The sequence below is a fragment of the Onychostruthus taczanowskii genome, unplaced genomic scaffold (genome assembly GCF_017590055.1).
Source record: "Onychostruthus taczanowskii isolate IOZ18803 unplaced genomic scaffold, ASM1759005v1 scaffold173, whole genome shotgun sequence".
Taxonomy (NCBI): domain Eukaryota; kingdom Metazoa; phylum Chordata; class Aves; order Passeriformes; family Passeridae; genus Onychostruthus; species Onychostruthus taczanowskii.
The window spans coordinates 506358-650536 of NW_024498940.1; the positions used below are offsets into that span (position 1 = coordinate 506358).

General features: G+C 38.0%; 4 protein-coding genes across 7 annotated transcripts in view; 3 read left to right on the plus strand and 1 right to left on the minus strand.

The window, feature by feature from the left end:
* Positions 1-8156: 8156 nt before the first annotated feature.
* CFAP46 (cilia and flagella associated protein 46) lies at positions 8157-75658 on the minus strand. The gene is made up of 59 exons (XM_041400169.1): positions 75572-75658; positions 75116-75240; positions 74053-74184; positions 71235-71299; positions 70544-70708; positions 69115-69238; positions 67649-67743; positions 66762-66869; positions 65633-65732; positions 63987-64085; positions 62455-62645; positions 60331-60556; positions 59217-59337; positions 57345-57468; positions 55286-55420; positions 53792-53939; positions 53156-53280; positions 51389-51601; positions 49854-50064; positions 49359-49508; positions 48513-48620; positions 46751-46932; positions 45253-45384; positions 43749-43914; positions 42890-42974; positions 42644-42782; positions 41948-42131; positions 41353-41516; positions 38867-39086; positions 36745-36846; positions 36195-36362; positions 35698-35846; positions 34197-34295; positions 33806-33935; positions 32766-32912; positions 31299-31499; positions 30021-30127; positions 29011-29193; positions 28102-28237; positions 27197-27376; positions 26587-26775; positions 25724-25858; positions 24681-24860; positions 23523-23690; positions 22603-22700; positions 21834-21913; positions 21273-21424; positions 19344-19465; positions 18904-18983; positions 17850-18014; positions 17278-17354; positions 16661-16721; positions 16533-16568; positions 15258-15360; positions 13951-14063; positions 11689-11770; positions 9685-9821; positions 9069-9155; positions 8157-8293 (listed from the first exon to the last, which is right to left on the minus strand). The coding sequence occupies exons 1-59, from the start codon at positions 75618-75620 to the stop codon at positions 8157-8159; spliced, it is 7890 nt and encodes a 2629-aa protein (XP_041256103.1). The 5' UTR covers positions 75621-75658.
* Positions 75659-81023: 5365 nt separating this feature from the next.
* Positions 81024-96744, plus strand: TCTN3 (tectonic family member 3). Its single transcript, XM_041400171.1, has 13 exons — positions 81024-81139; positions 81865-81986; positions 84641-84771; positions 85675-85783; positions 85858-85976; positions 87432-87467; positions 87807-87881; positions 87985-88110; positions 89317-89412; positions 89610-89707; positions 90243-90408; positions 91171-91308; positions 94608-96744. Exons 1-13 carry the CDS (start codon positions 81024-81026, stop codon positions 94827-94829), a joined length of 1554 nt encoding a protein of 517 aa, XP_041256105.1. The 3' UTR covers positions 94830-96744.
* Positions 96745-104720: 7976 nt separating this feature from the next.
* Positions 104721-130736, plus strand: ALDH18A1 (aldehyde dehydrogenase 18 family member A1). 4 transcript variants are annotated; one of them, XM_041400159.1, is made up of 18 exons: positions 104721-104929; positions 108176-108298; positions 110518-110741; positions 112244-112393; positions 112484-112588; positions 113896-114054; positions 114600-114690; positions 115743-115867; positions 118274-118418; positions 120059-120132; positions 120775-120874; positions 121949-122169; positions 124883-125020; positions 125130-125325; positions 125473-125594; positions 127875-128061; positions 128929-129024; positions 129967-130736. In XM_041400159.1, the coding sequence occupies exons 2-18, from the start codon at positions 108205-108207 to the stop codon at positions 130146-130148; spliced, it is 2409 nt and encodes an 802-aa protein (XP_041256093.1). In that variant the 5' UTR covers positions 104721-104929; positions 108176-108204; the 3' UTR covers positions 130149-130736. The 4 variants fall into 4 exon arrangements, with proteins under 4 accessions (XP_041256093.1, XP_041256097.1, XP_041256095.1 ...); XM_041400163.1 differs by having other exon boundaries at positions 113896-114048; XM_041400161.1 differs by having other exon boundaries at positions 108193-108298.
* A 3191-nt stretch (positions 130737-133927) lies between these two features.
* Positions 133928-144179, plus strand: part of MSH4 (mutS homolog 4) — a 24656-nt gene continuing 14404 nt past the window's right edge. The window contains exons 1-7 of the mRNA XM_041400156.1: positions 133928-134219; positions 136198-136359; positions 137143-137306; positions 139919-140029; positions 140751-140866; positions 141489-141662; positions 143795-143967. Of these exons, the coding sequence (XP_041256090.1) occupies positions 133955-134219; positions 136198-136359; positions 137143-137306; positions 139919-140029; positions 140751-140866; positions 141489-141662; positions 143795-143967 (1165 nt within the window). The 5' untranslated portion in view covers positions 133928-133954. The remainder of the gene's footprint in view (positions 134220-136197; positions 136360-137142; positions 137307-139918; positions 140030-140750; positions 140867-141488; positions 141663-143794; positions 143968-144179) is intronic.

Sequence of the window (144179 nt, forward strand, 5' to 3'; positions counted from 1 at the left end):
TATGGAAAGCAGTAGAAAACAGCAAGCTGTCTCTGTGAGATGTACCCATCTCTGATAGAAACAAGGAATAATAGAATCAATGGGTATTTTCATCTTAAAATGTCTCCAGTAATGCTTTTCGGGAGCCGGAGGATACCTTTTCTCCTTGTCAGAAAGTTCATTTTAAAAATTGTGAACACCTTGATGCATTGTCATGGTGGGCCCACCAGAACAGTATCAGCCTGGGAGCAAAATATTACAGAGCTCCCAGGATCTGCTTGTTAAGTCTTTCAATGTAACACAATAAAAATTCTTTTAGAACTACAAACAAAACTAGGGGTTCAGAGTTGTGCACAGGGATTAAAGGGACACATTTTTGCAGTATGTGGTAAGAGCATGACATGAATATTTTGCCATATACAAAAAGTAATTTAGGCAATGGATAGTTTTAAGACCTTAAAATTTCATGAATAAAAGGTGTTAACACTGCCAAAGTCAGCTTGCTTGCACTTGATTGGGAGCTAATAAACAGCATCTTGTGTCCTTGAATTTTCATTTTGCCACCAAGAGTATGCCTAGAAATCACATTCTTTAAAAAAATTTGTAGCACTGTTTATTGTTTGCAAAACTAGCAACGTAACACTACTCCACTTTCTGCTTTGTGATCATTGCATTTTAATGATGTAATCTGGAGAAAGATACTGCCTTTCCTGCAACTCATCCATGGCATAGGGGGATAATTGCTTTGTGTTTTTTCTTAAAAATGTGAGCAGTACTTCAGCAATCTACTTGTTTGTAATGGAAATAGTCTTCTTTTGTTTGTTTGTTTTTTAATGTAAATGATGGTTGCCATGAGAGTTACTCTTGTGTTATGAGGTTATGTTGGTTCCTTTGGGATAACAGTAAGAAAGGCACTGACACTGAAGCCTAGCTAAATAACTCACTGAGTGAAAACCAGAAATTCTGGAAAAGATAACAGCGATCTTAGGACCCCTCTGGTGATGGACACCTCGTGTTTCAGCATGAAATTAATCTCTCCTTTTGGGTCAGGACATGCTACCCAGACCCTACCCAGGATGAAGTATTCCCACCTGGTTCTTGGAATCTTTATGGTATGTCCTAGTGAACAGTTACCCATTTTGTACAATGCTGGACTTTCTAGGTGGCACACCGCGGTTCTCCCTCACTAGGAGTGAGCCCATTCAGGTGCATTTTAAAGGCAGGTGTATCCTCACACCAGAGCATGTGCACAGGGTATGGAGTGGTCACTCAAGCTAAAGAACAGGTCTGTAGGGCTGAGGCCTCTGTTTAAACTCTGCTCAGGCCCTGTTTGAAATCACTGTCTCCTTGTTTCCTTGTCTTCTGCTGTGGCCCACCTGAGCTGCTGCATTTATAGTTGTGTCAGGTCTTTCTCATGGAAAAACTAACACACAAATCTGTTCTGAAAGTTGTACATGTTCTTAAAGTTGTACATTCTTGAGAAAAAACCCTGAACAAACAAGTGGATTTGAGCATGGGGAAAAATATCCAAAATAGCTTTCAAAAATAATTTCAGTAAGGCATAAAATACTGAGGTTTGAAAGTGCATTGTGCAAGTTATTTTTCATAGCCTCAAATTTAGAGAAAGGATACATTTTAAAAGGTCATAAGATCAGCTCACCTCATCACCCACTTGCAGGTATGATGGTGAAAGTTCAGACACTGAATGTCTTTACAAACTTTAAAAAATGTTCATGTTCTTGCTTTGACAACAAACAGCACAGCTTCTCTGGGGATTCCTTACTGCTTTTTGAAGATACAAATGTCTTAACATACAGATTTTGCTTCTCCTAAAACCACATGTACTGCAGAGCACTTCTGGAGGAGTTCTTGTTCAAAGTGCAATGGCATGGAGAGGGGCAGAGATTGTTATTGAAGATAAGCTCTACCAGAAGTTCACCATAAACCAGATTATTCCATCATAGCTCTGATGCGGATTAGCTTCTAAATAATCTATTTGTATCTCATTATAAACATATAAATTAATGTAACATTATAAACCAATTATAATTGCTTCTTTTGCAAATATTTTTTGCCTTGTTTTTGGTAAAAGATGCACTTAACCACATATCTGAGTTTCTTTCACTTTTGAATGGTAAGACCTTGCCCTTACCCACACTGAATCTTTATTGCCAAGGGCTCTGAAAGCAAAAATGCAACTATCAATCAAACCAAATTTGAGAAACACATTTCTCTCTGTTTCTGATTTTGGATGAAATATTAATTCCTGCTTTTTTTTTTTGTTTGTTTGTTTGTTTGTTTGTTTGTTTCCTGCTTTCTCTTCCATTCATTCCTTCACTGTGTTCAGAGCACCACCTCCAAAATAAAACATTTCTAATATTCTCCCTCTGGTTGCTCTTACCTGCAGCCCTGACATCCCACTCAGAGGAGACTCCTTCCTCCAACAAATGCACTTGGAAAGGAGAGAAGGGTTTGACAGTGAGATGAGGTCTAAGCCTAAGCAGGTTCAGCATGCACATATGTTTAGAGTGAACATGATGTTCCTCCAGCACTATTCCAGCCTGTGTGTTCCCACAGACATACACAGGGCAGACCTATTTGACATATTTGTTCACAGTCTAGCTAGAGGAATAATATACATATTATATGGCTAGAACATTTCTGTTTAATTATGACCTCAGTGAAAATGATTATCCAAGAAAACAGAGTCATGAGCATTAACAATAATTCTCATCTCAATTATTGGGAAATATAATTTTAAATGATTGGTGAAGAGAAGATTCCTAGAAAATTTATGATAATGTTCTTTATTATAATACTTAATATTATAGATTGTACTATTTTTTCTCTTTATTACTTTATATTGAAGTCTCTTTCCTATGTCACAAATAGTTAAAAATCTGTAAGAGAATTTAAGGGCCTTTCAGCAATTTGGCACACCAGTTTTATCTCAACTATTATCCAGCTGCATCAAGATATTAATGTAGTCATCTCTCTTTAGTCTCAATGAATTACTATAAAAATGTCAAACAATTAGATTATATTGGCCAACACAGCCCTGTTTGATTGAGTACAGATGTAGGCGATGTCCCTTGAATCACACTGATAAAGCAGCAGAAAGGTTTGTGGAATTCCAATGCAAATTTATTTCAATGTGCATCCCACTTCAGATTCTAATGCCATCTTGCAATGCTAATAACCAAAAAATGATAAGTAGGTATTTGCAGATGAAATAAAAGTCAATGTCATTCAGGAGAAATACCAGTGAACTCTGTTGGAGGAGAAAAAACTGAAAACTATAAACCCAGCACAGAGGCCGGTGTGCTGGTGCAAACACAGATCCTGCCCAAGGGCACAGCTGTGACTATACCAAAGGAGCAAAACGAACATTTCCTTTACTTATGGGAATAGTAGTGCTTAAATTCTGTTTCTGCTGGACCAGAAAATGTAGCATATGCTTTTGTGTCAGGAAGACAACCAGTGTATAAGTAGTTCATAGCAATACCTGGTTACAAATATCTCAGTGTTGGCTTCTGTGCTATTCTGGCAGTCACTAGGACTGTGCCTTCCTTTTTCTGCTACACAAACTGTGCATCCAGTGGCACATGCAGGCCCATCATGGAGTGGCAAGGGACACATCCTTACAGATTAAATACCCCTCAATTATCTGGTGCCCACATGGATCACATGTGATGAAAAGCTGAAGTTGTGCTGTTATAACTTAAAAGCTGGAGACAGCTTCTGTTCCATATATGATAAAAATTCAGCAGCTAGTTACATCGGAGATGTTTTGCTGCTGCAGACACACCACGAGCAAAGCACACTGGCAGTGTATCTCCACTGTGTCTCCAGGTGAAGCCTGCCTCAGCTGGAAGAAGTCTGCTCCCACTCTGCCTGCACCTCTGTATCCATGTGTACCTGAGCTTCTTGAGCAGCAGTGCACCTGTGTTTTTAGTGACAGTGACAGGATTACTCGCTAATCTTCAGAAAAAAAAATGGCCCAGAGAAGCTCAGATGCAGAATGACAAGGTAATACTCTATGTCAGTACCGTGCATAGTGATCTATGCAATTTAGCTGCTGCCTCATAGTCAGGATTAACCAAAGCACAGGTGCTCATCTACGTGCCTCAGCTGCAGCGTTCTCCATACTCTGTTTCTACTCTGTAACCTACTTCAAGAGTTACAGGCTCAGATAAATTCTGAGGACATGACAGAACTGCAAATATTTCTGAAATCCATGCTTTTGTTCCATCAGGAAATCTTAGTTAATTCTCTCCACTGGTGTATTGACAGGTAATTAATATACATCAGCAGGAGAACAGACTGTTCTGGTTGCTTCTACAGTGCTGAGAACTCCAGCAGACAAGCTCATTACGACCAGAGTGAAGGCCAAGATGTCTGCTCCGAGCAGATGTTTCCATCACAAGCTTGTTTCCCTAAATTCTTCTTCCAGGATATTGCAGATTACAGGTTTTAGCTGTAATTCCACTGTCACTCTTCTCTCATCAAAATCACTTTGTACTTAAGAGGTTGTTCTCCAAGCCATTGCCTGCAGTTTTCCAAATGAACACTTCTGTCCTACAATACAGAACTGTTCTCCCTTACTGATGGATTATGATCATGACTTCATTGCACTAATCAAAATACTCTTTCTTAAAATTTTGGCATCAAAAAGAAGACAGAGAAGAGCAGTGTGGACACTGTTGCTGTGATATAAATTTGATCTACTACCCAGTATCCAGTCAGATAATAAAACACCTGTATTACACAATGTTTTCACACAGAAGCCAGTACAGTTTATGATTGTCAAGGGAAATTACCATCTGCACTTCTGAAAAACTCAGATTTGTTTTTTTTTTCTTTGCTTTCTGGACCTCTCCCTGAACTTCTTTCACAATTGACATACTTGGGCAAAAATTAAGAAAAAACCCACTCAAAATTAAAAATAATTTTAGACAATAATGAATCTGATTCTTCAGTTTACTTCATTGTTATTATCTACAGCTTATCTCAGTGTATCTATAGCATAGAGAAGTTATGCCAACTTGGAATCATGAAATTGTTGATTATGGTTATGGTAGGCCCGTAAAAACCAGAAGTCTTAACCATCCACCTTGGTAAGAAATTTATGACATTAACTTCAATTTCTTTAAGAAAATTAAGTCATCAAAAAAGCCAGAACATTATAAAAATATTTTTAGATAACTTTTCAGGAAATAAACACAAATCCTAATTAGTGCAGCCCTGATTTCTGGAAAAGCTGTACATCTTTGTAAACATCTAGTTTCTCCTAAAAATTTCAAATGCTAAACTTCAAGTATGAGACTACCAAGAAAAGTGACAAGTCATGAACATTTGGTTACTGGAAAGGATGCTCTACTCAGGCTCAGTACTGACTCACTTCCAATTTAATCTTGACAGTTTTCACCCTCTTCTGCCATCATGTGTGAGGATGAAGCGCTTTATGAAACAAAGAGAAAATAAATCACAGTAGTTATTCAGTGACAAAGAAATATCTTCCTAAATATTTTCCAGGAAACTGTCACAAAACACCTTTTAATTTCTTATACCTTCCTAGCCCAAAATATTGGCCTTTACTTGGAAAGGGGTCCTTATTTTGTTGGCTTCAACTGTTTGAACTCAGCACTGACTTCGAGCACTCTTTTGGCAGAGGAAGAAAACATTTCTTCACAGATAGACTATTGCATTTACAATGTTTATTTTAGTATATTTAAAAGTATACATACATATAATAGGTATCAAGATTCATATTTCAGGGAAAATTAGAATTGATATTTTATCCAGCAACATTGTTAACATTCCATACTGCATTTTTATAAAAATTACATTAAGTGATCTAAAATTGTTCCTTTTAAGTAAGTTGTAAGTAACCATAAGCCTTAAGTAACCATCTGCAATATATTAAATATATTCTGAAGTGAAGACTGTTCTGCCTGCTACTTTTGAAAATGCCACTACTATGTTCATGAAAGATTCCACATGCTCTTCTATCACTGGCTGAGAAGTATTCCACCAATTTGTCACCTGAGTACCAATCTGGGTCTTCTAGCAACCAGAAAATATTCCAGGGCACATAGGCATGCCTTCAATTTTAACTTGACCACATCTTTAAAACCCATGCTGATGATCTGTCACTGTGTCCACATGAAGACACTGCATTTGGAGGCCTGAATTAATGCCCAGGAAGGACTTTAAGGGATGAGAGACTTCCCAGTGACTTCCCAGTGACTTCACAGTGATGAGCTGGTCTTTCATCCACATGCAAGAGAAGAAAGGATTTACACTCATAGAGGATGGCTGAATTCCCTCTGATACCCAGTTTTGGGAGAGCTTCCAGGTCAGACAGTGCCAAAGCACAGGTTGGAAGGCTTGAAAGGTTGTAAAATCACAAAATTGGTGTTCAAACTCAAGGTGAATGGTCTTAAGTAATTATGGGAATGATCTGTACACCACACTCAATCTGCTCTAAGCTCCCTGCCTACAAACACCTGCACAGCAGCTGCTCTGTTCTGGTGTCTGCTCCACTGCAGCCCTTTGCAGAGCAGGGACAGCAGCCTTGCTGGCAGGACCAGCCAAGGCACCTCTGTGGAGAGAGACACACATGTGACATGAAATCCTCGAGGAAGTATCATTTTAAAGAGGTTACACCAGGGACTAATGACAGAGTTCTTTTTTTTTTTTTTTTTTGTTTCATCATTTTGTAGCAAACTTGCTGCAGCTTTTTACTGCAGACCATTTAGAACCACACACTTTTCTTGGACAACTATGAACAACTCAAATTATATTCTTGTCCCAGAATATCATTAATAAATTCAGCATGATTTTTTTTCTTCCTCCTTATGTAATTTTTCAGATTACATAAATTTTAGCTGACCAATTCTTTTCATGCTAAAATATATTATGAAATGTCATTTCTGTTATAAAAGCTAATTGATAGTGTGATTTGTTATGTTGCTGAGACATAATTCAGAAAGTTATTTTAAAGCCCTTGATACATGGAATAGCAGTAACTGCTTAATATTTCTTGTATGAATGAATACAGTGCATGGGAATGATGTAGTGCCACGTAGATGAAATATTTTCAGAAGCTCTTATTCTTGTTGTTTGGGCTTGTGCCAATGTCATTCGACAAGAGAACTCATACGTCCTAAGGTGTATCTACTGTAATTTATTTCTGGGTCATTAGTTGGTAGGATTTTTTAACTCCAGGTTGCTGAACACCATATAATATTGTAAAAATTAAGAGTTCATAGTCAAATAAATGAATATTTTAGAATTCTTTTAAAAATCAGATAAGTATTTTAAACTTTAAACTATTTTAATATTTTTATTTCATTAAAACAATTTACTGATTAATATAATAAAAATAATTTTTCACTCTTGTGAAAGTCCAGGTGGAGAATGCATCTAACTAGGAGGCCCCAGTAAAAGAACGAGTCCAGAGAAGGCCCTGGAGCTGCTCAGGGAGATGGAGCAGCTCTGCTCTGGGACAGGCTGGCACACCTGGGGGGCTCACCTGGAGAGGAGCAGCTCCAGGGAGAGCTCAGAGCCCTGCCAGGGCCTGGAGGGGCTCCAGGAGAGCTGGAGAGGGGCTGGGGACAAGGCATGGAGAGACAGGACACAGGGAATGGCTCCCACTGCCAGAGGGCAGGGATGGATGGGATACTGGGAATGAGGAATTATGTTGGGAATGTTATTAATGAAAAACACAGGCAAATAAAGAAAGAAAAAATTATTAACCTTTTTATTTAACACGAATTTGTTTTCTAATTAAAACTACAACTACCTCCACATAAAAAGATCAGTTCATTCAGAATAAGGTTATTTGGTAAATTTTCTAGCTATGTTTCTGATTAATTGTCCATGTGAAAACAAAATACATCAAGGAAATGCTTTTCCAAATGGAAGCACTGACGCTGATACATTTCAATTCCATTCATGCATCAAGCCCACTTTTCTTTACAATATGTTGGTACTTACCAAATTTTAAAGGATTCACTAAGTTAAAAAAACCTTAGAGCACTAACTGAAATTTCTGAACCATATATTCTATTTTCCTGGCATTCTAATATCAAACTGTTTCAATCTGAAACAGCAATATGTACATTTTCTTAATCTCACCTCTCCTTAGATCAGCATGAAAAGATTGACACAAATTACTTCAGAATTATGTTGGGTAAACCATAGAGGACACAATTAAAAAACGATGGATGACTTGCAGGAGGATCTGAGGAAGTGCAAACAGTCTGCTCCTCTATTTCGCCTCCAGGAGAGCTGTGAGAATCTTCTTCCTCTATAAAAATGTATGAAAAACCATTGTTATTTCTGAATATGACTAAATACAAGAATGCTGTGCTATCATTTAACACATCTTCTCTTTGATTAATATTTGTGGTTCTTTAACATTCTTTTAAAAATATTAACAACTGTCACTATATTGAAGAAGCATTTTCTGAAAAAGAAAACCAGAAAACTAGGAAATATTTCTGATCTAAGCTCTTTCTTCAATTCTATGACAGTTCAAGCTATAAATAAAATTTATTTTACTAAACCTTATTTTAAAAGGTAAGTTCTATGCATTGAAAAATAGCAGTACAATTTTATAGACAGTATATTAGAAATTGTTTTACTCAGAAATTCTTCCCCTCTCTCCAAGAAGATGCCAGATATTTCTTATGTCTAGCATGCCCTGTACAATGCAGACTATCTAAAATCACTGCAGATCCTACTGATCTTTTTGCAGTTATAATCCCATACCATTTATATTTTCTATGTTGTGCTCCTGATTTGCATTGTTAGTAACACTACTTTATTTGTTCAGTGGAGAAAAAAATTTAGCTTTTGGTCAGCTATGTGAAAGCCTCCCCAAATTTTATTTATATAAAATATAGCTACTCAAATTATGCTATTGTATCAGTGGTCTTCTGACTCCCAGCTCTTTTAAGAAGTTTCAGAGAAAATTGCAACAGCTCATCTCTAAGGTTTCACTTACACCTGTGAACTACCTATCTAAAGTCTCTAGTTAGTGTTTATAGCCAGGCTTTCATACTAAGCCTTTTAATTCTTACCTTTAATGGAATCCCTTTTCCTGTGACTTCTATTTTTCTGAAGAACATGAACTGTCTGCCCAGTTGTTTTACCAAAGCTTAGCAAATCTGGAAAGAAACATTAGTTTCTGTGAGTTTTTAATGAAAATTTTGAAAAACAAGAAAATATCAACCACACAGGCTGGTGCTTTCACCATGAAATGGTGAAAACCATGAAATGGTTTTTCATTTAAAACTTAATGAAGAAGGATATCTTTACAGATTTAAGCAACGTGTCTGTGCAGATGTCACTTACGTCCAGGGGATTTTTTCCCCATGGTTTGTGTAACTACAGATGGCCATGTCCTGGGGCAGTGCTTCTCACCATATAAATCCTATTCTTCCCATATGACCATAAACAAACCCCCCCCAAATCTGTTTTAAGTGGGTTAGTGTTCTGTGTGAGAGATCAAGCTGTCAACCAGCTGGTGGCTCCTGCAGGCAGCCCACCTCCCAGGGAAGCTGCAGGCAGAGTCTGGCGAGGGGCAGAGAAAGAAGAGGCAGGAGACAGGCAGGTGCACAGAGCACACACACACACACACGAGGGTCTGGGGCAATGCACACACCAGCGAGGGCAAGCACAAACACAAACACTCACTCTCAAACAAGGTCTCCAGCCTTTGTGCATTCTCCTCCGAGTTTGTGTACCACTGGGGGGCTATCACAGAACCAGCACCTGCAAGGCTCAGGAGCATTGCTGCCTCTGCTGGTCTCTCCAGAGCAATACGTAGACAACTAAAGAAGATCAGAATTATTAGATCAATAAAAGAAAAATGCACATAATATATAAAAATACAACTAAATATACAATGTCTTTTGATAGAAGGAGACAGAACGTCAGAGTGAATTTTCTTGTATGCTGATCATCAAGTGTTTTCCAACATTTATATGTCACTTTGAATTTAATACAATGAATGCAGGTAATCTTCTCTCAACATTTTTTCATGATGCAATTTTACCATGGAATTTACTCTCTTGTCATATTACTGTAGTTCTGGACATCTCTGGAAATCTGAAAGGAGTGGTAAGACCATAACATTTACAAAACACTGCAGAACACCTTTTATAAGACAGTAAAAAAATTGAGAATCAGGTGTGAAAAGACATGTTTAGACATAAAATATTGCAGGAAGTGGAGCCTTCTTCTTTGTCATAAGTATGGTGTTGATTCAGAGGCTTAAAAGCAAATCACATGCAATGTGTGGTTTGAGTTTTTACTGCTGAATATTTCAGTAAGCATCTCTGGCAAAATTATTTTAGTTATAAAAGGGGAGTGATACTCTAAGGTTGAAACTGCAGCAAATAGAAGGTTGCAGTTTGGTTTTATTCAGACTTGCTTTTTATAGTAACTTTATCAAAAGATGGTAATGAAGTTTTCTGCAATCTTTTGGAGAAATGCTATCTGATTGTCTATGGAGTTTATGTGACTCATTTTTTAAATGAATGTTATTCTCAGTTTTCAGGAAGCTTTTGGACTTAGACATGTAACTCTTATTGATAAATTCACTAAACTGTTGAACTGAGACTTCAAAATTTTTGAGTTTGAAAAACTAGTTTAAGGAATTGTGTTTTGGTTTACTTTAGGAAATGGCTGTTTGGGATCAAAAAGGATATCAAAAAATACCACGAGTTTGTTTATACAGACACACATCTGCATATTTACATATGTAGATATGTGTATAACCTATTTTACAGACAACTAGATTTACCTTATGCATTGTTGCACTAATTAAACAGTATTTTTTAGAGAATTTTTTTCTATTTCTTCTTCATGGAATGAATAATTAGAAAAGTCAAGAGATACTTATGTCCCTGGGGTGTGCTTTGCTCAGTTGCTGCCCAGGCACAGTGCTGGCTCAGCCTCAAGTGCCTTTCTGCAGGGCTGCTCTCCAGCCATCCCTCTCTGGCTTTACACTGTGTCCAGCATTTCTGTGTCACAGTCAAGAGTCTGTCATTTGCTCTTGCTAAATTTCGTGTCACTGTCCACTGCCCAATGCTCCAATCTATCTACATCCCTCTGCAAGGCATCTCATCCCTCAAGAGTACCATCAGGTTTTCTGAAAAATCAACATGGTCTAAATAATTAATTAATAAAATTAGGACACTGTGGCACCTGTCAAGAATTTATAATGGACATGCAATAAAAGAATTATTATTATTAGGTAAACCCTACCTGCCAACTTAAAAGCAATGAAAATACTGAAATGCTTTTCAAGATTAAAAAAAAAGTTGCAATTAATATTAAAAATTCTGAACAGGTTATTTTACATGCTATAATAATTTGTTTAAATAAAAATCTGATTGTTAAATTTTTCCATGCTTGAACCGTCAGAGGTTTATCTGTCAAAGGAACATTTTATATATTCAATTAGAACATTTTGAGAATCTTGCTCTCAGACTTGTGAGGTATGCATAATGTAGCAAGGTTTCTGTGTCATATTTTCTTATCATTGCCTTCTAACAGAGCTTTCATCCTATTTAGTCCTATAAAGAAGCTCTTTTTCTTGCAGAAGTAAACGATAATATTCATAACTCAAAATTTTAACTTTTATTTGAAATAATCTACTTTATTGTGGACTTTACTGAAATTGACTTTACCTACCTTTTGTGGAAATCAGAGTTTGCAATTCTTTGGTAACTTTGCTGTGATCTTACCAGATCGAGAAGAATCACCAAACGGCATCCTGGAAAAAATGTAGCAATGGTGTTTGCACTGATAATAATGCCCACCATAATAATTTAAGTAAATCAGGCCTTTTGTAAATCAATTACTTTCTTGAACACAGTCTAAACCACTAGTATAAAATCTACATATTTCAGCTGCAGTTGTCAAGTATTATGTAAAATACACTAACAGTCATGCTAGCATTATTTCATGTAATTTTGCTACATTTTTCCATAGTGTTTTTCAGGGTTTTTCCCTATGCCACATTAGCATAATTGGTAAGGAAGTCCACATGCCATCCTATTACAGCCAATGACCTGTATGACCCAGCTCTGTAGTTCTGAACTCTTGGAAGAGTTTATGGTATGCAGGCATAGAAATTTTTTTGTACCACAGCTCCTCTCCACAACTTACAACCAAGTTACATCCCTAACATGCTTTATTCTCCTTAAAAGTCTCCAGTGAAACAACTCAGAATCCTCTCAGAATTAAAAGGTTTTGCCTACTGTTTCATTTGCTGTGGCTTAAATCTGCTACTTATTCTCCTATCCCAAGCAGATGAGAAGGAAATTACTTCTCTGCCTGGAAAGTCTTTGACACACTCAAAACTTCTATTTGACACACTCAAAACTTCTATCATATCTCCTCTCAACATGTCAATCTCTTCTCTCAAGGCCTGTTTTAAATGCATATAAACATATCAATGCATACATATTTATTAATAAAACTAAGCACACAAGCTGTAGTACAGCCTTTTGACCATGCCTGATGTTCTCCAGCAGTAACTTTCTCCATGTGGTTGATATTTTTCTCCAGCTGAGAGCTTTGGAATACTATGTAGAGTGGGAAATTATTTCACACAGCTTGCACGTGACACTCCTGCACAGCTACCCCTACACAGACCTTGGGGTTTTTTTAACACTAGCAGGGGTACATTGCTTAATTTGTGATCAATCTCTTGAGTCTGCTCTGTAACTCTGCCCCTTAAGCAGTCACACCTTAATCTATTAACAATTAACTGGTTATTTTCCCTGAAGTATAATATCTCCTACTAGACTTTCCCAAATTACACCCCACATAAAGTAAGGTTAATTTGTAATCATAATCTTGCATTCCAGGATTTGCTAAACCACTGCATTCTCTTTGTCAGCCTGGTCTCATGCTCAGATTTAGCAATTATATATTTTATTTCATCATGTAAATGGCCAAACTGAATACTTCGTAATATTTGGTCTAGGTTAGAGCTCTCAGAAATCTCAGACAGAATGAATCCTGACATATTTTTAAGAGTAGGAAAAAGGGTAAGTTTAACAACTTTCCAAAAGTTGCCAGACCAGTAAATATCTGGTCTATGGATATCTGAAACACCATCTTCAGACATGATCCATTAATACAGAGAAAACATACTTTCTTATTTCTTGTAATATTTACATATAGATATTTAAATCAGTTTTAAAATCAAAGCTTCATGAAGAAGCTTCCTGTTGCTCTACAGGGCTTCACAATCTGAGGTGTACTGTCCTCACTTTCACACGCCAACACAATATAGCTACCCTGACAAATTCAGCACAACTCTGAAATCAAAGTCCTTCCAGTTGTGCAAGGAAAACAGTAGGAGAAATGAAGATTGTTAATCTTAAAAACCAGTCCTGAATCTAAGCCTTATGCTACAACAGAAAGACTAATTAGTTGTGAAGAAACAGATACAAAATACTCTCTACAGAGGGTACAGAGACTTTACAGAGTCTACAAATGCTCTGTAATACCAGAGTAATCCTTCAGCATTAACCTAGCCCTGGTGGACAATTCTTGCTTGCCTCAGCAGAGACTTAGGAATTTTGGCACTTGAAGTGGCACTGCAGAGATTGTTCTTACCATTAAAAAAATACCTTGCAACCAAATACTAAATTCCAAAGAAAATGAGATGGTTTACTGAGAAAACCATTAGATATTGACTTAATTTTTGAAACCTAAGAAATTCCAACACATGGAAGTGAAGAAGCTTATTTGTGAGGATTTACAAGAAAGTTGTGCAACAGAATAAAACCTACATAATACAAAGGTTCTCTGATTAAAAACCCTGGATCTAGAAAAAAGCCCTTAATTGCCAACATCAATATTGTGGTAATGATACAATAAGACACATCTAGGAATAAACGTGGGTGTAATTAAAAATATTTCTCAATTTGCTGATCTTACTTGGGATGTTCATAGCAACCAACCAATCAAGTAACACATGAGACATGAACCTCTCCATCCCATAGAAGAGAAATGCACTACAGTTTGTCATCAGCTGTTCCCATTCAACTTGGCTGAAAGGAAGGAAGAAGGAAGACAGTTACTCTTTTACAAGCATACTTTGCAGAAATTATCCATAGCAAACAGTTCAGTGCTATTTACTCCAGAAATAATTATAACAAAAGTCAGCATGCAAAGCAAGAAGATAAACATGGCTGCAGAATTCTGTGAGAAGTGTAATAACTCATATGGATTATTAATACTATGCTCTTGTATTAAAATGATTACTCAGTAACATCTCAGTGAGCAAGAGGCATAGTGTATTTTTAGATAAATACCATCCTCTCCATCAAAAAAACAAAATTTAAGAAAATCATCACTGTGTGTTTTGTACAGCTTTAAAATACAGTCTTTGTCTAACATTCACAAGGAATAGTCATGTGCATACCCACCAGGACATGAGCAATTAGATTTTAAAAAGAGGCGTGGATAATCAGGCCAGCTGGCAGCAAAAACTGCAATTTGGTAATAATGATCTTTGCAATTTTTATGAAAAAATAGTCGAGTACCCACTCAGTGGTATTAACTAAGAAGACACAATTCCAAAGGACTGACTGCTGAACTAGCAGCTAGGAAGGAAGGTCCATTGATGGCCGTGTTGTCTCACAGGGCTTTGTCACTGTTCAGCCTCTTGAGATCCCTTTTATTCCCCTATGGCTATGATCTTAAAAGTAAAGTATTTCTACAAAGAACAAAGTGTGTTTATGAGTAGACTCCATAAAACGGTAGTAGCTTCATGATCAGTGTTTGAAATTGGAAACTGTGTGCTGTACCTTCACTGCTCTGCTTCTGAAATCTGCGCTCCCACTGACAGCTGGCTGAGGTGCATGGAGATACTGTTTTACATGGTTTTACTACTTGGATTTGCAAACAATTATGAGCAAAGCCAGAAATTACACTTCTGCTCACATATGTGTATTCATCAAAGACTGCGCCAGAAGACTTTCTATCAAAATTAGATTATTTACATATACAGCAACTCTGACAAAACCAGCCTGGTTAAATCACTTTGTGGCACTCTATTTCAGATCCCTAAAATATTCTGTCTACAAACCTAGATCTGTGTTTGATACAACAACAATGGTTTGCTATGTGTTTATCAGCTCAGCAAAATGTGACCCTATTTTATGAACAAAGTGTCTGAAAATAGGCACAATTTTAAACAAGAAATATGGATAAAACAAGAAAGCTGATGGAATATTACACACCTTGGGGCACACATATTGCCAATGACACCTTCCCACTGTGCTGCAAATGGGTGATGGTATTTTTCTAGCATTTCCTGTATTTTTCGGGAAGGACTTGAAGCTTCTGTAACAGAATTTCATCATTATGAATGTAACATACTACAAACTACTTTGGGCAATCTCAATTTCAATAACTTTAAAATGACACTATCATATTTATGGGGTTTTACGTCATCATTAGATCTCATGGTTTTTGAACCCTAAGTCTGGATTTTAAAATTAAAACAATTGTGACATTTTCAGAATAAAATTGGGATGCCCATTTGAAAAGTGTCTTTTATAATGAACAAGGATTATTTGGTGGACAGGTTGAGGACACAAAGAAAAAATTTTAGGTATCCTGAAAAAAGGGTAAAGAATTGAAAACCAGTACTGCTCATACAGTTCTATTGCACAGCTCAGAGAAGACTTAAATGGGTGGATAAAATAACTGTGTTTCCAGAGTCCTGATTTCAGGAAACAAGACTCCAAAATCACCTCTTCTCTCCAAGGACATTGCACATTTAATGATAAACAATTTTCTCCTTTTGACTACATCTTCATACCAGTACAAGTTAAAAGATACGCTCTAGAGTCAGATATTGAGCACATGAAGTGTTTTATATTGATCTGCTGTGAAGGAGAACTGCACACACATGGAGACACGCTCTGTTATGCTACTGATTGTTCTGTAGCTTCATTTGCATGGTGTTTAGACTTAGTAATTATTTCAACATCTGAAGGCAGCCAACAAGACAGATGGAGAAAGACTGTTTACAAGAACATAAAGTGACAGGACAAGGGTGAGTGGCTTCACACTGAAACATAGTTGGTTTCTGTTAGATATCAGGAAGGAATTGTTCCCTGGCAGGGTGGGCAGGCCTGGCACAGGTTCCCAGAGCAGCTGGGGCTGCCCCTGGATCCCTGGCAGTGCCCAAGGCCAGGCTGGACACTGGGGCTGGAGCACCTGGGACAGGGGAAGGTGTCCCTGCCATGGCAGGGGGGGCAGGAGATGAGCCCATGAGTCCCTTCCAACTCAAACCAGTCTGTCTGTCTGGAGCTAAAAAAACCCCCTTCATTAACTGTTGTGCTGTTTCACAGATGCACCAGATACAGCTGATAAGCTGTGCTGTTCTGAGGAAAAAGAATGCTTTTTTGCCAACATCTTGATGTCACGACTTCTACTATTTTTTGGTACAAAACAATTCTAAATTCGACGGGTAGATTGTGAATAAAATATTATTTGATATATATTACCTGATTCTCTTCCTTCATTATAGGGGTCCACAATATCTGATAAACAGTTAATCAAAAACAAATGTATTCAAACAACAAAAGAAGGAAATGTAGCTGATACACTTAACCAATAGGTTGTGAAAGGATACATTTTAAATTACGTGTATCAACAGGCAAGCAATTAGAAGGCAGATCACGATTAACTGGTGCCTACAATTAAAATAATACATATTCTCTTACATGTTAAAGTTTCAATTAAATACTAACAGTATTGCAGTATTTGTGTCAAATGACTACGAGAAAGACATGTCAAACAACTAACAAAGTTTTAAATCTTGTTTTAAAAGCATCATGGTATTCAATTGTCAGTGGAAATTAATAAACTATTCTGCATTAGCTACAATGCATATACATATATTACACATATATACATATGTGTGCACACATATATAGATATATATGGAAATATAAATATAGATTTATAAAAACATATGTAATCACTATATAAAATACAATATTTTGTTGCAGAAATTGTTTTCAGTAACTTTAAGCAGCTTCCTTTGTGGGTTATTAAATATGTGCCATTTATTTCAAAGAAAAACCCCTTGGAAAATCAGCAGGAAGCAAGATTCTTATGGTCTTATGAGATTATGAGACATTCACTCCACTTCAGAATTCTAGCACACATAATGAGCCTCTATGCAACCCATTTTCACACTTTTCTATGCAAGTTCTCTGGTTATTTACAAAAATGTGGAAAGTTCACCATTTGGACATTCTTTTTCTGATGAGCTTTTGTGTTTTTTTCTTTAGATGTTTCAACTTTTTTTTTAAATTCGGTTTCTGTGAAAATGAAAAGGAAAAAAAATTAATGCATAGGCAATTTTAGCAAATAAATGTCCTTGAAGGACTGTAAATATTTAATGTCATGAAGCAGTAGTAGTAATAGTACTGCTAGCAGTAATAATAAAAATAATAACAGCAACAGATTAAAATAAAAATATAAAAATTCATTTCAAAACACAGCAAGGTAAGGACATTACCCAAGACTTCTTGCCTAAAAATAAAGGCTTTAAAGTGAAAAACAAGGAGGAGATGTGATCCCTTAGACATTAAATGCTTCATTACCTTTCCAATTTTTGATAGAGTTGAACAGTGATCATCAAAGCACTTTCAAAGTAATTTACTACATCTATTAATTGTTGATGTTAATGTAATAACTGAAGTTTCTGTGGGACACACAGAGGTTTAAAGGAAAAAGGAAGTTTCGTATTTTAATTGGATTTTTTTATTTCTTTAAGGGAATTTTGAAAAGCACAGAAAACTGTCTAATAGTACCTGACTCAGCCCAATGTAGTCGATTGTAGAGAAACTGTAGAGAAAAATCTCTGGAAACAGAACTTATTCCTTCTTCCTTAAATATACTCAGAGCTTCCAAAGGCAACTCCATAAATAATGTATCCACCAGTAATACCACACACAATCCTAAATCCGCAGGTGTATCTAAAGAGATGTGACAGAACATGATTGAGATTAGTTCTCAGTTTGTCTATAAACAATTGCAGTTAGACGTAAAAACCTAAGTTTCCTCAGTTTTATGACAGATGAACTTCATTGTATTGTGGATTAAGTGCATTAAGAAAAAATATTTCTTTTTATATATTTGGTCTTAAGATGTTCTCAAATTTCTATGCACTTGTTAGCACCAATTCTTCAGAGGGAAAAACATCCCTCTATTAATAACCAACCATCTCAGGCCCAAGTCCAGGTATATCCAATACATTCAGGAAAACAATATTTGGAAATGCAAAACTGCCACAGAAGTGATTGGCTAAAAAGAATAGAGTTGTAAAGGCACTCTTATCCAATATTGTGTTATCTGGGGAAAAAAGTACTAAATATTATTGTGGCAATATTTCTGCTCTACGGAGAAAGAGCATAGGCATGGGAGACAATTTATCCAGTTTTTGCAGATGTGTATTCCTGAGATGTGTTTAGAGACATACTGTAGCATTAGGCTTGTATGCAAGCTAACAACCTGTGAGAGTCCATAAAGCTAAAAGCAAAAAAAAAAAAGACAAAACAAAGACATCTACCAGTCTACTCACTTAAGAAAGTTCTTTGTTCTAGCTCCTCTCCTGAAAAACTGGTTTGTGATAAAGCCATTTTATTTAGGTTCTACATAAACGCTGAAGCACTGCTCCAGCATCTAAATCTGTCTTTGAAAATATACTGGAATATTTGATTTGATATATATAAAAAAAAAAAAAAAAAGAAACAGAGAGAAACAATGCAAAAGCCTTTGTCCTCTCCTTGTCTTAAATAAAATTGAAATTTAGGTATTTGGTTTTAGGTATTTGTTCACACACACACAACTCAAGGGAGCACATACCCTGCATTCCAGCTTGTTTGGTGTCCTTATCTTTCACTTTCTTTTTTCCTGTTTCATCTGCTGATACACACTGGGATTCTCTGGGAAGAGCAAATTAATGGAAAATATTACCAGCTTCAATTTCTGTGTCAGTTTCAGTGAAATTTTACACAAAGAACACTCTCCCTTAGGAGTTCCTGTCCTTTAGAAGTCCCATCTTTAGTCATTTTAATGATACTGTTGTATCTTGAACTTCAACTTAATACAAGAGAAGAGTTATTCTCAGAAATGGCTATTTGTCTATCATGTTGCTCAGTCTCTTAGTCTGACATATGCTGAATATACTCTCTTTCAAGACATGAAACCTTCAATCAACACTTTTCTAAAACCATTCCTTTATTTGAGGCACTTGAGTCACAGTTCTGTTTTCACAAATGATAAACAAAGTCAATATATCTTACCTGACAGCAGAAAAATCAAACTGTGACAGGGTTGGTTTCAGATAGTCTTCCATAATTTCTATTATTTCAGAGAAATCTGAAGTCAAGTCCAGCTCACTATCACCTCTTTTCCCTGTTGCAGTCTATTACACACACAGAAACGAAAATTAGAACACTTTCAATCTCCATTCTTGTTAAATACCATTATATATATAAATTTTGTAATATGTTAAATCAGAAACTAAATAAAATAATGTGAAATATCATAAAATGTAAAATACAAATATAAGAAGTTGGTTTCAAAACTACTTTATTTCAAAATTTTGTATCAGCATTTTGCAAAATACCATAGAATTATTAGGTGTCGATACTTATTATTTAAATAATTAATACACTTCAGCAATTTCAATGGAGAATGGCAGAAATCTACAGCAGAAAGAAATTATAATGTGTCCCTTCAAATAATGAGAAGAACCTGCATAAGAACAACTTTGAGAAGTGAACAGAATCTGTATGATTAATATAGAAGAAGCAAATGAAAGCATATGGAGAGATCAGGGGAGCCAACTTAAGGAAGAAGTTAATCAGAATGAAGAAAATAGAGAAGGAGAAAATACAATCATGGAGGAGGGAAAGACATTGAAAACTGAATTTTGTAAAATCCAACCTAGATGGACAAAAATCCACTAACTGAACAAACTCAACTAAATGGTGAAGTGTGTTGGTATTAATGAATTAAATCCTCATCCAAGGCTTGTGTGGCTCAATACAGAGTGCATGCATAAGTTCTGTGAGTTTAATGCATATACTTTTTAAAAACCTAAGTCACTTGTTTTTTTCACCTGTTCAACCTGACACCATCTTAGCACCTTTTTTTTGACTTACCCAATACAGCAACCTTTACAAACTTGCCAAACAACAAAGGCTGGCCATAGCCAAGAGAAAGTGATCACCAGCACTTCAGTCATCTGCAATACTCAGTATTTTAACAGAAAGATGGTAACGTGATGCATAAAACAGAATTACAACTCAAGAACCAGATTTGTCAATGTGCAGGGTAACCCGGACTGTTATTGTATCCTGTACCTGTCTGTGCCCAAAATTGTCACTGTTTCTTTCAGGGCCCGAACCAGAACCAGGAGGCAGGGGAGTGCCAGCCCCGTTAAAAGTCAGTCCCCGAGCAGAGCTCTCTGCCCCCTTGGCTCTCTCTGCCCCCTTGGCTCTCTCTTGCCTCTTTCTTGGCTCTTGTTTCTCTCTTCCCCCTTGGCTCTCTCTTCCACCTTGGCTCCCTCTTCCCTCTCGGCTCTCTCTTCCCCCTTGGCTCTCTCTTCCCCCTCGGCTTTTGCCATACAGCTGAGGCAGTGCAGGTGGAGCCTCCCCTTTGGATTTTCTCCTGTGTTTTTTTGGGGGGGTTGCTATGAGTGGGTTTTTTTCCCCCTGGAGAGGCTGCATTTCACAGTCCTGGGCGTGCTCAGGGCAAATTCCATGGGTGCCTGTCTGCAGCCAGCGTCAAGAGAGAGGAGCAGAGTGGCCCTGCTCTGAGTGCTCACCCCAGAGTGCCCAGCTGAGCTGAGAAGGCACCAAATTTCCCCAGCCAGCTGCCCTGACAACTTCTCTTGAGAGGAGATGAAGTCCCAAGGTCTAGCCCTTCACCAAGTGCCAGTCGCCAGAGTGTGCTGAAATCTCTGAAATATGGCACATTTTCACGTCAACTGCATCATTTTAATTCTGATTAAGTACCGAACATTTCAAAGCTCCTGAATGACAAATACAGCAACTATAGCACAGTAAGATTAAATTTTGAAGCAGAGTACAAAACATATAGTAACCGTGAAGACTAGGGATGCCACACCTGGAATGAACGGAAAAATTCTGCATAAAGAATGTCTATCATATATTTAGTACATGTTTTTCACCCAATTTTAAATATAAGGTAATAGAATATATTACCACATCTGTTTTGGAGACACACTCTTTCAAGTTGTGAATAACAGTTGGTTTAAGATGATTCTCCATCTTTTGCTGCTTGTAAAGGCGCATTTTTTCCAACAAAATACGAAACACATCAGGATTCACAGGAAATCGAGAAACCTTTGCCTGCACTGTTAAAGAAGGATAACACCCTCTTAGGAGTCTTTTTGAGACATATTTGTACTTGAAGAAATGATTGTACAAACACCATCAGTTTCTAGTCATGACATTATTTGAAAATAAAATCTAGATAGATAGGCACAAAATATATACAGTCATGTACAATGAAAAAAAAAACTCATTTATTTGTAACAACTTCAGCCTTAAAATATAAACAAAAATTATATAAATTGTGACTAGATACATGACATCTGATAATGAGACACATATTTATGAATTTATTTTCCTTGGAAATTAGGAAGAGTTAAAATTCTTTTTTAAAGTATTTAAAATTTTTACTAACTGCAACGGTGAAAGATATGAGCCTTCTCATAACATCAGTGCAATGATTTTTATGTCTTTACAGTAAGAGGTTCTTACCCATCCGCTGAGTGAGTTTTCCTTTCTGCCTTGCAGCACTTACTTTGGGCACCTCAATCAATGAACTGTACAACTGTGATCTGTGGAAACCAGAAAAGTGCTGAATAGATTATTTGACTATCTAGCCTTGTTTATATGACTCAGATTTATCAGAAGAGTAATTATTGCCCTCTTATTTAATGTGCTCACAAATACTGTCATGATGCAGTAACTACCCCCACCTTGGCTGCAAATACCTGCAAATTCTAGCAGGAACAAACTGAGACTGGTAAGGTAAATTCTTTTATCACTGTGTAACCATTAAGGTAGATTTATATTTGTTCCATGACAAGTGTTAAAGACTTTTTAAATTGGTGAATGCTTTCATAGTTAGTTGCTATAGCTCAATTTATGAGCTAGTTTATTTGCAGCTAATTAGGCTGTAATAATCAGATAATTGGTGGCTTTATAAAGCTAAATATGTCCCCTTCTAACATTTCCAAGAGCATAAGCAATAAAAGCAAGAAATTCTTAACAGAACTTAGGAATCATGTCAAGAATGGCTTGAAACATTTCAAGTGACCTCTGGGGATTTAAGAGATAATTAGGGAAATGGAAAGAACAGAAAACACAACACTGAGCTGCAGGCAGTTTGATTTATATATTCATTAGTTCATTATCCTAAAATTCAAGTCCATCAAAATTAGAAGTAAAAGGCAATATTCAACCATGTAACAAAAGACTGTATTTGTAACAAACAGTGCTAAATCAAAAGGATTAAATTTTATACCTGTCTTCTGAATGCTGGAGAATAACTATGCAGAAACTGGATGGCAATTCATCCACTATATTAAAATGTTCAACAGGAATACAGAGGTTTCTCCATGCCTGTACAGTAGTTCAAAAGTACCATTATTTTCATAGACTTTGTAAATCACATTCTCAGTTCTTTCATTAGAAACTTGATAGTAATTCTAGGAAAGAACGAACGTAAAGTCCCACACACTCAGCAGATGTGCCAGGACAGTACAAACCACAAGAAATACTGCTTCCCTGTCAGGGAAGCAAGCACTGGCACAAGTAGTCCGAGGAGGCTGTGGAGCCTCCATTCTTGGATAATTCAAAAGGCATCTGGACATGGTCGTGGACAACAAGCTCCAGGTGGCCCTTGCTTGAGAAGGAGGGGTTTACAAGATGACCTTCAGAGATTTTTTCTAACCTCAGCCATTCTATGAGCATGTAATTTTTGTGCAGTGCAAAAGAACTTATAAATATTATTTAAAACAAATTACAAATACTGTATCTTAGTCCTCTCTCCATACCAGCATGAGTTTTACGGCCGCTACACAGTTTCTAAAGTTAAAATGCTATCAAGTAATAGCAGACTATTAGCAAAGGAAATGAGTAGAATAACTCATAGTAACATTTATTTTTGAAAAAAAAGTTTTGCTAAAGACACTTCACCAACAAGAACTATATAAAATTGTATTTGGTTTACGTGGCAAGATTTTGGTAGCAGGGGAAGGTACAGGGGTGGTTCTTAGAATCTCAGAATTGTTCAGGTGGGAAAAGCCCTCAGAGACCATGGAATCCAACACTCTCAGCACTGCTAACCCACCACCAACCCATGTCCTGTATACACACATATATCTCTCTGTGTGCATTTATATAACATATAATAAACCCCTAATAAGTAGCTCAGAAAGTTACCACTGAATTAGCAGTCAGCTGCTGTTCCACACATTTTAGAAGATCACTTGTGTTTCTGTGTTGTTCTAACTGATTCTGCAGATGGAGCAATGCTGCCAGCTGAGAGCTGCTGGTGTTGGATGTAGCAGTTAGAAGGATTTTCTTCATCATCGTAAACACTGAACAACTCTGCAAAATGTTTACATCTATTTATTTTCCTTCACAAAAATAAAATTAATAAATATATATACTATGCTTTTTATAACATATATCTATGTTGAAGAGAAATTCCCTTCCTTGAAAGATGAGATGAACTAGCAGAAGACTGCTGTTTGTTCTTACAGGTTAATGTAAACAGTCTGACAATAACTAAGGAAGATTTCTTAAATACAAATAGCTGGAATTGATTTCTTTGTTTACATTTATCATCAAGGTTCCTGCATTTAGTCATCTAAGGTCTACAAGGAATGGTAAACACTGTGTTCTCAGCTTAGCCTTTCAAGTAAGCTGAGTCTTTTCTGTTTCTGTGCTTCATATCACATGGCAGACTTCTACAAAATTCAAAATAATGGGTAAGAATATATCAACTTTTCTTTCAGCAAACATACCAATCCTGTCACTTGAACTAGGAACTATGGGTTATTTGTTCCTGATACAGCGAACATAAGCCCTACAGCTTTTCTGCATCTTCTCTTTGATGGAGGCACATATTCACATGCATACACCTTCAAGCCATCTATGGGACCACGTTGTGCAGGTATCAATCTGAGAAACTGAATCTAAACTGAATTATCCACTTCAAAATAATGATTGAATAAATCCAGGGAAATATTTTTTAAATTTTTTGTTAGGGAAGGATGAAATTATTTTGTGGCAATGTCTTATCTTTGCTAATGACAAGATAATTTATTCCTATTAAAATTTTTCATGTGTGCAATCATCAATGAAAATGTTAGGTCAAACACAGCAGATATTAGAATTGTTAACAAACCACTGATCCAATGTTCTGAGCTTAGCAAATATACCATATATTTGATGACCTACATTACACACTGGTTCTTACACGGAACCCTACATGTGTTCTCTACGGCCAATTTTCAGACCATGCAAATACTGTTTCTTTTTTGCAACTTCAAACATCCTCCCACTGAAAAGCAGCACAAACATTAGTTGCCTCACCTGATGAAGTGCCAAAAACTGGCTAGTTGAAATTGGATCAAACTGTCGAAAGCATTCAGCCATTTCCAAACTAGCCAGAGCCAGTACATCAGTAACATTATGACTGAATGCAATAGCCATAGACTGTAGCAAAGCCTCACTGGATTGAGAAAGATACTTTTGAGCCATCCTTTGTTGTGTCTAGATGACAAAAAATAAAAAGATTTATATTAAAATTTGCTAATATTAAGTATTTGTTATTCATACGCCAATTACAGCATGTTAGAGTAGATAAACATTGCTTCTTAATGAGCAATTTTAATGCATTTTCTTTTTAAGGCGCTTAGTGTATGATCAAAATATGCAAATACTGATTAATTTTTTAGCGGACACCAACATGGTTTTACTACATTAAAAAATATTTGGTCTAACAAAGAAATGTCTTTTAATATAAAATCTGTACTCAGCAGAACTGACTTTAAATTCCAGGCAATATGAGCAGTTCAGAATCAAGGATCAATACAACTGTTTCTGTGGGCAAACATATTTAATCCAAATTAACCCACAAATCTCTTACCTCAGGTATTTATTGATTTTACTAGCAACACAAACTGTACATTCCCAATTCCTAGTGTGCTTTCAACAGCAGTAATTAACAGAGATCAGCTCACTGAATTTCACAAATATTTTGTGATTGAAGTAATTCCTTTCTTTGTTCCCAGTCTGCAAAATTCATATTTGTGAAGCAGAAAGGAACCGCCTGCTCATCTAGTCCTGGTCGGTACGTGCTCAAACAGTGGGAAACCACGGAGGGAGAAATTATTTCTTTCTGAGAGCAGCTGGGTTAGCTCATTCAGGAGCTCCCACACAATCTACTGAGGAGCAGGCCTGAGCTACACAGCAGAGCTGTTTGTTAGAAGGTGTTTTGTAGATTTTTGTCTTTTTTAAGATCAAGTTATTGTTACAACATTTCCATTATCAGTTTAAAAAGAACTGATAAGTTGAGTATTATTCCATAAAAAGAAAGCACTCAAATTCTAATGCAAGCTCATAAAGTAATATACCTTTAATTCCTGTATTTTCCCCCTGTACTTATCATTATGACATTCATTAGCTGACAAACCGCTCTCTGTCACGTCCTGTTCTCTGCATTCTGCTGAAGTCAGCGAAGATTTTCTGATGTCTGATATAGCACCTTCCTACCCATCACAGTTTAAAAAAAATTAACAATTAATCACTCCATTAAGTAATGCAGGCTTCATTTCTTTAGTGAAAGCTTATGTGAAAATGGAATTAATCTTAAAAGAAATCACTATCTTAATTCCTTCGTGGTGAGAGATTTAGTAATACTATCAACTATCAAAATTTCTTAGCATGTTATGAAGGAAATATGAACAACATAAACTAAAAAGGCCCCCCCATACAACCTCTGAGAGTTTGACTTTCTCATATTTGTCCTCCACTAATTTCTTCTGAAAACTTTAATTCATCACTGAATTTATAATGCCTCCATCAATTCTCCTTTTTTACAAGGATTATTTGCAAGGGTTCTTACTACAACACAGAAGGAACTTACAAACCCAAGCTTTTAACATACAAATCAATACTTGTGAATTGCATGGATTCACAAACCACACCTCACCCAGCCTTTAAGGCATTCGAGGAATCTTTCTACCTCTGTTTTGAAAATCTTGCAATTAGTATATCTCACAAACAAATCAAAAATTAGCTACATGAGGACAGCATGCAGGCAGAAGCATGTTTTTGAAATGACTCATTTTGCCATCCATTTTTATTATGGCTTGCATGCAGTATATAAAACCTAGCTCCATATAAAGAGCAGCTTTTAGACAAATGTATATAAAAATATTAGAGCAGATAAACTTCACACAGAAAAATAAATTTAACTGAAGAAAAGAATGCATACCATAACATTTGGCTTCCAGTAAATCTCTGAATATACAGGATCTGCATTAATGGCAAGTAAACGAAGGGTTTTTCCAGTTAGATACAGGCATTTGGATTTGATGTTGGGACAGCCTTTACAAAGATTCTGTATGTTTGCTAACTGAGCCAGTGTAATATGAGCCATAGTGCGTTTCATGTACTTCCAATCCTGGTAAAATACATATTTATATTTATTTGCTCATGTATACTCACACAGACAGAAGAATGCATTTTTAAAAAATGTAACACATATATTCACATACAAATTCATATGTTAAATACGATTATACTTTCAACTAGAAACGAGCTGTCTTTAATATGTGTACAAATTCATTAACAACTGATTAAGAAAAAAAAGTTCAATGTAACATCCATAAGCAAAGTTCAACCAGGGCCAAGGAAAATGTGGGATAAGAGGAGGGAGGCCAGCAAGCCGTCCCCAAGACTAAAACCACACACTTCAACCTCCACTGCTACAACACTACATGACTGCTCTGGGAACCCATTTCCTCAGTAGTGGAAGATGTTGTGCGATGGAAAACCTTGTTATAACTTTTATGCAAATCACAGGACTAAATATTTTGTATTACCTGTTCTATTGCATCATCTTCAATGATGATTTCCTCCATAAATTCATGAAATGATGTTTCTCCCACATTTTTAAGCTTCTTCTCAGTAAGGGCAAGATGAAAAATATCCAAAAGAATTTCCACAAGATTTATTTTTCTAAGAGCTAGTTGTCTCATTAATGGGATACTAACATTTGTACTCTGAAATACAAAAGAAAATACTATTTTAATTTCAATTATTTTTGCAAATTAACCTCATAAGAAGTTAGAATGTTGTATTTATTTTAACCAAAGAAACAAACATTTTAGCATTACCACCTTGATAGAGCAGAAAAATTGCAATGAAGATGTTTAAGTAGTTTAAAAGAAGAACGCCAATGATGTCAAATATATTACGAGGCAACCAAAGTAGCTCCACAGAGTAAGAGCAGCTGGGTTTTTGCTTTTCGTGTTTCACACACCTGGTACAAATATGTAATATCCAATAATGCTACCTACACACTAGCAAAGTAGGCTGCAGGCTTTCATTACCCAAAATACACTATTTTGAAGAAAGACATTATTTATTTATAATGTTTTGTGAAGGCTTTTTGTTTTTCCTGAGAATAAACATATTTTGAGGAATTTTAAACTTTCAAGGCCTGTAGTGAATTAAAAATATCTCCAAGTTTATACTTTTTTTCTTTTGTAGCTATTAGATAAATGCCAGTATTAAATAAACTTGACAAAGACCAAACAAATCCTCTTTCATACCTTTTTCAACTGTTAATTCTTTCAGCATGCAATTTTTCCTTCTATATACAAAGAATGTTTATCATTACAGAAAGACAAATCCTGGAAGCCCCAAATGAGATTATCCAAACATGAGTGAATATTACAACTAAACTAGGTTTCCTTTCCACTATTAAGGTAAAAGAAGTAAATACCTCATTAAATGCAAATAAACTACAAACGTTATGAAATACTTCCTCTGTTCTGGATACTGCTCGCTGAGCTAAGCTATAAGCATCTAGATAGTGACTGTGTTTGTTTCTTTTGTTACTTTCCTGCTTGGCAGTCATCCTGAAAAAAAAACCAAAACAACACCATAAACTCAAAAGAACTAACATAAGAAAGTGCTTATTTTTACAGTATCCACACTGTTGAACGTATACAATAAAATAATGACGCTATTAATTAATAGATAAAATAGATTAATTAATAATAAAAATATTAAATTTGTATGTGTGTTTTTGAAATGTACAAATATCATAAGTGAACCCAAGTTATTTTTCCCACGGTCTCTTAGAACTGTATGGCTGCAATGCAAGAAGATGCCATGACTCAAAGAGAAGAAAGGCAGATCATGTTCTAGAGTATGTATTTAGCAGGAACACAATAGCAGTATACCAGGTACTAAACATATCTCAGCCTTTTTAAGGGGTGCCTTGCAAACAGCTGGGATTCCAAGCATACCATGTTTTGCACTTTTACTATTGCAGCAGTTTCTAGAAAAACAGTAAGAATTGTAAAAGCCCTGTAAATACTAGAGAATGATTGGTGTGGCTGCTAAAATATATCTACAAATAGGAAGTCAAAAATCTGATTTAAGATGCCCTAGCACTTTGTTTTGACCTCAAAAGACAACAAAAGAGAACTGCCTTCAGTGAAAACAATTTTTGATTCTACAGTACATTTCTGAATACAGAACACATGAGGAATGCAGACAGACATCTAGCATCAATATATAAAACCTGTTATCTGCTCTTTTCCATCTTAGACTACAAAAAGTAAACAAGACACTTCATGGACTAGTTTAACCTAGATAAAATTTTTCAGTAGAGGCATAGTCTTACCTACAAATATTTGCACATTGCAGCAGTAATTCAGCGCTGCAGTTTTTATGCCCGTGATGAAGAAAGTCCTTCTCAACTTGAACTAATTTATTGTAGGATTCCTGTAGAATATGTGGCAACTGAGCAGGATTGGCATCAATTGTCATATGATCCTGGGCAAAATGTATCTGAATAAGTGTTTTTCTAGAAATAAAAATGAAATACAAGATAGCAGTCAGAAAGCACAGGCTATTATTGGGAACAGACACATTTCTCTCTGCCTTCCTTTAAATTCTAAGTCTACAAAAAGCACTACAATTGTGTGTTTTACAAATTGTAGTAATTCTGAAAAAATCCAAATACTATATTTTGAGATTGAGAAGAGGTATCACATGTTCCATGTATCTAATGATTCCATTTTACTCCTAATCATTCTTCTAAGTACAGATGAACTGAGAAGACTGATAACAGTCTTCCTTTTCTAGTAGAAAAGCTCCCCATTTATGGAAAGACAGGAGTGTAAGTGTTGTGCACTTCTCTCCCGTCGCCAACACATTTTAAGGTCTCTGTGCTTGGATTTCAGTGGAACTGAAATAATTGTTTAGTTTCACCTTAAACAGGCTTCTTGGACCATGGTGAGAAGTCAACACTGTAGACTCCAGTGGTGTTGTGTTCAAACAGATACTCTGCACAGGCAAATACACACTGCACCTTTAGGTAACCTGTACTGCAAGCTATATACATATGTATATGTGCAAGCTATATATATGTACAATAGGTTGTGGTGTCTAGTTTACCAACATAACAGGTCACAGGGCTACATGCAAGCATTTGAGAAGGAAATACAAAAATTTGAAAAGAAATTTAAACTTTAAAAAACCAAACCAGCACATAAATTACTTGAAACAAAAATATTTGAGAATCCACAGAATTTGCCACACCAAAATAAGACAGCATTGTAATAAGTACATATATTTGCAATGTAGCTGCATTTTAGAAGCCAGGCATATTTTAGAGAAAAGACAGCTTACCTGGCTTCAAGGGATGCAATCATAAAACCCAATTCTGGTTGCCTGCCAGGTCTCTTCAGTAAAGTAGATCGAAGGACACTTAGAGTATGTTCCAGTATCTCACAAGCCTGCAGGTAACAGCAGAATTTTCATAATTCTATTTTAGATATCTACAGATAATAACAAACATTCATTTAGAAAACTTAAATTTTGTACAGAACATGTTAATCATCCCCAAGATGGCTGGCTCTGGATAACTGTAAATAGGTCTAGAAAGTCTGAGTCACAGAATCACAGAGTGACCAGGTTGGAAGAGACCTTCGAGATCACCGAGTCCAGCCCAGCCCCAACACCTCAACTAAACCCTGGCACCCAGTGCCACATCCAGGCTGTTTTAAACACATCAGGGATGGTGACTCCACCACCTCCCTGGGCAGCCATTCCAGTACTTGATCACTCTTTCAATAAAAAACTTTTTCCTAAAACCAGCCTATATTTCCCATGGCACAGCTTAAGACTGTGTCCTCTCTGTGTTATGATCTCACTGAGATACTTTGATGGTTACATGAATGGTGCACATACATACAAGGAGAGAAGATGGAGCAGATTCATCTTGGAGGCACATAGCAAAAGACAGTAAATAGGAGTTTAGTCAAAATCAAAATAATCCCTCTACATGACTCAGCCTTGAACAGTTTATCAAGACAGGTTAGATCATCACAGACATATGACTTTATTTATGCTGAAACTCATGAAAGTTAAGGGTTTAACAGTAAATGGATATTTTGATGTTATAGGATTAAAAAAAAAAAAAAAATTGTTACAGAAGTATATTCCAGAATCTAGAAATAATATTTTTTTAAACTGTTTTAAATACTTGGGAAGGAAAAGCATAATAGAAAATAATACTGAAAGGTTTGATTTTTATTGAACATGAAAAATAAATACACCAGTGTTAACAGAATTGTCTGAATACAAAAGAATTCTAATTAAGATACTCAGATCTCTGGGGGTTTAGTCATACATACTAGATTATAACTGGTTTTATTCCAATAGGAGAACATACAGCATGTCATAAAAACATCCTAAACTTCTGTGGGTAGAATCTCATTCCGAGTGGCCTGCATCTGTTTGAAATCTGTAATTAATGTCTGTTAATGCTCAGAGAGAACAACATTAACTACATTTAACACCTGATTTTGCTTTATTAAAATGTAAAGGCAGTAACATTTCACTGAGAAAGACCACTGCTGAAAAAAGCCCCAAACAATAATCTCCAAAGCCAAAAAATTTCCTTACCATGCTCTGTTTTCCTTCCCCCTCTTCCTCTAGAATTGCTTCCGTTAGACTAAGAGTACTGTCATACCAAAATTGTTCATCTCCTCCCAGAAGCTGTGCTTTCTCAAGGAGTGCTTTAGCTTGTCTGTGGTTTTTTTCCAGGTTAGCCAACACAGCAAGTAAGTACAAGCACCTTGACATATCAGATAGGGCCCTCAATTCCTAGAAAGAGAGAGATTTGATCTATACACTAAAAATCCACTTCTGCTATTTGTAGTTTTGTCTGTCCATATTTATATGAACCTTAAAGAAATAAAAAGCGAATGCTATTCCCCAAGTATCTGCTGAATTTCTTAGTTATTCCTTATGCTACGTCTACCTCATATTTCTTTCTGTTCCTGTACCTTCTATTCCACCAGCCAAATAAACTATTTTTCTGCTATTATTTAGTATGTATATATTTAGTATATTTGTCAGCATCTGATGAAGAAATGTGATGACGAAAGATTTTTTTGTCAACTGTACAGACACACTAGAGATCCAGTGAACTCACAATGTTGCTTTACACTAGTTACAATCTATATAAATAGTCCTGTATAAGGAACAAATACTGTATAATATTTGTATACTAGCCTACAGACATACAGGATATGATGAATTACATAATTAAAATTACTCTCCTCCCTAATGTATTTTGAACTTTCCTCAATATACAATGTTTAATTAATGCTTTACAAAGGGGCATGTATTATTCATGAATATCATTCATATATTATTATTCAAAGTATTCATGATTGTACTAAATTTACATAGGCCGTGTTTTCTTACAGGACAAAAAAATATTACACAAAATAATGGGATATCAATTACATTTTTTTAAGTAAAGGTTTTACTACAATAACTATATTTCAAAAAGTTTTATAATGAAGCACAGGGCTAAAGAGGAAAATGTTAGATATAGAGAAAATATCTGCAAGGTATAATCCTTCATAATAATGAGATGATGCAGATCTGTTAGGTGGAACATATGGACACTTATTTCAGATCTGCCAGAATTCTAGGAAATAATTTCAGTTTTATCAAAACATTGTAGTAAATCCATAATGAAGCTCAAAATTGAATAATCAGACTTTCAGATGATTAAAATATTGAGAGAATGGGGCCAAATGCTCTCTCTCTTCTGAACAAACCTTGAACTTTTCCCACCTATTTAAACAAACAAGGATGAAATATACCTATATTTTCCAAGACCACTGCAAAGCAGACAGAGATGCTGATGCTACTTCAGAAATTTATATAAACTGCAGACAACTCCCATAAAGTTGGCCTGAAATGGCATGTATTTAAATGTACATATTATATATATTGAAATATAATAAAAGAGAGAAGGCTTGGCTTTGCAGTTTGATTATTATTATTCTGACGAATAACTGCATTTTCCCTACAGATGTTATTAGTGTTTCTTTTTCTATTTAATTTGTACTGTACCTGAGTTGCAGCATGGGCCTCTGAAAGCAGAAGCCTTGCTGGCTGATACAAGCCTAGCTGAATTAGTACTTCAGCTTTTTCAACCCACAAGTGAGGGAAGGAAAGTGCACTCAGTCCTTTTCCTGTTACTGCATTTACCTCAAAACCCTGAAAAAATTAAAGAAGCATTACATCTTCATAAATGTCAAAAAAACTAGACAGAATACAAGTTGTTAACTATGATATCCCACACCTCAGCTGTATTTGTATTTTCTAACTTCAAAATTTAACATTATATTACAAGAACAAAAGGTAGTTTAGGAGATTTGGATTTTACAATCCTCAAAAGGCATTGAATTAGTAAGTAGATACTATTTAATCTAACTGTATGACAGATTAACTACTTCAGATATGCTGCTGTCACAAAGTTGATTTTTGGTAATAACTAAAACTAAAAGAGAATACTATTTACAAGAGCTAAAAGAGGTGACTTGAGAGGGATTAGTAGTTAGAAAAACAATGCACAAATATGGAAAAAATACACAAAGAAAACAAAACACTGTGATGACAACCCAGACAGCATTGCCATAATAAAGAGCAAAGTGGAGGTAAGTGTTAAGGAAATCAGTAAGGCAATTATCTGCCTAAAAAAGAGATAGGAAAGACAGAGCTGAAATACTTAAAACAATATGTAAGCAGAAGCAAAACAGTGCATGCTGATGTAATGGAGAAAGAAGAGAAAAAACAAGACCAAGAGTGAATACAGTATCTTTTTTGCTTCTCAGTCTTTTTAATCCATTTGCATTAGTCCCCAGATCCATTTGTAAGAAGGAAGCTTTACTTTGTATGAATAAAGATTCCAATCTTGTTTCTCCTTGATATAAATAATATGCCAGGCAAACCTCAGCTTCAGATGATTGCTAGCAGAATTTAGGCAGCATGCATTTTTAATTATTTTTTGTGTTCATGTATTTCTCAAGTATTATCTAAAAACAAACTACAAGTGCATTAAAAAAAGGGAAAGAGGAGCTTAGTATAGAAACTGAAGTAGAAATAAAAACCTTTTCACTTGAAGTAAGGATATTCTCATTCCTACTACCATTAAGCTGAGCATTTTCAAACTGTACTTTTCTTTTTTCTGTCTTCATGCATACATTTTTTTCTTTTTTCAGTGCAATCTCTTGCCTACACCTAAATCACAAGAACAAAAAGGTGAACTCAATTATATTTGAAAAAGAATTTAATAACAAAGTATTAGTGTGTTAGGAATCTTTACCATATACTACTCTGTAGATAAACACGAACCAAACATGCACAAAATTTTAGGGCATAGCTAATATACCAAAGGTGTATTCTGAGATAATTTTTTTTCCTATTTTTCCCTAACAACACTTATCAACTGTAGGGAAAACAGTCCCAAATAGATACCGCCTCGGCAGTGAAAATACATACATTGCTTGTTCCAATTCACTGATGTATACTTCTCCAGCAGCTTTCTCGTGATACACAGAGGCCTGACTCAGTTTTAAATCTGAGCATATCAGGGCAATTCTACAAACAAAAAGAAGAAATGTTTAAGAAACAATCTGGATCCTTCGTATGTTACTTCATATAAGCACATTATACATACACAGCACATATTCCCCATTTGCCAGTCCTACCTTCTTGTATCTTGATTAATGCTGGCAGTAACAAAGATTGTAAGTAAAAGTATGGAAAATTACCCACAGAATCAAAGAATGGTTTGGGCTGGAAGGAACTTCTAAAGATATCTTCAGACGATCTTTGTGAAAGATGCCCTTGCATCCAGTCTGACCTGGAACACTTCCAGGATGGGACATCCTCCAGTAGCCCCAGTCTAGTCCATCAAACCTGTATCACTCCAGCTTAATGGCAAAAATTATGTACTAAAAGTATGAAAATATTTTTATGGTCTCACAATAGCATGCAACCACCTCCACCCTGCCCCTCGATGTGTAGGTGCTAACCTACTTTTCTGTCCTGATTAAAGAGAAATGTATTCCTACACATCTGTCTAATCATATATAGACATCAGGTCATACATATATGTAAAATACCATGAAATAAACACAAGTCTTAAGGAATCAAGAAAAAAAATGTGTCTGGCAAATCTTGGCTGAAAATAATTTCCTACCAGAAAGTCCCTTTTAGTCTTGTAAGAGAGGAACTCAGTAATCAATTGGCAGAGAAACACATATATTTGTGTACATGAATATCTATTCGGCTTGGTGGGATCAGCATCAGGCATTTTAAAGATTTGTTATGTGGTATTTCACAAACCATCAGAAAATAAGCAAACAATTATTGCTTATGACTGTTACTTATTAAGCAAATATTATTTAATACCTATCAAAAAAGCATGATAAAATGCTTTAACTAAAACAGCAAGAATTTTCAATTGCATGCATATTAAATACATTTAAGTCACAACTTTTAGGCATTATCATCCGCAAAAAATAGCATAATTTTGGTCACAAAGACAAATCTCTGCTAAAATGCACTTACCAGGGCAACTTCTTTGTGCCCTTATGGTGGAGAATTTATTTTTGATGCAAATAGGAAGTTTGCCTTTTGAATACTTAATAGATAAGAGTTTCATAGAAACCTTTTTTGACTTTGCTCTTTGCAGTTAGATGACAATAAGGCATTTCAAAAATTTTTCACGTGAAAGTGGCGTGGCTTCATAATCTCATATGCCTTCCACATGGGAGATAATTTTTTATAACAAATAAATTTAGTGGCTTTAATTCCACAAACCTATTCACCAACACTCTATTAAAATGCATAAAAAAGAAAGGAAAATAAATAAAAATCCATTACAAATATAAAACAGTAAGTCACAAAAAATTCTTGTTACTACTTCGTGAAATATTAATGGAATGTCCACTCCATTCAGTTTCTCTTTTATTTAAAATAAATAAAGGATACAAACCGAAGGTGATAGAGATCAGAGAGACTTCTGCATTCCAGAACTTCATTAGCAATAACTTCGGCTAGCTGAAAGACTGGAAGAATCAAGTGGGGGCAAAAAATTTTTTGTAGTTCTTTTGATAAAAGGTCCATAAAATACAAAGTGCAAGTCTGAAAAGAAATTTTTTAAAATTCAGTCAGTATAAGCTTTGTAGAAAATAAATTTTAAATTAATGATTACATCTTCAGTTCCAAAATAAACCTGAAAAAAGACACAAAGTTTCTTGCTGAAAGTACAGCAAGGTACACAGAAAATTGGTAAATGTCTTCTCTAAGTTAGCTTCATTTCAGCATGCAGAGGACAGGCTAACACCTCCAAGTATTAATGAATACTACAATACAAAAGTATTTGGGACAGCTGTCTGAAAATACACAGAACAAAACTAAAATAAAACCATTTTCCGATACTGATTTTCTCCTAAATAGTAAATGCTCTGGATTTTTGAGGAGTATACTTACAGGTTTTGGGAAATTATCCCAGTGAATACCATAACTATTTGTTTTCTGTTTAAAAGTATCTCTGATTTCATTTGGACAGTCATACTGGGCCCATTCTTCCACACTGGCTGGTAAGGCATCAACTGATTCCTTCTCTTTAGGCTTCTCCTTTGAAACAGAAACGTCAACCTATAATAAAAACAAGAACACTTATGAGATCAAATTAACAATCCTATTGGTATTAAATATTCAGCTAAAAAAATGAACACATTTGCTTAATGTCCTTTGACGTTTTCTCAGATTTGGGATGGTTTTTGGATCTCTATAGGCTGTGGGTTTTACAAAACAGCAGCATCTTGACAAAGGCAACAAACAAAAGAAAAAGTATTTGTAAATTCATGATCTGTCAAGACTGTGATCAAGAGCAAAGGAATGATCCACAGATTCACTGAGAAATTCTTCCCAGGTTATGAGAGTTGGTACATTAAAGCATCTGAACTATTTATGAGCCCAGGGAAATATCTCTAAGAAAGAGAGGGTTGTTTTAATTCCACAGAAAAGTGGGTCTTACTTGTTTCTCTTTCTTTTTGTCCTTGTCTTTTTTAGGAGTTTTTGACTGCACATTCTGAGTACTTGTAGGTTGTGAAGTCTTCGAGAATGCTGACAATGACACCTAGATTATCAAATAATTACAGTCATTTAAATTCAATTTGCAATATTAATAACAATAATAATCTCAGTTTCCAGTAATAGTTATTACCCACTGCAAGTCACTGTCTACAGCTATTAACAATTGTCACATATCATAGTCTGCTTGCAAAATAGTTTTCTTCAGTAAAATAACAATTTTAAAGACTCCCAGATGCTTGAATTTTTTGTACAAGCATTTAGGACATTCATGGCAATGCAATTAAGCAGCAGAACTGTCAAAAGACAAGATCATCCCTGGGATAAATACTACTGCTACATTTCTTTAAGCTATATGGTTGCAAATGCAATTCTTTTTTTATTTTCCAAACCATTAGTCTAACTGGCTTAATTTTCTACAAGGGATGAATTTTATAAGGAAGTAATCTGCAAGACAGCAGAGTCACTCTGTACTCTTTCTGGGTTAGTCTTTTACAATGCTGCTACCGAATATTATATAAAAGAAATTGTTAAATATTTACGCATACAAAAGAATAAATCAAAACTTTCTCTGTACAAGCAAGACCACAGATTCTAATCTTGCCTAAAATTAAAAAGAAAAAAAAAAATCCCAACAACAAACAAAACAAAAAACAAGCAAACAAAAAACCAACCAAACAACAACAACAAAAAAACCCAAAAGCCACCTTAATTTGAGAAGACTAATATGTTTTCCTGGGGGAATAAAGAGTGGAATACAAAATATGAATCAAAAAAATAATGCTGGATACTTAAAACAAATTAAATTTCATCTTTAAACATTTTTAAAACATCATCTTTAAAAAGTCAGAGGCAGCTGATTTTCTCAGAGAATATTTTAAGATCTTCCACTGGGTTATTTGTGGAGTCCTAACACTAAAGAGCCTGCCCTCAAGTGGGTGTCTGCAGTCAGGTCTGCTTTACTTTGTAAAGCCAAAACAAGGTATCCTGTAGTACTTTAATTCCTTTAATACCACATGGTTATTTCTTTTCTCACAATACTGTTCAGCTGTAAATATGATTCTTAGAATTATTATCATTATCTTACAACCAGCACTGATGGCAGCATCAACTCTAAGTTTTAGTTTTAATAGTTTATTCAAACAGTAGTACTCTCTTCAGGTAGTTTTTTTTCCCTAGTAACGTGCACAGTCAAGTGCTGGATATTAAAAGTTATGCTTGTGTAAATCAGAAAACATCAATATTCCATTTTTATTTTGCCAATTCCTGTCTCACATCACATGTTAAACTGATTTTTATTTTATTTTAAATTCTTGCTCATAATTATCACAAGGAAGTGATAACAAATTGCAGGCTTTCACTTCTAATTGGAATAAATTATACACAAGCCATAGCTTACCAATCTACTTGGTAGGTCCCATATGAGACAGTTCCTATAATGATTTGTTGCATTACTTTTATCAAGTACATATTTAGTCCCTTCAAATATTTACATTATTTAACATATAATTATTTTCCTATGATCATTGCTGTGATTCTGATCAGCCATTTCAATTGGGCATGTCTATGAGAAGTAATTTGATTGATTTGAAATGCTTTAACTATGAAAAAGTAATGAGAGAAATCAATCAGTGAACACTGCCAGCCTCTACAATCCCTTTCAGTCAAATGAAAGTCCTTTTGATTCAATTTCATCAAGGTCCACCTTCAGAACTGCTAGAAATAGCTTCAGTATGTATTCTGCCACTACTGAGATTCCTTAGCAAATTAAAAATACAAAATTTGAGAACCTATTGCACATAACATATGAATGGACTCCTGAGAAAAAATGGCCCACTGCTTTTATCTTTAGTGTCTCCTCTCCATTTTCCTGAGAGAAACAATTTTCTTGCTTAATCCTTAAACCTGAAAAAATACACTAACTGCACCAGAAAAAAACCAGAAAACTCTAAGGGCAAAGTGAAACACCAAATGAGTAGCTGCTACCATAATTACACAAGGAAATGTGAAATATACTGGCCACATTATTATAACACAACACAACATATAATCTCATACGATCTCACCTGCCAGATACGGATGATACAGGCATATGCCATCAAACAGTGCTGCTGATGAGAAGAAGAACCATGACCAGAAAATAAAGCCATTAATGTCTGGGCTCTAAACAAAGCTTCCAGTTGTTTAATATTACTCAAATCTTCCAAATTCATTTGGGGCATGGTACCATTTGCTCCATTGTCCATATTAGCATTTTCTGTAGGCAACAATTTTGATATAGCATTGCTTTCTGTAAAAAAAAAAATACAAAAAAAACAAAACCAACAAACATGTGCTCACAGTGACAGCACTGTAAAAATGTGTTTAAAAGTTAAAATTTCTGAATTGAAACTGAAAATATTTAGGGAAAAAAACAAAAATGGAAATCTATCTGCTAAAGATGTTCTTGTTAGAGTGAAGGAATGCTACTTGTACCATGTTTTTAATCGACAATGTAACAGTCCTGTATAATAAATGATGTAAACCTGATAGACAAATTAAATCTGCAAAAGGCTGGAGCAGATGATCTTTTGAGGTTCCTTCCAGCCTGGGCTGTTTAATATTTTAATCTAATTTCGCTTATTATATTACTTGAGTTTCCATTAAGAGCTTTGCAAAGATTTTCTTGAAACTGAAGTGGTGTAAGGATAGTAATCAAAAGCAAGTGAAAGGGAGTGTATTACAGAACTAATAACACTCTGTGCTGGGTTCAGAACTGGCTGGATGGCTGGGTCTACAGGGTGGTGGTGAATGGTGCTGCATCCAGCTGGCAGCCAGTCACCAGTGGTGCCCTCAGGGCTCTGCGCTGGGGCCAGCTCTGTTCAATATTTTTATTGATGACATGGATGGGGGGATTGAGTCTTTCATCAGTAAGTTTGTGGGTGACACTAAGCTGGGATCGTGTGTTGATCTGTTGGAAGGTAGGAGGGCTCTGTAGAGGGACCTGGAATGGTTGGAGGGGTGGGTCGAGTCTAACAGGATGAAGTTTAATAAATCCAGGTGCTGAGTCCTGCACTTCGGCCACAATAACCCCCTGCAACGCTACAGACTGGGGATGGTGTGGCTGGACAGTGCCCAGGCAGGAAGGGACCTGGGGGTGCTGAGCACGAGCCAGCAGAGTGCCCTGGGGGCCAGGAAGGCCAATGGCTCTGGCCTGGGTCAGCAATGGGGTGGCAGCAGGAGCAGGGAGGTCACTCTGCCCCTGTCCCTGCACTGTGGGGTCACACCTGGAGAGCTGTGCTCAGCTCTGGCCCCTCAGCTCGGGAAGGACCTTGGGACACTGAGCACATCCAGAGGGGACAGGGAGGCTGGAGAGGGGCTGGGAACACAAAACCTGAGAGGAAGCCCTGAGGGAGCTGGGGGTGCTCCCCTGGAGAAAAGGAGACTCAGGGGTGCCCTCATCACTGCACAGCTCCTGAAAAGTGCCTGTGCTCAGCTGGGCTGGGCTCTGTCTGCAGGGACTGACACAACCGGAGCACACAGCCTCCAGCTGTGCCAAGGGAATACAGGCTGGATAGCAGGAAAAAGTGTTTTACTGAAAGAGTTTTTTTAAAGCTCTGGAATGGCTGCCCGGGGAGGTGGTGCAGTCACCGTCCCTGGTGTGTTCAACAAAGCCTGGATGGGCACTGGGGGCCAGGGTTCAGTTGAGCTGTTGGGGCTGGGCTGGAATCCATGATATTGAAGGTTTCTTCCAACCTCCTTATTCTGTGACTTCTGTGAATTCTATGAAAACTTAAATCACTATAGGACTGTAAAAAAACCCCAACAAAATCACTAACAGAAAAGTATGAACACAAGGTTGTTACTGTTACTAATCAACTGTGTGATGGAGACACTGCATATTTATCTTTCTCAATGAAAACACCAGAAGTACTTGTCTGATCCATGTCATCTATCCACACATAAAAACCCAGCAGAGCAGATGTTCATTAATGCCACACAGGACAGTATGGGTTCTAGAAATCAGATACTTTTTTTTCTCAAATGAATATTGGGGTATCTTAACAGAATAGGTCACTAAGATCATACCAGTACAAGTGGATATTTGTTTGAAAGGAGCAAAGAATTGTTACAGTTACAAAGTAGTTGAAGCCATACATCCTTTGAAAGTCATTTTTGAAAAATTAATGCTAAGATAAAGCCAAGGAAAGGGTAATGGACTTAGGTACCCAAATCTTGGCATAGAAACTATTTCCTTCAGTTTCCTTCTGTTACTCCATGAGAACTCACTTGAAACAAACTGTCCAGCACTGCTTTCTGGTAGCATCTCACATCTCAGGAATCCCTATGCCAGAGCGGAGCAGTATCTTACTATATCAAAGGACTGAGGGTAATTCTCCATCACATAACACAGAATTCACAGATAAACTGAACTTGCATTGAATAAATGACAGTAAGTGCACGAGAAAATACAAGCAAGCTTGTTCCATTCCTTTTGATAATAAGCTGCAAATTTAAAATCTCACTTGTGTTTCCTGCTGAGAAATTGCTCTGAAGAAGAAAGACCCATTACATACCTTCCTCTTCTGAGGATTGCAAAGGGAATTGCATACCAAGCAGGAGATCTACTGCCCACTCCAGAGGTTTAATAGCATCATTAAGGGGAAACTGATTACAATACAAGCATTCAGCAAATTCCATCAGGTAATCAACTCTCTGCCATTCATTTTCTTGTTTCTATAAAAGTAATAAAGGAGGTGTTAATTTGTATTTGTTTCTGTAAACCATCAAAATTATATTCTGAAGTTTCATGTCATCTTAACAGAAGCAAAAATAATAATTTGGCATCAAGCAGTTTTATTGGCATCACATAATCAGAATTATGATAAACAGAATGTAACATGAAACTCCACCACTGATTAAACCTTCATTTTATTAAAACCACTTGCTACTCTTAAACATTTTTGTTTGGCAGAACTCAACTAAAATTTTACTGGATATAAAGATACAACCATAGAGAGTTTTCCTACTGAAGAGTAATCTCAAAATTATAAAAAGCAATGGTCAAGTAAATGGCTTCCCTACCCATTCAGGAACTTACAGTCCTATGAATCACTTGAGAAACATCACTGTGTCAGCATGGGAACAAACAGTAAGAACTGACAAACCTGCAAAGCAACCATCGCATTTTGGAAACAGCTTAACTGTCCAACAGTACTTCTGGAGACTGTAACCAAGTGTCTCCATATCTGTGACAAGTAATCTTCACCTTCTTGACTGGTTTTGTGAATGGCCATCATAAACTTGCATCCTGATCTTGCCCTCACTGTAGCCATAAGTTTGAAAATCAGGCTAGAAAAAAGATCAAACAAACTACAAATTACTTGCATCTGTACCTGTACAGTTACTTTGTGAGTAAAACTAGTTCATATCTGTATAGTACAAAGAATGCAAAGCTTGTAAACTGGCATAAAAGGGCGTGAAACCAACTCAGACAAGATTATATAAACAGTACCCTAGATAATTTTGTTTCCATTTAATGAAGACGGGTTTGCAGTTAGGAAAACTAAAGCTTCTGCTATATAGCCACAATTCATGCATCTATTTGCTTGGGAAGTAAGATACTACTTTTATATATGTTTTTAAAAAATTAAATTTACTAATATTATTAGTCGATTAAGGATAGGAAGCACTGCCTATGTGTGTCTTTTTCATGGAAAAGGCACAAAAATGTTTGGTGTTGTAAGGACAGGCTGCTTAAAAGTAATCATAATACTTTTCCAATGTATATAAAATGAGAAATAATGAAAAGTTTTATAGTTCTTAAAATGCTTATTTTGATAAAAATAAGTCAACCAGCTTACAGTTTGTGTCTTGTCTGAGGCAAAACTTGAATAGCTTCATCCAGGAGTTTTAGTGCTGTCTCCCAGTCAGCTTTATCAGCATAGATGTGGAATAACAGGCCATATAAGGAGGTTCTTAATGTCAGATCTTCCTCAGCACCTTTGAAGTATATTCAAATTATTTATTAATATACTGCAGAATCAGAATAATGATTACAAAATACTGGGTTTTCTTTTATTACCAGATCAACAGAAGGAAGAACATGCCTGGGGGAAAGCATCCAACTGATACCCCAATATTTTGAAAATCCTTTGTAATCCACTGATGCAAAGGACATGTATCTTTCTTTTCCTTAAAAACAAAAAACAAAACAACAAAACAAAAAACAAGACAAGACACAAAAAACCCCCTTTGTCTTTCAGTTAACATATATCTCTAAGTTATTGATCTTTTGTTTTGTCTGTGAACCAGTCCATATCATTGATATGAATAGTAACCTGTAACTTAAATAGTTTCTTGACCAGGTGAAAGAGGATGACTTCTTTGAAATATACGTGCTGTTCACAATCAACAAGTATTCAGTTTTATCACAAATTCCCAGCATAGTCAAAATTTTGACTCCTTCCTACTGCCAAAGTCCTAAACAGTCTGTTAAAAACCTGAAGATATGCAAAGTAAAACTTTCCTTTTGCAGGTAGAAGACATTTGAGTCTGCAGGTGGGAGAAACCTTAACTCAGTAACTTCTTTTTTTTTTTTTTCTGAGTTAGTGTTTTAGTATCTATTGTCATATTTTCTAAATGTATTATCATACTTGCCAGAAGTGGCTTTTTTTTCCTGGATTTTGAATATTTTCTAAAAATTATTTTTTGTAAGCTTTATGAAGTGAAACACCACAGTGAAAATAGACAGCAAATTACTTTGCAGAAAACTGTTGTGAGTTTGACAATTGCCCAAAACCAAAAGAATCACCAAATGGAATACAAGAGTATGTGACTGCAGGTAAGAAACCAGAAATGTGTTTATGTCAAATAAGTCACTCTTGCCTCTTAGGAAAGGTATCTTGAAGTTTCTTTGCCATCAGCGCCAATCGCTAAAAACAAGCAATACCTATTAGAAATTCTTACCTGTTTGTTTTTAGATTCTGCTTTAATTATATTCTTAAGGATTGTTTTGGTAGGTTCTTTAAACTGTTCTCTGTCATGTGGTGAGCCTAGCAAAGGAAAACATGCATTCCAAAAGTGTCTAGCTGCAAACATTACAAGGGAATAATTTCCAGCGTCACCTGCATGCCTGAAGAAAGGGAAGTAGAACTTTATAAGGAAAAAGAGCCACACTTTAGATATAATAAAGAATTTTACTTTTAGGAACATTTGGGTTTAGCTGATCTATGGATCACCTCAGCAATGAGGACTTAGCATAAGGGCTCTATAGGAAAGCTATTTTCTGTGTTTATATACCAAACAATTTCACACACTCAGCAGAACTAGGAATAAATAAGTAGCATATTAATGATAATAATTAATTTTACTGTATTTCTGCATAATCTTAGCTCAAGAGCATTCATTTAAACAATAGCAGAAACCTCCTCAAGATGTTCTCGTTGGAATAATATACTTTTTTGGCTTCCTATTATGTTAATTTCTTATTCTAAAAAACCATTAAAAAATAAAACACCATAATAATTACTGTACTGTGGATTTTGCTTAGTACAGTACCACTGTAACACAAGAATATGCACCAAATGCCACTAGCTGCATTCAAATTGCTTTCAGCATATTTCTGCAAATGACACTTTGAATTAATAAAAGTTAATAATCCTCCAGATTGTGATACAACACAGTACTCATTTGAGTGAGAATAAAGCTTGGCATTTTAGTGAAAAGTTATAGATTGATGTAATGTAATCACCAATTGAATAGTGTTACTGTTTTAAAAAAAGCAGTTTTTTGAAACTGTCAATATGATCACCCTCTAGATAGCACTCTTTTGACCACATTTAGACTGCTATATCCAGTTCTCGGCCACCCAATACATGCCAGACATGGAGAAACCACAAGGAGCTCAGTGAAGGGCCATTGAGATGATCTAGGACTGGACTGCACTTGCCTTGACAAGAGGGCTACTTGAAGAGGTGGCTTTGGGAGTCTCAACAAGGAGAAGTTTCTAAATAACCTAATAAAGTTATTGAAAAGCAACAGCCAGGCTGTTCCCAGTGAACGGCAGGACAAGCAAGAACAGGCATAAATTAAAACGAGAAAGGTTCGGAAATGTCTCCCATGGGTACAACCACGCAGTGGAGCAGGTTATTCACAGAAGCTGCATGTCTCCATTCCTTGAGGTTTTCACAGCCAGACTGGATAAAGCCCTGGACTGGCCCTGTTTTGAGCAGGAGTCTGAACTAGATCCCTTCTGAGAATGGTATGATTCTCTGACAGCACAAAGTCAGCTATGTGGAAAGTAGTTGATAAATTTATTGAAGTGCAAAAATCTGTCAAATCCTTTGTTAAAGATTTCAACTCAAAATTATGTTGATTTTTAGCAGTCTTGGGAGAAAATATGATGATCCCCAAAACTGTAATTAAATTTCAGATCTGTTTTATGTTAGTTTTCTCTCAACATAAAACATACCTGGCACTCTGAACAAAGGTTTTTGATGCTGCTACACGCCGATCATTTCTTCCAGACAAATTCTCCATTATGATCTTTCCTTGTATACAGGCTGCAATGCTTAACATTTCTTGTCTCACCTTGTTACCAAGCCTGCATAAAGGCAAATATTTCAAGAAGTGCTAAGTCTTACAGACTAAGATCATACCAATTCCTATTAATGACCTATTCAAGTTACTTCTCTATAGATGTCCCTTGCTTAGGAAGTTACAAATCCTTTTACTGAGTTTTCTTTTTAAAATTAAAAAACATTTCAAAACCAGAATATTTTGTGAAAAGATAAACTAAAGTACACCTCTATGGAAAATAACGGTGAAAACAGATTATAAAAAAAACCTATGACCTATATTCATCAAGGAATTAATATACATTTGTAATTTTCTCCCTATTTTTCACTATTGTACATTTAAAAAATATTAGGTCTAAGTTGAACTTATACACCAAGCAATCAAAAACAGAAATCAGTAAAGTGAGACAATTTTTGATACTTTATTTTGGGATTTGTCATGCTTGTGCCTGGTAAAGTACGCCCAGGGCTCTGGAGAAATCGACAGGGATCCCGCTCCACTACATGTAGAAGAAAATAATGTAGATTTCAGTTCCAAAGTTAATCAGTTAAAAATGAATACACAAATAAACTGATACCATTGGTTAATACCATTGGTTAACAGCAACTTAGTAAGAAAAAAATAAATGCGTGCAGCAGCGGCGGCGCCCACGAGAGGGCGCGCTGCCCCCGGCAGGAGCTGGCCCGAACCGGGCAGGACTGCCCTGCGCTCCCTGCACACCGCGCTGTACCGGGCAGGACTGCCCTGCGCCCCCCGCACACCGCCCTGCGCTCCCCGCACACCGCGCTGTACCGGGCAGGACTGCCCTGCGCCCCCCGCACACCGCCCTGCGCTCCCCGCACACCGCGTGCGCTCCCCACACATATGCATAGGTGGCAATTTAGTGCTGTCAGACTACTGGACAGCAGAGCCTGGAATACAGGAACTGCTTGTATCTTACATCACCCCCAGCTTTAACTTGGTCCATGAACTACCTAGCCCTTCAGTGTATTAGAGCCAGATGAGCACTGAAAGCAATTTGCTTCATCAAAAGAAGTAGAATCAGCTATTTTCTGCTTAGAGATTATAAAAGAGTCAAAATACTACAATTGCCAGAGATCATTTCAGAGCAGCAGTGCTCCCAGGAAGTACTCCCATCTCCCAAACACAGATGTACAAGCTTCTGACTCCCTTGGATAGCAAGCTTCATCTATCTGAACAGGATCCAGAGCCACAATCTGGATCTCCCACTGCCTTTTACTTTCATTTTCATCTGCAGCTAGCTGCACAGTTTCTTTGGAAAAAAGATTCTTCCATTTTTGATTGTGTGACCAGACATATTTACCCTCTTTACTTTCTTCAAAACTTAGTTCAAGTATATTACTATATCATACGAAATTCTATGTACTTACAAGCCATATTTCTTAGTATTTCTATTGAGGACAAAATTCTCATTAGATTCCAAGATCTTTTTGGAACAAGTCATCACTCTTTCATAGTCTTGTGATACATATGCAAAATATGTAAGTCGTGTCAGTGTCTGCAATTCCACTAAGGAATCTGACCAACTGCATTCTAAAGCCAAATCCAATAACTAGGATAAAAAAAAAAAAAAAAAAAACCCCAATAAAACAAAAGAGTAAACTGAGGCAGTAGGCAAGTTCAGCATTGAACTAGTGATCATAATTTAAAGGTTTTTATAGCCTTTTTTTCACAACCCACCTAGGTATGGAACAAGTATATGATAAAGCCATCTAGAAAATGAAAGAGCTACAAGTACAGCCAAAATACATAACAGAGAGGCCTCATTCACTGTGCAGTATTAACACAGTGCGTGTAAATCCAGGTATAATTCTGCATGCCTTTCGGCCAGAAGTGTCTGCCAGGACTTGTTCTATGTCCTCAGTCATCTTTCAAAAACCAGTGGAATAAGACTTTCAAAACTCAGAGTCCATTTTAGTTAAGCCAAAAGTAAGAATGGGACATAGAAGCTGTTTTGCAACAACCAGTAATTGTATAAGCAGTTCCTGTGTATGCTGTCATATATGTGGCAGCTTGGGAGAGCTTGGGCTCCATAATCTTAGAGGTCTTTTCCAGCCTAAACATACATACATATAGACACAGACAGTTACAGGTAGTTTCATATATAGTTTCATTATAGGATCTAAATGTTTTAATTTCTTTTTTTTTTTTGTACATGTCAAAGGTCCACCTTTTTACCATCGTGGTAATTGTTAATGAATTGGTCCAAATGAAGATACTACAACACTGCTATACAAAACTATGCCAGTGAAGTGATAGGTAAAGTTGACTCATAATATTTGACATAAATCTGTACACCAACTAGAATTAGACACCTAGGTATTCATAAGGACCCAGTTCCTAGTTGTCAGTAATAGTTTGTGGTTGTCCTGGCAACCTGCTAGTTTTATTTCACACAGTAAATCAATAGTAACCAAGTGTAGTTGTGTTCCACCTTGCAACTGTCAAAAGTAAATTCACTATAATGTGACCTTCTCTGTTAAAATGTTGAATGCTTCTAATATAAACCCAAACCCCCCTAAAACTGCCTGAAATGAGCTGAAGCCAGGGAGGGGTCAGTGTCTTTCCCCAGGTAACAAGTGACAGCACAAGAGGAAACAGCCTCAAGCTGCTCCAGAGGAGATTTAGGTTGGATATTGTGAAAAATTCCTTCACTGAAAGGGAGTCCCCACCCCTGGATGAATTTATAAGTCGTGTGGCACTTGGTGGCTCGGCAGTGCTGGGGGAACAGTTGGACTCCGTGATCTCGGAGGGCTTTTCTAACCTAAACAACTTGAAGCTTCTATTAAGTTTTCTCCAGAAGAAAAATGAAAGGTTAGAAGTATAGTTCTGTACAGAATTCACCTGAACCCATTACACCCATCTGATGGTTACTGAAACAATCTGCTAGAGCAACATAAGCATAAACCGAATATTTATATTCTAATGGTATCTGGTCTTTGGATAAATAAAACTATTCTGTCACAAAAATCTCCTTCCTGTCATAAATATTTAATCTCTTGGTTAAAGAAAATAATGGTATAATAAAAGCTTCAAAAATAATTTAAACTCCATTTAAAATTGAATTTGAAACCAAATTCATAGTACACAATTTCTTAAAACTCAAGAGCTTATAAAATAAACCTTAAATACCTGAGATAAACTAGGAACAGTAAAATCCATGAGACCTAAGCCATTACATGAATACATTTCCAGACCAACAAGAATTCTTGCCAGAGGATTTCGTGCTTCATCATTTTTCTAAGCAGAAATAAAAAATTCACATTCAGAGATTGGTTTTTTTGCAAGTTAATATTATTAAGGACATTAATTGAGATGACAAAATACTACTACTGCTAATAATAATAATGTTTGAAAACCTCAGTTTGCTCTAAGCAATTCCTGCTCTCTACTGTGTCCTTAAAATAGTTGTTTTTTGTATTTATATATTTTTAATTAACACTGTGGACTCTGAACTACTAGTTTCAACACTAAAAACCCACATCAACAATACAATGAAGGCAAATTTCATATGCCACTGAGGGTTTCCAGTTTTATGGACACTATAAAATAAAAATATAAGAATTAAGTATTTCTTTCCAGCTTACCAGGTTTATAATGTATACATATATAAAGAGGCCATAGTAAATGTTGACATTAATATAGCTGATTTTTCTTAACACTTTTAATGCAGCCATTTTATTATTTTACATTTGTGTATTCAAAATCAATTTTGCTCAACAGTCATCATATGACAAACATCACCATGGCAGCTAACAGCATAAGGAAGAGTTAAGAAATGCAGACTCACTGCTATACCCAATGTGAAAAATTTGCTGTGTTCCGTATTGAGCTACAGACATAATTTATTTTTACATTATGATCAAATATACAGAAGAAAATGTACCTTGATAATTTCAGTCATTATTAAATGAATTGATGAATTTAACTTTTCTTTGTAAAGTTTCAACACTATGCAGGATTTCAGAGAAATCATACCTCCTCCCGAGTCCCATGCTGATGTCTGATCTGCTGCTGATTTAACTGCTTTGCTTTCACCCAGGTAGCAATGATCTGTTGTTGTGCAGCAATAGAAATGTTTTCATTAGGTATGGCTCCAGTCATTGCATTTAGGGCAAATTCACAAACCTAAACACCAAGAAGAGCAAAAAAAAAAAAAAGTGAAATACAGGAGAATGTGGAAAGTTTCTTGCATGGAACATGCTATCCATTAGTTATTTTTAGATTATTGCACATGCCTAAGCCTAACAACATCTCCTTTAAGTCAACCCAAGGCAAATAGAAGTTACAGTCCTCAGCCCCAAGTTGGTAAGGAGCTCCAATGTGCATCCGGGGAGGATTTGTGGTGACAGAAATTGTAAAAGAAGGTAGCTTTTTTAAAAAGAACTTCTACTCTTGAATTTATAGGAATGCATTCTACTGTAATATATGACAGCAGAATGAAAGAGACTACAAAAAATCAGGGGTCTGCACCTCTAAGGCAGCTTTGATGTCAGGAAATCCACTAGGATCTACTGAAAAAGACTGGATGGTGTTTGCTTTTTCCTGTTTCTTTGTTGCAGCTTTACTGCTACTCTCTGCTGCTGCATCTTCTATCTTCTCAGCAGGTTTGGGCTTTGGAATCCAAGAAATAATTAGGCCTCGAGCCAAAGCATTACATAACATCAGTAAAATTTCAGTACTTCTGTAGAAGAAAATAAAAAATCAGAAATGCATACTGCATCAGATCAAAATAAAAGGGAGGAATAAAGTTATTTATTTCAAGAAGTAAGCATTACGTGAAAATCTAGTTTTTTCATAGAAAGCAAAATTATGGATATTACCCAAAAAAACCTGCCAGCTGGTAAAGCAGTTTAATGATTAAAACTACAAAACCCAGAATCAATTTTCAGATAACACCAATTTTTCTCACTCATTTTCTTTTTCTCATATGAAAAGAGCAACCATTTACTTAAAAAGTATCATAAGCCCTTCACGTTTTTTATGGTTATCATGCCAATCCACCGCCAAGTGGAAATTTATGGGGGTTTTTTGGTTTTTTTGTTTGTTTTTTTGGTTTTTTTATTTTTTATGGTTATCATGCCAATCCACTGCCAAGCGGAAATTTTTGGGGGTTTTTTGGTTTGTTTTTTTTTTTTTTTTTTGAGAAAACATGAACCTAACTATATCTATGAGATTATTGGTAGTACATACTGATATAAGTATCAGAATTAATAAGCAGGTATTACCAGTCTGCACAAACTGAAATTTTAGGTTTATTCCCCAGTACTGTTAAAAGAAACTCCTTTGCTGCTGGTTGTTACTCTACCTCCTGGTGAGGTCACTCCCAACGAAGTTCCAAAATATCCAGGAATTTGTCCCATAGATACAATGTCAAAAACTGATTATGTATCTAGAGTATCTATTCCACAATGGTTGATCATTCTCCTCATTGCATTTACTGCAGAACAGGATTTCTCTAAACCACTGTGGAATCCATGTTCCCCTTTTCATGGTCTACTAATGAGCACATTCCCTTTATTTCTTTTGTTTTCTATTTTCTCATATTTCAGAACCAGTAGTAATCACCTTAAGCTGGTTAGAATTATTTGCAATGAACTATATTTCCAAAATTATTCAAGTTCAGAGAACTGACAGCAAGCAAATGCATTTTGAGCTGTTGTGCAAATTCAGAGTCTCAGAGAATTTTCCCGATTTTCTGACTAACTTAACAAAATGCTATTTTCTATGCACATGTTGCTATTCCACATTGAAGAGAAAGCAATATTTATTGGTCTAAAGTTAGCATGGCTTACAGTGCATAGTAACAATGAACAAACAGAAAGGATTAACACTTAATTTTCACAATTTATCTCCAGAGCTACTCTATTTATACCAAGGCTCTTTCACTGCCAATGAAAGCCAGCAATAAATATGTCACAGCACAAAGTGACTTTCAATGTTTGCAATAATATTTTCTGTGTTTTAGAAAAAAAAGAGTATGTTCATATCCAAACATCTCAATTTACCCATCATGCCCAACAGCCTTGATGGCTCCAAGAAGAGTCTGCAGATACTCAATAATGTCCTTCTGTCTTCCTGAAGAAATCACATGTCTGTTATAATTTAAGATGTACACCACAGCATTGTGAACAATCCAGGCTTCATTCAATTCTTCTCCTATTTCAGCTGCACGTTGGAAGTTTTCCATAGCATACCGAGATAAGTTGTCTATCCATAAACTACAAAATTAGTATAAAGAAGATGTTACTCCAAAACTTCAACACTAGAAGGAATTCTATCGTAAGGTTAAATATGCAGTACTACCAACAAGAACAGAAATTTAATTACTTTTCAGTTGCATTTATTAAGTTCTCATCCACTGACTTATATTTCGCTTCAATGAGAAGATGGTCCAGAAAAGGAAGTGGTATCAACATAAAATGTGTAATCTCTGACATTCAAATGCTATTATATTAAAAAGCAGTGTTTATGATTCACATTTCATCCACACGTTCGGGTTTTTTAGATGCGTGTGTGAATCCACCCATCAGTGCTAGAAATCAAATAACCATGTCAAGCTCTAGCTGAATATAGACATAGGTGAGGCATGCCATCTGAGAGTTAAGGACTCATCTTTTTTACTCAAAACTGCATCTGTTCTTGTACTTAAAGACATTTCTAGGTACTTTGAAATGCTGTAATCATTTTAAATAGAATAACATTTTTTTCACAGTCTATGCAATAACTTTCTTTCAATAAATTTATTTTCTTTGTTAATTATCAAAATGTACTATTACTTTGAAAAAACGATACTAAAAATACAGTCTTGAATGATCATACAGAATTGCCATGGTTCCAAAGCCATAAAGTCAAAAGCACAAACTGACAACGGGTCAACAATGTCAACAGTGGTACAGGGCACAGTACCAGACCAAAGTCCTTTTCTTCCTATGGGTTTTTAATCTAATTAGGTAAACTCAAAAATAGCTAGTAGCAAATTTTGGAACAGAGTTCTCATCTTCTTTGCCCCTTGGCCATGATCGGTTTATATTTTTTCCCGTTCTACTGAACATTTGCAATCAGTGTGAGAAACTTTACTTAATTTTCAGATTTAATGAACAGACCTAGGGACACTCTGCCATCCTGATCTCGCAGGACATGACCACTGTAACAATAAAGCTGGTATTACTATGAATGTGAACAGCAGAGAGTCTAAGCATCATCTTCAGAAATCTCTCTCCTCCTTCTTCTCCTTCATAAGAAATAATCATGTCAGACTAGTAAAAAAGAGTACTTGCTATATTCTATTCTCCCAAATTCATTTCAGTTGATTGGATGGAGCACACTAGATTTGCAAACTGGAAAAATGCATCGTATGCATTCAGTACTATGAAATCATTGTATGTATAGGAGCTATAAAGCAAGACAAAAAGTGCTTTTTGATTTCAGGAAACATATTTTTAAATACAGAATTTAATTCTCTAAGTGTCAATGTACAACAATTTAATTATTTTTCAGCTGGGAACACTAGCTTCTAGTTTCAGAGAAATAAATGTTAAATGAAAAATCCACACTCCAGAATGAAAGGAAACCTAAGAAAAAATATCTCAAACTATTTTTTAGATCTTTTTCCCGTTTCCCATGACTACCCACAAAAATGAAGAATCTGGTGACAATTTTACTAAGGAGAAACAGTAATGTTACTGTAAACAGTAACAGTTTTTGCACTTATCATGGGTGCCCCATAATAATGATCTATTAAGAGTTCCTTGATATGTATTACAAAAAAGTACCTGTATGTTTTCCATTCTGGATCACCATCAGGAAGATATCCTGGACGACACTGGTATGTTGCCTCTGGAGGTACAGCATGATCATTCAGTTTGACTCCCTGCAACCTCAATAAATGAACAGTTGCCTGAAAAGACACAGAGAAATAAATTGTCTGCCCAGGTTATCATTGTAAAAACAGACTATTACTTCATAATAGTGCTGTTACCTCTTCAAAAATTAAAATAAAACCAAAATGTTTTTTCAAATGCTGTACAGGCATGTACAAGTATATCAAGTACAATGGTCAGTACTTCATAAGCTTAAAATTGTCTACAGCTAATTTTACTAAATAATTACATGGAGAAAAACCCATCATTTATATACGTAAGTTTTTCAATCATGCTGGAACTTCAAGGATCCAGAAATGTAATGTCAGATGTAAAAAATTTACAGTAGAATCTCTTGTAGTGTTATCAGCACCTGCAATAAAACTATTGCTACAGTTACTTTCACACAGTATTTTGATAAGGTTGCTTCATGAAACACTTCCTTTACTTCCTAGGAAGATAGAAAATAACTCAAAATTCCAGTGCTTCAAGATTTGTATATAAAACAAAACGAAACCAATATGAATGACGCTTGTGTAATTTATTTACCTCTGCATTAATAAATCTTATTTCTGCTAGTATTCTGAGTAAATCTGCTTCAAAAGAAAAGGATTTAGCAGGCAGCAATGATTCTCCTGATGAGCTGTCACCTTGATCATCAATCATCATAGTTGCACTAGCTGTGTTCTTCTTTGTTCTTTGTGCTAAAAATAAATAAACCCATTATTATTTCCATGCAAATCATCATCTTCATTTTTAAATTTACAAATCCCTAGATATTCTTAAATTCACATGGAATAGTTAGCAAGAAAAGATTTTTAACTATTTCAAGTAACTTTTACATTATTACGATTTATTGCACTCAAAACCTGTTCCCAAGCAGTATTGAGACATTTCTTACCTGTGATTTTGCTGCATTTTAATTAATTTATAATCTTCAATATTTGCAGCAAAGAACTTGCTCCAGTCATAGTATGCATACTGAAATTTCAGTGTGAATAGACTCCATGGCCTCTACTTCAATTTTATTCCATAAATGGAAGTGGAGCATAGAACTGGATTATTATGCAGAGGCTAAAGTCTTTGTGCATTTGAATCATGGACTGGATTGACTTTCTGGTAATGCACATGTTTGTAAAGAGTAAAAACAGCATTTTTTTTCTTTAGTTAATAATGAAGAGAAAAGATTAAGATTGTTTTAATATAAACACAAAGTTTCTAATAACACACCACTTTCTATTCATGATGGTTTTGGCACATGGTTGCCTTCCGTTTCTGGTAAGTGTACTTATTTTTTCCTTATTTTGTTTGGAAAGAAGACAAAAGACTAAACATGGCTAGTCTGAAGATACAAAACTTGTGAAAGAAAACCAGGAAACTGATGTGCTATTTTAAGTGGACCTTGAAAAAAAAGTGGAATAGGTTCAATTAACTTTGGCTAGTGAAAAGAAAAACTATTTCATCTATTCTTAAATGTGAGTTTTACAAATTCCCTGACAAAGCCAACTTTTTTAAAAGCCAGTAAGCAGAGAGTGATTTGAAAGTGCTTTTCCCCAAGTTAAAAACTCTTAACGTGTGCTAGGTTTCCAGCAGACCCTCAAGGAATAAGATACAATGTTGGATACCTCAGAGGAACCGCTCACTAATAGGGGATTAAAGGGCAAAAAACGTTAACACGAGAGCATCATACTAAGTGACTTACAACCCATTTTTCTACAGCTCCATCAGGCATGAATGATATGGACCTAGATGACCATTCGCCTGTGTTGTTAAGACAGGTAGATGTGTTTCATAGAAGTGCTTCTCCACAGCACTGGTGAAATATTTCTAATAGCAGAGTATGGCTTCTACAAAAAAATGTAATGTCTGATTTCTAGATTTAGAAGTAGAAAGAATATTCCATGTATGCCAACATGCAGTGCCAGAAAAGAAACTCAGGGAACTTTGGGAATGGGAGGAAAGAAAACAATATTGTCTGATTCCTTTTAGTAACTTAAATAAATTATTAAAAAGTTCCTTACAACATTGAAAATTATTTGTCACTTACTTGCTTTGTGCTTTGTTACCTCCCGAAACAAAATATCATCATACAAGAGGCAAAATCTACATGCTGCACGGCAGACATCCCACACTTCCTGTTTACATGCAACTTTTGCCAAATCTGCCCAAAGTATAATTCTACCCAAGAAAAAGCATAAATAAAATTAGTTAATAAGCAGGATTAGGTTCCGCAGTTCAGGACTGACAAAAATTATCATGTCAATAATGATGGCCATCAGGAAAAAAAATTACATCGAATCAAAATTAATAAATTGAAGACTTCTTGTCAGTAGCAAAGGCAACACTATTATTTTATCTACTAAAAATAATGTCTTCAGCATTCCAAGAGACAGAATTCTTCTCTTGGATTATAGTTCTACTAAAGTTTCAAAACATGTGCGACAACCCTCATTTCTATCTCATAAAGTAAACTAAATATTTCCAAACTAATGTTGAGAATTTAAAAATAAGTCTTGAAAACAAGTTTGGATTTAGAATCTTTTAGAAACTGCTTTAATTTTCAGCAGAGGAATTTTTAGTGCAGCAAAAAGGTAGACACACCCTTTTAACTAAAGAATGACAAAAGGATATATAAATAGTCAAAATTAAACCTGTCATTTTTCTACAGATTAGTCTTTCTGACTCTCAGAATGAACTACTTAATTTTTTTACCAAAAAAGTTGTAGCACATCCTGTGCTTTTTAGGTACAAGGACTTAAAAAGACACTTGCAAGTATCAATTCTTCATCAAGTACAAGCCTTATCCATGTATCCCTCTGTAAGTTGGGCTCATATCAATAGAACAGGTGAGTTTAAGTGAGCATGTGAGAGAACACGATAGAAACAGGGAAAGAATACAATCCTGCATAGCATGGAAATGTAATAGAGCTTTCCGGACAAGAAATTACACACACGCTTCAATACGTTGCCAGAGGCTGAAACATTCAACTTCTTACAAGGTACCACCCACTAAAAACCACTGAGACAGAACCTTTCCTCTTAAAGACTTCTACAAAATATTAAAGAGACACTTCAGGTCTGTAGCAATTACCTTTCTCTGTCATTTCCATTTCTTAAGTGTTTCAAATGTTCATCAACTTTCTCCACACTTTTAGTATGATGTTGGGCTTTGGCACAGAGGTAGCTTATTTGACTATTACTTTTACCTGAGAAAACTTGGTAAAGAAATAAAAATTAATGGTAGTTTTTATATATTAGAAATTTTAAAATCCAGAAGAACTGCAAGGAATTAGATCCATAATTCCTTGCTGAAACACTCAAAATCCAGCCCTTTTCTCATTTCTTCAAGCTTTCCCCAATCCAATCAATCAACATAAAATCATGTACTCTATCAACATCTATTTTGGTTTTTTCCTGTATCTTGAAATACAGTTGTCCCATTCAAAATTGATCTATGCTTATTTAGTATCCAGATATCTCAAATACACTTCTTTTCTGACAGGATATGTAGTGTTCTAGTTAGGTTCATTCAAGAGCAAATGAACCATGTAATATGCAAAGTCTGCTTTAATTTTCAGCAGAGGAATTTTTAGTGCAGCAAAAAGGTAGACACATCCTTTTAACTAAAGAATGACAAAAGGATATATAAATAGTCAAAATTAAACCTGTCATTTTTTCTACAGATTAGTCTGACTCTCAGAATGAACTACTTAATTTTTTTACCAAAAAAGTTGTAGCACATCCTGTGCTTTTTAGGTACAAGGACTTAAAAAGACACTTGCAAGTATCAATTCTTCATCAAGTACAAGCCTTATCCATGTATCCCTCTGTAAGTTGGGCTCATATCAATAGAACAGGTGAGTTTAAGTGAGCATGTGAGAGAACACGATAGAAACAGGGAAAGAATACAATCCTGCATAGCATGGAAATGTAATAGAGCTTTCCGGACAAGAAATTACACACACGCTTCAATACGTTGCCAGAGGCTGAAACATTCAACTTCTTACAAGGTACCACCCACTAAAAACCGCTGAGACAGAACCTTTCCTCTTAAAGACTTCTACAAAATATGAAAGAGACACTTCAGGTCTGTAGCAATTACCTTTCTCTGTCATTTCCATTTCTTAAGTGTTTCAAATGTTCATCAACTTTCTCCACACTTTTAGTATGATGTTGGGCTTTGGCACAGAGGTAGCTTATTTGACTATTACTTTTACCTGAGAAAACTTGGTAAAGAAATAAAAATTAATGGTAGTTTTTATATATTAGAAATTTTAAAATCCAGAAGAACTGCAAGGAATTAGATCCATAATTCCTTGCTGAAACACTCAAAATCCAGCCCTTTTCTCATTTCTTCAAGCTTTCCCCAATCCAATCAATCAACATAAAATCATGTACTCTATCAACATCTATTTTGGTTTTTTCCTGTATCTTGAAATACAGTTGTCCCATTCAAAATTGATCTATGCTTATTTAGTATCCAGATATCTCAAATACACTTCTTTTCTGACAGGATATGTAGTGTTCTAGTTAGGTTCATTCAAGAGCAAATGAACCATGTAATATGCAAAGTACACACTCATTCTGAAAACAGAAAGTTTTTTAATGCAACTGAAATGAAAAAATAACCATATAAGTCTGATGTTCTGTCCTATGTACATTTAATATAATAAATTTGCATATATATTTTCTTACTCCTTCAATACACGTGTTCAGCTTGGGGCAACTTAAGCCATAGAAAAAGCAAAAACTCACTGCTTGGATGACAGCCTAAGAAACAACTGAAAGTTTTCAGAACAAAATTTGATAAATATTATATCAAAAGAAGTTTTGTAATAACTTCAATGTTGTAATAATCTTGCTCATTTTAAAGACTCCACCTGGAAGGCTAATGTGTGCTCAGATTTATTCTCAGAGGAACTTCAAAAGTAATTGTACAGCTCTCAAGTTAAAATTTAACAGCAAGGAGATGTCCATTATTTTAATTCTCTTCATTTCACAAATACAATAAATTTTATCACTTTGAATAATCTATGAAAATGTTTTCCAGCAACATAGTTTTCACATTCTTAAAAGGACTGCACAGAGTGGAATAGGTGATCTGTAAATATGACCCTGGCTTGTAAGTGATTAGTTGATCAAGTTTGAAATGGGGATATGCAAGGTGAACTTTGTGTCCTGGCTGAACAGACAGCATGAGCGAGCTGCATGGTGTCCCACAGCACACACAGGCTGCTCTGGAAGCAACAGGACTCTGTCTGTATCATTCCCTTCCTCCAACATAATCTCTACTGCAGGAGTACACTGGTTTTACTCTAAGTTAGTAAAATTAGTCACATACATATACTTGCTTTATTGCCAACATAGTACAAAACAGTTTAAGCAATCTGTTGGATTGTCTGGAAAGTCTGTTCCCTACGCACTCTTTCTCAACCAGAGGCTGTATAATCACAAACTGATTTTGTTTTTCTGTTTGGGGCATGAGGAATGTGTCCATTTATGTTCCAAGTTTTAGAAAGTAAATAATGAATTCACACCTAAATTTCTGTGCAAAACTAGAGCTCTCAAAGGCAAGATCTTAGAAGAGAAAGACAATTACAATATAGAAAGAATACCCAGTGTAATTAACACTGGGTATTATTGGGTGAAATTTCTGAAAACACCACTTAAAAATGATCTTCGTTAAAAACATTCAGGAATTGTACATAGTGAAAATAGAACTACTTAAAGCACAATACAGCACAACAGTAGGATTCAGAGGAATTTGGAGGGGAAATCAACAAATTTTCCAGTATCACCATACACCTTTTTTATCCCTAGTGAAAATAATAGGAAGTCTGGCACAGAATTCAGCAGAACTATCACTTCATCTGTATTGCAATATCCCCTATACGTTGCCCCTAGATGCTACATCCAGCCTTTAAGAGTGTGCAAAGAAAAGTTAGTAACTTTAAGTCACAGGCACATACTTTACCTTTAGCTTCATTTTCACTGTCAAGGACTCTTTGAAATGTGTCAGGAGCTAATGCAAGACCTGCATTTACCAGAAGTGATCTCTTTTTCCTCATGTTATCCTTTTGATTTCCCCTTTTAGCCTGCATAAAGAAAAGAACTTGTTATAAGGTTCATTTTATATTCCAGCTAGACCTTATTTACTGAACACAACAGAATACACATCACATAACTTGCAACTACCAAAAAATACCCATAGGGATTGTGTATCTTTAGGTATCTTACACATCATTCAACAGCATGACTGTCATTGAAAGTGACTGTGGAACTTTTGTTGATATTCACATGATTACACCACAAATAATTTAATACAAAGTGCCGTTTCTGCTTCTCATGAATCTTTGGAGTATATTCCTCAGTATATAACCTGACATTATGTTACACCTTTTCAAACAAAGAACAGAATTTATTTACAACCAACAGTAACATATCCAGTATGCTAGGAATTGCTAAAAAATTTTATAATCCTGGTCTGCTAAGAACTAACTAAAGTTAGAGGAGGTGGGGTTTTCTAAAGCAACATATAAACTGAGTAAGCTTGTATGGAAAAGCATTTAAACCAGGAAAACAATCAGTTGCCAGTATGATTTTTGTTCAGGTGCTAAGGCAGCACAACAGAATTAGATGCAGTAACCCTTGACAATGCCCACATTGTGACTATAGAGTATATTATTTAGTGGCAGCCACGTGATAATGCTTTATCTCATAGCCAGCTAGGACGTTTAGCAATTTGGACACTGTGCTTCTCATTACATGAAAGTGTTTCATGCAATGAAATCCTGAAATCCTAACTATTGGCAACAGCTATTTTTTTTTTCTGATATTTCTGCTAGTTAACAACTCCCTACCTTTCCCAAGAAATAAGCTTTGAAAGAATTGGGAAAAAAGTCCTTTATTATGATCTTCAGACTGTGAAGCAGCACAACCACTTCAAGGCAACAAAGCAAAGACAGTTTGCTGAAAACAAACTGATGCTGGCTCTACTAATACGCAGTTCTACTAAACAGCTGTCTCTCCTCTGCTGGAATCTAATAAGCAAGCCTATTCCAGCTACAGACTTCATTCTCCATACTCACCTGTTCAATCAGCATTACCGCCTGATCCTCTAGATGCTCAGGTGACTCGTACAGCATAGCACTCAAACGAAGGCGGTTAAAACTCAGTCTTAGATGTTCTTGATACTGCCCACAGTTCAGGTGCATAGCTTTTTGCAAATGTTCCAGAGCAGCCTCTAGTCTATCCCCATCTTCTTCAATACGAGCTATTTCCATATGAACTTGACAACGCAACAAAATCAACGTGCTAAGGATTACAAATTTAAGTGTAAACTGTTAAAACAAGGCACACTAAAATTCCTAGACCTAAAACTCACCCGAAAGTGAAACTCAATAATTAAAAGTGACTGTAGTATTAAAATTTATATTCTCTTTTTAACTGACTTGTTGCTTTCATTTTCACTATGCCTTTTTAACTGAAATTAATAAGAAAATTTTACTGAATATTACTTTCACTGACCCTGCAAGAGAAAGCAACACATCTTGTGGACTAACTGGTCTTTACATATCTATAGAACTCTTTTCCAGTGCTGCTTAGGTGTGCAAATCAGGTGAAGAGGTTTTCAAAAATACTTAACTGACAGAGAAACTATAATGTTTGTCAAAAGTTCACTCTCTGCTCCTAACATTTAAGTAGATGCTAATACTCCTGAAACTCTAGCCCTGGTCATATTTGCTCAGCTCTTTTAAAGATGTGGCTCACCCCAGGCATACATGTTCACTCTAAGTATGGTCTCTACCCAGGTGTTGTAGACAGAACTCTATGAAGCCAGCATATCTTCACCAAAAACTGCATGCTCTCCAGGCTCCCTACCCATCACCTGCCCCGGGAAGCTGCTCGTGACAGCTCAGAGCTCTACATGCTACTACTGAATATTTCAGTAAGAATAACAAAAAACCAGATAAATTAAAGCAATGTTATGAAAAAGAGAGAGAAGAAAGGTTTTCAAGCCTATCAAATATCATGCCATAGAACTAATGTATGTCCACAGCAGAGCCAGCCTGACTGAGCAAGTACCACCCTTTTCCTGTGGACCAAAGCAGCCATAATTAATGCTGCAATCAAACCAAAAATTAAGACAGGCAAATTAATAGACAGAAATTACTTCATTCAGTCTCTAGAAACAGTACCACATCAGAATTGAGGCTGAGCCTGCCAGATTATTAAGAATATACACACGTGATAAACCCTCAAAGCCTAATCTCTCCAAAATCTCCTTGCAGTATTTCAGTAGAAAATTGCCATTACTAACATTTCAAAGTTGCCTATGCTGATCTTGAATTCTCTATATGGAAACAGAATAGCAGCACAGTAATACAATATAGTGCTTTCATGCATGCGTATATCCACTCTTTATGCAACTGAAAAAAAAATTTAAAACACTGAAACTAGATTCCTCACCTTCCTCTGCAATACATGCAGGAGAAACCACCTACTGTCCTGCTCAAATGGCAGATTGTGTCAATTGTGACTCGCTCTACTGAAAAGGATCTGATCTCTGCTCTTAACAGTCAGGCGATGCATAGGTCCAAACTTAACCACACAACAAATAGTAATGTTTACTTCTCAAGTCAAGTTAACAAAAATGTGAAAATATTTAGGTGCTTAAGGTTAAGTATAGCATAATAGCAAAGAGAAGAATATACCTCAAAAAAAAAAGTTTTCTTAATACACTAAGTTTTTTAATTAAAAAGGAGTATCACCAAAGATACAAAAAATAGTATCTTGCAAGAAGAGTCTTTTTTTTGACATGTAATATAGAAGCCATTATGTTTTTTCAGAAGCAATTTTTTGAATTTTATTTTTGTAACCAACAAAAGTGATGTTAACACAAGAATCTAGACCACAGTCCAACACATATACTGCAGCTTTGGAATTTTCTCACATAATTTTGATTAATTAGAGTGTTTTAAAATTCCTAAAATATTTCAATATTTGTTACAGGTCATTAAACAGTGTAAGATTGTGCCTGAAAGGAACCTACATTTAAATAATTAACAGGGAAATGTATGCAACATGCAGACACAGATTTATTACAAGCTAGGGGAAAGTTTTCAAAGACACCTAATATCAAAGAACTTGAGCTTTTAAATGAGTTTGATGCTTTGAGACCTTTCAAAAAACTACACAGCATTGAAAATTACCTGTCAATCTCTTCAAGGACATCAGCAACTGAGATCAATGGCTTTCGCACACGTTGATGCAAATTGTGTTGTAGCAGTGATAAGCACAGATTCCACTGGGTTGCACAAACAACCTGAATCACACCAGGATCTCCCAACTGAACTGCACGTTTTAATGTTAATTCGAGATTTTTGATCAATTTCAGCTGAGCCTACATACATGAAAAATTAATTAGCACTAATGCATTAATAAATGGAATTTCTTACATGTTACTCCAAATATTAATCTTAGGACTGTTTTCAGTAGAAAGCAGTCAGCAAACTTTGGAAACTTTTTTCTTAATAATTCCTTTTTTTTTTTTTTTTTTTTTTTTCCAAACAGGCATCTGTAACGAAGGAGTATTTCTTTTAGGTGCTCCAGGCTGCTATCACATATTTCTGGCAGAAGTCTGTCAGCTACTCCCCATTCTTGTGATAAACAAAAATTGTTAAATGTGAATACTTGCGAATTCAGAAGGTTTAGCCATTTTGGTTTTTTTTTTTTTCATATTCAGCTACTGATGCAGTACAAAAGAGGAAAAAAAGAAATATTATGAATGGAATTTGACATACTGTCAACTAAACTTGGTTCTTATTAAATCCAGAAGCCAATGTTATCTACAGTAACAGACTTGTCATTTATTATGTTATTTTTAGAGGCTATGAAAGTAAAAAAAAAAGAAAAATCAGGAAAAAATCAAACAAAATCCCTCTCCAACTGCATACACCGTACACTTAAAGTTAGAAATACCTAAATACCTTTTTACATTTTAGTATTAGCAGTGCTTCACATTATGGAGAATTCATAAGAATTAACAAGAGGGTTTTTTCCAAAAGATGAGTGGAATTTCTGAACTCCAGAATGGTAACAGCCCTAGACAGGAGTAAGTCTTTGCACTACCAATTTCCATTAAATATATTCCTGCTTCCCACTGCAGGAAATTAAGGTGACTCTAACAGCCAGTCTAAACTGCTCATTATAGGTATCTCTCTGATACCATTGATAATATTGATATTTGGGTTTCTAACTTTGATGGTCTGAATTACAACTGAGCCAACCAACCACAGAAATTCAAGAAAATCCTTCCTAGTGTGACAATTTGTCAGGAATGATCCACATTTCTCTGACATAAGAATTTGTGTGAGATTGACCATAACATGCAATCACAGTTGAGATGGACTCAATGATCCCTAGTGGTCCTTTCCAACCCAAGATATTCCATGAGAAGAGGTCCTATAAAGGCAAAATATGAAAACATGCCTCAATGCTGCCATCTTTGCTCTTGGAAAGCAATATATTATGAATCTTTACGGTCAGACACAAGACTTAAGGGAGCAACACACAACTGTGGTTTATTTTTCTCCATTCCCTTATTGGAAGTCCAATTGAAAAGAGTATGAGGGTTAAAAGAATTCCTTACCAGTATAATGTAATTAAGACACAGAGTCAAATGCAATATTCCACATTTAAAAAATTAAAACTTTTACTTTTTTCTCAAAGTTAAAGAATGTACCTCAACAATTCCTTTGGTATAAGTCACAATTTCAGTGCCATCTTTCTTCATTTCGTATTCACATTCCAGACATTCTATCTCAATAAGTTTCCCTTGATACTACAAAGTATTAATATACAAAATGCTAATTTCCAAAATTAAAAAGAAATACCATAAAGGTTAAACTCATGCAATTACAGTAACACAGCACTGTACTTTCCTACTGAAAATCCCACTATACTAGCCAGTTAACTGCAATGGCACAAAGGGAATAGAATTTGTTGTTTGAACTGCAGTCACTTGTTACTTACTGGAGGATGCAAAATAACATTTAAGCTGTTCATTGCCAGAATTTGCAGTAAGAAAAGCCATGTACACCTGATTCCTCCTATATAGGGGTTTTATTTCAGTTCTAATAGAATCATAGAATCACAGAATTGTTTGGGTTGGAAGAAGCCTTAAACCCCATCCAGTTCCAACACCCTGCTATGGGCAGGAACACCTTCCACTGTCCCAATATGCCCCAAACCCTGTCCAACCTGACCTTGAACACTTCCAGGGATGGAGCAGGCACAGCATTTCCGGGCAACCTGTGCCAGGGCCTCTCCGCTATCACAAGCAATAATATTTTCACAATATCTGACTTAAATCTGCCCTCTTCCATTTACTCATTAACGTTATTAAAAAGGTACATGCTTGGAATAAACAGGCGTGAGTCAAGACAGAAAGGATTCAGCTTGATGGGCAGTGAAACTTTTAAGTGAAAAATGAGGTTAGAGTATTAACGGCTTAGGAAAGAGCTGACTACTAAATCATATGAATTATATGTATGGATAATAGAAATACCTAAGTTATGCTGTATTTGGGTTAAATTGGTGTAGTAAGGAAATTTAGACAGCCTCTCCATTCCTAATTCATTATGATTATGAAAATTGATGATTATAATTATTTGACTATTTTGACATAGATTTCCTTTACTCTACTATAACAAGAAATCACTGTCAAATGATGCTGGGCAATCAGAAGATGGTCACTTAAAAACACATTAACTCCAATGGAGAATGTGGAAATAGAAACCAAGTTTCTCTATTGCTGCCACACACAGATATTTCCCACTACTGTCTACAGAAATACTTAGACTAAATCCTTGTAAATTTTTGATCTAGGGGATTTAAGCACATCTTCCAGCAGAATGCTATGGATTTGTATATGATTTTAGACTTTCAGGAAATGTTCAGAATAATGTCCCTGAATCAGACACCTGGAATTAAAAAAAACAATTCTGTGAGGATAAGTTAAATTTTATGAGTAACTCTAAGTGGGATAATTATAATATAAATTGGAATTTAACTTCTATCAAACTCTTGCACAGGTAACATTTTAAAAACATAGCAAAAATTTACAGTTAATATTTGACAAAATAAACTGTACTGCTAATCACCCTAGTCCACCCACAGCCTACTTTCTGACCTTGCATCTACTTCTCTAGGTTAGGAATAGATCAAGTATCACAATAATTATTTATATCATTGAATATATAAACAATATACAGATGGACAGAATACTGCAGAACCACTAGTACTATTTTTAAATTGTAAACACAAAAAGGGTGTGGGAGCGTGGGGGTGTATGTAAAAATATTCCAAACCCACATAATTAAAACTTACAGTAATTGGAGCGCTCTTCAAATCAAGTATACAATGAGCTGCAAGCTCAGTGCAGTTTACTTTCAGAGAAAAATGAGCTAATTCCAGAATCAAAGGAATCCTTCAAAAATACAAAAAGAAAAAAAAAACCAAACAAAAAACCTTTCAGAGATTTTGATATTGCTCTTCCACAGAATTTAAAAAACACTCTTTGAAAGTAACTGTGCAATGTGTCTGAAAACCTTAAAGTCATATAACCATTAGAGGAATTACTATCATGTTAAATATTATTGTAACTATCATTATTATAATTATACTAGTAATGCTCACAGTTAACAAGGAAAAAATAAAGAGTTCAAAGTTGGCTACATGAAAAATGTTAATCTGTTTATGGAAGATAATTAGCATACTCCTATGCAGTCTGCACAAACAGTCCCTGAAGAAGACAAGAAATACAGAATGAAATGCATGAAGCACACACATGGTGAAGTAAGAAACTTCAGATTGCAGAAAATTTTGGAAACACAATTCAGTGAATTGGCACACAAAGCAGTTAAATCATCAGTCTGCTACCCAGGAACTAAGAACACAGACACAGAGATGGAGACTATGCTCTAACTGTTTGGACGTCTGTAAATAACCAGATGAGCATCGTGTACTGTCTGGAACAGGAGAAGTGGTGAGATATCTGCATATTGTCAAAGAGTGTTTACCTTAACAAGTAAAAATGTAGTATTACTTCCATATGTAACAGCTGTAACTACTGGAATAGTGGTCAGTTTAGTCTTTCAAACTTATTCTGAAGAGTTGGGAAGAGTCCCAGGAAAAGTAAAAATTAACTACAGTCTGAAAAGTACATGTCAATTTTAAGACCTTCTAAAAATCTCCTTTTATCAACAAGAAATTATTACGGAAAGATTTAATCATGTTATACAAACAGCTGTATGGAAAAAGATATTTAATCTTGGGTTCTGTCATAAAGCTTAATAGGATTTTGTCCTTTTTTAAGATGACCTGTGTGTTAACACAACACAAACAACTAAGTAAGAGTTCAATCTCTGCAAGGTCATCAGGAATTTTGACAGAATTCAATGGAAGCAGGATCAGCTTCATCATCAGTTTCCAGAGGACTATGACAAATAAAACTCACTTCACACTGAGAACAGATGCTGGAGGTACATCATATTGTTTCAAAAGCACATATAAAGAATTCAGATTTGCGGTGGCATCACTTGGAAATACATTTGTGTCCCACTGCCTGCAACATATGAGGAGATGGGTCATAATGTTTCGTGAGAAATGTTATTGCATTAAAAATTTGAAATAACTCTCCTAACTTCAGAATGGATGGCTCTTAATCCACGGTATCAGTGGGCTACCTGGATATTGAAATAGCAAGAAAAAAAAAGTCAATAAAATCTAACTTCAGTAAGTGAATTAATATTTCAGACACTAAATTTTATTCCAGAAGAAAAAAAAAAGTTGTGCAAGACTCCTTTCCCATAATGTCAGTATAAATTAATCCACTGCTACTAAGAAAAGAATCAGTATTTTTAAAACGGGGAAATCTTGAGACACTGAAAAAATTACATGAGATTCTGCTATGAAGTCTAGTTTTCAAATTTTTCTTATACCTTTAAAAATTAAAGAATTTAAAAAGCATTATGCTCCATGATTTGTACATTGTATTTTAGGTGATTTCCCCACTTCATCTTTGCTTTCTTGTACACAGCATGGGGATGGAACTGGAGTCCATTTGATATTAAAATGTCTTTCAGACTCCTAAATTCTTTCTCCTGGCAATATCTGTACAACACACTAATCCCTACATTCCCAAAGAACTAGCTCACTTTTTTGATAAGGCTGTTTAGACAGACCTGACTGTTACTACCCAAACTGTCATTATGATTTTCCTTTTGAGGAATTAAACTCTGCAGCTCACTTTTTTCTACAAGCATATGGGATCCCTGGACCTGATCCTACCTCGGTAATATGCAGCATCAAAGTGAAAGTGAAAGGATACATTTTCATACTTACAACTTTAACATCTGCATTTTATAAATAACTGAAAGATGGATGGAATTTTGTATCTCCTTCTCTACCTGGGAAATATCCATTAGTTTGTGATACACCTATGAAATAACAATTTAATTATTATTTGATTAAATTAGCAAAGGACCAACACTCACCAGGGCTAAAATAAAGCAGGTATGTTGACTGTTTTCATGGACTTTGAAGGCAATGTGGCTACTATAATAATCTATGTTGTTCTGCATAGATAATAGAAAGATCACCCACTAGAGCTATACTGACCTTCCAAGAGTCAGGATCAGAACTATTAGCAGAAATATAAATGTGGAACTACCTTCTGAGTTAGAATCCTAATTAATGCATTTTTAACACCATGTGGTAGAATTCATTCTGAAATAAGTTCATAATTGCTGAGACAATTAAATTTTATCTGTACCTATAGATTACAGGCAGGGGGAAAATATTATTAAGACATTACAGTAAACTACAGTTACTTCAATTTAGCTGTAGAGTTATGCATTAATAGTGTGCAGATCATTTCTTTTGACTTTCACACTGACTGCCCACACCTATCAAAACTGATTACTTAAGCTGTACTGGAACACTAAGTTTTGCAGGACTCCAGTATGCTGCTACTAAAGCACTCAGTAGCTTGGACCATACTTCTGTAGCCCAAGCACAGTTTTAGAACTACTTCATTCTTCTCTTTAAGGACATTGTCAAAAGACTCTGCTCAATAATTCTTGTCAAAATACAAAAGCAATTTCAAGCTTGCCCCAGGGTGATTGCTTCATTATTATCACACCTCTAGAGTGCTGCATATTGGTTCTCTTAATTCAAATGTTAGAGAAATTTGTAACATAAACATACACTTTTGGAATGCAGTGATTGGGGGATAGACAGAAAAAGACAACAGACAGTGTAGTAGAATGAAAGAAAATATGCTTGCACACAACTTCAGAGTTTTATTTGCCTCTTTCTGCTTTTGCCACATTTGTCTTCAACCTCTTATTTCCTAAATTAAGGGCATGCAAGAAATGTGAACTATTGACATATCCTCCAACTTTCAGAATTATTTAAAGGGTACAAGCTGAATCACTGAAGCTGAATCGGCATGGGAAATACTAAACAGATACTAAATATGCCCTCAGTGCCATAAGTCAGGTTAAATTGCTCTCACTACACCTTCTCTTTCAATAGTAATTAATCCCAAACAGAATTTTTAGGGTTAGCCACAGTTATCCCCATTATATTATGATGTGTCAAAAGAACAAGGAGCAGTAGGGAGCTCTTTAGTTTATAGTATCAAAAATATACAAGTCATGAAAATCTTAGATATCTACTGAATTGTTTAGTAGATCACGAAAATTTAAACAAAGAAAACATCTTATATAACAATTATAACTATGATCTTATGAAATGTAGAGAGAGCTCCTGTCTTAATGGGAATTTAAAATATTTTTCATCATTACCATTAAAGAAAATATTTGAGAGTATTTATCTGGAACCTTTTCCTTAATAAAGACTGCTGCAGTAGATGAAAACTCTTTCGCTTCTTTCAGTTTCGAAGCATCGAGGAAGCACTCAAGTAAATTTCTGCAGATCAAATAAATGTTTGTATTAAATATTTATTAACACTTTACAAAATAATCATTAGTTATATTTTTTAACACTCTTGGTATTCAAGATACCACTTCTAAATGCAGTACAAGCAATTACTGCTATAAAGCATTGACTCAGCACAGAAGAGACCCTCCAATTTCTACATTTTTGCTTCTTCCAGATGTATACACATATTTAGTGCAGATCACAAAAAGAGTCTTGGAAAATTTGGAGGTTTTTTGTGAAAACTTTTCTCAACAAGACACCTGGAATTAAAAAGATTAATTATTTAAAAGTGTATGAGAAAAACATTTCTGTGAGATGTATTCTGAGATTCTCCCTTAATTACTGGAAAGGCTAGTATGTAAAAGCCATTTAGCAAAAGAAAACTATTCACACTGGGAACAGCAATATATCTACTGGATTTTCTATACTTTATCTGATTTGACTGCAAAAGAGCCTGTGACTCCACAACATAAATTAACAACAACAATAATCATAATGCAAAAAATTTTTATTAATAAATATAACTTATAAAAAATACAACCATTATTTTTATAAAACAAACACATTGTGTGCATTTGTTTGTTTTCATCAACACCCCAGCAAGAGTTTGATACCAGGAAACTGCATGCATGGTATTACAGACAGCTCTTAGCACACCCCCCCAGAATGTTTTGTTACTTCCCTCCAGTTTCAGTTTATAAAGAAAATGCTACATAGCAACAAAACACAGTCACAGACCCCAGAAACAGAAAAGTTCACAAAGAGAAAGGGAAAAAACTATGGTAAGAGTGCAAGAGGAACTGGAATCAGTCTGTTGATTAGGGGATCAAAACATCTCTGCCAAAAGGTTGTGGTATCTTGAAAAATTACATAGACACTCCTCCTTTTGCACATAAAAATGGGGGGTTCTTTTCAGTACAATTATCTCAAGGTTTATGCTCCAGCTTTGCTCAGGAAATGCGAGAATGGTAATACATTGATATTTATACATCATTTATTTCCAATTGCTATCAATGACTCAAACACTATATCCAAAATTACTGTGAACTTCAGATGCGATCTAGGGCACTGCTGTCTCTGTCACTAAAACTTGAAGCTTAAAGTAAATATAGAAATGAAGCACCTTTTTATGTTCAGTACATTTCTGTCTCTTTAAAAAGTAATAAATTAAGCTTTTCACAATAAATACATCTACAACATTACCAGTGAAAAGTGCCTTATTAAAGGCTACCTCAGGTAGCAGTCCCAAAAGGACCACAGAATGCCCATATGAAAATACACAATTAAACTTACATCATGAGTTCTGCTCGCCATTCGTTGTCTTGCTCTTCAATTCGGTTTAATGCTGCAACAATCTGTGAAAGGCTGGGAATAAGGCAATAACGGAATCCAGGCCTAAGAAATGGCCTCACAAGTTGCCAATAAAGAACTGAGGCATTATATACCAAAAAAAAATACCTGAAAAAACAAGAATGAAAAAAAAAGTTAGTAGTTCATGAACTTGAATAAACATAAAATTACAGCTTAAGTACTGTAAGACACTTCTAAGAAGTTAAAAAGTGCAAGTTTGACTTTTCATTGGAGGCAATCCTGACTAAGAACTGAGAAGACAAGTACAGCACAAGAAAAATATGGTAACTCTTGTAGCTATACTCAGTAATTAACCACTTAAAAATAAGCTAACATGTTGCTTTCATTCTATAGATCATAACTATAAAAGGTTAAGAAATGCTGAGATATCTAACAGCTTTAAACAGGATTTTTTCATCCTGTAATGTAAGACTGCAGTATCCTTATGGTGTTACAGCACACACAACAGTAACAGAAGTTACAAAATGGAAGGAGAAATCTAAAGGAAAACCTCAAACAACACAACTCCATGCTACCTAATGAAAATCAAGACAAACAATTGAAAAGACAGATCAGCAGCATTTCCTGGGATTTAGAGTTAATCCTGTCAGTTAATCCTGTCTGTAGGGCCTACCTTCTTTCCTGGGTTGCAAAATCTATTGCCTTCATAAAAAACAGCACAAACGTTTCAAACTCCTCCTAGAACAGAACAAAGAAAAGCTAGTGCTAGTGAATATAGATTTTATAAATCAGTAGATTCTTTTCCTATTTCAATATGAACATATTTCATAAATTTTATTTTCAGAACAATCTCAACTAAAATATACTGCCAAAATAAGTTGTTGCTATAGAAACAGAGTAACTAAAAACTGGTTGATAACCTATTTATATGTTTTCCTGATTTTAAATTTTAAGACTTACTTAATTTCTGCCAAATATTAATTATCAGGACTGAAATGTTCCAAAACTAGAAAGCTGCATACTTTGTAAGCTTTCAGCAAAGAAAGTTCAGAAATATCCAAGAGCAAATCCATCAGGGAAAAAAGTTATATTCGTTTGTCCCATTAAAAATCTCGAGGAATTATTTTCTTCAAAAATGCTCCAACAGGAATTTGTCAACAGAAGATTGTGACAGGCATGCCCTTTTTATCATTGAAGGAGCTGGGAACCAGCTCTTCAGAGGAGGAACTAGGCATCCTGGTGGACAGCAGGCAGAGAACACCAGCCAGCAGCGTTCCCTTGCTGCCAAGGAGGCTGACCGTGTCCAGGGATGCCTTAGGAGGAGTGCGGCCAGCAGGGTGAGGGATGTGATCCTTCCCTTCTCCTCAGCACTGGGGAGGAACACTGTTCCCAGTTCGGGGCTCCTCAGTAGGAGAAAGACACGGTTGCTGTGGGGAGTCCAAGACAGAGCTGCAAAGGTCAAGAAAGAACGGAAGTATCTCTCCTGTGGGGAAAGATCTCATCAGTATGTACAAATTCCTGAAGGTAGGGTGTAAAGAAGATGGGTGTGATAGTATTGTAACGGGATTTTTGAAAGTGTAAGAGAAAGATGCAGTGCAAATAGGAAGGCCAAGGTGGAGCTGGATGAGCAGGAATGGGATAACACCAGAGGAGGTCTCTACAGTACGGCAGAAAAGTGAAACTAAAATCTCCAAGAGACATGGGACTGACTTACTGGGCTCTAGGGACCCACAAGAAGGGTACTGAGGAATAAATGGGAACTGCCTAGATGAAGAGAAAAACAGAGATGAAATATGTACTAGAGAAGTTGCACTTGGCCTTTAAGAACATAAGCATCTTAATTAAGAAGGATTCCTTAGGATGGAAATCAAAATAAGGACAAATTTGTCTTTTTTAAATGAATGGTAATTACTTAGTCACAGCATGAGATGTTGTGCCACTCATACTTTCATGAATTATCTAGGAACACAGCAGTGAAAAAAACTTTACAACTGATGCAAAGTGTGTCTTAAAAAACCATTACAAGAAATGACATAATGAACCAAGCCAGGACTGTACAATCTGGGACCATTTTTAACTTCAAAGAGGTTAGCAAGAGCCAAGAAGAAAACAACAAATATTGACCGAGATTCACAAAACATAACAGAATAGTTTGTTAATTTAGAAACATAACTGGACATTGGTTTCAAACATGCATGAAGTTTTAAAGTGACCACTGACCAGTTATTCTGCACGTGCTCGTAGAAGAAAGACAATACAGAAAATGTAACACGGAAAAGATTCTAGCTTGAAAGTTAATTCAAACACATTATTCAAAGAAACTACTAAAACCTTTCTCAGGTATATTTGTGAACAAAAATAACACAAACTATGAGCTACAAAGATGGTAAAGGCTTAGTGGGGAAGCCGTTTAAAGACTGGCTGAGATCCCTTGGCTTGTTCAGCCTGGTGGAGTCTGAGAGGAGAGCTCATTTCACTCTGCAGCTTCCTCCTCAGAGGCAGTGGAGGGGCAGCACCAACCTCTGCTCTCTGTGACCAGTGACAGGATCCAAGGGAACCACTGGGGCTGTGTCAGGGAAAGTTTAGGCTGGACATCAGGAAAAGATTCTTCTCCCAGAGGATGGCTGGGCACTGAAAGGCTCTCCAGAGCAGTAGTCATGGCCCCAAGGCTAACAGAGCTCAAGGAGCATTTGAACAATTCTCTTTCAGGCACAGTGCGGGATTTTTGGGGTAGTCCTGTGCAGAGCCAGGAGTTGGACTTTGATGATCCTTGTGGGTCCCTTCCAACTCAGAATATTCTATGATTCTAAACATCTGTTAAAGCTATTTTGGGGGGGGCTAGATATCATTTACAGATGATCAAAGCTGACAAGTGAAATACTGAAGACAGAAAACAGATCCCACTCCATTTTAAAAGCAGCAGGAGATAAAAACTACTTTTCATATATAGGGAATTGTAACACCTCAAAGCAATACACAGAAGCAGAAGTATCCTGCTGAGATGCCACCATCTCTCATCATTACAAAAAGCCACATCCAAGTACTACATGGACATGTTACTGATGAGTGCTGGAAGTACACTGCCACAGAAATGAACTGTACAACCTCTCTGAGGGCCTCTTCAGTCCTCCACTTCCCATAAGCCTATGGAATGCTTCCCAAATAAAATCAGTGATTATTTTAACAGTTACAGCTAATTTGGTCTGAATGTATCATATTTAAGTAAACAAGTAAGAGGGTGACTTAAAACAATCAACCACCTGAAAAAGTTTACAAGCATCCTTTTTTTTTGTCTTCTCCAAAATATTTGAAATATTAGTCTGATTCAGACAGTAAGTTTTGTTTACTCACAAATTACTTGTTAATATATTTCCTTTGATTTTTTGCACAGTCCTTGTGTATTTTAAATGACTGAGAGCAACACATAAAAACCTAGGAGTAAATACCTGTAAAACCAAGCTTAATATAGAGCAATCTTCATGATTTCTTACCAAATTATCTGTAGAGCATGGAGCATGCAACTGGCCCTGGCACAAATATGCTCTGCCAAGAAACTGGTTCACAGGATATCTTCCTCTAAAATACATCTGTAGACAATCACTGCTAATTTCCAGATATCCCAGCTAAAACCCAAAAAAAAAAGCATTTAAATATTTAAAAAATTGCAACAAATAATTAAGAATAGTTAGCTTTTTTAAATGCATGCCTAATCAAGGGCAACATCTAACTCCATAGCAGTATGTAAGCAACATTTCATAGAGATGCATACCAGTTCTGGTATAAGCCTATTACCATTTATTAAAGGCATAATTTTGTCATTCCAAATGTATTTGATAAAAAAAAAGTTTCTTTATTTAAAAAAACTTCTCATTCAGTCATAGAATTGCTTATAGTATCCAAAAAAAGTTTCCTTTTTAAACACAATTGCTAACATAAAGACAAGATTCTTAAGAGAATACTGTTAGTTTGTTTTTTTTTTAAGGAGGCATGATTTGTCAGTGCTCCATCTCAATTTTCAGACCACAGACAGATTTTGACTGGATTGCAGCTTGGGGGGAAAAAAAAAAGTTTTACTACAAACTCTGTCTGCTTAAAACCCAATCACTTATGATCATAAATTGAATATTAAAAAATACTTCAAAATTAAAAAACTTGACCACATTTTATATAAGTAATTTCAATTTGCAACAGCCTTTCACCATTAGAATGGACCAGGGTTATGATTATTTTTATTAGGGTTCACAAATATATTTTCTTCAGTCATAACCAAATTGCTTAATGCTTAGTTTTCCATAACAAGAAAAAACAGGCAGGGCAGACATTTTTGTATATATTACAGTACACCTTGCTAAGTTGGGTACAATTACAAAATTCACAAACCACAGAGTTTTAATGGAAAATGCATGTTTAAACTATTGCTCTCCAAAACCATAATGGTGTAATACTTACCTCAGGTACTTCTGAGATTTTTAAAATAGAAACTGCAGCAGCTGTAAATACAGTGCATATATACATGTTCTTATTTAATACAGATAAAAGACATAAATTATAGACCTGAAGCGCTTGTTCAGCACATAAAACATATAAATCGGTGCTGATGTTATCTGTTGAATCAAGTGCAGATTGTCCTTCACTGGCTGATCTGATTAACTCATAAGCATTCTTCAAAGCCTGAACATCTGAAATTTAAAAAGGAATAAAGAACTTTTTATTTCCAGGTGTACTGACATGATTGCATTCTTATGAGCTACACGATATTCACTCTCTCCTCTGCAGAAATAAAGAATGTATAAGGGAAACAATGTCACACACACGTTGTTCGAAGTTAGGCACAGTTCTAAGATGAAGCATTAACAATTCTCTTACTATTTAAAGTCACCTACATTAGCACACTAGGAAGAGAATTTAGAAAAAAGATTAGGATCAAGCTGTTTTCCTATTTGAAGTCGGATTTTAATTTCACTTCTTTTTAAAGGCGGTCGCGCGTGGCAGCGGCCGCCGCCCGCTCACCTCCTGCTCTCTCTGCGGCGAGCAGCCGCTGCCTCACCGCCAGCTCCATCCCGCGCCGGACGAGGCTTCCCCGCGAGCGGCGTGGGGCACCTCAGCCGCGAGCGCCAGGCTTTCCCGAAGGTCTCGAACGCTCGCCCGGGCAGCCCGGGGATGCGGCTGCCGGAGGCGCCCGCCAGACACCCGCAGGCTGCCCCTCGGCCCCCCGCGGCTCCCACAACAGGCGCGTATCCCGGCAGCGCTCCCACAACACAGGCGGGCCTGCCCTCCCTCGGCCTCGCTCGAGGGGCCGGGCGAGCCGGCGCGGAGCCGCCCCGCGGGCCCGGCTGCGCGCGGGCGGGCGGGCCGCTGCTCGGAAACCGCCGCGGCAGCGGGCGGCGCGGGCCGGGCACGGGCAGCCTGCCTGCGGACGAGCGGCGCGCTAAGAAATGCTGTCACCAGTAATTTTTGTCCCCGTGTTGAGAGCGCCTAACGTGAAACTTTTGGAAATAAAGCATACACCACCTAAAGCACAACAAAATGCCTAAGAACGTTGGGATCACGGAAAGGAAAAAGGAAAAAAGAAAGGAAAGGAGCTGCCTAACTGCACTGACACCAACACATACCAAATGAAGTGTTTAGAGCCTCACCACTGTCCCTCACCTACTGAATCATATCAGATTCTGTGAGGGAAATCATTGTGGTCATGAAGACAATTTAAAGGCTTATGTACATAAATTCAATTTTAAACCTAAACCCTTTGCACTTTGAACTAGACTGCAACTCCGTACCAGTAGGCTGTTCCAGTACAAGGGTCTGTAAAGAATTCAGGAGTAGACTCAATCCCTGCCTGTACTACGTAACCCCTCCCCGGCCACAGTACCCATTTAAATCAACTAACTGTCTTGCTTCTATGAATATTGATGAACAGAAATAAAACTTGTAGCTATGATATTATGAAAAATCCTTTGCTAGGATTTCTCCTCTCCTGAGAAGCTGAGGAAAAACTAATCTGAAATTAGGTGGGCAAGGAAAAAAACCTATAGCAAACTTGTGTTGATTTCTGAAGCAGAAAGCAATATATTGGTCTTGTTAGATGATAATATAATGTTAGCTTACTGTGGTGTACATATACACGATGTTTGCACCCAAACTTTGTAACTCTTACTTGGCTACAGTCCAGACACTTCTGGATGTCTGTTGGCAGAATCCCAAACTCAGGTAAGACTAGTGTCTCCTGATATACAAATGAGTATGTGAAAGCTCAACTGACTTCTGTAATGTAGATAGTAGCCACCATAATACAAACATCTAAACATTTTTCTATTACTTATTCATCCTCATGGAATACCTGGGTGGTATTATCCAGTTTAAACGCAGAAGAGCAAAGAAAACTAAGTCTCTCTGCATAAAAATTTTGAAGGTTCAAAATATATCAAAAAAATGTGACTTAAACCAAACAAGGTCAAGTGCTGTTGCCAAAAATCGATATATTTTATTTAATAGTGAAAGAGGCAAAGAGAAAGAAAGAGAAAATAAAGAAATCGAAAAAGAAGCGTGCACGGGGGTTGGGGGAACCGGGGAAGATTGACAAGGGTTAGGTGGAAGCGTATCACACATCTGTGGGTCCCAGTGACTTCTCGATGCTCCCTTTGCTCTGGTCTTCCTGGCAGTGAGAGTCCCCAGTCACCGCCACGCCACACCGAAGAGTAGAGAATCCCATGGATTAATATGGCTTTGGGCCAGGTGGGAACACCCACGTCCCTCCCTTGCGGGGGGCCAGTTTGACACTGTCCCTTGCAAGACTCTGGATTTGTTGCCTGGTGCTGCAGCGCTCCGGTGCAGGCTCTGGGGGCCCTTTTGGGGCTCTTTGTTGGGCCGTGACACCCCTTCTGCTGTCCTTCACGGGGATGCGGCTTTTTCCCCGGGTGAAGGGGTCCCTCAGCTGGGCGGTCACTGAGCCTCTGACCAGAGGATTTTCCAGCACACACACAAAGCCTTTTTCTTTTTCCTCCCACCCTTTGGTGCCAGGGTCTGTGCGAAGCCTGGCAGCTGATAGCCCTGGGGCTGTGATCTCCACCCTGAAGGTGTTAAGCTTGTGCTTTGTGAACGTCCCCAGCCCTGAGCTGTTGCTTTGTCCTATCTTCATCAGCGAGCTGTGTAAAGCCTCGGTCTCCGCAGCTTTTGTAGTACAGTTCTGCTACAATAAGCAAAGGTCTTTCATGAAAATGTTTAAGTCATAAACTATAATATTTCAGTCTCTGATACTGTGTTAAGAGTCTGGCTGTATTATCTCCAATTTCAATGGAAAATTATTGGCAGCTGTATAATGAAAAGTGGTCACATGGTTTGTGACTATCAAAATCTAATAATTATGTTATGGTGAAATAACCAGGAAAACATGGAAGGAAACAAACAAGACCAATTAAAATCAACCATTTGAATTAATTTTTAAGTTAACTGAAAGTAATTAAATCAAGGAAGTGGCTAAACAAAAAAATAATAATTGTATATATGGGCAATGGTCATATATCACCACACTAAGCTTTCTGACTTTTCTAACATCATAACCCAATAGAGAATGACTGGTATTCAAATCTGAAAACTTAAGAAAAGGTATTTGTTCTCCCAGTTGTTATGCAACAAGTTATGATCTCCTGATACTTTATAAAACAGAAACCAGTGGTAAATTGCTGGTAGCTTTTGGCAAAGGGTCTGTGTCCTTTACTGCTACTAGAGTCACATGACTGTACAAATGAGAGATTAAAATAGTCATATTAACCCACATAGTAAAAACTTTAAAAATAGAGCATCTCCTGTAAATGGTCACAAGGAAGTGCACCAGGGAGATTACTTTACAGTCCACTTGCCTTCTATAGGATTTCTTTTATTTTCCTTGAATAGATGAGGTACTAGATAACATGCCTGATTCCAGTCCACCTACAGGCAAGGTGAGTCTAGAGAGAATTAGTACAGACCAAATACTCTCTAATGAGAATTATATAGATGTGAAAGGAACCATTGCTTTGCTCCATCTTCTTTTTTTAATAATTACATCCTGATTCTTTTGCACTCTGGTTTGCAGGTTCAAACATCTCATTTCGTGTGTTACATGTTTGTCCCTCCCAGAGGGCTTTGATGCAGTGTGTTTTTTAACATGTAAGAATATACAAAAATGGTTTTCCGTAACATTTTCTCACCTGTTGCTCCTTTCTTTCTGTTCTGTCCTAAAGCAGATTGAGGCCAACTTCATTATCTGTACTGTGGGTGCTGTCCCTTCTCATTACATACCGTGGAATTTGTGTGTGACCTTGAGGAGACTAGACATATATATTCTGTTTATTCCCAAACTGCATACTAATGTAGAGCCATGAATGCACACAAAGCAATGAAGGGGAGAAACAAAAGGTTGCAAAGAGATTTAGACAAACTGGAAGTATTGTCTATAGACATTATGCATCTTATTCTCTTTGTTCAGAAATTGGTCATGATCACATAACTTGAATTATAAAATAATTTTCAATTATCAATTTGAATAAAAGTTTAAATCAACCTGGTTTTATTAAAATTTAGTTACTTGTTTCTAGAAAGCACTTATAACTAAATCACTGAAGCAGTTAATCTACTGAGGAGTGGCTGTATTTTATATAGAATGAAAGACAGTAAATAAGTAAATCTCCAATGACACAAAGCCTCTGTTTTCTATGCTGTCCTCACCTGCCAAAATGTAATGGCTTAAGGTATCTCTTCTCCATCTTGGCTTCTGATGAAAATCTGAAGTACAAACTGAACATAGGAATGAAACTGGATCAGAACAGAGGCCTAGCCAGTGAGCTTTCCTTTGACAGAGATGAGTAGTAAAAGGCTAAGGAAGAGTTTCAAACAGGGTATTGCAGTATTTCCAGAGTAAGGAATCCCTGAAGCTTCTAACAGCTCAAAACCAGCAAACTTGAGCAGGCCCTGTTACAGTACCTGCAGTTTTGACAACCTCTGGCATGCTTCCTTTCATGAATTTGGCTTATTTGACTCCTTGAACACATACTGACTTTTTAATCTCCACTATATTGTGCCAGTCAGATTCAGATGTTAGGTAGATATTGCATGACAAAGAACCTCACAAAAAGTACCACAAAAAATATTTGTATTTAAAAGATACAACTGTAAAAGCCAAACTCTCGCAGGACTTATCTGAGTGGAATTTTAACTAAGCTTTGGCATTTGTTTGGGAAACATTTTCATGATGTCAAAATTAAGAATCTCCTCTCATCTGGTCCACTGTGTAGAAATGCTTGTGATACAAAGTCTAGAATTAGGGAAACACTGTGTTTTTACCTAGGCAGCTCTGCAGACCAATTTATGCACTCTGACGAAATGTAAAGCAGTGATTGCTTAGTGACCCACTCAATTTACATAATTTAATAGAAATTATATAAATGATCGCAGAATAGGGTAGCTCATGTTGAATGTTAGACACAACTGCTCGTAACTCAGTCATTATGACATAGTGTGAATTCACTAATGGTAGACGATTTCTAATAGCTGTCAGCACATAGTAGCTACAGTTACCTGAAATTCTGTTTTAAACACGCCATTTCACAAGAGCATTGCCCCGGCCCCGCCCTTTCGGCCGCGCAGGCGCAGTGGCTCCGCGGGGTGTCCCGCTTGGTGTGCGGCCATGGGCGGGTCTCGCGTGGTGCTGCCCCTGCTCCTGTCCCTGCCCCTGCCCCTGCTCCTGTCCCTGTCCCTGACTTGAGCAGGCCCTGTTACAGTACCTGCAGTTTTGACAACCTCTGGCATGCTTCCTTTCATGAATTTGGCTTATTTGACTCCTTGAACACATACTGACTTTTTAATCTCCACTATATTGTGCCAGTCAGATTCAGATGTTAGGTAGATATTGCATAACAAAGAACCTCACAAAAAGTACCACAAAAAATATTTGTATTTAAAAGATACAACTGTAAAAGCCAAACTCTCGCAGGACTTATCTGAGTGGAATTTTAACTAAGCTTTGGCATTTGTTTGGGAAACATTTTCATGATGTCAAAATTAAGAATCTCCTCTCATCTGGTCCACTGTGTAGAAATGCTTGTGATACAAAGTCTAGAATTAGGGAAACACTGTGTTTTTACCTAGGCAGCTCTGCAGACCAATTTATGCACTCTGACGAAATGTAAAGCAGTGATTGCTTAGTGACCCACTCAATTTACATAATTTAATAGAAATTATATAAATGATCGCAGAATAGGGTAGCTCATGTTGAATGTTAGACACAACTGCTCGTAACTCAGTCATTATGACATAGTGTGAATTCACTAATGGTAGACGATTTCTAATAGCTGTCAACACACAGTAGCTACAGTTACCTGAAATTCTCTTTTAAACACGCCATTTCACAAGAGTGTTGCCCCGGCCCCGCCCCTTTCGGCCGCGCAGGCGCAGTGGCTCCGCGGGGTGTCCTGCTTGGTGTGCGGCCATGGGCGGGTCTCGCGTGGTGCTGCCCCTGCCCCTGCTCCTGTCCCTGTCCCTGCTCCTGCTGTCGCTGCCCGCCCTCAGCCCTGCGGGCGCTTGGCAGCGCTCCGGCGGCAGCAGGTGGGTAGGGGATGGGCTTCTGCCGCTGCAGGCGCCGGAGCGGGCCGAGGCGGGCCCGGAGACCGGGCCCTGGCCGGGCTCCCGGCGGGAGCTGTGGCTTGGCCGCCTGTGCTTCGCGGTGATGTTGCCGCGGTCCCGGGCCCAGGGACGTCTTAGTGCTGGGCCGGGGACTGGGAAAGGCTTCCCGGGGCCGACAGCACAGTGGCCGAGATGAAGCGAGGCTTGGTTACTCCGTGATGAGGCGTCTGGCGAGGGGAGCTGGGAAGACTGGGTTTAAGTAAAGGGAGCTTTGGAGTGCTATGAGGAGACGGTCAAACAAGTACAGACCTCGAGACGCTGTCAGTTTCAGCTATTAGAGAGTAAAATCTCTCTTTGTAGATTGGCCTTGTGATGAGGACCGAGAGGAGCTGTAATATATGGGCACTGATTTTGTTTTTAATCACTTTTTTTTCCCCCAGGAAATGTCAGAGTGATTTTTAATTACACTAACCGGGTGTCCACAAAGTTACTACAATGACAAGAGAGGCTTTCTGTAATTGATTATCTGTGTATCTATTCTGTAATTGATTATCTATACAGACTGTACAACAGCTCATGTAAACTGATGAAAAGTTTATTTTCATAAAACTGTGTTGCATTTTTGGCATTATGTAATGTAAAATATGACATTATGCAAGTATGGTCCATTTTATAGTTCGCTGGGTGGGGGGGGCTTGTCTTTACAGGTCTGTGAGTCGAGTGTGTGTGGAAGAGTCACTGATTTTCAGAAGTAATACCCCTTATTCTACAGACATAATTTCTGATCATGGTGGACGAGATCCACTGTTCTGTGTGCAGTTGGATGACAGTAAGTAATCTTTCTTTTCACATATTTTGTTCAGAGATCACCTCTGCTTAGGGAATATTTTTTTTAACTGCACCTTGTAATTGTTGCTAATTTTTTTGACTGTTACAGTTTCGGAGAGACCATAATGAATCTGGGTCTGATCACCAAAGGCAAAGGAAAAGATTATTACACTATTATTAAGGGTAGGGTTTCTGCCTGAGCATTTAAATAAGTCTTTATCAATTGCTTATGTATCTGAGATTCCTTACATAGTTGTTTACACATAGACCAGCAGATGAGGGTTGACGTTTAAAGAATACCACTACTATAATTTTCAGAAAGTGTTTTCTTACTGTGTTTTGGATTCTTTATTATATATGCTTATTTTCATCCTTTCTTCTCTGCTGGTGGTGATTTCCCAGGGAAAACTGGTAATCATATATCCTGTAGGATATGCCATTAACATTATTTTCTCTTTTTGCTTTCCACATTGTGTCTCACAGTGTCTCACATTTGAACACTTACCATTTTCTGTTTTGAGTTATTTGTCTGGGAGTTGTGACCCACAATTCCATCTGCTTCTGACCTAAATTTTTGAGTGTTTTAGGTTGGGAGGGGCTCAGGAGATTAATAGGTACAACAGCTAGTCAAAACAAGGTTAGCTTTTTATTATCTTGTCTTGCTTTCAGCTCTTTATAGATTTTGTCTGAGTGTTTTGGATACAGGGAAGAACCAAGAAATTATAAGAGCTTCATAATATATAGTATGATAGGTAGTAGCACTAGAACTTTATCCATTCCAATTTTCAGTAGGTCTCACAGTAAAGATGAATTTAGATAAGGGTTTAACCACAGCTTAAAAGTACTGTCAGGGTCCTGGGCTTTTCAGCCTGTAACTTGGAATCTAAATTTTACCCTTTTCCCACACCACTTATAATATCCTAATAGTTAGATTAAAAAGATTCTGAATTTTTAATGTTATGCACAGAAGAGAACATCGTTGTCCAGTTTGATGGCACCAGATTTTTTTAGTCATTTGATATTTGGGCCCTGTATCTATCACATGATGAGGCCCACTGAAGAGGCCTAAACATTTGACTGCATGTGTATGTTAGTTGTAGCACCTTAGGAACAGAATTCACTGTTCACATGGCCTTTTCTGTGCTTGTTGGAAGAACATATGGGGAAGACTTTTTTTTGGGATCTCCTGAAGGATCATAACGTTTTCTTGTAGAAACAGCCTTCTCCCTGGTGGCCTTTCCCATGAAATACAGAAACTCATATATTTTATTTAACTGATTGTGGCAGCAGCTTTTCCAGGATGGTGTGATGAGCTACCATTGCCAGAGACATAATCAAGCCCTAATTAATTATTGTGGCCTGTGAAAGTCATGCACAGGTTGACTTCACCTTGTTGAAACCATTACTAGCAGATTAAATTTTATTTTGCCTTTTCCTATGAGATTAAATACCCTTTAGTATCTAAACTTAAGCAGTTTGAATATTTTAAGTTTTGTTGCAGAAAGCATTTCCTTCCAGTTTTCAGGTATATTTTGCATTATGTAATCTTGTTAACCTGTGGTAGCAAGTATTCAGCTTTGATAATGGAAGAGTATGTCATGAACTGGATCCCAAATCAATTAAATGGCTGTGAGTAGTGCAACTGCAAATGTTTTCTTTTTCAGACTAATGAGGGTACCCTAAGTGACTATTAAGCAAGTTGCTGTGCGCTCTTATTTTCCTGAACCTTGTAGGAGCTTAATATTTCCTTGACTTTTATCTTCTTGAAAGATTCGACTGCTTAATTAATACTGTATTTGGATATTAAAAAGCTTTTGTTTCTGCTAGCTGTGCTGTAACTTTGAGCATCTGCTCTGCCCTTGAAAAGCAGAATTGCATTGAGAGCTTAAGGTTCTTTTTTTGCTGTTATTTTTTTCCCCCAAACTCTATGGGATTATGTAAATTCTTTTTGGTACTACTGTCATTGAGAATACTGCCACTTCTTCTTGTCAGTAGAATATGTAATCCTTGAATCTTCTAAGATGCTTTATTTGAATGCATTGAAAAGTTATTCATATTAGGATGAGTATGTTGTATGCCTTTAATAATTTACCATTTTATAACAGTGCTTTAGCAGTAACAAATTAATACATTATAGCATTATAACCATACTATTGAATACCACCAGGTCAGGAAGGTATCACTGTCGGATACCAATAGAAAGTGTGGGTTTTTTTAGGATGCTTATTGTCTGTTCATACTTATCTTGGGTTTTACCAGTTACCAGTTTTACTTAATTATTTTGAATCCATTTAAGGTTACTCACAAATGGGTAATTAAATTTGTAATTCAGATTTCATGTGTATCTAATATGGGCATCTCATGGAAATTACAGCACATGTTAATATTGCTGTTAAGGAGTCTCATGCTTTTTGGAAAATCACTTTGTGTATTAATATTTGTTTCCCATGAACTGTACTCATGATATCATCCTGTTCTGTAGATCATATTAGCCTATTATAAGTGTTACTATGGATTAATTAATATAAGGCACCAACTAGCTTACAATTACTAAAGTTATTCCTCTTAAAAATATTGGCACAGTATTTACTCTTTTTTTTTCTAGTAACTTAATATTGGAGGATTTCTTTTTTTTTTTCTCTTTTCAAACTCTAGCAGAGCTGAACTATTTTCAACAGCCACAGGATATCAAAGAATCTGATTTTGTGGAGTCCTTGGAGAAGTATGGCAGGCACTCTTTCTTAGCACCATCACAAATTCAGCCATCGTTCTCTGCTTTTTATCGTGTGAGTTGAAAGAAAATAACAATCAATTTGCACATATGCTGTTATTAAACCTCTCTGTAATGATGTCTAATGAGAACAGATTGAAAGATTCTTATTTTGTACCTAGAAACCATAGTATCGTAGGATCATAGCATATCCTGAGTTGAATGGGACAAGGATCATTGAGTCCAGCTGCTGGCCCTGCACAGGATGCCCCAGCAATCCCACCCTGTGCCTGAGAGTGTTGTCCAAATGCTTCTTGGGCTCTGTCAGCCTTGGGACTGTGACCATTCCCTCAGGAGCCTGTTCAGGGCTCAACCAGCCTCTGGGGAAGAACCTTATCCTGATATCCAGCCTGAGCCTCCCCTGACACACTTCCAGCAGTTTCTTTGAGTCCTGTCCCTTGTCACAGAGAGCAGAGGTCAGTGTCTGCCCCTTGGGAGGAAGCTGCAGAGTGCAATGAGATCTCCCCTCAGTCTCCTCCAGGTTCAACAAGCCAAGTGACTTTAGCCATTCCTTGTATGGCTTCCCCTGGAGACCCTTCACCATCTTTGTAGCCCTCTTTTGGATGCTCTCCAACAGCTTTATGGCTTATATTTTGGCACCCAAAAGTGCCGTCAGGACTCAAGGTGAGGCCATACCCACATGCAGAGCAGAGTGGTAGCAGCTGGTGATGCTGAGCCAGATGCACCCCAGGACACAGGTGGCCCTCCTGGTTACCAGAGCTTATTGTTGAACTGTTTATCTCTCAGTACTTTCCATTCCTTAGTGTATAAATTATTTCTGGTCAGTTGCCTGGTATTTAAGAGGTTGGACAACCTTTTAGACAAAACTGGATGTACACAAAGAAGTATAGATACGTCTCTTGCCCTTGGCATTAGTATTCCACTGTAACTTTGTGATTTCTCCAAATTTTCTTTTCAGGCTGGTGATCCAATCCTCATCTACTATGATTCGTCATCTGTATTGAGCATGCTTAGACAGCCAATAAAAATGGGAGCCAGTGGACTTTGTGTTGATGGAAATCCTGCTGGTTAGTAAAGGCAGAAGAATATCTTTGAGTGGTTTGCTTCTGTTTTATCTGTTGTCATGTCTTAACTCACCCAGGCTTCCTGGACACTAAAACCACAAGTTGTACTCGGATTTTTGCCAACTTGAGCAAGAGCTGCATGACTGACCCTGTCCTAGATGCTGCTTCCTACTACCATGACTTCACTGTGCTAAAGGTGCATTTCAGATTTCTTGCTTTTGTTCAAAATCTTAGTTGTTTGACTTTCCATTGCCTTCCACTGGGACTTCAGATAACTGTAAAACTGAAGGTCATCTGGTATGTCATTCCTGATCTCCCAGTTGCTGAGGCCTTCTTGCTGGGAAACTGTAGTAGCTGCTCTCTGACCACAGGGAGCAGCAGGCACAACTTTCCCAGGCATTGTCCTAGGGAAAGCTGTGAGAAGATCAGAGAAAAGAATGATAAACAATTCTTACCTTCACTTGCTGCACCTGTTGTTGTAAACATGCAGAATGTGTTATGGAGATTTGATTACCAAAGGGTGATTTCTTAATTGGCCAATGGTGATAGTGTTTAGATTCAAGAATGTATTGGACTGTTGATAAGGGCAATGAGTTACTTAATAAGTATAGTATAATAAAATAATTGATCAGCCTTCTAGAATCATAGAGTCAATACTAATTATCACCATGTCGGGGACACCATGCTATGACAGGAAACATGTTAAAAAATGTCATGACTAGTGGTCAATTCAATTCAAACTACTCTCCAATAAATTTCTGTCATTAGCAGATTCTTAGTGTATTTAACAGGTACTTCATTGATACTTCATAGTTCTAATGGCCTATCTAAAATTCTCTTGCATTTTAAACAGGTTGTTTATTAAAGTATTCCTGTCTGTTCCATCAGCTTGATCAACCAAGCAGTACATGTTCTCAGTAAAGAATTAGGGTGTTTTTTTTACATAAAGTGCTATCTCTAAAATCATACTGATGGCCCCTTATTAATATTAGCTCTATTTATATCCATATCAATTTCTCTACTATTTATCCTGACAATAAATTCAAAGTAACCAGTTTACTGTTCTGGGTTCATCCCTCTGGTTTTACTGAATGCTTATATGAAAATGTCTCCTCTCACCTTGTAGAGTTTTTCTGCTTTTCTAAGAGGAAACAACATTATAAATAGGAGTACTTATTAAGGGTGAAGACTCAGTATACCCTTATACTGGAAATCTAAATCTACTTAACTAGTAGAGAATAGTCTAGAATCTGTCTATTGATCAGATTTAATTCATGTTTTCAGGGCTTTCTTGTCACTGTTGCAAAAGTACAGTTTTCCTTAACTGGATGCTGAAGTACTTACTTGATTGCAGAAGATGGAGTTTCAGGAATGGATCAGAGATGTGACACTTAAAAGTACCTGCATTCTGCAGGACATTAACTAGGCCAAGCTTAAATTTGTCTTTTGGTATTTTAAAATACCTTCTGTGAACTGTGTCTGTGATTTATAGATTACAAAATTATGACTTTTCACATTGGGAATAAGCAAAGTATTTTTGTCAATATAATATTCAGGTTATTTTGTAATTACTTTATGGCTTTAGTCACAAACACAGCAATTTACTTCACTTTTTATTGGTTTTGTAAAATGGTTTGCTTATTTTCCCCAGGTCCCAATTAATGACACCGTTATGCCATCCATGAAGGTCAGTCTCTGTTGCCAATGAAAAGAATTTCTGGTTCTGAAGGGAAAACAGGAATGTGCTGTGTCTAAGACAAGATTTTTCTTGACAAAAGCAGGACATTATAGAAACAAAGGACATAAATAAGGGTGTATTTTTCAATGAAAGGGCATACATAGGACTAAAGTCAGGGAGGTAGCTTGTTTTCCTGGAAAAAGATTGGGGATCTGGAGCAGTGTGATGTGCCCCCCAGCTCACAGCAAGGAGGTAAATCTGACTTGGATGGAAAAGCAGTGAAAAAGAGTAAAAAGTGCACTCTTCTTATAAACAGTTACTAATTGTTAATATGCTTACTGTCTCCAGGTAAATGTCACTGCAGTCTCACCACCTGGAGCTCCCCACATGAAAGACAATACATGCACCAATGTTGTTTCTGAGGTATGTGAATCTTCTTTCCTTTTCGAGCAGCTTACCACAGGCTTAAACCCATTGCCCTATTACCTTACTCTGTCCCCTGTTATTCTCTGAATTGGACTTTCAGGTGATCTATGAGATAGAATATAGTGGCACAAGTGGGATTCAGAGTGTTTCTGTCCAGTTCAAAGTCAGCAACATCTCTGAGAGCTCCGGATCCTCTCTGCAGCAGCGCTTCACCATGCACTTCTGGGTTAGTATTCCTATTGTCCCTGGAATTTTACCACATTTGTAGTCTGTAGCTTGTGATTCATTTTTGTACGGAAGACACCTGAAGACGTTAGAGCAGTTTCACTGTGGTGTAGTAGTAACAGAACCCTGGGGTGCAGATGATTGAAGAGGAGAGGCATTTCTGGTCTCAAATAAAGCATGCTAGTAGAAAAATGCAGGCTCAGCACAAGCATGCAGTCTTTCATTGCACAAATTTCAAGGAGCTGATTATTTTTATATGACTATTTTTACTCTTGGTTCGGTGGTTTGGTTTTAGGTGTTTTTAGTTTGTTTGGGGGGTTTTGGTGTTTTTTTTTGAGGGTAGGATTTTGGGTTGTTTTTGTTTGGTTTGGTTTTGGGCTGTTTTGTTTGGGGGTTTTTTTGTTTGTTTCTTTTGGGGAGGGTTTGTTTTTTGGTTTGTTTTGCTGGGGGATTCGGGTTTGTTTTTCTGGGGGGCGTTGTTTTTTGTTTTTATTTGTTTGTTTGTTGAGGTAGAAGGGAAGATGATTAGTCAGCAGCATTGCCTTGTGAAGGAAAGGGTTGAAGCTAGGCTGTGTCTGACGTGCTTAGTGTTTGTGAAAGAAGTTACTAAGTTTATTCCAGGTACTTAACTTTGCCTGTGCAGCAGGAAAGAAAGTTACTTTGAAGGGGGTAGATATCTGGGAAATACTAATGTGTGTTAAGTTCACATAAATCGTGTCCCATGGAGGCAATGTAAAATTGGATAAGTGATGACCTCAGGGTTTGGTAAGCATGCAATGCAAATTTGTTGAAGTTATGGTCAGAGTGACATACAACCATTTAGAAGTAGAATGGTCCACTAAAAATCAGGGTCAAGGCAGGGTTTGTTCTGCAGTTCTTCTGTAGAATCACCCTGACTATCTGTTCACTTCCTAAGAGACAAATGTTGAGTGATAGCAATTCATTGTATTGAGAGCTTTCCTGGTATTATCCACATTTCAGGATACTGACATTTAGTTTTTTACCACCTGGACTGCAAATAAAATTAGCCAGGTAAGAAAGAGTCCTTGGAAACAAAATAGATTAAGTAGTATATCATAATCTGTCATTCAAAAAACAGCTTACATTTACATTTTTGAGAATGCAAATTTGATCTTTTGAGATGAATGGATGTCATTGGTGCTAATATTTTCCTCTTTTTCTATTTCTTCCCTTTGTATCTTTGTAGACCAGGACTCTTTCTCATATGTTGCCTAGAAGTGGAAACCCTGGCTATAATACTGGAGCACCACTGGTGATTGCAAACAGTGGTGCCATGCAACATGTATCCTTTTTCTGCTGTGAGTTGTTGTTTATCACTGGGGCTTTTTTTGATTTCTGTTACTGCACTGTGTGAACTTTTATGGTGCCCTAATAGGGATAAGGAGGAATATGGGGTGAGTGGATTGTTAAATACAAGATGAGTGTTGTATGTTGTCTTGTTTATACCTTTGTTTGGCTTCTTGATGTGCAGTCTGTCAGATGAGCATATTAAGGAGTGAAAGTGATGGAAGTTGTTCACAATTTCTCAGGCACACAGTACAGTTTGGAAGGAATATGAGAACAGGCTGCAAAATCAGGTAACAACACACTCTGCAGTCATCCTTTCTAGCAGTTGGAAGTTGTGGACTCAACATGTTTTTCTGTAATCTCTCATGTGCTGCTGTGGAGCCTAGGTCCTTCCCTGAGTTCTCCAATGTGTCTCTACCGATCTTTCTCATACTCCTAAGAGAATGTATAGGAAAGATGGTGGACTGCTGGAATAATCTGAACATTGTGAAGGTCTTCTGGGACATTTTGAGGCTCTAGTCTGGCAGTATGTCTTGGGCAAGAGTAGAGTTGACAGGGCAAGTGTAGGACCACTGATGCAATAAGATGACTGAAGAGCTGTCAGTTTTCCTCATCATTATCCCTGCCATATTCTTCTCCTTTCTCATTGCTGAGAGGATTGAAACTGCATCTGTTTAATACCAACACTTGTTGACCCATTTTAAGAGCAGAAGAAATACTTATTGCAAAGAAAGGATGTTGATAGTGTGATAGTGGTTTGGGCGCTTTTTTTTTTTTTTTTTCATGGAAATCACTTCCTTAAAGGTGTTCTTTACTCATTTCCAGCCTATCCCCAACACTGGAAGACAGTAACTGTAGCTACATACAGCAGAAGTTATACAAGGCTTTTCAGGGGATGAACAGAACAGAAGCCTTTGCTATAACTGGCAGTGCTCATTCAACCCAGGCAGAAGAGTGGATGACCATTCTGATTCAGAACTGCAGTGTGCAGGTAATATGAATGCAAAAAACCACCTGTAAATATTTTTCCTTTCACATCTTTGTATTGCCTTGGGGAGGTGGGGGTATCTGGACTTCTTTTCTATAATGATCCTATGACTCTCAGGGGTCTTATTATGTGAAAGCAGTCAGTATGGTTCATATTATTAGAGTATTAACAAAAAAAACCCTCAAACTCAACAAACCTTCACAGAGTTCCTATCTCTTGAATCCTGTTCCTGCTATTTAAATGGGCAAAAAGTTAAATACTGAATCCAGTGTTATATTATATAGTTTTCTGATGGCCTTTTAGAACTGATAATAGCTGGCTACTTCCTACTAATTATTATTATAATCCTTTCTGCTTTTCCAGAAGAGGGAATATTTTTATAGGATATTTATATCCTATTATATTACCTAATAAGGTTGTGAGCCAATTGTATTGTAATAATTGTTAATCTGTGGGGGTATGGCTAAGTGGAATGTGAAATCCAAGACGTAAAGCTGAGACAAATTCTAATTGGAACTGAGATGACAATGAGATGTATGTAGCTCCAGAATGGGTGGTTGACATGATCAGACGTTACAGAGGTAGTACTGAAGTGATTGATTCAGTTTCTGAATCAATCACTTCAAAGGACCATTATGGCCAAAGTGTAATATTTTGGATAATACAGTGATCTGTATTATCCAAAATATTACACTTTGGCCATAATGGTTCTTTATCACTTTTAAAACACTATATTAAACTGATTAGTGTATATTTTATTTTCAGGCTGTGAATTGCACTTCCTGTTGTATGGTTCCTGTGACCCTGGAGATACAGATATTGTGGACTAAAGTGGGCCTCCTATCCAACCCACAAGCTCAAGTACTGGGTACACGGCACTTTTACCAATGTCAGCCCCTCAAGGTATGGAATCAAAAACCCTCCCTCACACACAGAGGTAATTAAAGGGGGTTTACAGGTTATTTAAGAACCAAAGAATCAAATTATCTTGAAACTAAGTTGAGATTTATTGAATTTTAGCAGTTGTCTGGCTGCAGTGGTAGCCTTTATAGAGCAAGGATATTTTGTGGTCTTTTCAGTACTGTCCTCACTCATTCGTACAGCTGGAAAAGATACTTTCTTTCCACCTCTGAACCACTTTCTGCCACTTAAGGACTCAATCTTTAAACTTTCAGTTATGGTTTAAAGTTGTAGTATGGTATAAAGTTGTAGTTACAAACATCCAGTAACTCCATGTTTTATATTTAGTTGTCTCTTAAAGCCTTGATATGGGATTTGAGTTTAGTAATATTTCACAGACTCCACAGAATGCTGATAATCTGTGCAAGGAGATATTTCTGTTCCTCTAGAGCTTCTGAAATAACCAATAGGTAGCTGAGGAAGTGGCTGATGCTGATGGCAGCATATTTGGAGAACTGGGGAGGAAGGCTGCAAGCCAGAATGAGGGTATTCAAGGCCAGGTGGTCGGAGTTCTGAACTACCTGATCTAGTTGAAGGCATCCTTGTTCATCATAGAAGGCTTGAACTAAATGACCTTTAAAGGTCCCTTCCAGCCCAGACCATTCTGTGATTTTGTGATGTCAGCAGGAATGTGTCAGCTAACATGACCACAGAAGACAATGAGCAGTCTTTTTCAAGCATGTGTCAGTGGATCTCATTGTGATTTTTTTTTTTTTTTTGATATCACATAGTCTTTTGGGCAGCAGAAATATTTCAAGGCTTACCCTTCTCTGTAAGGGCTTTAGGGAAAGCAGCTGACACCCGCCTGGGCATCTTCATGACTGTGAGGAAGGTATCTGTCTGATCTGTTAACACTCTTTGAAATTAAGACTCAGTCTAAATGAGATTTTACACACTTGTCTGAATGCATGTCGTGGTACCCTTTTGTTCTCCCTTCTTGCAAAATACATGAAGAAGACAGGAAGATGTTAACCATGTAAAACTCATATTGCCCTAAGGCAAAGTGATACCTCCACCCCATGAAGATATTTTTTAAATCATCTATTTCATGGCTTCCTTAATAAAACTTGTGTCTGAGGAAGAAGACTTGGATTCCTAGTAAAAGTGTAGGGTGCAAATCCCTCAGGACTAGCTAATCAATAAGAATGAGATTCAGATTTGATTTGCTTGATCAACTGATGCTAATTACTTTAGACCTTTAAGGTATATTGCAAAGCTAATTATAAGAAAGCAAGTTTCTGGCAGCAAAAAAACCTCATGCCATTAAAATCAGCACTGACTTCATCAGTGACATCACAAATCCACAAATTAGGATTGTTAGTAAAGACATTTTAGGAAAGGACCAACTTGCTCTGTAGCCAGCGGTTATGGAGCGCGACTATTTGTAAGCATACTAGGCTGCACATTACTTTCAAATTATACCACTTCCCAGCTTTAGCCTACAGATTCTCTATCTGAGAACTGTCCTATAGTTCCTTCAATATTCTTTAGAGAAACCTTTTTTTATTTAGACGACACTGTGTCTCTGGAAAGTTGCCTGGGTAACTGACCAGAAAACAGAGAACCCAGGAAAGACATCCCAATTTCCACACCCATCCACAATATCTATCACATTTATATTTGGACTTGATGAAAATACAGGATGTTTTGAAATGATGTAGAGTTCTACAAGAGCATGCTGGAAGTTGCTAATGATTGCCTTCTCCTTCAGCTGTTCAGGAGGGATTGTGTATGGAGTTTTTTTCCTTGCACTAATCTCTCTGATTTTAAGGCAGTTTTTGAAGGTCCAGACACTTAAATCAGTCATCTTGAGGCTTCTTGTTGACTAGGGCAACTTGGCCTGTTTTTGAGTGTGTTTACACTTTGATAGGAGAACTTAAATCTCTCAGAAGTGTTGGGGAAATTCTACTTGTAACTGCTCAGCAGTGGTGAGTTGTGATCAAGGACTGATCTGGCATGGTGGTCAAGAAGGTGTTAAACTGGCTGGAAGCAGGAACATTAGGACACCTTGTAAGTGTGCAAAGTTTCCAGGTGATGAGAGAAGAAATAGCCTCAGCAGTGTCTTGTAGCCATTCTGGAGCAGGAACTGCTCAGGGGCCACCTTTGGGCAGCAGAGCAGGCCTGGGGGATGCACCCACAGCTGGTTGAAGGTCCTCATGCTGATGCTATCAGGAATGGTGCTACAGATGCAAAGGTGCACAAGGAATCTGCTCATGATGCCTCTTTACACACTCCATGTAGAACCAAGACTGGATGCAATGCATTGTTAATTTCTTTTTCTTTAATAAATAAATATTTATTTTTTTTTTAATTTGCTTTGAGGGATGCCACAAAAATTACCCAGCAAGAGTTGCAGCATTTTTTTTTCTTAAGAGTCATGAACTCTATCTTGCAAATTTTTTGAATGCTTCCTACAGAATTTTGCTGTAAAGGCGATCTTAGAAATTCTTCTCAGGGAAGTGATTGAGGTGGTAGTTTCACAGGTTGGCTTAAACCAGTGCAAGCACAGAAGGTGTGCTGCCAGTAAATGCCCTCTCAAATGTTAGCATGCAGAAGTGGGGCAGGGAGTGAGGTTGCTCTTTTGGGAGCAGCATGGTCTTAAATCAGCCCAAGGTAGCCATGAAACTCCATGTAGTTCAAAGAGCTAGTATATTAGTTTTCTTGCAGCATTCCGTTAAAACAGGAAAAAGCTGAGGCCTTAGAGGTTCAGTCCCCTGTGTGATCTTCACTGATCTGTCTCCTTCCTGAAACAACATCCTAAAATGTGAGCAATAAATTTAAATTGTATTGGGTCCCTGCTTTAGTTTATTGACATTTATTGATAGGATTGCATCTTGTGGCAGTTCTTTCTGGTAGCAAGCACTTGTCCAAAGAGCCAGCTGATCTTTTATAAAATATAAAGCTAGCTTGCATCTGTTCTTATTACTAAGTAGTTGGTATGTCTTTCCTCTGAGTAGAAGGCTTACTGTAACAGAGCTTAAGTCACTGCAGCCATTTTGGAGGTCGCTAGCATCAGTGCACAGTAGCTACTGATCTTCACTACACCCTCAAATTTACCTGCTAAGTATCAATTTTGGGAAAGAGGTCTTACTCCTCTGAAAACTTAGGATGCTTAACTCTTACCATCCCAAAGACGTCATGCTTGCCAGTCATCTACAGTGAGTCCCCATTAGAAAATTGAGGAGGGGTATGCCTTTTGTATTAAGACTGCTAAACTCTTTCTGCTTTCCTTCTTGTTGCAGTTTCTAAACATGAGCATGGTGCCTGTGACAACTGTCGTTACCTTCACTGACATGACAGATTGGCCAGAACCTCCACAAGGCCAGCCTCAAATGCACTGGAAACTCCCATTTGACATATTTTTTCCGTTCAAGGTAGCTCTGAATGTAGAAAGAACTTGCAGAGGTGATCTGGCTGGGTATTTATTGTTGATTCTAATAATGTCTAGTATTTTCTGCTTTTGAAGTAGATGGAGCCTGTATTTATAAGTGTGGTGAGTGAATTGATACATTCAGAATATGACCCAGATGATGGACTTTTGTCATCAGGTTTTTATACCATTTCTGTGATATCTGTGTCCCTTCTGGTCTTGGATTAAGCCGTGTGGGCTGCTTGTCCTCTCATGTTCCTGTTCTTTGTATATGAACCATCTGTGAACATCACTGCAGTGACATACTTGAGAAATTTAGAGATCCAGGGACATCCGAGGAAGAGAACATTAAAACTTATCATTCTGTGTCCCCAGAAACCAAGAATGCTCTCTAAACCAGAGAGTATGGAGAGAAGCAAAGTTCAATCAAAGCATTTTGGAGCTGCTTTCCTGTAGGAGAGGCATTTGATTTTTCTATATGGAACTAATTGAACATTTAAAATATAGGAGCTCTCCCAGGGGGCCTGAATTCTTATTTTATGAGTAAACGTGGGCCAGTCACCCCTAACCTGTCCTTTTTAGATGACAACTGCGCCTCTGTGACATTTTTTGAATCTTGATTTTCTGTGTCTTTTCAAATACAGATATTCATTTGAAATTTTCATGGTTTAATCACTTTTTACATTAGCAACACTGTTGCACAGAGCAGAGTAATAGTAAATGCTCTGAAATACAGTTGAATTTTAGTGGTTTGTCAAAACATCTTCCTTCCTGATCTTTTTTTTCCCCCTGGGAGAAATGGGCCTGAATGGAGTTTTTCCTAGATAAGGAACATTCTTTTATTCCAGATAGGAACTGAAAAGAACTACTGAAATTCTAGTAGCACATCAGAGAGACTTGTGAATAGTTCTGAAGCTAAAACATCGACTATTTTAGGAAAATTTGTAGTTGTATTATGAGACTAAAGCTTGCTGCAATACCTTACCTCTGGCTCAATCTCTGGGACCAAGAAATAAATTTATTGGTTTTGAAGTTAAAGGTGGTCTGATTATCTAGACTGCCCTTTGCCATCACACAGGAAATCTGCTTAATTGTTCCAGGAAGCTGTTGGATGAAAGTATATTCTTTTAGCAAAAGATTTTATTATTTATCTTCTTCGGATGATGGAAAAATCTGCTCCATCTCATGTCAAGTGCTCCAATGGAATCAATAAGGGCCAAAAATTTCAGAGCCTAGTTTTAATAAAATGTATTTGTTGCTTTTGTACCTATACTGCACATAGCAGCTCTGTTGCTTCTCCTCATTACAAACTTAAAAAGGAATGCAAAAAATAAACTGAAAAACTAGTAATTAGTGAGGATATCAAAGGAGATAACACAAGTAAAAGAAAACTACAACCCATCTAAAGGCTTCTGAGTTAATGTCACATATTTATCTTTGTCATTATTTGCATGGTTTCTTAGCTGGGAATGAATTCTGTGCAAGTGTCTGCAGCGTCCGTTGATTCGTGTTCTGGGACAGCCCAGCCAAGCTGGTGTGAACATTCGGAACTGTGTGCATTCCAGTATTACACAGGACTGTACCATTACACAGTACAGCAACAGCCTTTGATTTTTAGATACATGTGGCTTCTCAGATGTGCCTGTAGTACCTTTGAAAAGCTTTTCTCGGAACACGTTTGTAGTGTATCCCATGTCCTCCCATGTCCCTAATTTGTGGAATTCAGGAAATTAATTTAGAGGTGACAGTAACTGAATTACAGAGGGTTAGCTGGAGAAACTTCCCAAATGTAACATGTCAATGCTAAATGTGTTGGGATAGGGCTTGAATAAAAAGGATCTGGCATCCTTGTTTTCTGCATTATTGAGGTAATTCACTTAGGTATAACTACAGAGATACTGTTCACTCTATAGGCTGCAAATACATGAAATGCTGTAAGTATGCATCACTTTATACACTGTAATTATCTGTCATAATTATCTAACCTCCAGCATGTCCTATTTTTTAGCTCATGTTTGTCTCCTTTCACATTTTGTCATAGCAAGAAATAAGAGCTGGAAAGAGCCTTGTCCATATTCTGGTCCAGCCTGAATTAAGGCATATTCAAATTCTAGCTGCACGACAGCAGTGCTTGTGGGTTTAGAATCTGCAGTTTCCTATGGCAGTGCATTTTCGTGTCTACTTTATCACGCTGTGTTTTTCCCCTCTGCCTGATCTGAAATAGCCTGTGTTGCAATTCAGTATCAGGCAACGTTATGACACTGTCACAGGCAAGGCAGACTCATATGTCACTTGTACAGGAATGGAGTGTTTGTACTCCATGTCAAAGGGCTGAGACAAAACTCTTTAGTTTCTCTGCTGCCAGCATTCTAGCTAGAGCCATCTTTCCCACATCTCCCTTTTTTGAGGCAGTAACACTGTTTTACACTGTCCGAGTGAAGACGATCTTTACTAGGTAATTTTTAAAGTCCGTTCCAAACATAACCCTCGTTTCTTTAGAAGACATAATTTTAAACTTCAAAGCAGGAGCAATTGTAAAAGCCAGGGGCGGGGCCGGAAGCGACGGGAGGCGGCAGGGACTGAGGCAGCGGAGAGCTGGGCCGAGCCGAGCCGAGCCGTGCCAGGCAGCGCCGAGCCGCGCCGAGCCAATCACAGCGGCCTCGGGCGTGCCCGGGGCGGAGAAGCGGGCTGGGCGTCGGGCGCGGGGTTGCGGCTCGGCTGGACCCGGAGGGAGAGAAGTGAGCTCAGCCTGAGAGCTGCCGGGGGCACCGCACGCCGCCGGTGTCTCGGACCCCGCGGACTCCAGAGCTGCACAGATTCGGGGTCGCTTTTTCTCGGCGGTCTCAGAGCGTTACTGCTGCGGGGAGTTACTGGCAGTGTGAAATTGCACTTTGATCCCCTGCGGGCACCCGACGAACTGATAAGAGCTGCACGGGCCTCATCCATCCGGAGATCAGTGAGAGCAGAGCTGTTGCTCCTCTAGAGGTTTCTTTTTCCTTGCCGGTTTCTGGTGCCTACATGCAAGATTTCTCCATGCCCAAAGGCCACCCCTGTGGGTTGTGTCCCTGCTTCAGGGAGAAGCAGAAAGGAATGATTTGCTCCAGCCCCATCCACTCCTGCTGGCACTTGCCCACAGTGCCAGGTCCCTCTCCACTTCCCAAGTGCCTGTGTTTCTGGAATCCAGTGCCTTTGTGCTCCTCTCCAGCAGGAGGAAGGATCCTCAGGAAGGAGCTGGAGTTGCTGTCCCAGCAGAGTGGGGTACAAGGACCAGAGGAACCCTGTCATGACTCTGGAGAACCCAGGACCCATCTCCACGTGGGCCATGCTGTGCCATCATCCTCTCTTGCCTCTGGCTATTGTCATCCCTGAGAGTCATCAGCCCAAGCGCTTCTTTCTTCAATTGGAACTAATTTCTCCTGGTTTGAGGCTTGGCTGGCGTGAGGCAAGGATGCTGCATGCAACCACCACGTGGCTCTGCCTCAGGGTGCAGAGATCTCTCTTCAAACCTGTGCACAGGGAGGATGTCCACTGCTGTACTTTAGTGCTTCACAATCCACGTGGAAAAAGATGAATGTTTGTTCATCAGGACTTCTTTGTCTTGTTATTAGGAGTAAGTGTCTATTAAAGTATGCAGTTATATTCCTTTTCATTTGGAATTGGACTTTTAATGGTCTAAATATGCAGGCAGCAGCTGGAATTTTAGAGTACCAAGATATTCCCTCTTTCCTGGAGAAACTAAGGCCACAGATACTCCAGGAGATACATTTCATGCTTTAAGAGGACTCTTGCCCAAGGTGTGATTTCATCTGGAGTTCCTTGCACATCTCTGGCCCAGAATATCCCCCCATTAACTCGCTGCCATGATCACATTTGATTTCTTTTTCTCTCCTGTCCCATGTGCTCTGAAACGATGAAATGACAGAAGGGGTGGGGATGGAAGGGACCTTTAAAGATCGTCTAATCCAAGCCCCTGCCATGGTCAGAGACACTTTCCACTAGACCACGTTCCTCAGACCCTCATCCAACCTGACCCTGAACACTACCAGTGATGGGACATCCATAACATCCACGGGCATCTTGTTCCTGGCTTTCACTCGAGCAGAGGGGCAGAATTCTCTCCCTTGACTTGTTGGACATCCCTGTTTAGGCACAGGTACAGAGGGGTGTCAGGGCTGCAAGCACACAATGCCAGCTCATATCCAGTGTTTCCTTCTCAAGGATCTCCCAGTCCTTCTCCACAGGGCTGCTCTCCATTCATCCATTCATCACCCCTGCTGTTTTGCTAAGTTCTGGAATGTGCCTTTCTAAAGAGGAGGCATTTCACACACTGGGAAAAAAAGTTGTAGGTCTACGGAAAGGAGGCTGAGCCAAGTGGTGGCATTGAAATACAGGTGGGGTGGACATTCCTCCTTGATGACAGGAATGGTTTGCAGGTTTGGGGTGCAGAATGTAACATTTGGGGAAGGAGAAAAGGGCACAGAAATTGAGGCTTTCAGCAGCTGCGAGGCGGCAGTATTAGAACACGCAGCACTTGGTGGAAGCCATCTAGCCGTGCCAGGCAGCGCCGAGCCGCGCCGAGCCAATCACAGCGGCCTCGGGCGTGCCCGGAGCGGAGAAGCGGGCTGGGCGTCGGGCGCGGGGTTGCGGCTCGGCTGGACCCGGAGGGAGAGAAGTGAGCTCAGCCTGAGAGCTGCCGGGGGCACCGCACGCCGCCGGTGTCTCGGACCCCGCGGACTCCAGAGCTGCACAGATTCGGGGTCGCTTTTTCTCGGCGGTCTCAGAGCGTTACTGCTGCGGGGAGTTACTGGCAGTGTGAAATTGCACTTTGATCCCCTGCGGGCACCCGACGAACTGATAAGAGCTGCACGGGCCTCATCCATCCGGAGATCAGTGAGAGCAGAGCTGTTGCTCCTCTAGAGGTTTCTTTTTCCTTGCCGGTTTCTGGTGCCTACATGCAAGATTTCTCCATGCCCAAAGAAAGTATTTAAACCCTCCTGACACTTGCATGACAGCTAACAGTCACTCCCTAGGTTTTGACCCGACTTTGTGATAAGCCTGTGTTCTTCACATACTGTTTCTTCACAGTAGACAGAACAGGATCAGATTAGAGGTTTTTTAAAGTAACCTGATAGCTCTCGAAAGAGTAATCAAACTGTAGATAATAGAGATTGAAGCAAAGCTTACATGGTTTACCGGAATTATTTGACAACTGTTTTTATATTATGAAGTCAAGAGTTTTATTTTTTTCAAATGAAAAATAACTCAAATATTTCCATATGCTTATAAAAATTTTCCACATGCTTATGTCTATGGCAATGCTGTACCATAAATTTGATGGATGCTTGGAGTGTTTACCTTCTTCCTATTCCCATATTTGCTCTTGAGAAGAAGTTTATAAAGGGTTAAAATAAACTTTTCTTCTTTTCTGCTGTGTAGTAAACTATTTATGTTTAGTCACTTTGGAAACAATATTACCTGTTCCATATTTGTATCAGTGAATATTTTTTGTAGTGTAAATTGCTTTGCTGATTTTTGTTTTTGCTGTATTTTCTTGCTCTTCTAAGCTACTGTTTTGTCACGATTGTCATAAAAATTGTGTTCAATAGCAAAGTAAGCATCTTTCAGGCTTAGGTTGAGTAATTCTTCAGCTGTTCTTACTGCACATTGTGTTACTAGGAATACAAAAGCAGTGGTGGTCTTATGGTTTTCTGCAGCATCTGAGGAAGAAAACATCTGAGATTCACTGTGCATGATACTCTGAAAAGTGAGTTCAAGATGTAGTGAAAAAAAAAAGTAAATAGAATAGTAGAAATTATCACTTAAGGAATGAAATGCAGAAAAAGAGACCATATTATGCCAGTATATTAATCCTTTCTTTGTCCAGATTTGAGTACTCTGTTCTCTACTCGTGTTCCGGACTCTCCCTTAGCTAGTATGCAGCACTGTGTTTGGGCTAATCAAGGAGGTGGAGGAAGAGCAGTGGAAATCATTACATATATATGAGATAGGCTTGATATGGAAAGCAGGAGCATCCTATGCTGATGTCTTAGTGGCAGTGTAGTCTAAGGAATTGCTGCACTTCTCTCTTTCTGGTGCTAATATTCACTTGTATAGATGGGCGGGTCAATTAGTCTCTGACCAGAATATTACCATGATCAAGCTGCCTTGCTTGGGGACAGGAATTGCAGCTTTGATCAGAAGGGGTGGCAAAACTGGAGCACCTCTGGTGCTAGAATTGTTCAGGGACAACTTGAGCATGACAGCAGATGGAGGAATGAGGTAGGTGCACTGCAAGTCTGTAAAATCATCAGTGGTATGAAGGTTAATAAACCCAGTCTCCACAAAGCTGGAAACTAGGAGAGTATTCAACTAGTTTTGATTGCTTTCTTGTCCTACCCATGTACTTTATCTCAGCATCTGATAGACTGCTGTTCTACCTATGAGTTTTGTTTAATTTTACTTGTTTACCTATGTGATGTCTGGCAGTTGTACAACCTTCATTTGATGGATGTAGGAAAACTGGAACAGAACTGGGATGCTAGTTATATCATCATTATCTTAACAGCTGCTGCAACCTGACGTTTTGCGGCTCACTGCTCAAAACAGGTGGTAGAAGAAAGTAGCAATATTTGATTGAATCAAGAGTAAAGAGATGTTAGGAAGAAGGAAATGCTTGAAAGATTTTACTTAATCCTGTCTTGAGGTTTATTAGTGGTTTAATCATGCTTGATTAAATTAACCTGTCCTTATGTTCCTCACTTAGAAAGTTTGATTAAAGCAGATACTCTGTGTGATTTTTTTTTCCTCTTTTTTGTCTTTTTAATTAGCTGGGGAATAAAATATTTGCATAGAGATGTACTTGTGTTTCTTGCAATTATGTCTGGAATGCAGGTAGGTGGACTGAAGCATGTGTGCCTACACAAATGGTTATTACCATCAACATAGTTCCATGCTTTTTTTTGAAGATGGAGCTCTCTTTAGGAGTACTGAAGGTTCACTACCTTTAACTGTCTGAAACCACAGTTTTACATTTCTCACTTCTTAGTATGCTTGCACAGTACACTAAGGTAAGTAACTGCTGACCACATAGGAAATCTAGAATTCCCTGCCACTAACAAGGATCCTTCCATAAAAACTACTGGTTTCATGTAGCAAATGAAAGTACTGATTTATTTTGTATGCATTTTCTCTTACCAATTCGATACCTATTTGAGTATCTGAAAAAGAAAAGCAGCTCCTCAGTATCTGCAATGGTTATGGGGAACTTGTTGCTTTTTATTTGGAAGCACATTTTGTAGAAGTTGTATATGCTAAAAATTGGCCAGGTGAGCTTAAAATGAGACCATTTCCATTTCTTGTTAGCTTTTCAAAATGAATCACAATATTCTGTGTTGGAAGAGACCTACAAGGATCACAAAGTCCACCTGCTGAAAGGCTTGACTTGATATAAAAAAGGGCTTGTCTTAATTAAAAAAAAAAAAAAGTCATCTGTTGTGATACACCTTTAGTTACCATTCTGTTTTTTTTTTTGTGAGTGACCAACATTCTGGTGTTGTCATTGGTTTTACTCTGCAATTGCTAATAATTGGAGGGGGGAGGAGGGGAGAGCGGGGCTTATGTGCATTATGATGATTAAACCAAATTCCACTTCTGGCAAAGTAATGATCTCCAAATAGTCTTCTAATAAAGTGAAAACTTCTTGCTCCGTACCATCCTCCCTGACAGGAGAATGCAGCCAGGTGGGAGTCTGGCTCTGTTCCCCCGGAACCAGTAACAGGATGAGAGGAAATGGCCTCAAGAAGTGCCAAGGGAGGTTCAGGTTGGATGTTAGGAAAAACGTCTTCACAGAAACTGGCACCCTTTCACTGCTCACAGCAGTGGTAGAGTCACCATCCCTGGAGGGATCTAGAGCACCCGGCAGTGCCCCTGGCAGTGCTTTTCCTGGCTGTGTAGATGTGACACTTAGGGTTGGATTAGGGCCACCACGGTTGTGGATTGGCTGCATCCAAGGCCACTGCAGGCAGGGATTGGTGGACTTGATGGCATTAGGCTTGTGGTTGGACTCAGTAATGTTAAAGGTGTTTTCCAAATTCCTAAATGTGTGCAGGTGTGAAATACAAAGCTGTGTTTTGTGTCAGGTACATACAGGAAACGTGTCTATCTGTGATTGTGATGTGTGTGGAAACCGACCATGGGACAGTTATAAAGGCAATTCTAATAAATAACTGAGGAAGTAAAGCATGGAAGAACACCTTTGAACCTATCCTTTGTTTGCAATTAACCTTTATAAGTCTTAAGTTGATTTAGTAGCATTCAAATTAAAGCTTTAAGGATGTTGCTGTTTGACAGGAACTTTCTGCTTCTAGCTAAAAAAAGTTTTGCAATAATAACCTTTTGAAGTATAATTTTAGAATATTGCTTGTAGTAAGGATCTTTGAAACTCTAGTTTTAGAATATATAAAAAGGAAATACGCTTATCTCGACGCCTTAACAAAATATTGAAAAGCAGCTTGAGAAAGGAAGATGAACATCAACTCAAGGATTGATATTTTCGACCAAGGGAAGCTGGACATCACTGTTATGAGATTTATAGTCCTTGCAATTAAAAGGTGAACCCGCATCTGGAATCTGGACCTCACCAGCTGGGAGACTTCTTTTGGAAGTCAGACCCCACCATCTGGGGATACTCTTTTCTGAGATACATCCTGAGAAAAACTAAATCACAATAGTGTATAGAATTGTGATGTAAAAATTTGGAATAGAAACTGCTGAGAAAGCTTATGAGTACCCCATAAATACCTGTAAGCTATCGGTGTGCAGTTGGAGGGAAAACTTGCCCCGCTGTACCGAGCGCTGTATTGCTCATACTTTACCATATTAATTAATAAATTGATAGCTGCTTGAATATTGGCCTAGTCAAGCTTCTCATTTATAACACAGGTGACACCTACTGTGTGTGGTTCTGGCATCATAAGTAAGATACAGAGCTATTGGAGAGCATCCAAACGGGGGCTACAAGGATGGTGACAGGTCTCCAGGGAAAGCCACATGAGGAGCGGTGGAGCACACTTGGCTTGTTCAGTCTGGAGGAGTCTGAGGGGAGACATCATCGCACTCTGCAGCTTCCTCCCAAGGGGCAGGGGAAGGACAAGACAATGACCTCTGCTCTCTGTGACCAGTGGCAGGACCTGAGAAAACCGCTGGAGCTGTGTCAAGGGAGGTTTAGGATGCACATCAGGAAAAGGCTCTTTCCCTAGAGGTGGTCAAGCACTGGTTATGGGCCCAAGGCTGACAGAGCTCAGGAAGCATTTGGACAACTCTCAGGCATGTGGTGTGATGGTTGGGGCTGTCCTGTGCAGGGCCAGGAGCTGGACTTCATGATCCCTGTGGGTCCTTCAGTACTCAGGATATTCTATGGTTCTAAATTGCCCCGATTCCCTTAATTTAGAAGTGGATTCAAATGGGATATGGGAGCTAAGTGGAGAGCAAAGCCAGCACTCTTGCACTTGTGAAGAGGTTTGGGCTGCAGTGGAGAAAAGAAAGGATGTAAACGGCCTAAGGAGCTAAAGCCAGTCTCAGAAGATTGGCTGCATACCCCTTTCATCTGCTGGGCACCCGACTGCAAACGTGTGAGAGCGAGGAGAACCGAGGTTAAGGGAGGCCGCTGTGGGAGATGGCTCAGCAGCTTGTGCTTTGGGTAGGCCTGTCTGAACTAGTCTGGGGCTAGACTAAACAGTTGTTAATGCTGTAATTTACAAAGGCCAGGATTTTGTGCTGCAACGTGGAGTGGAGTTACATCATCCGCCAGTGGCGCCGGGGGGAAGGAGCGCGCGCGGGGACGGCGAGGCGGCGGTCTGTGACGTGAGGCGGCTGCTGCCGCTGCGGCCGCGGATTGGCTGCGGCCGGGGCCGCTCCGGGCGGGGATTGGTTGCGGTGGCTCAGCGGGACCGCGGCGGCGGGAGCGCGCCCATGTGTGGGTGGGGTCCGCGCGCGTGCTGCTGCGTGGGCTCGCGGCGGTGCGGAGCGCGCGGGGTCCGGAAGGCCCGGGGAGAGCGGCGCGGCCCTCGGGCACCGCGCCGCAGGGAGGCCGCTGAGGGCCCGGGCCTGCCGCCGGTGCTGCTGCTCTACCGCCCCTCCCGTGCTGCAGGACTCATTTATAGGCTGGATCTGGCAGAATAGAACAGGCTCCTGCAGGTACTGCCCTGTAAGGCACTCGGAGGGGTTCCGAGGCCAGGACAAGGTGCTGCTCTGCTACGCCCGGCAGTGCTGCCGTGACCGCACTGTACTGCTGGGACGCGTTCTTAGAGAAAGGAATCGCATAGTACTTGATGCTTTGAATTGCCGCTTCTCTGCGCGTGTACCCTCTGCAGAACCCGGGTGAACCTATATGCGAGTTTCTCTAAAGAGCATTTATTTGAAGTTTTAATTTATTTTAGTCAGTTCTTCTGCACCGGCTTCCCTCTGGGAATGTTTCTAGGGTTAAAGTTTGCACGAAGAGCTGCAGATCGGTTTTTTTTCCCCTTGCAGAAGTTGCAGTTGTTAAGGTAATGAAGCGGTTTAAATAGTAAAAGCCTCTGAATGTTACCGAGCACTTAAAATTTGTGTCGTGGGAAAGACTTACTTCATAGAAATTCAGGAAATGTGTGCATTTCCTTTGAACTTGATTTATCTCTGTTTCTGTGCTTAAGTGTTCTGCAAAATAGTTCTATCGATCAGAGTTTGACATCCAGATTTTTTTACTTGTGGAATGTCTTAGTGCTCAGATATTTGCCTTTATACCTAAAACTGTGAAAACAGTTTATTTAGCTTAATCAATTCACTAAAAGCAATTGTGGACATGCTATGGTTTTGCAGCCAACAGACTCAACAGTGTTATAGACCCTGGTTTTTCAAGGCACAGATTTTAGGAATTGAGATAGCTGGTTGCTTTGGAGGGTAACTAAGTCTCTTTACACTGATCTGGAACAGCATCTAAATGTACAATGCTACTAAACAACTGTTTTTATGATAATAAATACATGAAAACTATGTCATGGTATTGCTTTTTATGAGCAATAATACAAGAATAACTTTCATTATTTAAAAAGATAATAGGAAAATTATGTTTTTAAAGCTCATGTTTGGAGACTAGTTTGGAAGAATTAGGTTTTTCTGGTAGTGGAAAAAAAAATTTAAGCTGATACTGGGAGGACTACCTGAATAATGCATTTTGCTTTTTTTTATTGCTTCCTCCAAGTAAGGCAGGAAAGTTTTTTTTGGTTTTTTTTTTTTTTTTAATATTTTAAATTGTACACATTTAAAATTTTTTTTTGTCACTTAATGTCAGAACCCTTCCAGCTATGGTAGTGGTGGAAATGTGCGTGGAATGGAAAATGAGGATTGAAATTAACTTTAAATCCTTGACTGAGAGAAGGAGTTTGATTAGCCTGAAAGAAAGCCTGTAGTTTACATCATATTGTAAACTGTGCTCTGTCTGTGCTTTCTGGCAGCTTGCTCGCTGTTTTCTTGTTAACTTGCTCTCCTTGCCTTCTTTCACAACCTATTTTCAAAAACATGCTATATTTTATAATCTTTTTCCTTCAAAAGATCCACACTGACACTTTTCACTCTTCATTGTCTGTCTGCTTTTAGCAAAGTTGTCTCTGGCAAAGGGAAACAGGAGACAGTCTTGCAGGACAAGGTTGCTCTTAGTTGCAAGCAGCCTGTAGTGACAATGTGAGGTGGTTCTCCCGCAGATCAGTAGGAACAGCCAAGGAGATGGCACAGTTTTATCTGGCCAGTGTGGGTCTGTGTTCTGTGACAGCAAAGCGCCAAGTGGAGGTTATTACTATAGCAGGAGTTGAAGGTCTGACAGGAGAGTTAAGAGGAGGTGTCTGGAGGTGAAACTTCAGGTAGCATGCCTGTTTCTGTCCTTTAAGGGGCATAGTCTGTAGAGGGAGCTGAAGGGGACCGGGCAGTTCCACTCAGGTCAGGGTATTTGTTGTGGAAGGGGGTCTGGATAAAGAACCTGGTGTTTGCTAGCTCATGTCAGGAGCTGCTGGATCTGGAGCATCTCTCTGAGACCCAGCTAAGACCCCCTTGAGAAGACAGTGTCTAACAGAAGAGGTCAAGGTGAGCTTCAAGGTGGAAGGCTGAAACATAAATAGTGGGAATTGTGCAACCCTGGAGGCAGGCTCATGAGGTGCCTGGTAAGGGTTCAAAGGGGGAACCTTTGTCTAGGTACTACTGTTCCCCAGCTTTAAGCTTACCCTTTTATGAGCAGAGAACTTTGGCTACTTGCTTAGTTGCATGATCTGCTCAGAGTCCTTTTTCTGCCTCATCCTGGCAATGGCCAATATTTCACATGAAATACAGAACTGTGAGGGACATTGCAGATTAATATTATTAAAATGCCATACAATGTAAGCTTTACTAGACAAAACAGGAGGAACATTATGTGCTGGTGGTTGCCTTGTCTGATGTAGACGTCTATATTTTGGTAAGGATTATAATGAGGGATAATAGTACGCAGATGCAGGGTAATGAGGATCTTCAAGTGTTCATGTACATGTATGCCACATCTGTCAGTGCTGTAAATGTCCTCGTATTTGCAGTAGCAGTCTTCCAGTACAGATACTATAAGGTCTCCTTGTCCTGTTTTCAATGTACCATAGTTTGTGCAGTTTTGTTTGCTTTATTTCAATGGTGCTTGAAAATGGATTGAAAGTAAGGAAAGGAAGCAAAGTTCTGTAAAAGGGGAAGGAGAGGTTTTGTGGTTTAAATACTGTCTGGGAGAGCTGGATTCTTCTTAATCTCGTTTGTTTCCATGGTGAGATGAGATGCATTACTTGAACTAGACCTGTCATAGGAGATGGCTAATTGTGTATCCCTTGTTTGCTGTGTACTTACTGTAGTAAATTTTAGTGTTTAAAAGTTCAGTCAAGGGAAACTAATGCCAAGTGCTTGGAAATTTGTGTCTTTACTTGTAATCATGGATAAGATCTTGTAATTTGATAGTGTTCAGGAAAACGTGAATGAGCATATTTCCTATATTAAATAGGGCTGAGATTCATGAGAAATATAGTAGATGCTCTGTTGTGAGGTGTACAGAGAAGTCTGTATGATACAATCTCTCTACTTTTATCTTCCAGGCTTCTCCATGAAAAAAATACTACTTTTATCCATTGTAGGTACATTCACTAATAGTGTTTTCCCTTCTCAGGGAGCCATGTTTTATTCTTTATCTTTAATAAAGATCTGGCAGCAGGTAAGGAAGAGGGGCCTTCAGTTCTTCTATATCATAGTCCATGAGCAAATTCTGCTAAATGGAGAGTGGGCACAAGGAAATTGTATTAAGATGGTACAGGAAAAGAGGAGTTGGACTGAGAGAGTGGGTGAGGAGAGAAATCTAGGTGGAAAGTCATTGTTATTTAACCATCCTCCCTTCGTTTTAACTTGCAGATATCCTTGATTTGCAGAAGCATCTCAAAATGTTGTGTCGAGCTGCCCTGAGCCCTCTTGTCCGTTCCCCTGGATGGTGCTTTGTGTCACCGCCACATGCCATCGCAGCCATTTCCCGTTTATGTATGTATGAGAGAAAGCACACATTTCTAAAATGTTGGTCAGTATGTGTCTGCTCTTTCCTATGTTGGAAGGAAAACCATCTCATTAACATCATTCAAAACTTACAACCTCTGAAGTGAACTGTAGTTGAAGCTCTACTGTCTCAGTGTTACTTTCTCCCTTAACTCAATAGTATTCAGCTGGATGTCTGCGTATTTTTCATTCTGACATACATTTCAAAGAAAAAAAAAAAAGTTGTAGAAGTACTGCTGCTGTAAAAGTTTCTTATTTCAACCTCATAGATTCCTGGAAAACAAGATCTGATTGTGTCTGCTCTCCCATCTGCATTTTCAGATGTCTTGAGTAAAGCAAAGAGCAAAACTCAAATTTACATGGATTAAATTAGAGTGGAAAGATGCATGCAGGAAACCTGAGTGTAAATTCATAGGTGCCCAGTAAATAGTTCTTCCCTGAAAACCTAATTTAAGAGAACCATTCAGTGTATGCTTGATTAATGGTCTGAAATACAAAAGGTAAGGATAGATAAACTCTGTTAGATCAAGGGAGTAGCTGTTTACCAATACATGCAAGATTAATTTCCCACTGGTCTGTTTATTAACAGTTCTCTTTTATTAATAACTATATGAATTAGATGTTAAAACTTGAAAATTTGAAACTTTTTATTTATGAGCTACAGCTCTGTTGACTTCTGTATTTGTAACATTTCTAAGTATTCCTCATATTCTCAAGTCAGTAATTTTCACGGTGCTACCTATGAGAAGTTTGTTCCTAAGTATTGACAGTATCCAGCAGTGGAGCAACTCTTGTCACTTCATCAGTTGTGATCTAAAGCTGGAGTCATCATTTATCACAGGGTTTTTTTTTGTTTTCCATTGTTTTCTGTTTGTTCTCCACATTTTTTTTTCTGTTCTGTTCAGCTTCTGTATTTTGAAATTCTGCTTCTTTACTCCTGAGAAGCAAGCCTTGTGCAAGCTGCAGAGTGAAGGATCTGCAGGTCCAAATACTTAAGTATGTTTCATATGTGTCCCTTTCTTTTAGGGAAGTGAAACTGTTGACAGGTATGGGATTTAAGCCTACTTGTCCAAAACCTGCACTGGATGGCTATGTCAGTTTCTCCCTAGTTGCATGTGGAGCAAGTTAATGGGCTTTCATTTCCATAAATGTTTTGCATGTGTAATGTGGGAGCCAATTTCACATCTAGGTCCAGCGTAAAATAACAAAAAATGTAGATTTATGTGGCCATAGAGCAATATTAATGATTTGGACTTTAGTGGGGATGAATTGAATTTTCTGCTTGTTCTAGAACTGTGATCTTTTCCCTTATTTTTTTTTTAAAAAGTAAATGGTTTCTTTCCAGATACTGGTTAGCTCTCAACAGCTTCCTTCTTGGAACCTTCTAAACCCTTAAGCCAGGAGAACTGGAAATAAACTCCTTTCTGATTATATTGTGTAGGTTAGGCAAATACTAAACAGTAAGGTGTAATGTTCACTGATTTGTAAAGATGCCTCTGCATCTTCAGATGATACATTGGTTAAGACTGACTAAAATAGAATGGTTAGTTGTAAGACACTTAGAGTGGCCAGCTAGTTCCACAGCCTGATGCTTCAGGACTGCCTAAAGCTAAAGCACACTATGGGCATTGTCCAAATGCCACCTGAACATTGACAGGCTTGGAGCACAAACACATCTTCAAGAGGCCTGTTCAAGGGCTTGAACACCACCATGTCACCATGTGACTTAGAGTTCTATCTGTCATGCCCCTTCATTTTCCCTGGTTCAGCAATGTGCAAAAATACCTGGCTTGGAGATGTTGTAAAAGCTGTGTTTCTTTTTTAAAAGTCAGGCTTTTCATGCTACTTCAGACAGGAAAACTCTCTTAAACTGTTATCTAATGAGGCAAGGCAAAGGAGATTGTTTTTAAAACTAGTCCTTGAGATGTGAGCTGTATAGGCTCTTATACAGTGTCTTTCAGTTTAGTCTTCCGATTCCCAGAGTCAGAGCTCTGTGAGGCATGGGATATTGCCTTCTATACCTTAGGGATGGTTAATGCTGCTAATGATACTCCTGTTTCTCACTTTGTTTTGGTGAATTGAAAGCTAGCTTCTCATTCCCAGTTACTGGGAAGTGTGTATTGTGAAGGGTCAAAAGTCTGAATGAAACACTTAAAACTGTTTTTTTTTTTCCTTCCCTTCCTTCCCTTCCTTCCCTTCCTTCACAGATCTCCCTTGCCGTAACCAAAGATTAAGGAATGAATCCATCCGTTGTTGGAGCAACATTCCATTTATCACCGTGCCACTCAGCCGTGCACATGGAAAATCATTTGCACACCGCAGCGAGCTGAAGCATGCAAAACGGATTGTAGTAAAGCTGGGTAGTGCTGTTGTTACTCGAGGGGATGAGTGTGGCTTGGCCCTTGGGAGGCTGGCTTCTATTGTAGAGCAGGTAATTCTGTGACTGAACATTTGTGTTAACTTCAGGTACTCAGTGATTGTTGGATGCTACAGAAGATTGTAGTAAACCATCATAAAGTATTGATACTCTTTAAAACAAAGTGTTAGCCTTTCCCTTTTCAACCCCCTATGCTGCGGTACTATATACTACATAATTCAGTAAATTGGTTTTTGAAGGTGTGGTGGGCTGGCCCTGACTATCAGCTGTGCTTCCACACAGATTCTTGTTTGCTCCCCTCACCTGTGTCCACCACCAATGGGATTGGGAAGAAAATGGGAAGAGCAAAAGTAAGAAAACTCATGGGTTGAAATAAAGATAGTTTAATAAGTCAAGGAGGGGGGAAAAGAAAACTGTGACGGCAATCGCTACCTCACGTAAGCAGATCAGTGCTCTGCTAGTTCTTGAGTGGTGGCCACCTTGGAAGACAACCTCCTGCGTCTTGCTATTCTGCAACTCTATGACTGTGTGTGACATTATATGATGTGAGAAGTCCCTTTGGTCAGTTTAAGGTCAGCTGTCTCAAATATGTCATGTCTGAACTTTGTGCCCAGCTGCTAGCTTACCTGCTGGGATCAGACATAGTGGAACAAGGAAAGCATTGATGACTGTGCTAGTGGTGGTCCTCATGGGGGAAAGATAAGGTTTTGATGCAAGCACTATTTAGCAATAGGCAAAACATTGGAATGTTACCGGAACTGTTTTAGAACTGAAATTTGAAACACAGTATCATACAGACCCCTATAAAGAATGTTAATTTCATCTTGGCCAAACCCAGTGTAGAGGGAGAGATTTGCACAGTGATATTTTTGTGCAATAAGTAAGACATGGCTGGGGCGTTAGTTGTCTCTAGTGGGAAGGTGGCACTGAGGTATGTGAACTCCACAAAATGAGTCAATCCTTCTTGATCACCTGAGCATTAGCAGAGCTCTTCCAGAGAAATGCCTGAAACCTCATTACTTGTAGGAAAAACTGATGGGATCAACTCATGTATTTCTTCTCCAAAGTGAAAGGGTTATCTTGGTGAGCATTGGACATGTCCTTTCTGGGAAGTAGAGTTAACCTAATATATTAAATTCATGTAAGACATTTAGCTTTGGGGCTTTGAAAGGAGTCTGGCCAGAAACATGTAAGGAGGAAGTAATTGAAAGCTTACTATTGGGAGTTGGCCTCTTCACTTCTAGAATTCAAAGTTGCTGTATAATGGTAGCTTTGGGAATGGATTAAAGCATTTTTCTGTCATAAAAGCTGGTATTGTTAAAAGAAGGTTTGTAAGAAGTCATAGATTGCATGTAGTACTTGGCATAGCTTCCAAGTGGCTAGGAAGATGTGCAGAATTATCGTGAAGGGTGATTGCCTTGCTTTTCACATCCATGGAGAAATCAAAGTGCTTGTGTCAGCAGGAATTGGTGAGCACAAGGTTATAGTAGCCAGGACTGTTTTGCTCTCACTGATCATATGCCAGACCCTGTTTCTGATATTTCCTGTACTTACAGGTCTCAATGCTGCAAAATCAGGGCCGAGAGATGATGATTGTCACCAGTGGGGCTGTAGCTTTTGGAAAGCAGCGGCTGCGCCATGAGATCTTGCTTTCTCAGAGTGTGAGGCAAGCACTTCATTCAGGCCAGAGTCAGCTAAAAGATATGGTGAGAGGCTGGTGGCACTCCTGCTTTTCCTTGAGTGTTGGGTAATTCCTGTTCAAGCCATTGCCTGACAGTTGCTCTTTGTCTTTGTAGGCCATTCCAGTCTTGGAGGCCCGAGCCTGTGCAGCAGCTGGACAGAGTGGACTAATGGCTCTGTATGAGGCCATGTTTACACAGTACAGCATCTGTGCGGCTCAGGTAAGGCACTCCCTTCTTTCCTAGATTGACTTGCTACTTTTGGAGCTTATTATTGTCACATAAACGGTAGCTTATACAAGAGTGCCTTGCTAAATATTTCTGAAACTGAGTTATCTATTGTCAAGATAAAATGAATATGTGTTTTCTTTTTGGAGTTCAGGTGTGTCCTGCTCTTCTGTAGGCAGGGAGGATCAGTTAAGATGTCTTCAGAAAAGCTGAAATTGATGATCCAAAGGGAGGGTTTAAAAACTGCAAATGGCTAAATTGTGTCACATTCTGTAAAGCTGACGGAAGTGCATATCCACACTTCAGAAGTTGCTGTCCATTTTCTCTTCAAACCTTTCCATCTTGTGGATGATGGTATCCCTGGCCTGGGTCTTGCGCTGCAGGCTTCAAGTGTATCAGTTGAACTACTCTTAAACAGGCTTTGCTTATTTTAGATACTCTGAAAGTACAGAATTGCTTTAACTGTAAGGCCTTATTTGTTTAGACACTTTTAACAAATTTAGGAGCCTAGTATGAAGTCTTCTTGGAGGAACTTCTTACTGTACTATGGTAGAGCCAATATGGCCAAATTGTTTATAATATAGCTGAAAATCACTATAGGTCATGCTGGATTGTAATCTTGTTCAAATCTGTAGATTCTGTCATTCCTTTGATATAAAATAATTAATTGCCCATGCAGAAAAACTTAGCATACACATTGATTCCAAGTGCTATAGTACATTTTGAGTGGTGGAGTTGTTTGCTTAGTTCTCAAATGTCCAACAACAGAGTAAAAACAAAGAAAATTCTCTCCAGAGCAGACATTGAGGGTGTTTCCTGTCTCAAAAGAACGGAATGCTATCTGCGTGCTGGAGGCAAGATTATTTCAGAAGAGTAAGTGAGTTCTAGTGAGTGGAAGAACTCTTGGTATAAAGCATGCCTTCTGCTTACTACAAGTAGGAACATTAAAGTGGGAGGAATAACTGGAAAGGCAGCATCTTGAGAAATCTATTGATTTGTCTAGGGCCTTAGTATTTATCGTGAGCATCTATGTTCTGATTACGATCTTGTTTTCCAAATTCATTCTTGGAGTGTGTGACCTACCAGCTTGAGATAAGCTATTACAGGCTTCAGTGGAATAAACCTGCTAATATTGTGGAAAGAATATTTCTCACTTGTATTCTGTATCTTTTAAATGTGGCTTTTGTTTCTGTAGAGACCCAAAAGGCATGACTGCTCTGTTACGACATGTAAATACATAAGTTTATATTATGTTCTTACAGGAAAGGTGGTAGGCTAAGTAGTTTCTTTCTTCCTTTTAGATTTTAGTCACCAATCTGGATTTCCATGATGAGCAGAAGCGTCGCAACTTAAATGGCACATTACATGAACTTTTAAGGATGAATATTGTCCCTATAATTAACACTAACGATGCAGTTGTTCCACCTCCAGAGCCAAACAGTGATCTGCAGGGGGTAAATGTGGGTAAAGTATTGCAACGGAGGGGCGTCCTGCTTGCAGATGGTGCAGTGCTAATGCGTACTTGACTAATGCCGTAACAGGGGACCTCTGAAGTCTACAGCAGAGAAACAAAGATACAGAATTAGTATGTGGACAGCGAGTACTGGAAGACTGTGTTGACTTGTCTGTATTTGGCATGATACAGTGTTATGGGGTGTAACCAGGGCAAATATTGTCTGCTTTACCAAAAGCAGGCATGCCTCTGCAGGTCATCTAATCCAGCACCCCTTCTTAAAACAGTGACAGTTAGTGCCTCTTGCCCTGTCACTGGGTGCTAAGGTGGAGAAATGAAGTACTGATGACACTGCTTGTCATTTGGATACCACTTTACTGAAGCATATGTACTTTCATACAAAGATCACCTTTGAAGTTTCCAGTGGGTGTGAAAAAAAGTAGCTCAGAAGGACTTGTTAGTGCTGAGGCAAATTGCTTTTTTTATGTTGGCACCAAATTTTTCTTAGTTTCTCACACTATTGCTTGCTTCTGATATGCATGTGTATTGCAGGTAATTAGTGTGAAGGATAACGACAGTCTAGCAGCACGACTGGCTGTGGAAATGAAAACTGATCTCCTGATTGTTCTTTCAGATGTGGAAGGTTTGTGAGTAATTCTTTAATTTCTGGTTTTAGTGAAGCACATCAGATTGTCAAACCAACCTCTTTTCCTGTTTTACTGATCTCTTCAGTTAATCTGTTTTACAAGGACAATTGCAATGTACTACAATAACTCCTTAAGGCCTATACCCAATGTTGATGCTGTGGCATAAATCAAACACTGTCTGACACACTGTTGAATCTCGGTGGGTGAGAATGCATGTGAACCTGAGACCTGTTCCAGATCCCAGAATACTGCATGTACTGTGGTACTTTTGCTAGCTTCTCAGAATTGTATGATAGTCAGGAATAGTGTGCAGAATAAAAGCTATGTGTCTTGAATTAAGAGTATAAACCAAATACTATTCTGCAATAGTTTGTTTCTTCTGGCAGCAGGTTCTGTCAGTGCATTATCGGTATATTGCAAGTCCTGGTCATTGCTTTCCAGGTACCTGGGTCTTACTGGCTTTTTCCGTCTCCCTCACTTTTGACTTACACTGCTCTAGTCTTCTCAGCTGTGTTGTTGTGACATAAGCTTGCCACCTGTGGATGTTGAACTTCCTGTTCTAGAGAGAGGAGGGTAGTGGGTACAGTTTCAGATCAATGCAGTCCACATCACCCTAAGTCAAATATTATTTTCATCTTCTCCATATGGGTTTCTTTCAGTAGATCCTGGCCTTCAGCACATGCTTGAGGCCCTGAGGAGGAAAGAAGTGTGTTTCCATAAGCACTGTTTCTTTTAGCAGATGCAGCTGTGTTTCATTCTAGTCTAGCTGATTAATTCTATTCTTGCTTGCTGCTATTCAACATGTGGGCTTTTGGCTTCTTATTTTTAGGTTTTCAATAAACCTATACCTTTTGGATCTGCCAGTTAAGAATTTTGTGCTTTCAGTCCCACAAAAAGAAGGGTTCAGTGGAAGTTTTCAATCCTATAAAGTGGAACACAGCTTTTTAGCCTCATGTTGGTTGCTTTTGTTGGTTTCTCTTTTTTTCCTTTTTCCATGGGTGAGCTTTCGAAATGAGGGTATATAACTGATTTTTATGATTTATTTCAGGACTATTTGACAGCCCTCCAGGGTCTGATGATGCAAAGCTTATTGACATATTCTACCCAGGAGACCAGCAGTCTGTAACATTTGGAACCAAATCCCGAGTAGGAATGGGTGGCATGGAAGCCAAGGTAAAAATATGGAACATTTGCTTCACAACTGGGAAGGAGAAGGAGCTACATGAGATGATTGTGCTTTGTGCTGGATGGATCTTTTGCTTCAGATGGATCTTGGCAGGCTGCAGGAATGGGAAGGCAGGAGCCTTAGAAGTTCAATAAAAGGAAATGCTGAGTCTTATGCCTAGGGACACTGGTATGGGTTGGAGAACTGACTGCCTTGAATGCAGGTTCAGTGAAAAGGGTCCTGGTAGACACCAAATGGAATGTTCACCAGCAATATGGCCTTTGGGCAAAACAGTTGTTGCAACAGTGTCCAGGGTTGTGTGGAAAGGAACACAGCCAGCAGGTGGGGGAAAATTATTACTTTTATCTACTCAGCACTAGTGAACCACATCTGTAGAGCTGTGTCTCGTTCTATATGCTGCAGTACAGGAAGGACATGGCTTGCTGCAGTGAAACCAGCAGAGAGCCATTAATATGATTAAAGAATTGGAGTACTGTCACACTAAGAGAGGCTGAGAGCTAGGATTGTTTACACTGGAAAAGAGAAGGTTTGGGTATAAGTATCTGAAGGAAGGGTTTAGAGAAGCAGAACGAGATTCTTCTTGGTGGTATCCAGGGAGCAGACAAGAGGCCATGGGCACAGAATGAAATACAAGTGAATAAATGAAATGTAATAATTTTACAATGAGGCAGCTGAAGCACTGGAGCTTCAGGTTGCCAAGAGAACCTGTGGATTCTCTGTTTGGAGATGTTCAAAACCTGACTGGATGATGTCCTAAGTAACTTGCTCTAGTTGACCCTGCTTTGAGCAGGCAGTTGGACTACATGATTTCCAGGGATCCTTTCCAGCCTCAGCTATTCTTTGAGTACCCAGAAATGGTATGTGGGTTCCTTTTGCTTTTCTTTTAGGTCAATGTGAATTGAAAAGAGCAAGTAAAGAATTACACTCAAGTAGATTTTAAAAGGTGACATTTGGAACTGTATTTTTGTGTTTTAAGTTAAAATAAGAGTCAGTCTCAATTCTTTCTTATGTGGTAATTCAAAGACTTTGGGAATCCTTGTCTCTTAAGTCTGATATGGTACCTCTCCTTTCTGAGTTTGTACAATGTAATGTTTGCTTCTGAAGGATATTTTGGTGTAGATCAAGGTACTTCAGTTTTTGAGCTCAAGATTAGTAGAGGTGGGAGGGTTAATGGGTTTTAGTCCTGTGTACAGTCAGGTGGTCTCAGTGTTCATTGCTGTGAATACATAAACATGGGTGTGTTGTTCAACTTCAGCATATGTCTCTCATGAGGCTGAGATACACACTGCTGTAGTATTAATTGCTGCAGGTTTCCCTGGAACATATCTGGAAAGTTGTCTGTAAAAACCAAAGCAGATCTTGACTAAGCAGGAAAAGACCAAAATAAAATTCTTCACCAGTTATGTTATTGATTATTCCCTTTTCTGAAGACTCAGGTAAGGTACACTCTTAAGTATCCAGAGCATAGACAGGAGGGTGGCAAAAGGAGGAGGCATTTGTTACTATAGAATGTACAAAGCTTATTCAGAAATTACTTTCCCTTATCTGGCTTCTAGGATAATTTAAACAATTCCAGGTATTGAAGGTAAAGCTGCCAAGGTCAGAGAGTACTTTATTGTAAAAGTAATAATCTGTTAAGAGTTACTTGATGTCTTTTGAGTCACATAGAGGCAAATCTTGATGCAGGTGTTGTAACAAAAATTTGCTACAGTTGAGAATGTAGGAGACAATTTTGAAAAACTGTAGCATCAATAATAGAAAACAGATAGCGGCTCAAAGAACAAATCTTGTTTTTCAGCATGAAATTTGAGCAATAATGAAGCAGCTGATAATCTTTTGGTAGCTGAGTTTGATGTGATAGGCCTATCTGACATTTGTGTCTCATAGTGACTGTGGACTGTAATACCAAATTGTAGAACCATATTAGGAAAGCATAGAAGTGAGTAAGCACAGAAGCTTTTTCAATTAAATAAATGACACATAATTAAATATAAGTAGTGGATAATATTGCCCATATTGGCAAAACTTGACTGGGAAAATAAAGGAAGGAAATCACTGGCATACCTCTTCAGCAGGTAGCATCTGGGATTTAAGAGAAATCATATTCTGCTCAAAAATGTGCAAAGAGGCTAATCTTAGGACCAGTCGGTACACAAGGATTTCAAAGGACCCTTAGTAATGAGCTTATCGTAATGTAAACTTAACATACTGTAGAAGGATTAAGCAAATATCAGTATTCCAGCACTGAAGTTCAGAGATTCCCAAAGTGTGTTGAATGCTCTTTGAAAGCATAAGTGATCAATCTGGCCATCAGAGTGGACCAAGAAGTCTTGTTGAGAGTGGTGATTCAAATAACCAGTGAATCTCTTGCAATTGGCTGTCTTTTCCTGTAGGTGAAAGCAGCTCTGTGGGCCCTGCAAGGAGGCACTTCAGTAGTGATTGCAAATGGAACCCACCCAAAGATCTCAGGTCATGTCATCACAGATATTGTAGAAGGGAAAAAAGTTGGAACTTTTTTTTCAGAGGTAAAACCTGCAGGTGAGTACAGCGTTAATGTGTACCTTGAGAGTTGTAGAGATTTCCTGAAAAATTAGAGTTAAAATTTGTCTAGAGCTGTGCAATAACTGGAAAACCATTCTCTGCTTGCGAAATGGATTTTGAAAGACATTTTCTGAAGTAGGGGTAGAAATGCTGAATTCCCTGCTCTTCTTCTCTCCAGCTGATAAACTGTTACATCAGACTTGCGTTTGAAGAATGCAGTGAGTAGAGTAGAAGTTTTGCCTTTAGTAGTCTTAAGAGTTATCATCAAGTATCCACGATTTCACTGTGAAAATATGGACATAGAATGTGCTGCTGAACTAAGATAGTGTTTAGGTTTATTTTTTATCATTAATTTATTTTATGACTCAGTCTTCTAGTATGGTAGGTAGGAATGTTTTCCTGCCACTGCATTACTGGAACAGTGTAATAATTGTTGGATAAAAGCAGACCAAAGATCCATCACCTTAGCAGAATAGATACTGGAGTGATACTTTTGACTTTCACGTTAAGCCAAGTGAATTTCTTTGTGTATAGTAATCCTTAATGGATTTCTTGTATAAATATGTCAAATCATCCTTTGAATGCACTTGGTGTCGTTATGCTCCAGTGCCTTTTTGGTTAGCCCCACTATAATAAGCTGGTATCAGCAGTAAAGCTTCTAATCTTGTGATCCCATTCTGAATCATAAATATGCTAAGTAGCAAAAGTCTGTCCCTGTGGACTATTGTGGTGTTTACTCCAGTAATCTCCTTGTCTTCTATCTTCCAAAACCCACACTTTGGAAATTCAAGTAACTTGAAAAAATCAAATATATCTGCTTACATACATAATTTTTCTCCAAGAACATTAAAAAAATGCCATGTTTTGCAAAGTGTAATATCACTTCAAAAAGACAGTTTAAGATGTTGTAATTAGTCTAATAAACCTCATGTCCACACATTCTTTTTTTATGCTTCCCACTATACCTCTCTATGATTTCTATTCTGGCAGTTTCCATGGGACTCTTCTTAAATGGAAGTTGGGTTCAAGATACCTGGTTTACAGGCTATTTCAGGAGAGTTAAAAATGGCAGTTTTTCCACAAGCTGCTTGTGAATTTTTTTCAGAAATGCTTCCTGAACACGGTGACTTGAAACAGAAACACAACCTGTTTTATATAATTTCAGCACCTTGCTTCTAAAATGCATACAAGGAAAGACAGGGAAAGCAATTTTTCTGCAAGCTTTTACTAGGGTTTTGGCTTCCATTACTGTTTGTGTGTTCCCATGCATACATTTGTCAGCTGGATACTTAAACTTCACGAAGTTTGCCTCTTTTCTTTCAGTAGCCTACTATGCCCAAGTGACTTAGCTATCTTGTTGTTCTTTTGGCCTTCATCAAGTCTTTTTGATACATGCTGCACACTTGCTGTTACACAGAGACAGAATCTTTGCGATGATTCTTTATGTAGGGACCATAACAATATTTTTGTGTCAGGTACAGACTTTTCTCTATTAGGATACAACATTTTTCTTGAATTTTTCTGTTTAAAACTGTTTCATGCTCTAAACAAAGAAGTGGAAGACAAATGGGCTAGCGCTCACTTCTGCCTGTGCTGTTACTTTGTCTGCATAGCCTATTTTTGGGGTTTTTTTGCAGGCCCTACTGTAGAACAGCAGGCTGAAATGGCTCGAGCTGGTGGCAGGACCTTGGCGGCTCTACAGCCTGAGCAGGTGACAGAACAATATGGCCAAATTGTTAATAATGTGCATGTGTGGCAAGTTTTACAACACAGGCTTATAACATAAATGAACCCCTTGGGACAAGAATCTGTTATTTCTGTGCCAGATCTATTGTTTGTATTGTAGCCTGCTTAAAGATGATAAAAGCAAAAAGATCGTGTTCCTTGGGGCTGTGAAGTAATATGAGCTCTCATGTGGGGTATATAAAACTTTTGATAACATCAAGTAACACACAGAAGTGAATTGTGATTCGAACTGCTGAATAATTGGCTGGAATAACTTGCTCCATTCACTCCTGTGTGGAGTTTAGCATACAACATGTATACAAAAGTGGATATTACTACTCTGCAGCTGGGTGGGTATGATGTGGTACAAGGTGGTTTTAAAGGAAGGGCATGTGAGTTTGGTGAAGAAGACTGGGAAAGGAAAGCAAGATAATAAAAAGCAAGGTAAAGGCTGAAGCAATGTTCGGCTTTCTTTTTCAGTGTGATGTGGACTGGAAAAATCAGCTGCCCAAGTATCGGGAAGGTTAAGATAGAGGATGTGGTCAGCATAAATGGACTATAGAAACTAGGTGTCAAACAGCATGAACTTTGAGTAAGAAGTCAGTTCAGAAACTGTTTTCTCTTTCAGAGAGCAGAGATTATTTATCGTCTTGCTGACTTACTAACGGATCAGAGGGAAGAAATTCTCTTGGCAAACAAGAAGGACTTAGAGGAGGCTGAAAATAAAGGTACTGCTTCAAACCTTCCATAGTACTATCATCTTGGACCTCTCTGGGCCTCAAGACAAATGAGCAGAACTAGAATCTTCTGTCACCTGGGATTGGGCAGTATGGCTGACACAGATTATTGAACTCAGGACTTTGAGAGCTTGTCAGTGTAAATAGCTGCAGCCTCCTTCATTGCATAAAGCAGATGCCTTCATCAGAGAAGATACTGAGGCAGTACAAAACACCAAGCGGTGTATTGTAAAAAAAAATTTTAAAAATTAAACAAATATCTCTGTTACTGTCATGAGCAAAGTGAGTATCTTCTGGGCTGGTTAATGTAATGTTTGGCTCCTGAAGGGAATGCTGTCATCTCTGCATTTAAATTGATGCTTGCCAAAGCATCAGTTGTCCCCTTCTGATTGAGGAAGGTTCTCTTTAGGTGGCTCAGGTGAAACCCGCTCTTCTGTGTTAGACTGATGCATTCATTGAGAAGCTGGGATTGAGGTGTGTACATGTTGGCATTACAAGTACATGAAAAAAACACATAATGAATTGTAATACTATGTGGAGGACACCACTAACCACAGTGTATGAGGAGACATTGCTGGGTTAACTTACTCTTTGAACGTGTTCAGACTAGAAAATTCAAGTTGTTCTTGCCCAGTCTGCACAGAAATGCTATATGTATGTCTGTGCTTTGGTGTTTCTCTTTGTAAAACAGAAGGATGCAATTACTGCCTGGACCTTCCAGAAATACTGAAAGGGTAGAAATTCGTAGGAAAATCAGTCATGCATTCAATACGTGAAATAGGACAAACCTTATCTTTCTGGATGTTGGTAGTTTGTGTGGTTGCTTCATGTGCAAAGCACTTAAACCTCATTAGTTGAAAATGTGGTGGGTGAAATAGTCATCATATTTAGGGGTTTTATTGTGACTACCAGACTTGATGCTATGCATTTTTAATCTCAGGTAGATTACTTGCTAGGGTGTGGGAAATATCTTAATTTTTCTTAGGTTCAGCACTCATTTAAGTCATTTCTGCCTGAGCTTAGGAAGACCAATCTATCTTCAGCACAACTTTTTCTTTCTTTTAGGGAGATTAGCACTCCCTTTGTTGAAACGCTTAAGTCTGTCTACTTCAAAGCTAAACAGCTTGGCTATTGGTCTGCGTCAGATTGCGGCATCCTCACAGGACAGCGTTGGCCGTGTAATTCGACGAACTCGAATAGCAAAAGACCTGGATTTGGAGCAGGTTACAGTGCCAATTGGTGTCCTTCTCGTGATCTTTGAATCTCGTCCTGACTGTCTTCCACAGGTTTGTAAGCAAGGTAGATTACGCTGTTGGGTATTTCTGTTGGCAAGCAAGCAAGAGACTACAAAAAGTATTGTTTCCAAGGACTCTTGCTTGGATTCTTCTACTATTGATTTTTTTGGCATCCCTGTTTTTTAGGCAGAGGTGTTTTCAGAACTTGCTTCTGCAGTGTGCAGTTAATCATTTGTCTAATGCAAGGAATAAGGCCAGTATGTTAAGGGCAAATGCTTTCCTCTGCAGCACTGTGTGGAAGTGTTGCTATAACTAAATCCTGTTATAAAATGCATGAAAATATGGGTGCTGAACTAATGTCGCAGAGGCAACCTTGGTCTTACTTTCTAACTCCCAACTACTTTACTGAGCAACTGAATTAGATTTTAAAATCAAAACAAAACACAAAAACCCCTCTGATTAGCATCATTTCTTCCCACAATTAGCATTAGGTATCTAGAAAGCTTGATTGAGGAGTTTTATAATGAACAGGTGTTTGAGTAGAAAATGATGGGTACAGCCACTTTGAGGATGTGAGGCTCAACGAGTGGACAGCTTTGTACTTCATGCCAGATTTTTGTGAGTAGTCCCCATTTCACAGTGAAAAGGAGTATGCTGTAAGAAAAGTTCCTGAAACAAAAAGGCACTAGTCTTCCTTGACTACCAGCTCTGTTTGTTACAGATAACCAGTGTGTTACCTTGTTGAATTTGTGTCTGTCTTCCTCAGCTTCAACTCAGGTCTCTTTCCTTGCATAGCTGGTGTCTTCCTCTTTCTCTTTGTTGTATCTTAAAACTTATATCAGACTGTCTCCTGCTGGCTTCCCTGCCCTGCCTTCCCTTCCCCTGCTTTGTTTTACAGACTTGGGATAGCTTGTTTTGGTAGTTGCTTTGCTTCTTGCTAACCTGCTGTCCTCGTACTCACATCAGGCTTCCTGATGCAACTTCAATCATCTTTGATAACTCTGCATTTGAATGGCATGATTTCTGTCCCATCCTGTACCTGATAGTAGGAGAGTCTCTGATTGAGAGGAGCAGTTCCCTCCTCTTAGTCCACTACTGTATCTCATGCTTGTTTGGGTTAAGATTTAATATGCTTTAAGTGAGCATTTACAAACAGCATGTTTGCCTCTAATACAGGGTGAAATTGCAATCATCCTTCAGAGACTGTATTGTACAGATTCCACCAAATCCAGGTGTTCTGAAGTGTAGTCATGTTCTACTAGTCTTTGAGACTGAAGCATTTTGAAACCCCTTTCCTTTTGTTCTACTTTTAATCACATAAATTTTTGATTTTTGTGTCTTAATTCTTGGTATTTTTTCCCTTCATTTTTTCAAACCAGGTCAAAACATTTCTTTTAATCTTATGCCTCTTTACTCAAATAAGCTTATTTGTTTAGTTTCCTTTTGTGATACTGGTCTGGAGGGGCAGATAGAAGGTACTTTTAAAACACAATCAGATGTCTTTTTAATGTCTAAATATATAAGTTAAAAAGACACATGATAGCTATGTAAGGCAGACTTTCCAGATGTTTACACTTCATTGTGCTTTTCTAATGTGTTTCTTGTTTTCAATATTCTTTTCAAATGAGGTAGAATATCAAGCATTTTGATTATTATTACGTATTTGATACTAGAAGGGGAAAGATGTATCTGGTTATTTTATGAATCGGGATCTAAAGTGCCACCAAGCTAACTTCTTAATCTATGTGAGCCTGGCTAATTTTGGCATCAGAATCTCAACAATATACAATAGATACTCTAATGAGTGTATGATTGGTGATTATATATACAGGTGATGGTAATGATACATATAATCTTTCCCAGAAGACAGTAATACAGCAAAATAACTTAAAATACTGAGTTTTTTTTATTCTAAAGAGAATAAACTCACCTCTGGAGAGGAAGTGATTTTCTTTTCTAAAGGAGTGCATGCTTTTAAACTTTTTTTAAAGTAGGTGAACAAATTGTGAGGCTATAGTGAATGACGTTGGGATGAGAAATACAAAAAAGAATACAAAAGTAAAATAAGTTTTGAAAAAGAGCTTGATTGCATCTGATGTACTCCAAGGTAGAAAGGATCAAAAACCTCTTGTGTTGCTGGACTTAAATGGTTGAAATCTAACACCTGAAACAGAAGGGCAGCAATGTCTATCGGTTTCTTCTGGTGATAAACATGGAAGCAAAGATGATACTGTGCCTATTGTCTCAATTTTTTTTTTTTTTTTTTTTTTTTTTTTTTTTTTTTTTTTTTTTTGCTTAGAGCAAGTGTTGTCTGTTTATGGCTGCTGTTTTAGACAGCAGGATGAAAGTTTTTTTCCTTTTCATAGGAAGATCTTATTTGGTACTCTCTGCTGGAATGGTTAGGGACAAGAGTTCTTGCTGCTAAAATTAGTCTCCTTGGGGTAATTGCCCACACAGCTATGCAATTCATATGAAGCCCTATGTCCATAGCTTCCTCTGACTTGTTCACTGTAGTCTCTCCATCGCAATAGTACCCTGAAAGCTCAAGTTTGTTCTTGAAATTAGCACATCTAATTTCTGGAGTTAAATGTGCTGCTACTTGTAATGCTTTTTTGGAGCTGTGAAAGGAAAACTGTACATCAATATTGAGTAAATCAACTGAAAAAAAAAATCCTGGTTTTATTTTGTGGGTGTTATTCTGACAAAAGAACCAGAATACATTTAAAGTTTTTTTTTTTCCCCCTATAATAAACTCCTTTGGCAGGTGTCTGCTTTGGCCATAGCCAGTGGAAATGGCTTACTACTTAAAGGAGGGAAAGAGGCAGCACATAGCAATCAAATCCTTCATCATCTGACACAAGAAGCACTCTCTATTCATGGAGTCAGAGATGCAGTGCAACTGGTAAGTGCCTAGAGTTAAATCAACTGTTTCTTTGCTATGGTATGTATAAAAAGTGTGGGCAAAACCTGAGAGTTAAAACTGTAAGCTCTTTGTATTGCAACTACCACAGGTGAACACAAGAGAGGAAGTAGAAGATCTCTGCCGTTTGGATAAGCTGATAGATCTCATCATTCCACGTGGTTCATCACAGCTAGTCAGGAATATCCAGAAAGCTGCTAAGGGAATCCCAGTGATGGGTCACAGTGAAGGGATCTGTCATGTGTATGTTGACATGGATGCCAGTGTTGAGAAGGTCACACGAATAAGTAAGCAGTGAGAGGGTGACTTGAATCTCGTGGGTGTAGTTGAACTTTGGAGTATGCAATGTAGTTGTGGTAATTTATAACTTATATATTTTCCAAAAATCTTTGTTGTAAATGTTATGTAACCAATTATGTACTCTTAAACCTCAGTCAGAGACTCAAAGTGTGAATATCCTGCTGCCTGTAATGCTCTGGAAACTCTCTTAATTCATCGAGACTTGCTGAGAACCCCGTTGTTTGATCAGATCATAGACATGTTGAGAGTAGAACAGGTTAGTTACTCATACTTTTGTTTTGTGGTTTTTGTCTGTTTTTTTTCCTAAAACTTTAGAAGCATTTGGTTTGGCTGGTGTAGCCCTGTTTGCATGGCATAACTTTTTACTTACCCATATGTGTCTTTGTTCATGTCAGTGAACTTTGTTTCTCCACACAGCATCAAGTGTTTCTGTAGAAATGATCTGAAAGCAGCTTAGTCAGGACAGCTACAGGCTGTTACTGGGATACCTTTGCTATATACTTCCTTGTATTAGGAAAAATAATCTTCTGCCATAAAAGCATATACACAACCTTTCTCTACCTTTTCAAATTCAGTCAGATACAAAGCCTTGTCTTCCTGAATCTATTAATTTAGCTTCTTACCCAAGTGAATTCCCTTCTGTTTTTATCCTTTCTGAATTTGCTTCATACATGTGTTTTTTAAAATTATCGTCTTGGATGCCCTTTGTTCCCACCCATTTTCCCTCCTGATATGTCAAAGGATATCAAAAGGCCAGCATACTAACTAGTTGTGTAGACACAAGCAATATTTTTCCAGTAAAGGTAGCAGAGATGCATCAGGAAGAAGTATCCATGAATTACACATAAATCAAGGGTTTTCACACAGCACTGTGTATTTGATAAATACAGTGCACAGGCAGTGATTAGTGGAGGATAGAGAGGTCATACATTTTGATGCTGTTAAAGGGGTTATAGTAAAAGAAGCTGGTAAGTAGTCAAGGAGCAAGTTCTCAATATTTGGAGTTTCTAATATCTTGTTGTTTCTTGGGAAGGGTAGAGTGTAGGGTAGATATTTGTATTTTGGATGGGAGGAATATGTGTACCAGTGCATTTCCACCACCAACCCTAACCCATCTCCTTATACAGTGCGGAGGATATCAACTGTCTAATCTAACCTGACAACAAGAAATATGCAAATATTGGGCAGGATTATGCAATAAAGTAATTTATAGTTGCACAAGAAAATGGTGGTTTACAGATGTTGTCTTAAAAGCCTTCACGTTTAGTAGACTTATGCCTTATTTCCCATTTATGCTTATCTTGTAAAAATTTCCTGTTTGAATGGAAATTCATCTGCATGGAATTTCTGTGCTGTATCTGTTCTAAATTATCTCTCATTGTTTAGGTGTTTTGGCAGAGATTGGTAATGTGTTAAAATTTTCTTTATAACAAATGAAAAATATCTGTGTGAGTTTTTTTTGGTTTTGGACCCAGTAACTCCTTTGTATCTGAGATGTGCTTCAGAGATGGCTGGTATCAATTTATAAAGTAAAAGGATAAAAGTCATTCAAGATCTCAAGACTTTCGTAGGTGCAAAGTTGGAAGCATTCCTTTAGTTATTCTCTGCATTGCAGTTGCTGTCTTAAAACAAAGGCTGGCATCAGTATTTTAGCTGTTTTCCTAGCAGTGCTGTACTGGCCTTTTCTGCCGGGTGACTAAGTGATGCAATTGCTTTAAGCAATTTCAAATGAGTCCTGAATTAGAGCTTTTCATGGTAGGTAGCTAACCTAGCATGTCAGTTACTGTACCTTGTAGCTAATTCACCTTTGTGCCAAGTTTCCCAAAGTGTAGGTGTATTTTTCTCACACTGCATGCATTATCTGTTGTGAATTAACTCCACTCAGTAACTAAGCACCATCCAAGCTGCCTGCTTGCTCTCCTCTCCTCCAAGTGGGACAGGAGGAGACAATTAGAACAAAACCAAGGAAGCTTGCAGGTTGAAAGATAGCTTGATAATTGAAGGAAAGAGGAAGAAGAAAGGGGACAAAGAGGAGGAAATAACCCAATAAGAAAGTAAACGCCAAAACAAACTAAAAACTCACCAGCAACACCCACAAGGCAAAGCTAATTACTTGCTGTCTGCCACAAAAAAACAATGCCCAGCCAGTCTCTTGGGCAATGCCTACCTTCTTCAAAAACCCCCTAACCCTCAGTTTGTGTTGCAGCACATGACATTATATGGCATGGAACACCCCTTTGGTCAGTTCTGGTCAGCTGTTGGCTGTATCCCCTCCCAAACTCCTGCACACTCCCAATCTTCGTACTACAGGCACAGAGTTGGAACAGGGGGGAAGAGAGAACTTTTATGTAGTGCAAACTCTGTTTAGTAACAGCCAAAACATTGGTATGTTTTTAACTCTGTTTTAGTCAAAAGTCCAAAACATAGCACCACAGGGACTGCTATCCATCCCATATTGAGTACGAGAAGCTACACTTTCACCTGAAAGGCACTGGTATGGTCAGTAGCCGCAAACAAAATGTTCCTGGTGTTGCAGGTGAAGATTCATGCTGGCCCAAAGTTTGCATCTTACTTGACGTTCAGTCCTTCAGAAGTGAAATCTCTGCGCACAGAATATGGGGACCTGGAGTGCTGCATTGAGGTGGTGGACAGCGTTCAAGAGGCTGTTGAACATATCCACAAGTATGGAAGTTCCCATACAGATGTGATTATCACAGAGAATGGTTAGTGACCTGGCACCTTCTTTAAGCTGCTATTTTGGTTTGACTGCTAATTGCTGGTGTTAGTGCAACTAACCACATTGTAGTAGTTCGTCTCTTTGGTCTGTGCCAGTTCAAAACCTTACTAGAGCTGTGCCAAAACAAATGTTGACTCTCCAACCAAACCAAGCCCAGAACTTCTGAGAATCAGCTGCAGTTAAGGTCATGTTGATCTGGCCAGTGTGAGTCAAGTAGGCTTCTGTTTCTGTACTTCTTGTTGAGCTTAAATGCCTGTCACTAAAAGGCATGCATTTGCTACCATAACCACTGCCACAGGACCTGGTGAACTAGTGATTTATACTGGAAATAGAGTTGCTCTTGAATGTCTGTCATGTTGCTAAGGGCTACTGACCTCCAAGTTCACACATTTGCATGTGGCATTTCTGCATGGTAGTTCTCAAATAGTACTCGCAATAGCAATTGAGTTTAGGATTTCTCAGTATTTGGAACACTTCCATGTTTGAGACTAATGGAGAGCTGCCTGTAGCTTAACTGTCTCAGTTTGAATGACAGATGCTGTTTGGGGCAACTATTCTTTCTCCTTGGTCATGCAGCTAAATCTCTCTTTGACTGAACTGAATAGATTTAGAATTAGACATCTTTTTGCTTGCTTCTAATCTTTGCGAGCTTATTCTAAGATTTGCAGTTGTGTCTACTTGATAAACATACAGGGAGGAAGATAAAAATGAGCGTGGCTTAGCCCAGGCTGTTTTAAGTACTGTCTGATAAGGTTGCACGTGAAAGTTGTATTGTTATGTATGTTCAGTGTTTATTGGAATACATGATCATTCTGTATGTAATGGATTTTATTTTTCTCTGCCTCTTTCCCAGAGAAAACAGGAGAGTTCTTCCTCCAGCATGTGGACAGCGCTTGTGTTTTCTGGAATGCCAGTACCCGTTTCTCTGATGGCTATAGGTTTGGACTTGGTAAGAGAGAAGATATTGTAGGGTTGTGACTCTGCAGAATTTTGTGGTGTGTGAAAAGTGTGGTAGTATGAATCTTGAAAGGTAGGATTAGTCTCTTATCTTACTGTCTAATAAAAGGTTTTCAGGAAAGGTACTGTATGAAAAGTTGAAGCCTAGAAATTTCATCCACACAAAAATATTTTGGATCCTTTGAAGCTCTTTCAATTGCAGTAAAGTATGCTGCATGCATATAGTGATAGAACAATGCAATAGAGGATGTGAAACTGCTGAATAGATTTCCTTTTGTTTCTCTTTCTAATGATGCTGTAAAGAAGGCAATGCTTCAGTCCTGCTGGGCAGATTGAGATGCTGTGCAATGTGCGAGTCCTGCAGTGTTAAGGAATGAAGGGTAGGAACTAAACTGAGTATAAACTGATTAAATAAACAGGTGCAGCTACTGTGAATTGCAGAAGGTAAGGGAAACATTCATTCCTTGATGAGGCAGAAAATCAGAAATCTCCACTACACGCTATTACTGTGTTAGCTGGAACAGTGCTCCATATGGCTGAAAAATTCCAGTTAAGGTCTTCCAATATCTCCTCAATGTGATAAAAAAGGATGTAAGATCATAATCTTTAATAGTTTAGCTTTTTATTTCTTTGAAGGATTGTGCTCTTAGATCGGTCTAAGAGCAATGCAAGAGATACCTCTCTCTCTCTCTCTTGCATCTTTCTTTCTGAAAGTAACGTACTACTTTCTGTAGTAGCCAGAAGTGTAAACATTACAATTTATAATGAACAATTAATCTCCTTGAGCTTCTCCATCAGCAGGGAAATGGAACTGGTATTTGGAGAGGAACAGAGAATTGCAGGTCCCTGAAAGGCAGTCAGCTTTTTAACTTTGAGATACAAAAACATTTATCATCAGAGGATTAACTACCTCTATTTTGGGTGTTTCCTACAGGTGCTGAAGTGGGAATCAGTACTTCACGTATCCATGCACGTGGACCAGTGGGAATCGAAGGACTCTTAACTACGAAGTGGTTGCTGAGGGGGGACAATCATGTTGTTTCTGACTTTTCAGAGCATGGGAGCATGAAGTATCTTCATGAAAGCCTCCCTCTCCCTCAGAGAAATGCTAACTGAAAACACTGGGGAGAAAACCCAGGGTATAATTATTTCCTGAAGTTGTTCAGGCTTCAGGATAATCTCTGGTGAAGGAGTTTGTTTTTCATCATCAGAAACATTGTCCTTGGTCATTTTGCAGTACAATGAATACAAAATTATCCCATCAGTGAAAATTGTTCCCCTCCCTCCCTTTCAGTTTCCTTAGACAGTATCTGCAAACTGACCTCACTTCTCCCAAAGACAGATTTTTTCCAAATCATATAGGTAACATAAGGAAGGATTTCAGTATCCACTACATTCCTTTTCTATCCCAGTGCTCCCTGTAGCAAATATGTTTGGTGGTGGAGTTTAATTTTTTTTTTTCCTAAGTTTTGTTTTATTCCAGTATCTGTTCTGGAGAACAGACTCAGTTTTGGTTTTGAGGGTTTTTCTTCAGTCTTAGGATCATGGCATCTCTTGAGGGCCGGAAAGCTTTATGCTTAATTTCTTTGTATTTGATCAGTCTTGACATAGGGAGACAGATGTTCGAAATGTATAGTAAACTTTTGACCAAGAAACCTTTTATATCTAATTCTTTGTATTGTTGACTATTGTAGATAAAAGACATCATTTTCTGCTACATTAATTTTGTTACTTATTTGTATCAAAGTTCATTTTTCTTCAGTTTTATATAAAACTTACTCCAACAGCACTTCGATGATGGCTTGTCCAGAATGAAGCTCTCCCACCTGCACGAACACTTCCTGTGGTGCACTGCAGCCGCGCCACACAGCTGGCAGCCAGAGCTCCCCGCTGGCTGCAGAACGTCCCGCTCTCGGTTGGGGGGTCCCGGTGTGCTACCGCCCCATCAGGGCGCCATTTCCTTTCCTGCCAGCTGCTCTCCGCTGCTGTCTTGGCGTGCGTGGTGGATGCACCGTGCTTGGGACCCGGTGCTGCTGCATCCCTTTCTCCGGTCACAGGGACATCACAATAGGGTGCAGGGTGCGTCTCCCCTCTGAGCAGATGTAGGCTGCTGGACATGGGTGAGGCGTGTGGATGGCTCCTGTTTGCTGAAGGTGTCATGGCAGGAAAGCTCAGATTAGCACCACAGGGTCACAGTGCAGAGGCTACAAGGGAGGCTTTGCCTGGTCTGAGGGCCATGGTGTTATCATAACCACGGTCAGTGCGTGCGCTCAGCCCCGGGTGCACAGACACCCAGCAGAGGGTGGGCCCCAGAGCAGAGTGGTGGTACTGAGGCTCCCCTGCCTGGGCTTGCTGGCAAGTAGCAAGGAAAATGGCTTAAGTACCCCATTCCTCTGAAGTGAAGGTGAGGGAAGATGCTGAGGGGGGGATGTCTGTGGGGGGAGGGGGCAAAGTTGGGAATTGCAAGGAGGGGTTTAAAGTCAGTGTAGGGGAGAGAACTGTTCAGGACCAATTCCCTTGGAGCAAGTCAAGGGAGCAGGTTAGTTCTTATCATGCTATGAGAACTGTGCCAAGGAAAGCAGTTCCAGCATGTGTCTGTCTTTTATAAACTCTCTTAGTCTGTCTTCTGCATTGTACACTGTACCTTCCTTGGGTCTTGATGTCTCCATGGCTCTTGGTGATCACTAGGCACCTTGGCAGCCTTCCTGTGAGTCACAAGTGCATTGCCACATCAGCTTAGTGCCTGTTGAGCCTTTCTTGTCTTGGAATTCCAGCTTAAGGTGTGGATCTGTCTGGTGTCCATCATATTGTAGATGTTTCTGAAGAGTCATCCCTCACAGTGGTGAGCCAGTTGGCACCTTCAGTTCCATTTCTGTGAGGTTTTTTTTTGACACAGTTGTTCCCATGTCCATAACAGTCTTTTGTGTTAAAGCTTGGCTTCTTGCTCATCCATCATTCTGCTTTTGATGGCTCTCATCCACATCTCTGCTGATGGCCGCTGTTGTGATAAGGCATGAAATGATGACACAGACACTGCTGCTCTCGAGGGGAACAAAAAAGAAGAAACTTTATTTTCTGACTCTAACATTTATAGTTTTCTAAAGGTGACAGTGGATTGGGGGGTGACAGTGCCACCTCTCCAATGCCACTGGACAGACCAAGGGTCCATCAATTCTCTCCACCTCCATGAAAGAATGCAAAACATAGGTTATTTACAGAACTGTGTGTGAGAAAAGTTTGTTGAAAGAATGTAAACATCAGAAGGCTTAACAAAGTCTTACAAAATCAGGGCGACAGGCCGCAACAGTCACCACTTTCTGGGGCTGCTGTAGAGCACCTGCACTGTCATGGCACTGTTGGACCTCTCTGCTGGTGGGTGCCATATTCCCTGTGGAATCATTGTTGCTTGTGCGCTTATCGCATCTCACAGTCACAGTGCTTGTGGTGTTGGGTGTCTGTGTCACGGTAGGAGCTGCCCTGCCCAAGGGTGTAGCAATACTAAAGACAGGGTAGCACAGCTTCAGGGTGGTGCCGTAGTACATTGATCTCTCTAGATACTTTTGGCAAAGACCATACATCTCTGGGCTGTAGACGGTGGGCACAGTCATCTTTGTCTTTTGAGGGTGTCAGGCTTTGGCCTTTAGGGAGCAGTAGTTGGTATGGTAGTGGAGTGGCTGGATCTTGAATGTGTCTTGCCTTTTACAGGTGGGGCTCAATATCTGGGTTCTTTTAGCTGTGTTAATGTAGAGTAAGTTAGGACTGGACAAAGTCAATATCTGATAGACCTTTACTTGTCATGGATTTGAAAAACAAAATGTGAATTTGAGTGCTCGAGCATTTCTAATGAATTTTTAAAGTCTACAGGGTTTTAGTTAAGGTAAAAACTCCTTTTAACTGCCCATTTGCCTGATGAATTCTTTGGTCAAATCCTGGAATTTTATCTTTCAAGGTTTGGGGGAAAAGTTACAATAAAAAGCCTTACAGAAAAGGCTTTGTGTTGAGTGTGAGGGAATGAGAGCACTGATCAGGTTTTATTTAACTGTAAAGATTAACCAGCAATTTTAAAGTAATTTTTAAAAATTTTATTACAATTTTCTTTGCAAGTGCACTTGTTTTCATTCAGGAAAATACTGTTTAGTAGCTAGAAAGTTGCTACTTTTCCATGTTCTCTAGACAAAATGGAATCGTCTTCAGAGTTTCTAGTTTCTTACAGACTGAGATAGCCTGGGAATTAATATGTGGGTGATATTTCATAGCAGTGTAGAACATTTCACTTTAGATTGAAATCCTGTTAATATTATTGGAGCTCTCTGATGAAAGTTTGATCAATGTAATTTCCTGTCAGTTGTAATTTCTAAAGATCTTATGCAATTATAGGTTAAAAAAGGCGTGAGTATATGGAGTGTTTCATAATGCAGGTGTATTTAGTGTCAGAGACAAAATTGGAAATGTGAATTGAAACATTTTAGTGGTGTATGTTACACGATGGTGATATACAAAGCAGTGTTGGTGTTCTAAAACATTCTTACAAGCAGGTGTTTAAGACAATTACACAGGTAAACTAGCTTTGTGGTTATTTCGGGGATCTTTTTGTACCCAGACTCCTGAGCAGGAAGAAAACATTGCTGAAGCGCCTGCTAAAGAAGTCGGAATGATGAAGAATTTATGCGGGGTAAATTATGTTGAAACGCAGTGCTCCTGCTTTAAAGAGCAGAGCAAGCACTTTCCTTGCGTGGCTGTGGCCCTTGTCTATTTATAATGAAACCCGTTGCAGGGCCAGCAGCTCTGCTCTATCGTTTATAGCTGCGGCTCGACAGCTTTCACCAGCAGGGCCCGTCTCCGAGCGCGGCCGTCGGGCCCGGGCGCCGCCATTGCCGGGCGCGGGGCTGCGCGCGCCGGCGGCGGTGCTGAGGGCTCGCACCATGGCGGGCGCGGGCGGGCGGGCCGCCGCCTCGGCCGCCTCGGAGTCTTACACGGGCCGCGGTTCTTCCACGCCGGGCGTGGGCGGGCGGGCGGAGCAGACGCCCCGCTACACCCTGGGGCTTCTTCAGACTCCGCAGAGCTCAGAGAGCATCGGGGGCTCCTCCAGCGGCGGGGTGCGGCGGCGCGGCTCCAGCGGGGAAGGCCTCGCAGCCGGCCGGGCCGCCAGGAACAGCGCGGTGAAGCCGGCGCTGTCCGAAAGGGAAGGTACGCTCTCTGCCCGGGCCTTCATCTGTTTCTTTCTGCTGTCTTTGCTCGGGTCGGGTTCCGAAAGACCTGTTAAAAGCGGTCCTTACTGAGACGGGGCAGCAGCAGCTACCTTTCATAGTGACCTTTGTAATTTAGTTGGCCAGAGCAGTGGAAATCTTTCCTTGCACGTCTTGAAAGAAATCTCTTATTTTCTTTGAGTGGTAGTAGCTGAGCTCTCTGGTGTGAACAATAAACGTGTTTGAATTGCTGCACAGTGTTTGCTTTACAGGAGAGAACCGAAACGTTGGTTGTGAGTTGGTTGTGGGTTTGTGTTTGATTTGTTGGTTGTTTCGGGAGTTTTGTTGTTTTTTGGTTTTGTACGCCGGGCTTTGAAATAGTTTTAAGAGCCTGTCGGTCTCGGTGTGTGGTAGGAATGTTGTGTTCCTACAGGGCAATACTGCTGTTTGCCGTTCTTTGTAAAAATCTACTGTCAAAATCTGTATCTTGGCAACAAAGAAAAGTTAAAATTGTGGTATTTTCAGATGAAAAGAAACTATGAAAAGAGTTGGAAATTATTTTAACGCTTGCTGCAATGAATTCTGATGTACATGTATCTCCATTGTGTATAAATTGGTAATTAAGGTAAAATGCTTTTGGGTAATGCATATGACTACTGAGGAATCCTAAAAAAATCCCCCAAACAGAATGCTAATTCAAATAGGGCATGACTTAAGTGTTGGGTTTGAGAAATATCTGTATATCATTTGGTTCATCTGGTCTTTAAAATTACTGTTTTCCCCCTGTTATGCCAAATTCGCTACCTTCTACATGAAGTCTCTTCTGCCAAAATTCTGACTGAACTTAGGCCAAAACCTAAGTGAATGCTATTTAAAAAAAGTTATCAGCATGCATTGCAATGCTGATGTGTCCACTCGTAAAAAAAAGTACCCAACCAAAGATCTGAGCTAATATTTTTATCACTTGTCACAGTTTTAAGAATAGAAGAACTCCCAACCATACAAGCACAAAGAAAATCCCACCTCACCCGAACAAACTCCAGAACCCCAGTACAGGAGATGGTTTTTTTACCAGCCAGCCTTGATAAAGACTCATGCAGTTAATTGATCATCTAAAACCAATACTTAAACATTTTGTCTTGTGTGTCAGTTTTTAACGTAATATAAGAAACAAACATTTGTGTTTGCATGTTTCATAATACTTGGAATTTTTAAAGTGGATCTGCTATTTATATTTTCATGCATTTTTTAAGTCTTAGAAAGCAGTTATCTAAACTAGGTTAAGGATGTCTTCAGTCATCTCAAGAGAATTAAAAACAAGTAAATTACTTAAATAATTTATTGGAAGTTTAAAGTGTTCTGAGACAGATATTTTGCAGGACTTAAAAAACGTAGGTAGATCTGAAATACATGTGTGAAAGAAACTGCTGTTAACAAATACATCCTAGATTACTGTATAATTTCTGAGAGTTGATCCCCATAAATTCAAAGGGTTATAATTCCCAAGTGGTTCTTTGTTTTCTTTTATTGTCCTGTTTTTAAAAGGAATGCTTAGCTTTTAAAAAAAGGTTTTCATAAATACGTGTGCAGTTTTAAATAATGATTTTTCAAATGATGGGCAAATGTGAGATGAAGTTGATTTAAAGCATTCTTTCATAAATTTAGAATTCATTAGACTATGAAATGATACTTAGTAAAGTGACTTCTGTTGTATTATTTCTGTTCCAACAATGTAATTAATTTTATTAGCACTGCAGGTAATCTCATTGTAAAAGATAATAATGTTAATGCAAGCTTGTTTCCAAAGCAGTCTGGTTTATTTCATTTTATACTCTGGAGAGCTTTCATAGAATTTTGTTTGGATATCTCTATTTCTGCTAGTAAAAATTGAAGTTTTGTAAGTTGTTTTTTATATGTTGCTTTCTGAATAAAAATTTGTTGTGGCTGTTTTCATAATTTACTTTTTTCTCTCCTCTCAGAATCATATTTTGGGGACAAAAGTTCTTGTGTAGATGCTAACACATTGAATCTCACAAGCTCTTCTTCTCTGCAAGGCCTGAATAGCACATCTATAGGAAAAACACCTCTCTCTTCTGGTAGATCTGGTTGCAGAAGCCATACCCCTCTTATGGGACATTCAGGTAAGATTAACAGCTCTTAGAGGAAACAGTCCAACTTATATTTCTGACGTTATTTTATTAAACAGTTTAATTTTTAATGTGATATATTAAGATACTAAAATAAACTCAAAACTCAACATGTTTTGTACAGAGGATACTGCCAAGGAACAATACACAAAGAAGAATATACTACTTTATGTACTAAGAAGATATTTTGGTATTGCATCCTCTTGCTACTTACTTTGCATTCATGTATGAATTATCAGTGTAGTTAGAATTCAGACTTCTTTCAAATCGTCCAAAATCAAATTGTATTTGTGGACATGTAGTCCACAAAAAAGAATCCACATTCATGCACATCTCTAACCAGGGTTCATTTTTAGGCGTGTAATGCATTAGACATCATATATAACATAATTATCAAGTTTCTTGATGCAAGTTTTATGTATTTTATGTTGGCATGTTCAGAGGTGTAGAACACTAGTTCTCCAGAACACTTAGTAGCTGATGGTACATCTTGCAGTGCTTCGTATGAGCAAAATGGTGTTACAGGGTAATGATGCCTTGCGCCATGCTATATGTATCATATGTGCTCTTGTAATGCAAAAGTAATGGGATTTAAAGTTACTTCTTTCACAGTGTGACTAATCATTATCAGTTCAGTCTTTAATGTTCTTAAAGACTGATGATTCCTTTCTGCATCTGTATAGTTGTTTATCCCTGCTCTGTCGTTTGTGATGCTTGTTGATCAATCTTTCATTAATCCGTATTGAATGTAACTGAATAAATATGACTGTTTTACAGTTACATCCTCATCTACAGTTTCTGCTCATACTGTTGCATCCGTTATTGTAGCTGTAGTAGAAGGAAGAGGCCTTGCCAGAGGTGAAGTAGGAATGGCCAGTATAGATTTAAAAAATCCTGAGATGATATTATCGCAATTTGCAGACAATGCAACTTATGCCAAGGTATTTTATGGTCTAATTATTGTGACTTTCTTGAAAAAAAGCTTATGACTAATGGAAAATTAAATTTCTAGTTTGTGGAAGAGATTTCTCAGAAGTGGAAGTAACAAGTTCTAGAAAATGTGCAGTGTTGAAAAGACTGCTATTTTCCTTACTGTGTCTCAGATATTAAAGAGACAAGAATGTTTTTCAAAAGAAAAATAGCCTTTCTGCAAAATACAGTTTGTGGGACTGAGATTGCTCATTTTGAAGAGCATTGGGCAACACATGGTAGTAGAACTTGCAAATATTCTTCACCAGGCAAAACAACTCTGAGAACAGAAGTGCATAAATATGTGTGTGTGATAGAGTAATTATAGTTCTGGCATTGGTTACATAAATATTCAGTCTCAGTTTGAAAGGAAATTCACTCAATTTACAGCCAGCACTGCATATTCTGCATTAATTTGGTGAGTAATTTCTGGTTTATGCAGCAATAGCATTAGTGAAACATCTTATTTCATGGGTTATTTTGTAGTTATGCATGCTAGAAAATATTGTGGCTTGTAGCATCTTTACAATATTCAAAGAAGCAAAAGCTCTATTAGGACAGTAAGTAGCTCTGACTCAGAATATAAACAACCGTCAAATCTGTTTACTAAAACAGGTGTGTAATATTGTACAATGTATGTTGTACAACATTAGTGTACATTACAGTTGTTGTATAATATACAATGTTGTATAATGGGTTTCTTTGTTTTATTTTTAAGCAGTAGTGCTTATAAAGCCTGTTCAGGTCTTAACATACATAGCTACATATTAAACATCTTTTATAGCTGCCTCACAGGCTGTGGTCAGATTGTTCATTGTTTTCCTGCCTTACCAGTATAAGTGCCTTACCTGGCATTTTCTTTGTGCATGTATGTTTCTCATTTTCCATTAAGGTTACTGAGTTCTCCGTTCTGTACTCATACTTGAGACTGCATTCATCATCCAGTCAATGAAAGAGAGATGCTAGTGTACAACTGCTTTTCCCCTAATGCAGGAAATGGCCTAACAGCCCAATTTCTTGCCTTAATCTTTCACACCTTTAATAATGTGTGAAAAAAATCCATGTTGTCAGAAGTGTGTGACCACGGAGGACAAAAAGGAGTTCTGTACCTTTTATTCTTGAACAAAGGGAGAGGCCATGGGGTATTTCCTAATGGGGTCTCTCAAATTGTTGGAGGACTGCAGCCTCCTTTTTATCCTGATCTTCCTGGCTGCAGAACCTTTACCCATTCCCTACTGGCTGAGATACTTGGGAGGTACAAACTTCCTGATCTGCCTGCTAAATGTGCCCCTTAATATGCTCCCCCCTGTATAACATGCCATACATGGCCATTAAAATTAGCTGTAAGTCCACCCTGGGTGGGGAAATTAATATAACCCTATTAAGTCTTTATTCTTCTCAAAGTTCAGGCGTTGAGCATGACCTTGGCTAAGGAGCAGTCCGTGTCAATTAGTAAATTTTTTTTTTAAATTAATGGTTTGGCCCATTACTTCCTTATCTACAAGTCTGGCCCTATCTGCAAGCAGATTCACACAATCTGTTTGTAAAGACCCATTCATCATATTCCTGTCAACAATTCTGTCTTACCTGCCAATCAGCTGTTTTCTTACACTCTCAGAATCCATGCTTTGCCTAGTGATTGGAATCCAGGCTACTATATTTTCTCTTTCTTGTGCATACTTTTGTTTTTGAATGTTCTGCAAACAATTACAGGAAAGTTTTCTTGTATTCTTTAAGTAAGTTGTTCAAGATTTGTTGAATTGTGATGCTACTGGAAAAAAACTTCTTAGTGGTTAGCAGCTCTGAAGGGTAGTGACAGCCTTCCCACACCAAATGCCCTTATATTATTTTTTTTGTGTATTTTTTGTACTTGTTTACCTTTTAATTGAGACATCATCTGTCTCTTCTTGCACATCTTAACTTGTAAGCAGTTAAAATACAGTCTGTTTTTTCATGTTTCTCCCTTGAGAATTTGTGAATGCTGGTATAAATGAACATAAATGCATAACGTTGTTTGTCCTTTCTTTTACAGTAGAAGAGCATATAATCTACTAATAATCATTACAGGGGGTGTGCATAACATAAAACTGGTAAAATATGCACTTTTTCAGCTATGTTAATACCGAGATAAATGTTACTAGAGGAGATTAAAACAAAATTAAAAACTAGTCTCAATCAAGAGATTATTAGTATTCAGACATGTTTTATTTCTTCATCATCCAGAGCACCACTGACCTTCCAGCTGCAAGCCCAGAAAGCATCTATTGAAATAAGTCCTTCTCCCCATCATAGCCATGGAACATAGTTTTGGATATTTATCTCTTGCTTCAATGGCAAGCATAATTCTGTGTCCAAATAACAGTGGATAAGCTCTAAATTTTGTTTGTTTTTAATTTAATTTCCTGTATATTTAGATACATATTAATTTGATTCATTAATGTAGAAGTTAGCAGATAATTTAAACTCAAACTGAGTCTAAAATACAAGAGTTCTGTATTTTGTTATTGCTGGTCATTATTGTCTAAAATATTTGCGATTATATAATTTTTTAAAAAAATTGAATTAGTTTGAATTTTCTGTCCAGGTTATTACTAAACTCAAGATTTTGACACCACTAGAAATAATAATGTCAAACACTGCCTGTGATACAGGGAATACAACAAAATTGTTCAATCTGATAACGGAGCATTTCAAGGTAAGATCTAAGATTTCATTCAATGTTTTAGAGTTCTTGTTGATCAGTTTTATGTGATGGTTGATTTAAGAATTTTACACAACTTTTAGAATCTAAAGGTTTTGTTTTCTATGATTTTCAGGTCTAATTTTAGAATGGTAGTGAATAAACTAAATGCAGTTCCCATGCTGATACTTCTAATACTGACAGTTACAGAGATAGGTATATTGCTGATGAAAGTTGAAAGTTTTGAATTTGTGGCATTGGGTAATACTGAACTTAGGAAAGATGCAGAAATTAAGAAATCAAGCATTGTCCCTTGTTTTCTTAACCTGATAAATCAGTGGGGATGATGAATCATAATAGGAAAAAGAGCACTGTCAGGGTAAAAGAGGATAAAATGAACTAGTATAATAATTTATGTGTATTAAAGTCTCAGAACCTTTTAAAAAACTATTAATTACTACCTGAATTGCTTCATTGCTGCAGAGCTGATGGCTTCTTCATGAATGCTCTTCTACTTCCTGACCTCTCTCCTCTTTCGCTCACATAAATCACTTGTGCATCACACACCTCTAGTTACATTGACCTGCTTGTGCTAGTAAGCTAGAATGAATACTTCTGTGAAGACAGATTACAGAATCACTTGGTAGATTTCTTGGAAACACGTGTAACTGGAAAAGTATAGAAGTCTCTCTGATGTAACTTTTAAAACTATTCGCTTTCATCCTCATCTTCACAGAATGTGACTTTTACAACTGTCCAGAGAAAATACTTCAATGAAACAAAGGGTTTGGAGTACATAGAACAATTGTGTGCATCTGAATTTAGCACCATTTTCATGGAAGTCCAATCAAAGTATGTTTAAATCAGGAAAAGCGTGCTCTGTCCAGATAAGTTTTTAACAAAATCATTTTATGTACTCATTACATATGTGTCATGTTGGAGAAGTTAGAAAACTCTTAACAGATCTGTCTTTTTATTTTGCCCTCCAGTGTTTCTAATATATATAGAAATGTAAATAGAAAGCCTGTTACAGTGGGTGGGTTTTTTTGACTTTTCACAGCTTTCCACTTGTTTTTTATTCTTTCCTTAAAGATACTTTTCAAGAGCTGTGACTGCCTTTCTTTCTGGCCTCAGCAAGCATTTTCTATGTATCAACAATTTTAAGTGTTGATAACTTGGTGACCAGGGTATTCAAATCACAGGTGTCTGTTGAAATGTGTATTCACATATACCAGTGATAGAGTGTAGGCTGTCAAGTGTACAGAGACTCAGACATTTATGAATATTTGATTTGCATGAATATATATTCACTAGGCACAGGTTTGTGCATATTTGAAATGTACTGCTTTTTCAGTACTATCAATCGCAGTAATTGCCAAGCCACAGTAGTGTAAATGTTATTTCTGTAGTGCACTACTTTTGTGGTATTTCTGTGGCAGTATTCAACATTCATAAAAGATTGTTTCTTTCCAAGGTATTACTGTCTTGCAGCTGCAGCAGCTTTGCTAAAATACGTTGAATTTATCCAAAACTCGGTTTATGCTCCTAAATCACTCAAGGTTCGTTTCCAGGGGAGTGAGAAAACAGCTATGATAGATTCATCATCAGCACAAAATCTTGAACTGGTGATTAATAACAGAGATTCTCGGTAAGAATAATTTTTTCAAGTTATGTTTTTATAAAGATGGATTTCTCTAAGTTTCCTTGATGTTAGTGTCAAAGAGCTGACCATTATATTTATATCTATATGAGAGAACTTGCCTACTGTTCAGAGCTTCTAAAAAAATACCTTGACAGGGAAATATGTTACAATTCAGCACAAAATTTTTAGCACAGGAAATCCTAAAGTAAATTTTAGAAAGAGATGATGCATAATCATCTTCATATTGACGTGTATGTTTTATTCAGACTTCAGAATTTATTTATGCAAAATTGTACAGACTGAGGAATGAAAGAGGCAATATTTCTACGCATTTCTTATGTTGGATTGAAACACCTACATTTTACTCATTTTAGAGTAGAGACATGCTTCAGTCTTGAAAGGTTGTTTTTTCTCATTTTAGATCTAATAGTGGGAAAGAGAGTAATTTCTATGATGATATAACCCTTAATGTGGTACTCGATTGTTTGGTAGTTTTCCACATTGAGATCAATTCTTGGACCACTTCCTTCATTGGCGGTTAGTTGCCTTGTAGGCAGAAGAAACTTCAAGGCTTACCTTCTCCAGACTGTTACCCGTGTGGTTAGCAAGAGAAATAGTTGGAACTTGTGTTTTGCTGCCTATCAGGTTCTGAAATCCACCTCTGTTTAGATGTCCTCTTAATCACCCTGATATAAAAAAGGGAGCCTGGAGATTCCTCGCTTTCCAAGAACTGTTCATAAGAGCTTTCTCCTTGGGGAGATACAATAGAATCACAGAATGACTTGCATAGGAAGGTACTTTTGGAGCAGTATTTTTCTGTTCTTAATTTCAGAGATGGTTTTGAGAGGAAGGTGGTTACAGGAAGAACTGAGCAACAGTAAACTACTTTAAGTTTCTCTGGATTTTTTTTTAGCATTATTGATGCAGAATATTTGCTGATCCATTGGCAAGTTTGAATCAGCCAGACATAGCTATTTTTATTATATAGATCTTATCCCCAAAGCCTGGTTAGGTATCTTTGTATGAGGTATCAGCAGGTAAAAGTTAATAGCACAGGCACACACCAGAAATACCTCAGTGAAATTTGTGTGCCAATCTTAATTCTGGAGAGACTTGTCTCTGTTCATTTAACTGTGGAGGGAAATAAGTTCTCAACTGCGTAAAGATAGGCACTGTAGATACTCTCCCAAATGTAGAGTTGCACTTAAGTGTTGTCATGGGTTGTGTCGTACAGTAAATGCACCCTTAATACAACTGGGTTTGAATTTCCCCATTTTTTAAAAATTCTCTTGACTATTGCTTTGCTTTTTTTATACCATGGTATTTCAGGGTGTTTCTGCTCACTCTGTCTACCTATCTTCATGGTGTTTGTTTTGTGTACTTGTATTAGGTCTCTTCCTGGTTTCAAGTTCTGGTTTAAATCAGTATGTTATTATGGCCTCTCATGGGTCATCTTCCAGGCAATAGCATAGAAGATTTCAGGTTTCTAAAACTATTTGATTATGTAGTAGGTGTAAATATTATAGATGGCTCATTCTGCATAGATGCAATCATCCTTAAGTGTGAAACCCTGGGATGTGTAACATGTGAAGGCCATAAAGATGAAACTAATACTTAGAAATTATAAGCATGTTATTCAGCTTCTATATTGACTGAATTATGTTCTTTAAAATAATAAAACCAAAAATTATTTCTCTTTTTTGACTTCTAAGTGTTTTAAATTATTTTCAGAAATGTATTTCAAGTAAATTATTCTGATTAATACTTGATCTCTGATTATAACTTGACAATTTGCCTCCTTGTGTAGGGTTGATTTGTTCATTTCAATTAGTTTAATTGAGAGGGAAAATGTGAACTTTACCACTGCAGTAGCAATGAAATACTACAACAAAATATGAATAAAATACTAAGTACAAATGTATTTCTATACTTAAATGATTGAGGGCTAATACTATATTAAATTACATTGAATTACCTAGTTTCCTAAACTGCTGGAGTTCATGTAATATATATGGCAAACAGGGAGATGCTAAGCATGCCCTCAGGTTTGTAGGATAGTCTTGCCTGTAAATGTCTCTTGACACTTGCCATCTCTTTTTTTGGTGTATGTATTCTTCACATTTATTTTATTTTTAAAGGAATGGGCACACACTTCTTGGTGTTCTAAATTACACTAAAACTCCCGGTGGAAGTCGAAGACTTAGATCCAATATCCTGGAACCTCTAGTTGATGCTGAAACAATTAACACAAGACTGGACTGTGTTCAGGAACTACTCCAGGATGAGGAGCTCTTTTTTGGTCTTCAAGCAGGTAGTAGTTTATTTTGTAACCCGTAATACTATATTTCTTTTTAAACTTTTTTTTTTTTTCTAGCGTAGGAAAGTATGTAGTGTGACTCAGTATGTTTGAAAAGTATTTTTAATGGTTTGTTAGGTGACATAGTAAGCACTTAATTTTTTGAAGTAATCTATATTATCATAGTGATACTTTTCTCAAGTACTTTGCTTAGAAAAGTTGAATTT

Coding starts and splice junctions, on each gene's coding strand:
- CFAP46 (XM_041400169.1), bottom strand. CDS start 75,620: ATGGAGCTGGCGGTGAGGCAGCGGCTGCTCGCCGCAGAGAGAGCAGGA. Junction 53,281..53,791: donor TAAGATTTATTAATGCAGAG/GTAAATAAATTA, acceptor GTGTCTTTTCAG/GCAACTGTTCATTTATTGAG. Junction 21,914..22,602: donor CTCCAGCATTCAGAAGACAG/GTATAAAATTTA, acceptor TGGTTTCCACAG/ATCACAGTTGTACAGTTCAT.
- TCTN3 (XM_041400171.1), top strand. CDS start 81,024: ATGGGCGGGTCTCGCGTGGTGCTGCCCCTGCCCCTGCTCCTGTCCCTG. Junction 84,772..85,674: donor CGTTCTCTGCTTTTTATCGT/GTGAGTTGAAAG, acceptor TTTTCTTTTCAG/GCTGGTGATCCAATCCTCAT. Junction 89,413..89,609: donor ACAGTGGTGCCATGCAACAT/GTATCCTTTTTC, acceptor GCAGTCTGTCAG/ATGAGCATATTAAGGAGTGA.
- ALDH18A1 (XM_041400159.1), top strand. CDS start 108,205: ATGTTGTGTCGAGCTGCCCTGAGCCCTCTTGTCCGTTCCCCTGGATGG. Junction 112,589..113,895: donor ACAGCATCTGTGCGGCTCAG/GTAAGGCACTCC, acceptor TCTTCCTTTTAG/ATTTTAGTCACCAATCTGGA. Junction 125,021..125,129: donor TCAGAGATGCAGTGCAACTG/GTAAGTGCCTAG, acceptor CAACTACCACAG/GTGAACACAAGAGAGGAAGT.